At 41.1% G+C, this 144,179-nt stretch overlaps 1 protein-coding gene across 2 annotated transcripts; it reads left to right on the plus strand.

The window, feature by feature from the left end:
- The first annotated feature begins 42,821 nt into the window (after positions 1-42,821).
- IPO5 (importin 5) lies at positions 42,822-102,858 on the plus strand. Of its 2 annotated transcripts, XM_043581956.1 has the most exons (28): positions 42,822-42,901; positions 52,050-52,160; positions 57,908-58,001; positions 64,110-64,190; positions 67,076-67,268; positions 69,393-69,495; positions 70,606-70,702; positions 70,919-71,023; positions 73,231-73,353; positions 73,439-73,559; positions 75,355-75,442; positions 77,237-77,343; positions 82,632-82,756; positions 82,850-82,939; positions 83,032-83,205; positions 85,579-85,797; positions 87,297-87,380; positions 88,742-88,874; positions 88,962-89,083; positions 90,896-90,992; positions 92,879-93,051; positions 93,994-94,105; positions 94,193-94,248; positions 95,407-95,529; positions 96,399-96,618; positions 97,233-97,461; positions 99,607-99,748; positions 100,348-102,858. In XM_043581956.1, exons 3-28 carry the CDS (start codon positions 57,912-57,914, stop codon positions 100,432-100,434), a joined length of 3,294 nt encoding a protein of 1,097 aa, XP_043437891.1. In that variant the 5' UTR covers positions 42,822-42,901; positions 52,050-52,160; positions 57,908-57,911; the 3' UTR covers positions 100,435-102,858. The 2 variants fall into 2 exon arrangements, with proteins under 2 accessions (XP_043437891.1, XP_043437881.1); XM_043581946.1 differs by having other exon boundaries at positions 82,632-82,939.
- Positions 102,859-144,179: the final 41,321 nt, after the last annotated feature.

Below are 144,179 nucleotides of genomic sequence, written 5' to 3' on the forward strand. Positions count from 1 at the left end.
ACCCCATCTGCCTCACCCTTCAACACCAGGAGCACTTCCAGAGCTCTTAATGGCTGTGGCAGTGTATACTATAAATCCATGGTCATGTGGCTTCATTCCATCACGGCTGAAAAGATGTGCCCTCTTCATTACCGTTGCAAGAATACTTAAACTTTTTAATTTCACACAGCAATTTTTTTTCTCAGATTGCTAGCTTCAAGATCATCTTTAGGATGCTTAAGTGAAAATTATTGTTTCCCATGTGAAAATTCTCATTCTCTAAAAACACCCATTTGGCATCAAAATAATACCAAAAGAAAAGAGTCACAAGAATAAGTTGTGTATCTATTAACAAATACCTTTATTCTATTCATATGCACACAATAGTTGTTTCCTTATAACCTTTTTCTTAGTTCACTTCATAGAAAACAAAAAAGAAAGGCAAAGCTCTATTTTTGTAACGGATAAGTAATGTTTTCATAACTTATAATTCCAACGCCTTAAAGGCTGTAATGTTCTAAAAATTACACTGATGTTCTCCCAGTATCAGAAAATTTTGAAATACAAAGGTAAAAACATAGTCAGAGGATGGCATGCAGTCAACTCTGGTTTCTCTCAGTAGTTCCCCTTCGGGATACAAATGGAACTTTTCTTCTAGAATCTCTTCCATGTGTTTTGTGATGGCATCACATTCAAATCAAAGAATGAGCGTTGAGAAATGCCAGCAGCTGGCAAAGGCACCAAAAAGAAGTTACTCTCTTCTTGCATTTTACAATCACTCACGTTGGGAAATGGTTACCTGGAATCAGAGCAAGATAAACACAGGCACATGTATGTGTGTGTCCGCATACATATGTGTATGCACACACACACACACACACACACACACACACACACACTTGTTTAACAACATGTATACCGTACAGAAAATGTGATCTCTTGTCTTTTTACTGGATCTACTCACTGTATCAGTTCAGATGCTTCTGCATGGGATTTGAAGAAAACAGAATCCATATTGTCCTAACCAGAGAAATGAACTGACTCATGTAATTGTAAGTCTAGAGCCGTACTTCACACACTATGTATGGAGAAGGATAGTCATTGATTGTTTCAATTCAATGCAGATTGCCCCCATGGTTCTAGTGCATAAGACCTGTACACAATTGCACTACTTAACAACTCATGCCTTTGTTGAACAGCATTCAAACCGCCCTACAGCCTGTTCAACTACACAGGTCTACTGGTCACACACTTAGATGTCTTGGCCATGCCAATCACTATAAAAGCTTCTAAACACCGGTCTCAGTTTCTGTGCTTATATCATCACAAAAAGGTAACAACAGTTCACCCTTTGGCTTGAGTGGCACTGGTCTGGACATAGGTAGGCAGCAGTGATTCTCATTCCATCTTCCCGACACTCTCTAGGCTGCCCTCCTCTGTGCTCCAGCTGCCTTTGGGGGCTGGCATAGAGATGTATGCCGTGGTTCTAGTCTATGTATGACAATATACAGAAGGGAGACAGGGTCTCTTCCAAGGTATACACAAGAAATCAAAGAACTCTCCCAGGAGGCCCTGGCAAAATTTTCCACACATTTCGTTCTCCTTAGTGGACTCACGTTCCTGTTCCTGAATCTGTCACAGGCAAGTAAGAAGAGATTACTCTTGCAGGAATTCAGCCCACTCCTGGAGCTGGGGATGGGGTTCCATTCTTGGGGTACATGGGTTGCATAGGAGAAATAGTCTATGAGAAATAAAATTAGGTTTATGTGGTAAAAGTGATAAGGAGGAATGGATGTTTGATAGGCAATCAACAATGTTGGAAACATTTAAGCTAGGCTATTTGCATAAGTGATAGTCAAGTGAAGGATATTATTAAATAGTCATTAATTTAGTAGCTATGAATTGAGCTTGGGCAAGCAGAGAGATTGACTTACCCTAAAATTCCAATCACCTGGGGAAGGGACCCTGTTGACTCAACTTTCTCCAAACATCTCTGGCCAAAAGATAGGGTTTCATAGAAAAAAAAAATCTGACTGCTTAAGAGAGAAGGTGTTTGAAGGAATGGTGTGGGGGGAAAATGTTGCCTTTCAGGATTTGGGGGAGGGAATTTCCAAAGGAATGGGGAATCATGTGACCTGGGCAATGTCACAGAAAGTGTCTCCTGGGGTTCCTGGGTGGTAAAGCTTTGGTAAAGCGTCTGGCTCTTGATTTCGGCTCAGGTCATAATCTCACAGTTCATGAGTTCAAGCCAGCATCAGGTTCTGTGCTCATAGCACAGAGCCTGCTTGGGATTCTCACCCCCCCCCTCTCTCACTGCCCCTCCCCAACTCGCACTCTCTGTCTCAAAATAAATCAACTTAAAAAAAGTGTCTCCTGCAATAATTTATAACCTAACTCCGTAACTCCCCATTTCTTAACTTCCTTCCAAAAAGTACAATATGGAAAAGGAGGGGAAAAGAGAGTGACTTTAGAAAAGAAAAACCTAACAAACACTCCTCAGCCAGATGATCAAGGTCAACATCAACAGTCATAAATAATGTTAATTAGTGGGTAACCTTAATATGATGTGATGAAAATGGTGCTTTATGGTGGTGACCTCCTTCCCTAAATCTTCTCTAATCGTGAGAAAAAATGTTAGACAAATTCCAATAAAGGGGCATCCTACAAAATATCGGTACTCTTCAAAACTATCAAGGTCGTGAAAAATAAGTAAAGTATGGTCACAACCAAGAGGCCCCTAAGGAGATAAGACAAATAAATGTAATGTGGTATCCTGAATGTGATTCTGGAGCAGGGAAAAAAATCATCAGATAAAAACTGAGGAAATCTGAATAAAGTATGGACTTTAGTTAATAATTTATCAACATTGGTGCGTCAACTATAATAGAGGCACCATACAAATGTAAGGTGTTAATAATAGGGCAGGGGGAGATGGGAACTCTTATCTGTCCAAATTTTCTGTAAATCTAAAACCACTCTAAAAAGTAAAGTCTTTTAATTTTTTTTAAGTTCTTGCTACTCAATAAATGACTAAAAAAAAATAAATAACCTTAAAAGGCATATCGCAAAAGAGTGTATCTAAAGTAGCCATTGAAATATTAAAATGTGGGGTGCTTGGATGGCTCAGTTGGTTGAGTGTCTGACTCTTGATTTCAGCTCAGGTCATGATCTCAGCATCATGTGATCGAGGCCCATGTCAGCCTCTTACTGAGTAGGGAGCCTGCTTAGTATTCTCTCTCTCTCTCTCTCTCTCTCTCTCTCTCTCTCTCTCTCTCTCTCCCCATCCTTCTCTCCAACTTGTTTTGTCTCTCTCTCTCTCTCTCTCATATATACATATATATATATATATATGAAATATCAACAACCCAAATGTAGAAATTTAAGACTGTCAATTTCAAGTGTCAATGAAGATATAGAGAAATTAGAACTCTATACACCTCTGCCGATGAGACCATGAAGTGGTGCGACCACTTTGGAAAACTCTTTGTCGGTATTCATTAAGACTGAACCTACATATCCCCTAGGACCCTGAAATTCCACTCCTGTGTGTGTGCGCATGTCTTTGTATGTACGTATCCAGCAAAATACACGTGCGCACCAAAAGGTAGATACAAAGTGTCTGTAAACATATTCAACCTAAAAAAATAGAAATTACCCAAAAGTCCATCAATGGTAGAATAGATGAATAAAACTATTGTATGCAAATCACAGCATCAAGCAATGAAGCACGACGCAGCGATAAAAATAAACAAACTACTGCTACACATACAAGGTGGAAAAATCTCGTAAATGTCATGTTGAGTAACAGAAATCAGGCCCAAAAGAATAATTATATATTACTGGAAATATGTAATTCCAATCATTGAAAACAGGCAAAACTAATCCAAGGTGACAGAAGTCAGGGCCGTGGCTACATTTCAGTAGTGGCTGACTGAGAGGGGCTCAAAGGGGGCTTCTAGGCTGTGATGATGTTCTGTTTCTCAATCTGAGTAGCGATCGCACGCATTTGCTCACTTTATGAAAATGTACCAAATTGTATACTTTGGTGCACTTTTCTGTATGTGTGTTGTACCTCAGTAAGGAAGGTTGTTTTAAAAATAATCATAATAAAATGCCCGGCAGTGGATGGATGGATAAGCAAAACATGGTATATACATATAATGGGATATCGTTCAGCCTTAGAAAGGAAAGAAATTCTGACACATTATGAACCTTGAGGACATTATGCTCTGTGAAATAAAACAGACACAAAAGGACAGATATTGTATGATTCTGTTTACATGAGGTACCTAGAATAGTCAAATTCATAGAGACACAAAGTCAAATAGACAGTAGTAGAACAGTAGCCTGAGGGCTCAGCAGAAGAGTGGAAATGAGAAGCTAGTGTTTAATGGTACAGAGTTTCAGTCTGGGAGAATGAAAGGGTTCTGGAGACAGAGGGTAGTGATGGTTACACAACAATATAAATGTACTTAATGCCACAGACCTGCACTCTTAAGATGGTTAAAATGGTAAATTTTATGTATATTTGACCATCATAAAAGTAATCATAGTGAAGTATGGTATATGTTATAGTGATGACATTTCTCGGTAATGATAGGTCTTCTAAGTATCAGACGTGTTCTCTCTTCTCCAGAAACTCTAATATGTATTGGGCATTAATAACAATATAGTGTAACTCTAAGTAAAGGTTCAGGAAGTAGTCAAGACTAGCGAAACTTTCCAGAAGAAGTATAACTTGAAATCCTTCTAAAAGAAAAAGGAGAATCTGGCTGAGAGGAAGTGTGGGCGACGTTTGATCCAACACCATTCCAGGAGGAACTAGGTTTCTAACTGATTTTGGATTTGAATCTGCTGGTGTTGGATACTAGCGGAGAGCTGGTTCACTAACTCCGATGAACCTTGCAGTGGCCCACCACCCTGCCCACACCTTTGTAAGTAAACTTCCCTGAATTACCCACCTTTGAATGAGCCACCTGTGTCCTGTTGTGACCCTGACTGACACATGGAATCAAATGACAAGCCACCAGATTTGGAGTCAGCCTTGGGCAAAATTAAAAAGGCCATTACAGATCACATGATACTTGGTGGGCAGACCTGGAAAAAACAATATGTTGACATACAATTTGCAAGCTCCAAAAGGTGCTGGTTATTACCCTTCTTGGTAGGACTAGAAGACAGAGATAGTCAATATAGGTCAGCCATTCAGAGCGGAGAGCAGGACGGGAAAGGGAGGAAGTGGATCCAGAAGGGCGAAGGGAAGCTATCCGGTACATTCTACAAGAACAACACTACAGAAGACTGAGCTGTGTCACTTATGATACTCGTGGCTGTAAGAAAGAGTAGACCCCGTTAATAGACATTTAAAGAAGAGATTTATTATTTCACAGTAAGTCCAGAAGAAAGGCGGTTTCAAAGCCAGGTAAATCCATGACTCCCCCATGTCCCTAAAAGCACGGGGCTTTCCATCTCACTGGCATGAAAACAAAGTCTCCTTTCTGGACCACAAGATGGCTGCAGATATTCCGGGTGTGACACACCCACCCAACAACATGTAGTCAAGAATAAGAGCGGTTTGCTCCCAAGGTTTGCTTTGTTTTAGTGAAGACTAAACTCTCTAAAAAGAATACCCCTCAGATCTCATCAGCCTGAATTCAGGCCTAAACTCTTCCCTCGCAACATAAGTGAGACTGTCACTTCAGTTCATCATGATTGGCCTCTAGGATTAGGAAGGAGACATAAATTCAGGGCTCTGTCCGAAAAAAAGCAAAAACCAAAAAAAAAGGGTGAAAATTTCTGAGGGGTGATATCCAACATGCTCAAGAGAGGATAATATAACACTCTTTTCTCAAAAGATGGGCTTCCTGGGGCACCTGGGTGGCTCAGTCGGTTGAGCGACCGACTTCGGCTCAGGTCATGATCTCACAGTTTGTGAGTTTGAGCCCCGCATCGGGCTCTGTGCTGACAGCTCAGAGCCTGGAGCCTGCTTCGAATTCTGTGTCTCCCTTTCTCTCTGCTCCTTCCCTGCTTGTGCTCTGTCTCTCTCTGTCTCTCTCAAAAATAAATAAACATTAAAAAAAAAAATTTTTTTTTTAAAAAAAGATGGGCTTCCTCCTAGCTTCTCCCTTCTTGCCCCAAGATAGGTCCCCAAAGTCAAGGTAAAGCTTTTCAGTGACCATAAGATTAGAAATTTCTCTTCCTCTGTGCATCCCTACCTTTCATAAAGTGCCTTATGGGGCTTTTTACTTAATCTTCTCCTTCTTTCACTCACACATTCAACGAGCATTTGTTGGGAACTTGTGTTCAACTTCAGGAACATAACAGAAAGTGAGCCAAAGTCCCCGAATTCTAGGAGCTCACAAGCAATGTCAAGAGAGTGGCCCAAAGAAGTGTCAGCGTACAGAGGAGAGGCAGGTGTTTACAGTCAGACAATAAAGAAAGGTGGTCAGGAGCTACCTGCCACTCCGGAGAGCTGGGTGGGCATTGGCTGTCAGCAAAAGGAAGCCCCTAGGAGACAGTTGCTTAAGACTTATTTTAGACTCCAACATAAGAAGGGAGAAGCAAAGATCTCACGAGGGTGAGAAAGTGGCAAGGAAGCGGGATAAAGCTCCTTTAGACAAAGATTGTGTGGTGGACAGAAGCCATCCCTGAACTGTATCTCAGGAAGCTGAGTGGAGAAGTGTTGACTCATGCAGGACACCCCCTTCACCAAGGCAGGGAGGAGCATGGCAGGACATCCCGGCCAAGGGACACCACAGGAGCTAAGGCCCAGAAGGGGGAAACCCAAAGCTAAATGCATACACCTGTGAGATTAGCCTCCCTTGGCATAGAAGCCTGCGGTTACAGAATAGAGGAAAATGTGATCTAGAACGACCCTACATGCAATTCGTTCATAAATGAGCGATGCTAATAATGACTGTAAACATGACGATGATGATGGTGGTGGTGGTGGTGGTGGTGGTGACCCGGATAGTGACTCTGATGAGTGACTGGTCAGCTTTTAAGGCAGCAAGGTTAGCGTAGGAATTCCCTTGAGTACTCTGACAGTGCCACCTACAGGGAAACTTGAGAAAGACGTGACCCTTTTAATCCACCCATAAATCCTGAAGACCTGATTGATGCTTTCTGAACAGGATGTTGTTAAATACTAAGCTAAGGATTTGAAATTGGATTTTCACCCATACCAACATGAGCACTATATCCTGTTCGAAATGTTCCCACTTCAGAAAGTCGCACCACCCCACAAGTTAATGAGCTTTTCTATACATAGTTTCTTCCAGTGTATAATTACTGGCCTGGCTTTATATTATTTTAGGATAGTGTCAGCAGCTAATTGTGGTACAGTCTGAATGCTCTGAAATGAGCTTCGGCTGAGTATGAGAATAGCTCAGCAAATTTAGGGCTGTGTGTGCATCGTTTTTAAAGTCTATTGTTTAGTAGGACACTGAACATGGCAAACTAATGATGGAGTCCAATTCAAAGGGCAAGAGACTATAGAATATGACCTGCCTCACATTTCACTTTGGACTTGCTAAACCACTTGTTCCTCAGTACCTACTTAGCACACTCAAATACCATTGGACTCTAGGTTGGTCTGAGTGTGCAGGGAATCCTTGGGTCTTGGCATTGCTGAGTCCCTAGAACTACTGCAGGCTCCAGCCTAGAAGGGGACACGCATTCCCCACCTTTTCATTCTCCTGGAGGCAAACATATGGGAGGGATACCTCTGGCCTCTTTTGTCTTTCTTACATACTATTCCCTTATGTACTAGGTTATCGGAGTAGAGTATCTGATGGATGAGTTTAGGAGAAGGAATGAACATTACTGACTCAGCCACTTTTATTCACTCTTTCCGTATATTCCCTCCTCTTGTTATCCTTCTGTGGTAAGCAGCTTCCAAAATGGCCCCCTAGTTTCCCACCTCATGGTATCACTCCCTTGTACAACCCCCACTCCTTTACTATAACTAGTGAGTTGCTTCTAGGGAGGAGAATATGGCAAAAAGTGACAGGATATCAGTTCCCAGATGAGATTATAAAAACCTATGACCACCATCTTGCTTATATTCTTTCTTGCTTTCTTGGCTTGCTTGTCTCAATGAAGCAAGCTGCTGTGTCGGAGAGGCCCAAGTGGTAAGGAGCTGAGGTTAGCCTCTGGCCAACCGTTAGCATAAAACTGATGCTTCCTGCCAACAGTCCGCTAGGAACTGAGTCCTACCAACAACGACATGAGTCAGCTTGAAAGGGACTCTTTCTCTACTTGAGCCCTGAGATAAGAGATAACTGCAGCCCTGACCGATACTTTGCTTGCAGCCTGTAGAGATCCTGAAGCAGAGGAGCTGGCTAAGCCTTCCCAGCTTCCTGAGCCACAGAATTTGTGAGCTAATAAATGTGTGTCAAACAACTACATTGTGGAATAATTTGTTACACAGCAATTGTTAACTAATATATCTTCCTCGGCCATTCACCATTGGTCAAAGCCTTTTGTAGGTAATTTAAATAAAAACAGAGACCGGTCTGACTCATACAAATTAAGGATAGTTTATGGAAACATAGCATCTACCCCACCATGCTAGGCAGGCAATGTCCTGGTTTAAACCTAGCTCAAAAAAAAAAAAAAAAAAAAAAAAAAAAAGTTCATGCTGGTATCAGATTCCAATATTCCCATATCTTCTCTCTAGTCTTTTCTGAATATTGTCTTCACTGTCACACGCAAAACGTATTTCAATACAAGAGTGTGAGGCAAGAGGGAGAGCAAAAGCTGCTTAACGTCCCTCTACCTACCCACAAACCATCCCTCCATCCCTGACTTTCCAGAATTATGCTTATTCACTCAACCTTTAGTACGCATTTATTATTCTGGCATTATTCTGCTTATGGAGTTACAGCAGGAAACAAAAGAAACAAAGCCTCACAAAGGTCACATTTTACTGATAGGGCAATAAATAAAACGAAAATACATAATATAATGTCAGATAGTGAGAAGTACTAGAAATAAAAATAAAATGAAGTAAGAAGGTAGTGAACGGCAGAATGGCATTGGGAGGAGGGGTGGGTGGTCCAAGGCATCTTCACTAGTGGCATATTTTAGCAGAGGTCTGAGAGAAATCACAACGCCAACCCTGAGAAACTCTGACTGAAGACCGTTAGTCTGATGAAAAAGCAAGTGCAAAAACTCCGAGGCAGGAGCAAACTTAGAATGTCAAGAAATAGCAAGAAAACCAGTATGGCTAGAGCAGAATGAGCAGTTAGGCATGAGAGTGAGGTAGGAGATGGGGAAGGGTTGATCGTAGAGCTTGGTTGGCCATCGTTAAGGGTTTGGGCTTGGAGCATGATGAAAGGCTGTAGGGAGTTTGAGTTTAGATGATTCCAGATGACCTAACTTTTGTATACGGAGAGAAATGGCTTCCTAACAGTCTAAGATACCTCTGGTAGGAGGGCAAATCAATAGAAAGCCTTTGGTAGGCTCTTAAAAAGCTGAGGATGTGTGTATTGTACAAACTGGCAATTCTATTTCTGGTACAGAACAGGGAGAAGCCATCACACATTTGCACAAGGAAACACCTATAAGGACGTTCATTGCAATATTGCTTGTAATGGCAAGACAAAGTAATAGGGAAACTGACCAATAAAATAAGGCACATTCGCTCTTGAGTTATCAAAAAGAAGGAACTAGATCTATCTATAGGAACATGGATATGTTTGAGAAATAATGTGAACTGGAAAAATGAACATGTAGATCAATATGTATAATATCATTCACACAGGGGCGCCCGGGGGGCTCAGTCGGTTGAGCGTCTGCCTTCAGCTCAGGTCATGATCTCACGGTTCCTGAGTTTGAGCCCCACATCGGGCTCTGTGCTAACAGCTCAGAGCCTGGAGCCTGCTTCGGATTCTGGATCTCTGTCTCTCTCTGCCCCTCCCTTGCACGTGCTCCGTCTTTCTCTCTCTCTCAAAAATAAACATTAAAAAAAATCACTCATACAAACTGAAAGCAATAACCCCGTCCCAAACCAGTGTTCTATATTGGTTGTAGATACATAAATATGTGCAAAGAAAATGAAGACTTAATTGAATGGATACCTACAAACTCATGATAGTGGTGATGGGGACAACGTTGGGACATGAAGTCACATGTCACAGAAGGTTAATCTGTAATGTTTCATTTTGTTGCAAAAACAAAAAGACTGAACGTAACAAAAATGTTCTGTGTTAATTCCAGGTGGTAAGAAACGCGAGCTTTTTATACTATGTTTTCTACCTTCCTATCTATGTGAGAAAAAGCTCGGCCATTCCACAGCAAGTAGTTGGAACAAAAGGAAAAGTCATTTTGCACACTTATGGCCATATGAGATTATTTCACCTTGGGCACACAAAATCAGATGTCTTTTTTGGAGTCGAGAAGATAAAACGTTTTCCAGCCTTTGGGTGGGTAAAGCAGGCCTTTTATAACCCCTCAGGGACTTCGGGTCTTTGCAATGTCTTCCTGCTAAATGCTCTCCGGCAGCCTCAGAGCCCGGGTCAATGGTGCTTTCATCATTTTATGTGAAGAAGGCTGTTCACACAGTCCTTAAACCTACATCCAATCAATTAATTTAAAAGAAAAAAAAAAATCTCCTCCCTGTCCCTGGGGTGAGGTCCAAGGACTGAGATATCCTGTGGGCTAAGAGGCAGTTTAAACCAAAATAAAGATTTAAGCTTTTAATCCATCGATTTCATTCAGCGAGGGGGCCGGAGATCAAAACCGGTCTCACTGGTTGTGAAGACTAGAAATAAATAAACAAATGTAATTACGTTTTCACCACAAAGCAGTCATCAGGTGCATCCTCCGGGAGCAGAGGGCAGGGTGTGGGGAGGAGCGGGATCCATTTCTTCCTCCCAACAGGCATTTTTGCAGAGCTTCCTGAAGGCTGACACAAGCTCTCACCTCCTGCTGATGTTACAAATGGGCCCTCACGTCCAGTTAGCTTCCCTCAGACACACTTCTACCGGATCTGAAGGGTTTTTTTTATTTTTTGTGTGTGTTTAGTTATTGTTGACAGAGAGAGACAGTGCGAGCAGGGGAGAGGCAGAGAGAGGGAGACACAGAATCCAAAAGTAGGCCCCAGGCTCCCCGCTGTCAGCACAGAGCTGGGCGCGGGGCTCGAACCCACGAAGCGTGAGATCATGGCCTGAGCCGAAGGCGGACGCTTAACCGACTGAGCCCCCCAGGCGCCCCTGAAGTCTTTAGGCTAAGATTTCAACCTCTGAGCCTACATTTCCATCACCCCCACCCTTAAGCCCCATCTTTCAGTCTCAGGAAAAAAGAAAGGCTTTCCTCCTCTTCTGGATGGCAGATGAGACACTTACTCCTCAACCCTCAAATATGAGAAACTTGACATCTCTCTCTTCTCAGTCAGGTGGATCACTTTGAATCTCACCCAGTCTGCTCCCTAAATGAGTCTGGTGATCTCAGCCAGGAGAGGACCTCTCCCGCTTCTCACAGAATTATGTAAGAATCCTGTTGACAGAAAACCAGGTGAGGGGCTGGTCCACAGCTTTTGCTTCATTGTTGGGGACACTCTGGGCTTCTAGATGCCGGGGTCTCTCAGCATCCCACCCTGTGGAGTGCAGAATCCTCTCCTAAGCCCCTCGCTGCTGCTAGCCTTGGCCATCCACAGACTTCTGCAGCGATGACCATTTTTAAATGTGCCAACAGGTACATTCCTCCAGGAAAGGATCCTGAGATGTGTTTCTAAAGGCCCAGGCTGCCACCAGGATGCTTAACCGACTGAGCCACCCAGGCGCCCCCAATAAGTCTAATTTTTTACTAAGAGGGCATATATTTTGCAGATTTTAACATGTTCGTATCTATCCTTGCCTTCGTCCTTTTTATGACAACCCTCAACTGTGCCCATCATCCCACGTCTGTCTCCCCCAAGCAAATCGGAGTGCCAGAGTTATAAGGCCATTCTTATATAGTCTTCTTATATTCCGGGGTATGCTGGTTGTATTCATTATTTAAGGAATTCGTTATCAAATGTCAGTGCTTTATTACAAACATAAATAATTTGTGGCGAGTCTGATGGACACCACAGAGTACGCCATTCAACCTCATCTCTGCTGCAATGTTATTTCAACCTTTCCTCACCCTCGACACCCAGCCCTGAACCTATTTCTCCTCCCTCCACCTTCCCCACCACACCCACCTGCCTCCACTCTCTGCCGGGCTAGAGTCGCATCCTTTCTCTGGCTCTCTCTAAAATGCCAGTGTGACCGAGTCACTCTCTCGTGGCTGCCGACTGCCTTTCGAGTAAAGAACATGATGCAGCCCCATCCTGGGCACGTGGAACGGGGTCCACGCCACCGCACGCACCCCAAGCCCCAACAAGCACAGGTTCCCCTAAATGCCTTCTGCTGTCTAACAGCCTCCGTTTTCCCACGCTATTGATTCTGCCTGGAATACTGCTTCCTCTACCTTCTGTCTTCCTCCCTCTTCTCTCCCTGACAACCCCCTCTCTGCTGCTAATCCCATATAGTGTTGACGCTGGGGGGCTTCCATTTCAAACTGCCTGGGTTCAAGCCCGCCTACATCTCTGTCAGGCCTTGAGCAAGACACTTAATCTCTCTTTGTCTTAGTGTCCTTATCTGTAAAATTGAGATCATAGTATGCTAATAAAAGGTTAATTTCATTAACGATTAGTTGATTGTAAATTTTTTTTTAATGTTTACTTTTGAGAGACAGAGAGAGCACGAGCAGGGGAAGGACGGAGGGAGAGGGAGACACAGACTCCGAAGCAGGCTCCAGGCTCTGAGCTGTCAGCACAGAGCCCGACGCGGGGCTCGAACCCATGAACCGTGAGATCATGACCTGAGCCAAAGTCAGACGCTTAACCGACTGAACCACCCAGGCACCCCTTGATTGTAAATCGTAATAGCAGCACCTATTGATACGATAGTGGTAAGAATTAAATTTGCTAATAACAGTAAGTGCTTGGGCAATGGCGTTCTTTTCTGAGGCATCCCCCTCACCCCTCCAGACTGCCTCCAGCATGTCGCCTCACTGTCTTGTGATGGTCTGCTCAGCATCAGACAGTGGTTTCCCTCAGATCAGTGATTTCTTTGTCATGAGCCCTGTGCCCATAGCAGCTCATATTACAGCAAAAACACATTGGAGCTCAACCAAACCACGTTTTTCCAACACCCGCTGCGCATTAGAATCATCTGGGGAGCTTTTAATACGCTGCCTGGGCCCCAAGCCAGACCAGTGATACCAGGATCTCAGAGGATGGGCACAGACTTCGTATTTTTTAAAACCTTCCCTAGGTCATGAAGAACCACTGAGTTAAACCCAAGTTTTTTTTTTTCTTTTAATGTTTATTTTTGAGAGAGAGGGAGACAGGATCTGAAGCAGGTTCTGCACTGAGAGCAGAGAGCCCCATGCAGAGCTTGAACTCACAACCTTGACATCATGACCTGAGCCAAAGTCGGATGCTTAACCGACTAAGCCATCCAGGCGCCCCTAAACCCAGGTTTAAATCTCAACTCTTCCACTTCCTAGCTCTAGGAGCTTGGCTGAGTTACTAAAGCTCCCAGAGTCTATGACCTCGTCTGTAAGATGTGGATGAAAAATGTCTAACTGCAATAGCGACACTCAGAGTATGTCCCCACCACCCCCATCCCCTTCACAAATCAGAAGCTCCCACAAAGAGGTCAGGGTATTTATTTTCCTGCCGACTACCCTGGCAAGTTATCAGAAATGTCTTGGGTCCCTCCATCAAAGCCTGAAACTCTGAGTTGGGCACTCCTCAGAACCATTTTCTCCCTATTCTAGTAACCATGACCTTCCCTGGCCTCTTCTGGGGCAGGAGCCACGATGGCCTCCTATTCCTTCCACCCTCAGAGCCCTTTGGTATACTTTGTTCGTCCTCTTAGACTCTGCCCACACTTTTTAAAATAATTCCTTTACTATGGGGCACCTGGGTGGCTCAGTCAGTTAAGTGTACGACTTCAGCTCGGGTCATGATCTCGTGGTTCATGAGTTCGAGCCCCCACATCAGGCTCTGTGCTGACAGCTTGGAGCCTGGAGCCTGCTTTGGATTCTGTGTCTCCATCTTTCTGCCCCTCCTCTGTTCGTGGTCTCTCTCTCTCTCTCTCTCTCTCTTTCTCTCTCTCAAAAATAAATAAACATTAAAACATTTTTAAATAATCCCTCTATTAAAATTTCCCATAAACCCATTTGAGTGTGCCATCTTGTAATCCTACTGATTATAATAGGGAACAAATTGCACTAAAGAGGGAGAAAAAAAAAAACAGAAAAAGAAGTGGTATATATGGTTAAATTTTAGAAAAGTATAAACAAACAAAAACAAAACAAAACAAAACCCTCCTAAATCCTATCTTTCCTTGCCAAACTCCCTTAAGACAGCTAAAAAGCTTGAAAAGTACTCTGAGTATCTATAGTTTACTATATGATAAATTAAATAAATAAATAAACAGATTGTGTTCTAAGTTTCTCTGAGACTTTTCCTAGTTCATTATTCTCTTTCCTTTACAGACTTCTTTTCTTATTCTTTTCATTTTGGCCCAAATCATCTAACAAGATCACAGTCAAGATTTAAGGGAGGTACTCCAGAAAAATGTACTTTGGGGAAATAGTGCGTTGGAATGATCTCAGGCTCTGGTGCCAAAGTAGACTTAAATTTGAAACCCACTCCTCATTCTGTAACTAAGACAAGTTGCTTATTGTCTCTAAAAATGGGGTAAGGGGCGCTTGGGTGGCTCAGTTGTTTAAGCGTCTGACTTGATTTCGGTTCAGGTCGTGATCATACGGTCATGAGACTGAGCCCCTCATCAGTGTGGAGCCTACGCAAGATTCTCTCCCTCTCCCTCTGCCTCTCTCTCTCAAAAATAAAAACTAAATAAAAATAAAAATAAACATGGGGTATGAATTCTTATCTCATGGGTTTTTGCAAGATGCTATATCATGATAATTATAATAGTTAATATTTTAAGGGCACCGGGGTGGCTCAGTTGGCTGAGCACCCTACCCTTGATTTTGACTCGGGTCATAATCCCAGGGTTGTGGGATCAAACCCCAAGTCAGGCTCTGCCATGAGCATGGAGCCTGCTTGAGAGTCTCTCTCTCTCTCTCTCTCTCTCTCTCTCTCTCTCTCTCTGCCCCTCTCCCCCACTCATGCTTTCTGTCTCTCTCTCAAAAAATAAAAATAAATTTTAAATATATTTCACCTTTATAAGTCAGGCAATGTGATAAGCATTTTATATATCCCATTTAATTCTCACAAAAACCCTAGGAGGTAGGTGCTATTTTTAATCCCCAGGGAAGTTAAGCAATTTGTCTGAGGCCAAACACGAGCTAGCAAATAACAGCATTAGGCAATAATATATGATGTAAGTTGCCTAGAGATCATATTAGGCACATATTAATGATATCCTCTGCTATTTTGATAATGATTAATTTTCTTCTCCAAGTTCGGGGTGGGGGGGGCGGGGAGGGAATGAGTTCAGAATAAGCTAAGTAATTATACCACTTGCTTCTTACCCCCGTAGTCTGGAATTCAAGGTTTTTTCTATCTGGAACTTAAATGAGTACAATGCTTAGTGTCTCACTCCTACAAATTCCCCTCCCCCAAAAAATATATCCACAAAACGATGTATACAAGAATGCTCAGAGTAGCTTTATCCTTAATAACCTAAAACTAGAAACTTCCCAAATGCCCGTCAACACAAAAATGGGAAAATGAATGACAGCACATCCATGCAATGGAATACTACTGAACAATAAAAAGAAATGAAGTGCTGGGGCGCCTGGGGGCTTCAGTCGGTTAGGCATCTGACTTTAGCTCAGGTCATGATCTCACGGTTCGTGGGTTCGAGCCCCGTGTCGGGCTCTGTGCTAACAGTTCGGAGCCTGGAGCCCGCTTTGGGTTCTGGGTCTCCCTCTCTCCCTGCTCCTCCCTTGCTCATGCTCTGTCTCTCTCTGTCTCAAAAATAAATTTAAAAAATTTAAAAAATTTTTAAAAAAAAGAAATGAAGTGCTGACACACATAACAACATGGATGGATCTCAGAAATATTATACTTAGTGAAAAAAGACAGAAAGTGCACCTCATTGCTCCCATCCAACAGGAGAAAGGGAGGGGCTTGTTGATTGTTCTCTTAGGACCAGAGAACTTGCCCAGAAACACTCTCTGTATCTCTTTGGCCAGAGTTGGGTCGCTCACCCTTCATGAACCAGTTCACTGTTCTTGAGGATTCACTGTTCTTGAGGCAGTCAGGCGCCCCTCTGAACTAAGAATAATCTCCCCAAATGCACTGCTTCTAAAGGAGAAGAGCAGCTTTTGGAAAGGAAACTATAATATCCACTTAGGGTAACGGGAGGGGATAAGACTGGGGCAAAAAACCCAGATTGTGGAGAACCTTTAATAACAGACTGAGGAACTTGAGTCTAACATAATTAATAGGGAGCAAGAAAGTGACCTAGGGGAAATTGACGATCGTAGTATTGAAAAGGGGCATTGGATTTGAAGTTGTCGGGTCTAAGCCTGGTTCTGCGGCTTGTTAACTGCATAAGCTTTGACTCTTAGATCTCTTAGCACCTCAGGACCACCATACCTTAACAGTAACGTGAGAATGAGAATGAGCAATTTCAAAGCTATTGTTACGAGAATTGTAGTGAAAATATATTCTTTATCATTCGTTCGATCTGTATTTATCGAGAATTTGTTAAACACCTGCAATAAAATGTAATAAAAAATATAAGAATAAATGATGCTAAGAACATGAGCCCATTCAGTAAGCCCCTGCTCAGCTCCTTGCTTTTGACATTATTCTCTGCAAGTCATTTCTGGCTGTGCAACTCTACTTTTACTAAACTGAAAGCCAGCAATCTAACTTTTCTGCATCCTTGGGCAAGGGATGTGCTCATGCCTTTGTTCACTCGACAAATGCATTATAGAGAAGTACGAACAAATGGGCTGTTCTATCATTATTCAATCCTGCTTCTTGCTTTCACAGTGGCCCTGGATTTAGTTATCCAGACAACCTGACCCCCACGCTCATAACACAAACGGCGTGCAGAGCTGCGGACCAGCACCCTGCTCAGTCTCTCATCCTTTTCCTAGATTACTTAGAATGTCTCCATTAGGTCCATGGAAACGGAAAGGAATCACATCTGTTCTTGGCTATTTTCAGAATCTCTTTAGGAAAAAAAAAATTTGAATGGCAAGCTTCTGCAGTTTTCCTGAGGACACTATACTATACCCTTCCAAAGTTGAGATGATAATTAAATAGAACCTAGCTATTTATTTTTGATGCTTGCAAAGTTCATTGATATTCAGTACCTCGATACATTTCTTTACAAGATAACAGATGGAAAAAAATGAGCTGAAGAGAATGAATAGCTAATAAAGCAAGAGTTGCAAATGACCAATAAATGCACAAAAATTTCCAGGTCTCTCATGAGTGAGGAAATCCAAACTAAGACGATAATGAAGCATCTTTTTCCACCAAGTAAATTTACAAAGTTGAAAAAGAACGGTAATGCTGCATGAGGGAATTTTCAACGTTTTTTTTTTTTTTTGGGGGGGGGGACAGAGAGAGACAGAGCATGAACGGGGGAGGGGCAGAGAGAGAGGGAGACACAGAATCGGAAACAGGCTCCAGGCTCCGAGCCATCAGCCCAGAGCCTGACGCCGGGCTCGAACTCCCGGACTGTGAGATCGTGACCTGGCTGAAGTCGGACGCTTAACCGACTGCGCCACCCAGGCGCCCCGCATGAGGGAATTTTCAAATAGAGGAAGTAGGTCTTTGCATTTTTTCTACTTTCATAACTACAGCTTTTTTGCTAGAACTATAACATTGGGATGAACTTTTTGGAAGGGAATTTGGCAGTAAGTATCAAAATTTAAAATATATGATACCCTTTGTCCCAGCAATTCATACCTAGAACTATATAATAAGGAAATAACCAGAGATGTGAATATATTTACTTGTACAGAGTTATTCATTGTAATGTTATTTATAAGTGAAAAAAACACAATCTAAATATCCAACTATAAAGAATTTTAATAATATGTAACCATTAAAAATCATGTTGTGAAAGTATTTTATAATAACATTGGGAAATATAGACAATATAATAAGTTTTCTTTTTAAGCCACATAATTATGTATAGTATGATTCTTCTAAAAATCATGTATGTGTGTGTCAGGGGGTGAGAATAATGGTGGTAGGTATACAAAATAGCAGCCCTGTCTATCCTGCAGGATTAGAATTTTTTTTTTTAATTTGTTAGAATTTATTTATTTTACTTTTTAAAATTTAAATCCAAGTTAGTTAACATATGGTGTAATAATGATTTCAAGAATAGAACTTAGTGATTCATCACTTAAATATAACACCCACTGTTCATCTCAAAAAGTGTCCTCCTTAACGCCCCTTGCCCATTTAGCCCATCCCCCCACCCAACACCCGTCTAGCAACCGTCTCTGCATCTAAGAATCTCTTATGGTTTGTCACCCTCTCTGTTTTTATATTATTTTTTTGCTTCCCTTGTGTTCATCTGTTTTGTATCTTAAGTTCCACATATGAGTGAAGGCATATGATACTTGTCTTTCTCTGACTTATTTCACTTAGCATAATACCCTCTAGTTCCATCCACATTATTGCAAATGGCAAAATCTCATTCTTTTTGATCACCTAGTAATATTCCATTGTGTGTGCATATACCACGTCTTTTTTATCCATTCATCCCTTGAGGGACATTTGGGCTCTTTCCATACTTTGGCTGTTGTCGATAGCACTGCTATAAACACTGGAGTTCATGTGCCCCTTTGAAACAGCACACCTGTACCCTCTGGATAAATACCTAGTAGTGTAGTTGCTGGGTCATAGGGTAGTTCTATTCTTAACTTTTTGAGCAACCTCCATACTGTTTTCCAGAGTGGCTGCACCGGTTTGCATTCCCACCAGCAGTGCAAAAGAGTTCCCTTTGTCCGCATCCTCCACAACATCTGTTGTTGCCTGAGTTGTTAATATTAGCCATTCCTACAGTATCATAATCAAAGGAATTTTTCTTCCTTCACTTTTTTTTGCATGTTTTTCAGGTTTTGTGCTATGAACACTTATTTCCTAATAATGGAAATGCAGGGGAAAAAGGTTTTTAAAAGAATCTTGTGATTCTTAAGAACTTTGTCAAATTCCCCTTTGCCTTCATCCAAAAGTGCAAAATAAATAAAGTTTAAAGTAAGACAACACCATATTACTAAGTTACATCTTACAGTGTATTAGGGTAAGGTCCAATTCTTACTACTACCCCTGTCCTCTAGCTCAGTCCTTTCAAATTTAAGCTGGTCTAACCAGGCCTTCCTATTGAGAGCCTCAGCCATATCCTCAAATGCTACCCCCACTGCTACCAACATTATCTTCTTTTAAAAATAAGTTACTCATGGGCCTCCTGGGTGGCTCAGTCAGTTAAGGGTCCAGCTCTTGATTTTGGCTCAGGTCATAATCTCACAGTTCATGGGATCGAGCCCTACATCAGGCTCTGTACTGATGGCATAGAACCCGCTTGGGATTCTCTCTCTCCCTCTCCCTCTCTCTCTGCCCCTCCCCCTGCTTGCCCTCACACAGGCACACTCTTTCTCTCTCTCTCTCTGTCTCAAAATAAATAAATAAACTTTAAAAAATAAATAAATAGAATAAAATATTTGCCTGTTCTTTACAATGGGTAATATATGCACCTGGTACAAAAACCCAAAATGTAAAGGAAGTAGCTATGCATATAAAATAGACATGTATAGATCGTTTTCCTTGGGTACAAATAGTCGTGCATGCTTTTCATTACAAGGATGTAGTCTTTCGTTGACTGATAGGAGGTTGAGGCAATTGTCCTTCTTTATATTCCCAATTTTCTGCTTCACTTTGTTTTAGAGATGTTTTCTACAGACAGCAGGTAGTTGGGTTTTGCGTAGTAATTCAACAAGAGTGTTTTTACTATTGTCAGCAGGTGAGACTAACCCGCCTACATTTACGTATGTGAGTGGATTGTGTGGTCCTGGTTCTGCCAGCCCGTTTTATGTTATAGTACTCATGTCTCCGTTGCCTTTAAAAATGCTCTCATTTAGGGGCGCCTGGGTGGCTCAGGCGGTTAAGCGTCCGATTTCAGCTCGGTCACGAGTTCAGGCCCCACGTCGGGCTCTGTGCCGACAGCTCAGAGCCCGGAGCCTGCTTCCGATTCTGTGTCTCCCTCTCCCTCTGCCCCTGCTCCCATTCACACTCTCTCTCTCACTCACTCTCAAAAATAAATTAAAATGTAGAAAATTTTTTTAAATAAAAACACTCTCATTCTATGGGCTGCGATTTCTTTATGTAGTGTATGTGGGGTTTTTTTAATAGTTGCAAACTTGATGTTTTTGTTCGAATGGACACATTCATAACTATAATTTTGCTTTTTTCATTATTTTGTATTTTCTTATTCTTTTTTTCGCAGCTAGTACAAAATTCAAAAGATACAAGAGTACATGGTAAAAAATGTCTCCTTCTGCTATCTTCCCAGCACTCATTTCTTTTTTTTTTTTTTAATTTTTTTTTTCAACGTTTTTTATTTATTTTGGGACAGAGAGAGACAGAGCATAAACGGGGGAGGGGCAGAGAGAGAGGGAGACACAGAATCGGAAACAGGCTCCAGGCTCCGAGCCATCAGCCCAGAGCCCGACGCGGGGCTCGAACTCACGGACCGCGAGATCGTGACCTGGCTGAAGTCGGACGCTTAACCAACTGCGCCACCCAGGCGCCCCCGCCCCGTACCCATTTCTTAATCCTAGAGGCAATTATATAAAGAATCCTTTATAGCTATAATTCCATACAGTTCACTCAATCATTTGTTTTTAGACAGTGTCAGCTACTGCCATTATGAGCAATAGTAAAATTAATATACCTCTTTTTTCTTCCACATCCCCACCATTGCCTTATTTTTGTTAACTGAAAATTTCTTAGTGTTTCCCCTTGTTCCTTAAATATATTTTACACATGTTGACATGCCAGATTCCAATGATTTCTTGTATCTCTAACATCAAGCATTGAAAATACACTACTTAAGAGAGCCTGGGGGGCTCAGTCAGTTGAGCGTCGACTTGGGCTCAGTCAGTTGAGCGTCGACTTTGGCTCAGGTCATGATCTCGCGGTTCGTGAGTTCGAGCCCCACCTTGGGCTCTGTGCTGACAGCTCAGAGCCTGGAGCCTGCCTCGGATTCTGTGTCTCGCTCTCTCTCTCTGCCCCTCCCCTGCTCATGCTCTGTCTCTCTAGCTTTCTCAAAGATAAACATTAAAAACATTTTTTTAAATTTTTTAAAAAAAGAAAATACAGAACTTAGATCACCTCCTACCTTCTCACTACCTCACCCTCCCAAACTTTGATAGTTGACATCATTTCTACAGTGTCAGAGTTTATAGTTTATATTTTGTACCTCTCAATCATTAAATGAGATATGTTTCAGCCTTAATCCGATGAGTAGGATTCATGTTCCTACTGCTGCTTTTCCCCTGAGCTTCATTAGGGCTGAAATTTGGTCTGTAGTAGTTTCTTCAAGAAAAACTCATTGAAGTTAGAGTTCCTACATTCTTGATTATTAAACGGATTTGTATGTTGCCTTTATATTTAAAAGTTGTAGCTAGGTAGGGGCGTCTGGGTGGCTCAGTCGGATAAGCATCTGACTTTGGCTCAGGTCATGATCTCGCAGTTGGTGGGTTTGAGCCCTGCGTTGGGTTCTGTGCTGACAGCTCAGAGCCTGGAGCCTGCTTTGGTTTCTGTGTCTCCCTCTCTCTGTGTGCCCCTCCCCTGCTGGTGCTCTGTCTCTCTCTCTCCCTCTCAAAAATAAATAAACTTTTTTTTTTTTTAAGTTGTAGCTAAGTTAAAAAAAAAAAGTTTGAGTCACACTTTCTTTCTCTAGGGCTTTGTGAACAAAGGTCCATTGTCTTCAAACACTGAAAGTTCTGTAGAACATTCAGAGACCAGCCTGATCTTTTCTTTCTGACAGGTGGCTTACTCCTTCTCTCCCTCACCCCAAACATGCCAAAGATTCTTGTTTCATCTTTGGAGCCCAGTAACCTTACCAGGGTGTAGATGACTATTGATTCGTCCATGCCAAATTTTTCTTGGATAAATGGGTCCTTTCAAGTGCAGATTCAAGTCTTCTACTGCTAGTAAACAAATAAATGTCTGGAATGTTTTGTTTCTTTTCTGGGACAACTGAACAGTCAAATCTTAGTTCACTCCTGGAAATGTTCCTTAAATATATCTTTAAACATTTTTCCAGGGAGAGCCTGGGTGCCCCAGTCCATTGAGTGTCTAACTCTTGATCTCAGCTCAGGTCTTGATCTCAGGGTTATGAGTGCAAGCCCCGTGTCAGGCTCTGTGCTGGGAAGCCTACTGAAAAAAATAAATAAATAGGGGCGCCTGGGTGGCTCAGTCGGTTAGGCATCCTGCTTCGGCTCAGGTCATGATCTGGCAGTTCGTGGGTTTGAGTCCTGCGTCGGGCTCTGTGCTGACAGCTCGGAGCCTGGAGCCTGCTTCGGAGTCTGTGTCTCCCTCTCTCTCTGCCCCTCTCCCACTCACGCTCTGTCTCCCTCTGTCAAAAATAAATAAATATTGGGGCGCCTGGGTGGCGCAGTCGGTTAAGCGTCCGACTTCAGCCAGGTCACGATCTCACGGTCCGTGAGTTCGAGCCCCGCGTCGGGCTCTGGGCTGATGGCTCGGAGCCTGGAGCCTGTTTCCGATTCTGTGTCTCCCTCTCTCTCTGCCCCTCCCCTGTTCATGCTCTGTCTCTCTCTGTCCCAAAAATAAATAAACGTTGAAAAAAAATTAAAAAAAAAAAATAAATATTAAAAAAATTTTTTTTAATAAATAAGCAGGGGTGCCTGGATGGCTCAGTTAAGCATCTGACTCTTGATTTCCCTCGGGTCATGATCTGACGGTTCATGAATTCAAGCCCTGTGTCAGGCTCCACACTGACATCGTGGAGGCTGCTTGGGATTCTCTCTCTCTCTCTCTCTCTCTCTCTCTCTCTCTCTCTCAAAAATAAATAAATAAACTTTAAATAAATAAATCAACATTTTTCCAGTCCCCTGACCTCAATTCTCTTTCTCACATAACCACTATGCATTATGTTAGCTAACTTCTGCCTTCCGTTGCTCTCCATTTCTTTCTAAGCCTTCTTAAGCTGGCTCATTTCCATTACATTTTGTCTGCTTTTCTCAATGTTATCCACATGCTCCTTTGAGCTACTTTAATGAGGCTTTTCTCTCTCTAACAGTAAACATATATTTTCCTCGTCTCGTCTGAAGTCTGTCAGTTTACGTGCCATCTCCTTCTGTTGCCCTGTGATATTTTTCCTGAATGTTGTACATTTCTTCTCTGAGCTCTTGTTTCATAGATACCATCAGAAAGAGCATTAGTTCCTTGTGATGTTTCATTGCATAATGGCGCTCACGTTTGGCCACAAGTTTCAGTTGTCCTGAGGTAATACTTCTCTGGTGAGTCATTTTTGTCCGCCATCTGTTGTCGCCCTCTCCTCGCCCTTCTTCCAGGACCCCTGTGTAATTACAATTCTTATGTGCTGCGATTTGTCGTAGGTTGCAAATTACAAATCACTAATACCTCATATCGGTGATTGTTCAATAATCATTTCTGTTTACATCAATGGATAATAGAAGTTTCATAACAGAGAGATGAAATGCCCAGAGTATCTGGCTTACGCTTAGGTTCCTTCGACACAGGATTTTGTGAGTGAGGCATTTTGATCACCTTGATGTTTTTGTTGTTGTGCACTTTCTGTTTTGGCTTGGGGTGTTTTGATGTCTACTTTTCCGCAGGCCATCCGGACTGGTAACTTCTGTGCTACTCATAAGGAGTCTACTCCACTCCTCTTTATGGGTAAACTACTTCTGGCAGATGCGACAGGTCTGTGTTTTTCCCTTTGTTCCAGATTCGCCACGAAGCTCCTGGGAGCTTCGCCCCCAGTGCCCCACCTGTTGACATCTGAACCCGTGTTTCACCTTCCCCAAATGTGGCCACCCTACCTCTCACATCTTGTGTTTCAGCAGTACAGCTGTCTCCTAGTCTATTCAGATATGGAGTTTTCTTTCCTGTTTATTTTTATTTTCAGATATTTTTAGAGAGGAGACTGGAAGAAAACTCTCTTACTGTGCCATTTTAAACAGTTATCTCATTTTCTTTATAAAACACAGAATGATTGTTGATTTTTTTTATTATTGTATAAAAATAAAGTGCAAAACCTTGCATATCCTCAGTGTTTCATAATCAGGCCCCAGCCTGTTTCTAGACCTTATCTTCGCTCCTTCCTTGGGTACTTCTGTACTGGCCACAAGACAGTTTTAGACATCGTCCATGGAAACCATGTTTTCTTCTCCTGAAATCCATTATTTATTTATAAATAATATATGTTATATATATATATATATATATATATATATATATATGTATATATAAAATATCTCAGAGTAATCAGAGGCCAGCCTGATCCTCCCCCCTAACAGGTGGCCTAAGTCTTCCCCTTCTTCATCCAAAAAAAAAAAAAAAAATGCCAAAGATTCTTGCTTCATATTTGTAGACCAATAACTTCATGTGATGTGCATTGCTGTTGATTACTCGATGTCAAATTTTACATAAAAGATGTTAGTCATCTTGGTAAACATTATCAAGATAAAAACAGGATTTAGATATAAGAGAGAAAATATTTATTAAAGGGTAATCAGAACTGTCACAGAGAGAATATCTGACAAACCCAAGTTCTCCCCTGAAGACACTGGGACGTTTACATTGAGAGGACCTAGATTTAGGCATTAAAAAAACAAAACAAACCAATTTCTCCCTTTCTCCAATTCCTATGTCAATCTGAGAGCCTTTTTTCCCAGTTTTATTCAGATATACTTCCCATATAACACTGTATTCGTTTTAGACGTACAACATAATGATTTGATATTGTATATGTTGCAAAATTTCACCACAGTAAGTCTAGTTAACATTCATCACCTCACATTGTTACAACTTTTCCTTGCAACGAAAACTTTTTGTGTTTTTTTTTTTTGTTTTGAGACTGGGGGGGTATGGGAGGGAGCATGAGTGGGGAAGGGGCAGAGGGAAAGAGAGAGGGAGAGAATTTTAAGCAGGCTCCACATTCAGGACAGAGTACGGAGCACAGAGCCCGGAGCCTGACATGGGGATCAATCTCATGACCCTGGGATCACGACCTGAGTCAAAATCAAGAATCTGACACTCAAACACCACCCAGGCACCCTCTCTTGCAATGAGAACTTTTTTTTTCCATTTTCTAAATGTTTATTTATATTTGAGAGAGAGAGAGAGAGAGAGAGAGAGAGAGTGTGTGTGTGTGTGTGTGTGTGTGTGTGTGTGAGCAGGGGGAGGGGCAGAGAGAAGGAGACAGAATCTGAAGCAGGCTGTGCTAACAGCTCAGAGCCTGATGCGGGGCTCAAACTTATGAGCCGGAGATCATGCCCTGAGCTGACATAGGATGCTTAACCGACTGAGCCACTCAGGTGCACCACAGTGAGAACTTTTAAGATCTACTCTTTTAGTAACTTTCAAATATATGTTTTAGCCATTTTTAGGTGTTTAGTTCAGAGGCATTAGTTATATTAACAGCATGGTACAACCATCACCACTATTTCTAAAATTTTTCATCACCCCCAAATAGAAACCCTATACTCATTAAACAATAACTCTGTATTTCTCCTGGTAACATGTAATCTCCACTCCCTGTCTTTTAAATTTGCCTATTCTAGTTCATATAAATGGCATCATACAACAACTGTCCTTTTGTATTTGGCTCAATTCACTTAGCATAATGCTTTCAAGGTTTATCCACGTTGTAGCATGTGTCGGTACATCATTTCTTTTTATTTTTTAATTTTTATTTATTTTTAAGAGAGAGACACAGAGAGAGAGAGAGACAGAGTATGGGGGGGGGAGCAGAGAGAGGGAGACACAGAACCCCAAGCAGACTCCAAGCTCTGAGCTGTCAGCACAGAGCCCAACATGGGGCTCGGACCCACAAATTGTGAGAACCTGAGCCAAAGTTGGATACTTAACCGACTGCGCCACCAGATGCCCTGGCACATCATTTCTTTTTCAAGCTGAATAATACTCCATCGCATAGCTACACGTTTAACTCAGGTATTCATCTGCTGCTGGGCACTTGGGTTGTTTCCACTTTTCTGTTAGTGTGCATAATGTCGCAATGAACAGTCACATACAAGTGTCTGAGTCCCTGTTTTCAATTCTTTTAGGTAGAGATACCTAGGAGTAGAATTGTTGGGTAATTCTATGTTTACCTTCTTAAGGAACTGCCACTGTTTTCCACAGTGGCTGAGCCATTTTACATTCCACCAGTCGTGTGCAAGGGTTCTAAATTTTTCTTTTTAACGTTTATTTATTTTTGAGACAGACAGAGACAGAGCATGAATGGGGGAGAGTCAGAGAGAGGGAGACACAGAATCTGAAAAAGACTCCAGGCTCTGAGCTGTCAGCACAGAACCCGATGCGGGGCTCAAACTCACGGACCGCGAAATCATGACCCGAGCCAAAGTAGGAGGCTCAACCGACTGAGCCACCCAGGCACCCCGTAAGGGTTCTAATTTTTGCACATCTTTGCCATCACTTGTTATTTTCCACTTTTTTGATGATAGTCATGCCAGTAGGTATGAAGTGGTATTATACTGTGGTTTGGGTGTTGTTGTTGTTGTTGTTGTTGTTGTTGTTTTACGAATATTGACTATACATTGATTTGGTGATATGGCACGATGCAACAAATTTCAAAGGAGTAATGTCATAAAGACTACATTTATTAAACACAATCTAATTAAATTGGAAATAGAAAACAAAAAGATAATTTAATAAGACCCCACATATTTAAAAATTAATGGGGCGCCTGGGTGGCTCAGTCTGTTGGGCAACCAACTTTGGCTCAGATCATGATCATGCTCTCACATCTCACAAGTTCGAGCCCCACGTCAGGCTCTGTGCTGACAGCTCAGAGCCTGGAGCCTGCTTTGGATTCTACATCTCCCTCTCTCTGTCCCTCCCTTGCTCACTCTCTCTCTCTCTCTCTCTCTCTCTCAAAACTAAATAAACATTTAAAAAATTTTCAATGTCTCATTTAAAAATTAAAAGCATAATTCTGAAAAAATTCTTTTTTTTTGTTTTTTCCTTTATTTTTTTAATTAATTTTATTTTTTATTTTTATTTAAATCCAAGTTAGTTAATATATAGTGTAATAATGGTTTCAGGCATAGAATTTAGTGATTCAACACTTCCATATAATACCCAGTGCTCATCCCACCAAGTGCCCTGCTTAATACCCATCACCCACCTAGCCCATCCCCCCACCCAACTTCCCTCCAGCAACCCTCAGTTGATTCTTTGTATTTAAGAGTCACTTATGGGGGCGCCTGGGTGGCGCAGTCGGTTAAGCGTCCGACTTCAGCCAGGTCACGATCTCGCGGTCCGTGAGTTCGAGCCCCGCGTCAGGCTCTGGGCTGATGGCTCAGAGCCTGGAGCCTGTTTCCGATTCTGTGTCTCCCTCTCTCTCTGCCCCTCCCCCGTTCATGCTCTGTCTCTCTCTGTCCCAAAAATAAATTTTAAAAAAACGTTGAAAAAAAATTTAAAAAAAAAAAGAGTCACTTATGGTTTGTTCTTTGTATCTACAAGATCCTTTCTTTAAAAGAAGAAAATGCTTTTATTGAATTTTGTCATGCATACAGATAAGTGTATAAATGATAAGTTCACAGCTCAACTAGTTTTTGCAAAATGAACACACGTTGGTCATCCCCACCCATATCAAGAAACAGAACATGACTACTCCCCCCTACCCTCAAGAAGCCTTACATGGGCCACTTTCCAGCCTGTCCTATCTTCTTCACCACAGAGGTCTCCAATATCCTACACTGCTAATCAATGTGCTTTTGTTTGGGCTGGGCTTTTTTACTTAGAATAATGGTTCAGAATTATCCATGTAGTTGTGTAAAGAAATAGTTTTTTCATTTTCTTTTCTATAGCTTCTGTTGTATGAACATATCACAACTGATTTATCCATTCTACCACTGATGTAAACTTGGATGTTACCAGTTTGGGAGTAGTACAAAGAAGCTGCTGAAACACATTATTTTACAGGTCTTTTAGTGACTATGCATACACATTTCTGTTGTGTATACCTGGGGACAGAGCTGCCGAATAATGAACTCTCTGTGCCCAGCTTTTAGTAGACATGACTTCAGTTTGCCAAAATAGTTGTTCTTGGGGGGCTCTTCTGCAAGGACTTTATGCCTATGGTGAATTTGCATCAAGAGCTTATATATCAATTACTTCTGGGGCCATAACGAACCACACACCAAAACGCAATGACTTAAAACAACAATGTTGCTGTTATTCATGATTCTGTAGGCCAGTAATTTCAATGGCTAAACCAATCGGGTTTTCTGCTAGGGCCATTCATGTGGCTACAGTTATTCAACAGCTCTCCTTGGGTCAGATAGGATAAAATGTCCTCACTTAGGTCTCGGCTGAGCCTCAAATCTTCAGCAGCAAACTTGGGCTTTTCATATAGAGCAGCATTTCAAAAAGACAAGAGCTGAAGCTGTAATATCTCCCAGGTCCAAGGATAGGATGACGTACAACATCACTTCTGCTGCCTTCCACAAGTCAAAGCTAGTGAGAAGGCCAACCCACCTTTAAGAGCAGAACAATAAAGTCCACTTCTTGATGGAAAGGCCAGTAAAATATTATGCCCTTTTTTTTTCCAAGTTACTAACATCTTCTACCTGAATGCAATATTTATTTTCCTCTCCCATGCAAAATATACTCACCCCACCCCAGGATCCCCATGTGTCTCATCCAATTATGACATCATCCTCAAAGTATAGGATTGCATCATCAGCATCTGGTCCAGTGAGGCTCCCTGGGTATATCCTCAAGTGCAGTTTCTCTCAATCTGGGTGACTACATAAATAAAACTGCAAACTTTATGCCCCTCCCCCCAAATATACAGAAGGCACTCCTAATCAAGAGGGAAACTGGGAGAGGTGTAGAAGTCACTGTTCCATGGCAATTCTGAAGTACAGGCACCAGAAGTAGGGAATGTTTCTTGATTGGAGCCATTGCCGTTCTTTGGGTATAGAAGCATCCAGTCCATTTGTCTTGGAGACTCTTAGCTCTGTGCTCTGGGATAGTGGCTTCACCGTCTGACACAACTTCTCTTCTCCATCAGAAATGGCCCATTTTGCAGCTGAGTAGCTTTCTCAGTCTGCCTTCTACCTATAGAGAGTTGGGAGCCCATTTTGACAGCCTCTGTCCCTTTTAGTCTAAGCTAGCAATTCTTCTGCCAGTAACATTCCCTTTAAAATTGTGTGGATTTCCTATGACTCTGATACAGGCCTACTCAATGGGGCCAAAGTCACATTTCCGATTCTTTTTGAGACAAGTCTCTTTCTATTTTGGGTCATAAGGCAGGCAATAGTAGGACAATGCTCTTTTGTCTCCTGAGAGAGTCTAGCTGGCACTGCCTTCAATTTTTCAGTGATCTTGAGCATAATCTGGACCTTGGCCCCAGGCCTCATTTCATTTTGAGAATCTTTTATTGTCTGTGGACACTGGGGGAAATAAGCGATTTTATTTTCCAGCCCAGCAAATCTTGGACCCTTTATATTTTCTCTGAATTTTGCTTGCAAATTCAATAGTTGCATTTTGACCTCTTCTGTCTCTTCTTATACCTTATATGCATCCAGATCCAACAGACTGACACTTTCCACATTCTGCCTGGTGATTTCTTTAGCCAAATCCAAAAGCTTATTAGAAGCATTTCCCATCTTCCAAATTATTACAGACAACAGTTTTGCAAATTTTGGTACCACTACCTAATGCCCTTTGCCATTTACACAGATTCCCGGAGGAGTTTCCTCACGGCTTTTCCAGTCTCTGCTAACACTAGCTTTGCACACATCCAGTCTTTACCAGAAGTTTTCCCATCACTGTCTAATCTTTCTCTGGGGCAGGATTGTCTGTTTAGCTAGTAAACTTAAGAGATGTAAGATCTCCCTGAAGACAAGAAGCAGGCTTGGTTGCTGCTTGCTTGAAAAGAGGCAGGTTCTCCAAGCTCTGTGTTTCTCAGCTGCATCTGAAACCCACTGCATGGATCACATTCATCTGGGCCATACCACATTGACCCCAGGACTTACGGGCAAGGAGGACCAAGGCAAATGTGTGGATACTCATGCTGCTTGTTCTGTCAGGAATAATAAAGTGTTCTATCTCAGCCCCAGCAATCTGTCTCTATTGCCAGCCCTCCCAAAACAGCAACAGGCTCATCTCCTGTGGCCTGTAAGTAGGGAGCATCAAGTCGCAGACCTTACAGTCTCCATCGGCAGAAGGCATTCTCCATTTAGCTTTCAATAAATCTTGACTTGGGGTGTGTGGGTGGTTCAGTTGCTTAAGCATCTGACTCTTGATTTCAGTTCAGGTCGTGATCTCACGGTTCATGAGTTAGAGCCCCACGTTGGGCTCTGTGCCGCAGTGCAAAGCCTGCTTGGGATTCTCTCCCTCTTCTCTCTCTCTGCCCCTCCCCAGTTCTCTCTCTCTCTCTCTCTCTCTCTCTCTCTCTCTCTCTCAAAATAAAGAAATAAACTTAAAATAAGCAAGTAAATCAATCAATCAATCTTGACTTAACACTACCAAAATCTGGCTTTCCAAAGATAAGATTGGAGGCAGCAAATTTTTTAAAATTCAAGACTACATCAGAATTCAGAGATTGAAACAAATCATATTAACGACTCTGCACCCACGTTATTGCATGTCTCCAGAGCTGGCCTAGCCTCAGATCCAGAGAAATGTTGCAGTATTGTTGAAAATTGTGTATTCTCTTCAAGAAAATTTTATCTGTTGGGCCACTTATCAATCTAGCAACAGAAAAATGCCAACAACTGTCCAACGTCAATGGTCTAGGCAATTTCTAGATAAACATTGTAATTTTGTGTATGTTTATTTATTTTTGAGAGAGAGAGACCCAGAGTTAGAGCATGGGAGGGTCAGAGAGAGAGGGAGACACAGAATCTAAAGCAGGCTCCAAGCTCTGAGCCATCAGCACAGAGCCCAATGCAGGGCTTGAACCCATGAACTGTGAGATCATGACCTGAGCTGAAGTCGGACACTTAACCGACTAAGCCTCAGGTGCCCCACATTGTAATTTTTTTATATTCATTTATTTTTGCAATAGAGAGAGAGAGAGAGAGAGAGAGAGAGAGAGAGAGAGAGAGAACGACTGGGGGGAGGCAGAGAGAGAAGGAGAGAGAGGCTCTGAAGCAGGCTTTGTGCTGACAGCCCCAGTGCAGGGCTCAACTGACTAAGCCACCCGGGTGCCCCTACAAACACTGTAATTTTTAACTCTCTGATTCCCAAATGTGTCTGTCTCACAAACTAATAAGTCAAAGGGAGTACAGGGATATTAGAAGGTGGAGAAAGGATAAGTAACACTCATACAAGAAAGACAAATATTGTGTGATCTCACTTACATGTGGAATTTTTAAAGAGTTGAATTCACGGAAGCAGAAAGTACACTGGTGGGTGCCAGGGGCTGGGGGACAGAGGGAATGGGGAGATGTTGGTCAATGGGCATGAACTTCCAATTACAAGATGAATAAGTTCCAGGGATGTAATGTACAGCATGGTGACTGCGGTTAACAATACCATATTGTATACTTGAAGGTTGCCAAGAGCAGATCTTAAATGTCTTTACCACAAGAAATAAAATGTTAACTATGTGACCTGATGGATGTGTTAACTAACCTTACTGTGGTAATCACTTCACAATATATACGTATATGGAATCACCACACTTCACGCCTTCAACTTCTACCACGTTACATTCCAATTATATCTCGATAAAGCTGGAAAAACAATTCATGCCATATGCCAAGGAACTGCAGAAAGTACCTTGCTGACATTTAGATGAAACCTTCTTATAACTGTTGTCATATCAATTTCCCAAGAAATGCTACAGCTTAGGGCCTAGGAACGCAGGCTCTGCAAAGAGACAACCTTTGCAGGTAATGAGCTCTGAAACGAGGCCCTTTTTTGCAGGAATATTCTCTATGCCTTTGTTTCTTCATCTGCAAAATGGGAATATTGGCTCCTACTTCATTTGGGTTTTTGCTTTATTTGAGTTCAAAGGGTTAACAAGCACTGTAAAGTGCTTGTAACAGTGCTGTTTTGTTACAATAAATAGTATCTACGTCAAAGATAGTTGGTAGCTGAAGAGGATGAGGGGAAAATGTTATAATGCACGGGAGCAAGAATGACCATTTGCTGCACACTCTGCAAATTCCAAGAAACTGGGATGAAGAACTAAAGTCCCTGAATGCCTGAATTTCTTGATAACTAAGAAACCAACTCCAAAAACTTTTCTTTTGCTTCAACATCTTTCTAAAATAGAGGAATTTAATTCCTTGCTCTTGGATTTCTAGCCTCCAGAACTATGGGACAATACATGTGTGCTGTTTAAGCCACCCAGTCTGGTCCCGTCGTGATGGCAGCCACAGGAAACAAGTACAAGATACTATGTCGGAAGGTTTTTTTCTTTCCTAGCTTTTTCTTTTCTAATCAAAGTAAGACATAGTAGCAAAGTGCTTATAATGACAAGGAACACCTTCTTACCCCATCCCTCCTCTCTGTTGCATCCAGAAGAGGCTTTTTCTTTTAAGTTTACTTATTTATTTTGAGAGAGAGAGCATGCGTGCATGCTCAGGCAAACGGAGGAACAGAAGGAGAGAGAGAAGCCCAAGCAGGCTCTGCACTGATAGGGAGCCCGATCCGGGGCTTGATGTGGGGCTCGAACTCGTCAACCTTGAGATCATGACCTGAGCTGAAACCAAGAGTCGGACACTCAACCGACTGAGCCATGCAGATGTCCCCAGAAAGAGCCTTTTAAAAGATTCTTATATGGTCCCCTCTTCAAAGCCCTTCCCAGCTTCCTGGAAATGAGCTGTTGGGTTTCTCATTTTTACTCAAATTACTCTGATATGAACGCTTCCCTTTGCAGCACAGGAAACTCTTATGCCACATCTGTCATAATAGATGGGTTTTTTTTTTTTTCTGTGTTTGAACTACTCCAAGTCAGTCTCCTTTGGAAAGAGGTTTGTTGTTGTTTTTGTTTTTTGGAAGCTTGTAAACCTATTTCACCCAGAGGTGCCGCGGCCAAGTGCAAATAGCAGAGGCTTCATGCTCAGGCCACTTGACCCCCTACTCTATCTGCCACTTAGCCGGGCTATTTCAATGCCTTACTGATGGTTATTAATTTCACAATGGATGTAGGGGACTAATATCTCAAAACACTAAATTCAATGCTCTTCCTCTCTTCTTATCTTAATGATTGCATTATGAGATGCAAAGCAAGCACAGAGCTATGTGTCCAGGATACGTGTGATTCTAAAGTAACCATTACCCAAGTCAGAAGAACAAACATTGCCCTGCTCCAATGATATTCAACATCACCAACCACTAAGAGGATGCAGACTAGGACCGTGACGATCTATCACTGCACACTCTATCAAAACAGCTCAAATTTGAAAATAACAGCAAGGGCGCCTGGGTGGCTTAGTTGGTTAAGCAACTGACTCTTGATTTCGGCTCAGGTCGTGGTCTCGCCTTCGTGAGATTGAGCCCCACGTCGGGCTCCGTGCTGAGTGTGGAGCCTGCTTGGGATTCTCTCTCTCTTTGCTCCTCCCCCACCCCCACTTTCTCTCTCTCTCAAAATAAATTTAAAAAATAAACCTTAAAACGAATAAACAAGTAAGTAAATAAATACAAAAAAACAAAAATATTGGCAATACCAAATGCCAGCAAGAATGCAGAGACACTGGATTCCCACACATTGCTAATGGGAATTTTGGCTTTGTGTTATTATATATTCACCACCTCTACATGCTTCCCTAAAAACATAGTGTATTTTTTTTTTGCCTAATTTAAGCTTTACACAAATGGAAGCCATCACATGGAGTCTTCTCAATTTGGCTTTCTTTACCTAACATCATGTTTGTGGGTCTCATCCATAACATTGGTGGCCGTAAGCCCTGTATTCCATCAAACAGATAGGCCACAATCTATTTGTCCATTTTATTACAGTTGGCTTCTGGGGTTGTTTCTAGTTTGGGGCTCTTAGGAGCAATGCTGTCATAACATTCTTATACCCTGGTGCACATATGAATGCATTTTTCTTGAGAATATACCCAGAAAAGCAACGGCTGGGTCCTGGGGTATGCTTATTTTTGACTTGACGAGAGAACGGTAAACTATTTTCCAAAGAGTGGGTACCACTCTTCATTCCATCAGCCATGGGATGAGTTGTTATTGCTCTTTCTGAGTCCAAAAGACAGATTTTAGCCATTCTGGTGGGTGCATAACTGTGTCTCATTGCAGCTATAACTCGAATCTCCCTGACACTCTTCGGTTGGGCCTTATTTCATTTATTGGCTGCTGGGATTTTCTCTGTTGTGAAGTGTCTGCTCAAGTTTTTGCCTCTTTTCTACTGTGTATCTTTTCCTTACACATTGGTAGGCATGTTTACAAATTCTGAATACTAACATTTTGTCTGTGGCTTTTCTTTTCTCTTTTTCCTATTTTCCTTTCCCCGACTCAGCATGGATGACACCAACCTTTATCAGTCAAACGCATCCATTACCACAGGTAGAAAGATAATCAATAATAGAATTATTGAGAAAAATACAGCTTTTGGACTCTTAAATTGATTGTTGAATACATATTAGTTACACCTATGTTCATAGGGTTGTTCACAATAGCCCAAAGGTGGAAGCAACCCAAGTGTCCGCTGATGGATGAGTAGATAAATAAAACGTGACATATACACACCCTAGAATATAATTCAGCCATAAAAAAAGAAGGGCATTCTGACACGTGCTACCACATGGGTAAACCTTGAAGACGTTATGCTCAGTGAAATACACTAGTTACAAAAGGACAAGCACTATGGGGCACCTGGGTGGCTCAGCCAGTCAAGCGTCCGACTTATGCTCAGGTCATGATCTCGCGGTCTGTGAGTTCGAGCCCCCATCGGGCTCTGTGCTGACAGCTCGGACGGAGCCTGGAGCCTGCTTCGGTTTCTGTGTCTCCCCCTCTCTCTGCCCCTTCCCCACTTGCTCTTTGTCTCTTTCTCTCTCTCAAAAAGAAATAAACATTAAAAAAAAAAAGAACAAATACTCTATGATTCCGTTTAGATGAGGTATATAGAGACAAGAAATAGAGTGGTGGTTGCCAGGAGCTGGAGAGAGGGGCAAATGAGGAGTTACTGTTTCACGGGTACAGATTTTCAGTTGGGAAAGATGAAAATAGTTCTGGAGATGGACCGTGATGATGGTTACACAACAGTGGGAATGTGCTTGGTGCCACAGAACTAGATACTTAAAAATGATGAGAACTGTAAATTTTATGTGTATTTTATCACAATAAAAAAAATACCTATGGAATCATTTTTAAAATGATCTTTTATTCATATAGAAAGAATATGTGTGCATTGAAAAAAAATAGACATGTAAGAATAACTACAATTTTTACATTTCCAGCATCCAGAGCCCCTCAGAGTGGTCTTGCAGATCTGAAAATGGCCTTATACTGTACCCATGTTTTGTAATCTGTTTTAATATCTGTTTTAATGAGTACATGATCTCTACATTTCTACATTAAATTTTTTCCAGTTGACCTAAACGTGTAGCAATTGTTTTAAAATAATAGTTTAAAACAACTACAACCTATTTTTTCTTTTTATTTCTTCTTTTTCCTTCCCCCCCCCCTTTTTTTTTAAGTCAGAAGGCAAAGCTCTGAAGAGGCCATCCATGAAGTTTATCCTTAAACAAGAGCTCATATGAGATCACCTAGGTGGGCACGAGAAAACCAGCGAGGGTTCAGAAGGGGAGAGGGTGGGTCCCCAGCTCCTGGCACTATCCAGGTGAACACCTTTAGTCCCTGCACTGAAAGTGAGCTGGGACCTCAGCCAAAGCTAGCAACCACCACTGTCATTCGTGAGCGGTTCTTGTTGCTATGCTAAGAAGCTGCCGTGGTTTTGCTGTGTCCCCAAGAGGGCCTCCCAGCAACAGTGAACAATGTGCCAGGTGACCCCTAGCAGCAGGGACATCTGTCAGCAGCTTCAGAATTTGCACAGCCCATCTGGACTTGTCCAGGGCCCAGGACATGTGCGTATGTTCCTGACTGCACCCCAAATCTTAAGCAAAGTGCCACCCATCTCCAACGGTTCTTTTAAGGGTACAATGAAGGCATCTGGAACAATGTCAAGCTCAGCTCGATGGTTGTCCATCTTCCTTCCTCTTATAACTCCAGTTATTGGCAGAATGCCAACGTCACCTGTACAAAGCATCCCATTGGCCGATGACTCAGAAGTTTACAAGAAAGAAAAAGAACCACAATTAACCACATTGTGTGAGTGTAAGTGATGAGGTTGATTCTCCCAAACATGGCAATCTCACTGAACAAAATTCCTAACACGGAAATTTCCATACAGGTTTGAGCAACGGTACCACCGCTGGAAAAAGCATACAGTCTGCTTTGAAGCAGCTTTGAAGATCAGCCTTCATGTAGGTGTATAAACTCTCATGTCTGTTGTTCAGCTTTCTAAGTCTTGTCATTATGTACTTGGCCTTGTGACTATCCTACTTGTTGTTGCCTAAGATGCTTTTAATTAGCTTTCAAGGTCCTCAGAAATCATTAGGCCCACAAAAAAAATAATAATAATAATCTATCTGGACTAGAAAACTTTCATTTTTGTATTTATAGTTAGCAGTTTAACAGGCAGGCAACAAATAACATCAGTGCTTGCTGAGTAAATACCAGGTACCTGTATTGTTACAGGCACTGAGGTGTTACAAAGAAGAAATCAGACATGGTCCCTCGACTTCTGGTGTCTGCGATCTGACCAAAAAGATAAGACAGCTTAAAGATGAGATCTATAGAGATGTGGGGGAAGGGTCAACTAGAAATGTCCTTAACACTTTTTATAATTCACATAGGCTTTGACGAGGCCAAATTTGAAAGGAAAATATTTTGTTAATTTTTTATATTCTTAGCTTTATTCACATTTATCATGACTTCATTAAGCTTTCATTTTCATGTTTGCTTTAAATTTTACTATGCCATAGTCATTAAGTTTAAGAGGAGATGATAAGACCAAAGTGAAATGGGTCAAAAAAAATTAGATGACATAGTTTTTTTGAAGGAAAGAAATCTGTCAATGACAGCATTTTTGTTTTGAACAAAATATAAACCATCACTAAAATCTTTGCCTGACAATATCCACTCATGTAATCATTCAATGGAAACATTTCTTAGAGTGAGGTGTGCAGGTTTTATGATGCCCCCTCTATGTAAAAGAAAATGTAAGGGTGCCTGGGTGTCTCAGTCGACTTTGGCTCAGGTCATGATCTTGTGGTTCGTGGGTTCGAGCCCTGCGTCGGGCTCTGTGCTGACAGCTCAGAGCCTGGAGCCTGCTTTGGATTCTGTGTCTCCCTCTCTTTGCCCCTCTCCTGCTCATGTTCTGTCTGTCTCTCTCTCTCTCAAAAATAAATAAACATTAAAAGTTAAAAATTTTTTTGAAAGAAAATGCACATGAAAGGTCATGTGACTTCTCCAAACTCTCACCATGAGTCATAAAAGCAGAAATCAAGTGTCCTATGGGGCGCCTGGGTGGCTCAGTCAATTAAGTGTCCAACTTCGGCTCAGGTCGTGATCTCGCAGTTCGTGAATTTGAGCCCCGCATCGGCCTCTGTGCTGACAGCTCCCAGCCTGGAGCCTGCTTCGGATTCTGTGTCTCCGTCTCTCTCTCTGCCTCTCCCCCCCACCTCTTGAAAATAAATAAACATTTTTTTAAAACTTGTCTTGGGGTGCCTGGGTGGCTCAGTCGGTTAAGCGTCCAACTTTGGCTCAGGTCATGATCTCACGGTTCCTGAGTTAGAGCCCCGCGTCGGGCTCTGTGCTGACAGCTCAGAGCCTGGAGCCTGCTTCGGATTCTGTGTCTCCCTCTCTCTCTGCCCCTCCCCTGCTCACGCTCTGTCTCTCAATAATAAATAAACGTTAAAAAATTTTTTTAAAAAGAAATCAAGTGTCCTCTTAGTCTGTTGCTGTGTCCACCTCACACTAGGTTCACTTATTTCAAATCACAGCTACTTCAATGCATTTCCAGATTCTGTTCATAGCTTATTAATTATGCTTACAATGGCTCAGGAAAACATCTTTATCTTATATGTCCATGCTTTGTCAAAGGATATAGACATTCACACAACTTCAGAACTGTGAGGGACCTTTGAGATCTATTCCAACATTCTCGTTCTATAGATGAAGACACTGACGCCCAGAGGTGAAGCAGCAAGACCAACAAGATAAAAATGGATTCCACGAGAAAAGGTTAAAGACACTGAAGTCGTTTCCTCCAAACAGACAATAATGACCTTTGAGTATTAGAATTATGATTCGATATAAGGAAGTTGTTTTTTGACTTTTTTTTTTTTTTTACTTCTCTTTTTCATTACCAAAACCAAAACAAGAAGGAATCAGTTTTGATTACGGTGAGCAAAAACAATGAGGCTGAATGTAAAAAAGAATTTCTGGCAGTCAGGATAATCAAAAACTGACATAGGAAATCTAGACATATAATTTACATGATCTACAATTCACCCACCTAACGTGCACAATTTGTGGGGCACCTGAGTGGCTCAGTCAGTTAAGCGTCCAACTCTTGATTTCAGCTCAGATCATGATCTCAGAATCGTGGGATCAAGCCCTGCATGGAGCTCCATGCTGGGTGTGGATGGATTCTCTCTTTCCCTCTCTCTCTCTCTGCCCCTCCCCCACTTGTCTTCTCTTCTCTCTCTCTCAAAAAGAATTTTTTTTAAGAAATCATTTGTTTAAAAAAAATAAAGTGCGCATTTCAACGGTTTTAGCGTATTCATATACTAAATGAATATACAACCGTATGTGCAACCATAAACAGAACCCATTTTAGAACATTTAATCAATTCAAAAATCCCCATACACTTTAGCCATCATTCCCCGTACTCCCATCTCCCCCCAGCCTTAGGTAACCACTCATCTACTTTGTCTCTATGAATTGCCCTATTCTGAATATTACACGTAAATAGAATCATATAATATATGGTCTCCTCTGTCTTCTTTCCATAGTAAAACATTTTCAAAGTTCATTCTTATTGTGGCATGTGTCAGTACTTTATTTCTTTCTATTGCCAAATAATACTCCATTGTATGGGTATACCACATTCTGTTCATCCATTCACTGGTTGTTAGACGTTTGAGTTGTTTCCACCTTTTTGGGCTTTTATGAATAATGCTGCTATGAATATTCATGGGCAAGTTCTCATGGGGACATATGCTTTTATTTTCCTAGGGTATATACCTAGAAGTAGGTATTGCTATTGCTGGGTCAAATAGCAACTCTTTACTTAGCTTTTCGAGGAAAACAGACTGTTTTCCAAATCGGCTGCACCGTTTTGTATTCCTACCAGCAGTGAACGAGGGCTCCAATTTCTCCATATCCTTACCAACGTTGCTATTATGACTTTTTTTATGATAGCCATTTTAGTGAGCGAAGTGGTATCTCATTGTGGTTTTGCTTTGCATTTCTTTGATGACTAATGGCGACTAACATCCTTCCATGTGCTAATGGAATATTAGCTAATACTTATATATCTTCTTTAGAGAAATGTCTGTTCAGATCCTTTGCCCGTGAAAAATTTCTTTTTGAAAGTTTAGGTGTATATTCTTAATCTCTGGATTGCTTCAGACCTAAGCCTCCATTATATAAATTATATGAGTCCTAATCAAATGAATTTGATGTTTTCAATTTTTTTTTTTTAATTAGAGAGAGAGAGAGCACGAGCAGGGGAGAGGGGCGGAGAATCCCACGCAGGCTCCACGCTCAGCACAGAGCCCCATGTGGGGCTCAATCCCACAACCCTGAGATCGTGACCTGAGCTAAAATCAAGGGTCAAACGCTCAACCAATTCAGCCACCCTGGCACCTGCATCCAAATGAATTTGATTTATTCTAATTCTTTCTAGTTCTATGAATCTATGGTTTGAAAGAATTTTCATATCTTAAGGTGGATTTTTACAGAATGGAAGCTGAAGATAAAATGCTACAAAGGGTCCCCACTTCCTGCAGAGATGAAATCTGAGTGCAGCCTCATGGAGATGCATTTCAGGAGGGCCCTTGGAGTGACGAGTTCTGCAAAGCAGACTCTCTACATCGGTGCAAAAACTGACACAGAAACAGGCCAGTGGGCAAATGTGCTTCATTTTCTGTGACACTTTGAAATTATTGCCTGAAAAAACAAACCCAGTTTTTGTCTGAATTACATTATGAGATGATCCGTCTTCCACCCCAGCTGAGAATAGAGCTGAGCTGTTTCAGTAAAAAATGACGTTACATGAAACCGTGCATCCCAAGATAGGCAATTCAGCAGGGTCTCAGTGTGAACGTGTTCCTGAAGGGTACAGCCACGGATGGAAAAAGCCAGCACTTTACTTCCGGACCTTTCCCTTCATCTCTATAATAATTTATCATGTTGCTTCATTTAAATGTGAACATTTCAAAAATATTTTTAAGGTTTTTTTTTTTTAAGTCTGTGGGCTCAACAGTCCCCAAAATAAGTCTCACGATGGTAGGAAGGAAATAAGTATGTACCCACTTGTGAGTTGGGTTGACGTAAGATTTGAGAGTTAAGAGTAAAAAATTATGACCAGTTCTGGGGCAGCTGAAGGCACCACAGTTGATCACTTGAGCACAGTGTGAGTTCATTGAATATTTAAGAACTGAGGATGGGAGTTTCTCTTTTTTTAAGACACAAGGCCATTTCTATTATCGCTCACTAACATCATCCATCCCAAATAATGTTGTGAAGGCCACGTTCGGAGGATCAGAATTTGTTAACTGAACAAGGGCAACATATCTAAATGATCACTAGGAAGTTTACATTTTAAAAAGAAGAGGAAAAACAAGTCACCGAGCTTTCTGATTACCCAAGACTTTCACAGCTCATCTCTGGCTGGATCTTGAGTGGAATAAAAGGCGAACGGAGCCATAAGGCACAACATCCCCCACAGTCCTCTCCACACCTGACTCTCTAGCCTTCCTTTCTCCACCGTGATGCTTCCTACTCAACTTTCTTCCTCTTGTTGTGCCTGCTAATGAACAAACCAATAGATATTCCCCTGAATCCAGGCTTTGGTGTAGGTTCATAATGCCCAAAGGCCAGCCAGGGCAGGCTAGGCCAGCCAGCACCTTCCATAAAATGAACGGACCCTGGGACGATGACCTGAGCCAAAATCGAGAGTCGGAGGCTCAACCGACCGAGCCACCCAGGCGCCGCTGGAATTCATTCTTTTAACGTGTTCTTCATACACCTTATAATCACTTTATTATCATTCAATCACTGACTCTTAAGCTGCAAAGGTTCAGGTGTGGGACTCTTGGTAGGACCCTTGAATAAAAAGTCATGAAGATATCTCACTGCCATCACCCCTGCCCATGAGCCAAAATATCAGAACAAGCAACATGATTGGTGGAAATGAAAACAATGAAGCAAGGAGTGGAGCTGAGGAACGTTCAGGATTTACAGAGACCTTGAAAGTGCGTAGACCTCACATTTCACCAGTAAAACTATGACCCATCCTACAGGGTTTGAGCATGTATTATGAAACAATTTTAAAAATGAAAAAGTTTAGTTTTAATTAATTATCCATGGAAATTAATAATGGAATATTAGATGTAGCAAAACTAGGTCACGGAGAACCAGGACAATCTAGGCCAAACTTGGTAAGTTAATATATCACGTCAGAACTTAAAGTACAAACCAAGAATGCCAAAAAACATATTTAATAAGGGATTTCTTTTGTTTCCTAGAAATTTATCTTTGTCTATTGTAGAGATCAGTTTCTCTTTTCGGTATTAATTACTAGAATAGAAGCGAAATCCATAGGTAAGGAAACTAATCATACAGTTTCAAGGCTTAAGTTGATGACACATGTATACCCAATCTGAGTAGCCCTCAACAGCATGAGCTTTGAGTTCTCAAAGGTCTGAGCTCCCTTTTCTTCTATGGCTTTGGGAATAGACGAGTTAGCCTATAATATCTAAATGCCTACATGGCCTCTAAAGCTGGCATGGTGGGCAAATTGAAACAGGCCAGCTGCATGACACTGCTTACCTGCTGCGGGTCACAATTGCAGTCAGATGTCTCCATGGTGACCTCTCTGAGCCATGAGGCCGGAACTGTGGGATTAATATCCCACGACTGGAGCAACCACAGTGCTGAGGACAGCTTTGACTACTGTAAGTAATCCCTAAACCTCAAATTTAGATGAAAAACTTTAAGAACTTAATCCATACCGAGGGACCAATTTGGGTGATTCTAGAGGGAAAGTCTTTCTGTGTGAGATCCAGGAGGAGCTGTTAGCCCTCGTACCTTCTGGAGTCCCCACAGTAGTATCTATGGGGAAGGGAAAGGAGAGAGAACTTACTAGACAGAAACCAAGAATGAAAGAATGAGAATACCATGACGGGTCATTGTTCCTTGACACTGTGTCTTAAACTAGCTGGTGACTGCTTCCATGTACTTAAGAAAGCACCACTTGAGCAGAGGTGACCAAAAGAATGTAGACCATTGTCCTAACTATGTGTATAGCCATCCTGAAACAATAAAAAAAAAATGAGTTTTTATTTTATTTAGGTGGTTCCAGGGAGAAACTTTGCCAGGACCCACGTATGGGCACAGCTGTTTTCCCTGATCAGGATCTTTGCAGCACCCAAGTAAGACTATAATTATCAGATAGATCTTGTTCTGTCTCTGGCCACTGCTAATTGCATTATTTCCTTTATAGCTAAAAAGTCCCCCTTTTTCCTACAATTGCGATATCCATGATCATTTCGCCTTTTGTTCACCAACTAACCAAACTCCAATCCACCAGGATTTTCTATCCTACTTTCCTATAGAAGAAGTCTTAAAAGTCTGACTTTTAAGGGCTCTTTTTTTGTTTTTCTAATGTTTATTTATTTTTGAGACAGAGAAAGATGGAGCGTGAACGGGGGAGGGTCAGAGAGAGGGAGACACAGAATCCGAAGCAGGCTCCCGGCTCCGAGCTGTCAGCACACAGCCCGATGCGGGCTCGATCCCATGGACTGTGAGATCATGACCTGAGCCGAAGTCAGACGCCCAACCAACTGAGCCACCCAGGCGCTCCTAAGGGCTGACTCTTAATTTCTCAAGTGTCTCAAAATAAGTTCTGTTTAAAATCTTTCGAGGTCCCACCTTAAGCCCCTACATATTATGGTGGTGTCCTCTCAGGGGCTGATCACATTTTATCTTAATTTGCAGAGATCACTAGTCAAGTAAGTGAGGGAAAACATAATTTATTTTCATTGTGGGAAAACTAAATCAACCACTGTGTAGTAAAAAGACTACTAACCTAATGGATTACATTACTTAACTGTTTCTCCTAGAACTTAATGCCCTAAATGGGTATAAAAAAGCCAAAATGAACAGAGGAAATGATTAGATGCAGGGGACTTGTCACTGGCAATGCCCTTATTACATAAGGTTTAATTTAGACCTTTCTAACCAGTTTTGCTCTATTGTTCTGTCACTTGTTTATGTGTATATATGTTAGAACATCCATAACTCTAGTAGGGGGAGACAGCATTGTGTTAGCATCTGAGTAGAGCTAAACCATTGGAACAGAGTTATGAACCACCAAATTAAAAACACCTGGGCAGCCAAATAGTAATTGTCCTAAGGCTCATGCAGGGTACTCTACAGGAAATATGCTCTACTCTCTTCTCTGTGTCTATTTCATATCCTTTTTAATGCATGTGGTTATCTGATTTCCAAAGCACACAGCAAACCAGATGATAAGAGGAGCTGACCAGCAGAGACTGCCATCATTTTATGTTGGCAGGTACATTAAGTGGCAGATGCCTGAAAGGAAAAATGAAAAAAAAAAAAAAAAAAACTTTGAGAAAAGCAGGCAGTGACGTAAGACCTCAAATCTCAGAGACCCAGAGCAATTTCATTTCAGGAGGAGCAACCCTAAGTGGCTTCTGCAGTCATCACCCTATTTCAGCACCGTATGATAACTGACTTAATGACCCTCAAATGCTGGGGCTGAGAAGATACCCTAGGGATCAAGTCCAACACTCCCAATTTACAGATGAGGAAGTGGAGGCTAGAGAAGCCTTGAGGGCCCAGTTCAGGATCATAGCTGGCTAGTGGTGGAGCTCCCATTGGAACCAGGATCCCCTGATCCCAATGCATTTTTTCTTGAAAAAAAAAAAAAACAAACGGTTGAAGCCTCATTGCTTAAACCCAACGATTGAATGAGATAATGTACAGAAGGTTAGCACTCAGACACAGAGAGCCAAGTTTCGTCAATGATTGTGAATAAAAAATCTGATATAAAGAATGGTTGAGCATTTTTGTAACTTTTTTTAAATGTTTATTTATTTTTGAGAGAGACAGAGACAGAACGCAAGTGGGTTAGGGGCAGAGAGAGAGGGAGACACAGAATCCAAAGCAGGCTCCAGGCTCCAGGCTCCGAGCTGTCAGCACCAGAGCCCGACGCGGGGCTCGAACTCACGAGCTGTGAGATCATGACTTGAGCCGAAGTCGGACGCTCAACCGACTGAGCCACCCAGGTGCCCCGGTTGAGCATTTTTAACATGAATCTTTGAAATAACTTTGCTCTTTTGGAAAATTAATTTCCGTGAAGCAATCCAGTCTCAGATGTTACAGTATTACGTCTCCTGAAAGGTCTCCCCGGACTACCCTTTTGAAAATAGGACCACTTTCACTTTCTGTCTCTTTCCCTTGACTTCTACCAAGCAATATTCCAGTTTTAAGCTGTGCTCTATCAAGATTTTCTATATGAAGTTATGTTTTAAAATACATGACTTACAGGGGCGCCTGGGTGGCTCAGTAGGTTAAGTGGCCAACTTCGGCTCAGGTCATGATCTCGCGGTCAGTGAGTTCAAGCCCCGCGTCGGGCTCTGTGCTGACAGCTCAGAGCCTGGAGCCTGTCTCAGATTCTGTGTCTCCCTCTCTCTGACCCTCCCCTGTTCATGCTCTGTCTCTCTCTGTCTCAAAAATAAATAAACGTTAAAAAAAATTAAAAAAAAAAAATACATGACTTACAGCTGAATCCAGGCAAACAAGCCGTTTTAAAACACAGTTCCAATATCACTCTTATTTTACATGGCAGTGAGAACTTAAAACACATTCCTGCTTTTCTCCCATTCTCTTTCTACATTCTTTAAAAGGGCAGTAACTATTATCTCTCTGCATAAAGAAAGTTAACTAGATACGTGCGTCTATTGAGGTGGAAGACAGCATCTGACATCTGAGTATTAGTTTGAACTAATGTCTTTAAGTAATTATTTTCATTCCACATTAGTACAGCTAGTTTCTAAGTGAGAGGCAGAGAGGTAGATTAGGTTGTAAGAGAGCTGAGTAGTTGAAGCAAATTTAGAGAAAGTAGTATTTCCTTAGCACCAAATAAATACTACTACTCCTGAGTAGGAAAAAAAAATACAAATAAAAAGTAACCCTTTCAAATAAAATGTTATGGGATTGAGTTTTTCTTTAACATCTGTGCCCACTTTTTCTTCCAACTAGTTTTACATTCATGAGTGGATGCCTAGGTGTTAACCCCTTGCCCAGCGGAGATCAACAGGGAATTTGAACTTAAGGTGACTAATAATGCTCAGTGTAGGTAGTACCATCAGTTCCCTGTTAGGATTATCTTTATATTATGTATGAATTATAAACCTCCTCCGCCTGGCCCCCAAGTGCTGGGATGTCTCACGGCTGAGTCCTTGACCCTCTTCTCTCTTCTCCAGGCGACGTTATCCACTTCGGCAGTCTTGAATGCCATGAATGTGATGACTCAGTTGGTATTTCCAGCCCTGCTCTTTCTGAGCTCCAGGCTCCCCTGTCCGACTGCTCACTGGACATCACCACTTGGATGTCTACTAGGCATCTCAAACTGACTATGACTGAAATTCCCCTCTTGATTTCTTCTTGCCACACCTTCTCCCAAACCCATCCTCCTTTTAGTGGCATTACCATTGCTCAGACCCAAATCCTAAGCATTCTCGACGTCTCCAATTTACTCCAATTGACCAGAGGAGGATTCACCATGGAGCTCATGCAGCTTGAGCTTACAGCCCATTCACTCGCACAGAGCCCCTCCAGGAAACCTCACTTTATGTTCAATTTTTTAATTTATCTTACAGAGGGCCCTCAGATTGTGTCAAGTTTCAGTTGTTTTTAACTTGGATCTGCCTCTGCACCCTACGTCCTGCTCCATTTCCAAAAGAAAAACATCTAAACCAGACCACTTTGGACACCGTTGATCGCCATACTCCAGGCCACATTATTCTCCTGCCTGGAGTACTATCGTGACCTCCTCATGCTCCCCCAGCTTCCTCACTCCCTCCTACTATTTCCTATATTGCAGCCAAATGACCTTTTATAACTGTTTAAATGTTCAATGATCTGTGAAAAACGGTCATACCCTTTACTTAACCTGTTTTGCTTAGAATAAGTTATACTACTGAACGATCACAATGCCCCAGGTGATGTGCCCCCCCCCCAACTTGCTTCTCAGCCCTCCCTTCAAGGTTTACTCCTCTCTGGCTGTACCCTTCTTTCCTCACTGGAATACACCAGACCAGTTTCGCTTGGGGGCTTTTGCACTTGCTGTTTCCTCTGGTGGAAATAGGAATTTCTCCCATTTCTTTCTTCACCTTGGCTCAACTTTCAAGTCTCAGCTCAGATATCTCCCTCAAAAGACTGTTTCACCGAAGTAGCACCCAACTCCACACCTTCTTGATCCCATTATCTTCCTTTCACTGGTCACTATAGAATGTTCTAATCTACTCAGTTGATTTGTTGATTGTCTGACTTCTCCCAAAAGATAAGCTCCATGGAGGTGGGAACCCAGTCCTACTCACCACTGAATCTCACAATCAGTGCCCACTGCAGAGAAGGTGCCCAATAAATATTTGCCAAATAAGTGAATAAGTAAATGTTAAAAACAAATGCTAATAGAGTAAAGTGAGGCATAAAGTGATAAACACATAGCATGGGTGGAATTGAAGAGTATGAACTGTATTACGAGGTCCTTTTTGTTTCCACCTCATTAATTACAGCTAAAAATCTGTTGCAAGTAGTTGCAAATTTGAGCTGTACATTGATGTCACAATTGCTATTCCACTATGAGCGTCATCATAATGCATGAGGTAAAATTTGCGTGTCAAAGTATCCAAACTATGAGATAATTACTATAAATAGCAAATATATGGAGAGGAAAATATATAGATTGAATCATATCTGTATCTCCCCAGTCCTTTTCCTCCAAAATAATGGTTTAGGAATGCTCAGAAGGTTTCAAGGTTATGAATGCTATCATCTATGTACTCTGAATTGAGTTAAACATAGTGTGAAAATAGAAAAAAATAGTAATTGAGGTCCGGATCAACTTCCTTCAGATAGCTAAGGAAAAGCATTTTTTAAAATCACACCTTTATTGAGATATAATTCACATACCATAAAGCTCACACTTTTTAAATGTACAATTCTTTAGTATGTTCACAGAGTTAGTCATCCATCACTGCTATCACATTCTGGAACATCTCATCATGCCAAAAAGGAACTCCATACCCATTAGCTGTCATTCCACCTTCCTTCCCCTCCCCTCCAGGCCCCTGACAACTACGAATCTACTTTCTGTGTCTATGGATTTGCTGCTCCTGGACATTTCACATAAATGGAACCAAAAAATACGTGACTTTTTGTGTCTGGCTTCTCTCGCTTAGCATCATATTTTTAAGGTTCATCCATGTTGCAATATGTACCAGTCTTGTTTCTTTTTATTGCCAAGGTGATATACCACATTTTGCCTATCTATTCATCAGTTTATGGATATTTTGGATTGTTTCCACATTTTGGCTATTATGAATAATGCTGCTATGAACATTCATGTACAAGTTTTTGTGTAGACATATGTTTCCATTTCTCTTGAGCACAAATGCTGAGTCATATAGTAACTTTATGTGTTACTTCTGAAGAACTTCCAAACTGTCAAATTGACCTCACCATTTTAAATTTCCATCAGCAATGCAGGAGGGTTCCCATATGAGGGGACCCGTTTTTCCACACCCTCATCAACACTTGCTATTGTCTTTTTTATTGTAGCCATACTAGCAGTATACCCCCCCTTTTTTGTGGGGGGGTGGGGGTTTAATTTATATCTCCCTAATGACTAATGACATCGAACATCTTTCAATGTACTTATTAGTCATTTGCATTCATGTATCTTCTGTGGGGGAAGGTCTATTTGAATGTCTGTTTTGCCTATTTTTTAATTGGGTGGGTTTTTTTGTTGTTGTTATTGAGTGCAATGGTTCTTTATGTAATCTGGATACAAGTCCTTTATCAGATGTATGATCTGCAAATATTTTCTTCCATTCTATGGGGTGTCTTTTCACGTTCTTGATGGTTTCCTTTGAAGCACAAAAATTTTTAATTTTGATGAAGTCCAATTTAACTTTTCTAATTTTTGTCTTTTGTAATTCCAGTGCCATAACTAAGAAACCATTGTCTAATCAAAGGCCATGAGTCTTATCTTCCTTTTTCTTCTAAGAATTTTATAGTTTTGCTCCTACATTTAGGTCTACGCCCTATGTTGAGGTTTGCATATGGTATGAGGTAGCAGATCAGCTTCATTCTTTTGCATGTGGATATCCAGTTGTACCACAACATTTGTTGAAAAGATTATACTTTCACATGAATGGCCTTAGCACCTATATTTGTCAGGATTCTCCAAAGAAATAGAATCAATAGGATCCCCAAAAAGAGATCTATTTTAAGGAATTATCTCATGTGATTGTGGGGGCTGGCATGTCTGAAATCCTTAGGGCAGGGAAACAAGTGGAAATTTAGGCATGAGTTGATTTTGCAGTATGGAGTCTGAAATTTGCAGAGGAAGCCAATATGTGTTTCTGTGTTGCCATCTGTCTTAAGCCAGATCCGAATTGCTTCTTCCTCTGGAAACCTGTCTTTGCTATGAAGGCCTTCCATTGGTTAGATGAGACCTACCCACAGTATGGAGGGTAATCTACTTTACTTAAAGTCAACAGACTATACACGTTAATCACATCTACAAACGCCTTCACGGAAATGTCTAGACTAGTGTTTGACCAAACAACTGGGCACCATAGCCAAGTCACGTTGAATAATAAAATTAACCATCATAGCACCCTTGTCAAAAATCAACTGACCACAAATATAAGGTTTATTTCTGAATTCCCCATTCAATTTCACTGATCTTTATAACGGTCTATCCTTAGGCCAGCATCACAGTGTAGCTTTAAAGTAAGCTTTAAAATCAAGGTGTGAATCTTTCAATTTTTGCTGGGTTTGAAATTATTTTGGCTATTGGTAGTCTCTTGCAATTCATATCCATTTTAGGATCAGCTTTTTCTGAAGAAAAAAGTGGTTAAACTGTTAATAGGTATTGCTTAAATCTGTAGATCAATCTGGGGAGTATTGCCATCTTAATTTTAAGTCTTCCAATCCATGCACGTAAAATGTCTTTCCATTTATTTAGATCTTTCTAAATTTCTTTAGCCATGTTTTATCATTTTTGGTGTAGAAGTCTTATATGTTTGTTAAATTTGTTCTATTTTATATTTTTTGATGCCATCATAAATGAGATTTGCTTAATTTCATTTTTTGATTGTTCATGGCTAGCATATAAGTGCATGATTTTTGTATATTGGCCTTATATCCTGTAACCTTGCGGAATACATTTATTTTTCTAACAACATTTTTGTGGATTCATCAGGATTTTCTCTATACAAGTTCATGCCATCTGTAACTCTCCAGTACAATATTGAATAGAAATGGTGAGAATGGGCATTCTTGTCTTGTTCTTGATCTCAGGAAGAAGGCATTCAGTTTTCCCCCAGTAAGTATGATATTAGCTGTGGGTTTTCATAAGTGGCAATCAATTTGTTCAGTTTGTTGAGTGTTTTTATCATGAAAGGGTGTTGGATTTTGTCAAAGGCTTATTCTGCATCAATTGAGATAATTATGTGGTCTTTATACTTTATTCCATTAATATGGTGTATCACATTGATCAATTTTCTTATGTTATACCAACTTTGCATTCCTAGGAGAAGTCCCACCTAGTAGTGATATATAATCCTTTTTACATGTTGCTGAATTCAGTTTGCTAGGATTCTGTTGATAATTTTTGCATCCATATTTATATTGGTAAGCATTTTCCTTGTGATATCTTTGGTTTTGGTATCAAGTTAAAACTGGCCTCATAGAGTGAGTGTTCACTCTGCTTCTATTTTTTGGAAGAGCTTAGAAAGGACAGGTGTTAATTCTTCTTTAAATGTTTGGTAGAATTCACCAGTAAGGCCATATCTTTTCTTAGAATTTTGTGGGAAATGTTTTTATTACTAATTCAATCCCTTTAATTACTATATATAGGCCTATCCAGATTTTCTGTTTCTTTTTGGATTCAGTTCAGCAGTTGTGACTTTCTAGGATTTTCTGTTGAATCCAGGTTATCTAACTTGTCAGCATACAATTGTTCAGTTTTTCCTTTTAATTCTTTTTACTCCTGAAAGTTTGGTAGTGATGGTCTTTTATTTTTAATTTTAGTAATTTGAGTCTTCTTTTTTTCTGGGTCTAGCCAGAGATTTGTCAATTTTGTTGATCTTTTCAAAGAAACAACTTTTTCCCCCCTCTGTTTTTAATTCTCAATTTCACCTATTTCCTTTCTTGTTTTTATTGCCTCTTCTGCTTGCTTTGGGTTTAGTTTGCTCTTCCTCTAGTTTCTAAGAAACTAGGCGAGACTATTGATTTGAGCTCTCTTCTTTTTTACCAAAGATGTTTACAACTCTAAAGTTTCCCAAGAGCACTGCTTTCACTGCATCCCAAAAGTTTTGGTCTCTTGTGTTTCTGTTTTCATTCATCTCAGAGTGTTTCCTAATTTTTCTTGTGATTTCTTCTTCAACCCATTTGTTATTTAGAAGGATGCGGCTAATTCCCACTTATTTGTGAATTTCTCAAATTTCCTTTTGTTCTTGATTTCTAATTTCATTTTGCTCAGGACAGAGAAGATATTTTATATGATTTGAGTCTTTTTAAACCTATTGAGACTTGTTCTATGGCCCAACATGTGATCTCTTCTGGAGAATGTTCCCTGTGCGCTTGAGAAAAATGTGTATTCTGCTGTTGTTGGATGGAGTGTCCTATGGATGTCTGTTAGGCTTAGATGGTGTATAGTGTTCTCCACATCTTCTATTTGTTGTTTGTCTTCTGCCTAGTGGTTCTATTCATTATTAAGAGCGCAGATAGAAGTCTTCAACTATTTTGCTGAACTTTTCCCTTCAATTCTGTCAAGTTTTGCTTCATGTATTTTGGGGCTCTGTTGATGGATACATGCATTTATGATTTTTGTGTCTACCTGATTGATTGACCCTTTTATCCTAATAAAATATCCTTCTTCGTCTCTGATAATTTTATTTTAAAATCTATTTTGTCTGATAGCAGTATAGCCATTTTGGCTCTCTTTTGGATGGCATATCTTTTTCCATCCTTTCATTTTCAACCTATTTGTGTTCTAAGGAAAAAAATACACTTAACACTAAATTCTTCTGCTAAGTATATTTTTATTTCAGGTGTTAAAAGGCAGCAAATGATGGTTTTTAAAATCCATTCACATTTAAATGAAAATCATCAACGTTAAAAACATAAAAGATATTCTTCCTTCCTCCAGCTCTTCATCAGTTCTTGACTTAACTTATAAGGATTTATTCTAGGGGATCAAATCTTGAGTCTTCCTTACCTTCTAAAGGTTCACAAATGTGTTCAATGTCAAACCAGCAGGGAAAGGACATTCCTAAGCAAGAAACACTGCTCAGGAAGTACTGCACCATGTCTCCAGGTCCCTGAGAATCAAGTCAGAAAACTGGAAGCAACGGAAAGCACTATAAGGTAACTGATCCTCACTTTGTGACAAGTCATTTCCTAAATATAAATGAACAAACTACGTAGCACACTTGTGTGCAACTAGTTGGTTATTTTGCTCCCAAGCAAAGCAGTGTTCAATAGAAATATCATGTGAACCACAAATGCTAGTCATATTTGTAAATTTTTTAAATGTTTATTTGAGAGAGAGAGCACACATGCAAGTGGAGGAGGGGCAGAGAGAGGGAGAGACAAAATCCCAAACAGGCTCCATGCTGTCAGCACAGAGCCCGAGTAGGGCTCAAACTCATGAACCCTGAGATCGTGACCTGAGCCGAAATCAAGACTTAGACACATAACCGACTGAGCCAGTCAGATGCCCGCCCCCATATATGTAATTTTAAGGTTTCTAGCAACCATATTTTAAAAACTAAAAACAGGAAAATTAATATAATTAATAATTATCATTTATTAATAAGTGTAATTAACATATTTTATTTAACCCAATATGTTGTCATTTCTACATGTGACCAATATAAAATTGTTACTCTTCATTTTCTTCCAAGGCTCTGAAGTTTAGTTTGCACCTTACACTTAAAGCACAGCTAATTTCAAACTAGCCACATTTCAAGTGACTGATAGCCACAATGGCTAGTGGCTACCACTCGGACAGAGAACTGTAGCATTTAAAAGTGAAAATGAGGGGCGCCTGGTGGCGCAGTCGGTTAAGCATCTGACTTCAGCCAGGTCACGATCTCGCGGTCCGGGAGTTCGAGCCCCGCGTCAGGCTCTGGGCTGATGGCTCAGAGCCTGGAGCCTGTTTCCGTATCTGTGTCTCCCTCTCTCTCTGCCCCTCCCCCGTTCATGCTCTGTCTCTCTCTGTCCCAAAAATAAATAAATGTTGAAAAAAAAATTTATATAAAAAAAAAGTGAAAATGACCTTAAAATGCTCTATGATGATCATGACCTGAGCCAAAGTCAGATGCTTAACCGACTGAGCCACCTGAGTGCCCCGTAAATTTTTTTTCCTTAACATTATACATTGCTATAACATGACTGCTTATATAATAGGAGTATAAAAATGAATTAACCTAACAAGTAGGTGTGCAATCCAAACTAACAAATCTTGGAGGTTTTGATCTGCATCAATAAGTACAGCTAACTTTATTAAGCATTTACTCTGTGCCAGCACTATGCCAGGTATTTTGATGCATGGTGGAAGGTACTACTGTCATTTCCATTTCACAGAAGAGGAAACTGGGGCTGAGAAATGTTAAATAACTTGGGCGAGATCACAGCATGTAAGTTGTGAAGTCATAATTTGAAGTCTCATGCTGGCTGGCTCTTGGAACCTCTGCTCCTAAGCCTCCAAACTCTATACGTCCTTCAAATGTATCCAACCACCAGCTGACATTCAGTGAATTTCATATATAAAACTATGAGAGAGAGAGGGCAAAAGAAACTAACCGAATCCAAATTTCCCCTGCCTGTGTTCAATTCCACAGTTTGCTGACTAGTGTGTTTAGTGCCCTTTGGGAATACAAGGTTTCACTTGCCCCTGGCCTGCATGCTCTGACTGTAACAGACTGCTTCAGACAGGGGCTTAAAAATCTTGATAAAAGGCAGCTGGAGAAATGGAAACAGCTTAGCATTTTCTTTTCAGCAGACAACCTTCCTCAACAGGTCTCATCTTTTCTGCTGGCTCTTACCTAAGCAACAAAGAGCATCGATATTAGAAAGCATTAGAAATTTTATTTATCAGCCAAATGCTTGTTAACCATCCTTAATCCATCAACATACCATTTTACTCTGCATAATTGGGAGGGAGACTAATAGAAAATATACAAATACACTTTATTACACACACAAACGCGATGCATACATCTATATCACATGTAGCTTTAAGAGTAGTCACCTGTCTGAGGCCTATTTCTTATTTAACCCTAGAATCCATCTAACCAATAATAGCTGATAACTATTGAGTGCTACAGTGTCTGCAGACCCCATGCTATGTGCATTTACAAATATTATCCTACTTTCTACAACACCCCTATGAAGAAGTATTATTCCCCTTTTACAGATGAGGAAACAAAGACAACTTGTTATGTCATACCATGTTAACTATTAATACAAACACCTGTAAATAATACCATCTGCTTATATCTGTGTAGTTATAGATTATAATACTTTCACTTCTGTTATTTAAACTGCTCCTCAAAATAAGTTGTGCTATAGAGAGCACCTGTGCTTACCACTACCAGGACAGGTAGTGGAAGTTATGTTGGGAGTCCTGGGGCAACTTTTAAAAATTTACAGATTGTTCACTCGGGAGAATCTTATTTACATTCAGAACCCAATAAACCAGAAATGACAGACAAGACCAAATTCTACCCCAGCTGAAAGAAGCTTTCGCAGGGGTTTTATAAGCCTAACTTCTCCAGCCACTCCCATCAACACAAAACCTATAAAATCAAGAGCAGTACCCAAGGAAGATTCTGCTGCTCTCTTGTTAAGGAGTGTGGCCTCCTGTATTATTATAAAGAGGGCATGGGCAGGCTGTGCAGTACCTTCTGACAAACATCAAGAATCCTAAATTGCCTAGATTTCAAGTCTCAGTTGAGAGAAACTTCCAGCCTTCCATTTTCCCAACCTCACCCTTTTACGCAAGGGGTTATAAATGCTCTGAGCAAATATGCCTCCAGAACTTAATGGAGGTAGGGTCAGGTCTAATAAGCTGAAGTGAAAGGCATCAGGAGCTGGCTGTTCACAGTTGACTCGCCCAAAGCAATGGCGGCTAATTGGGAGTGAGCAAGACTTCGTTCTACCCCTCCATTTCATTTCCAATCATAATTTAATGTCAGAACTTTTCTGATTAATAATAGCATACTTTAACAGCCATTATTATTCCATTTTATAATGAGAGATTGAGGCTTAAAGACATTAAGTGCTCACTCAAGTTCACATTAGTAAGACACTAAAGACCCACATCCACTCAAGTTCAAGGTTCTTTACCTTCTACCATCTGATCTCCTTGGGAAATAAACCTATATTCTTATGGACTGCCATGATACAATATCTGAGCTATTTTCCCAGGGGGAGATTATGTTCATAAAACAAAGAGGACTCTCTCCATGGGAAATAGGTTTCTAAGTGCAATACATTCCCTGAAGGCTGAGCATTACAAACTCTCTAAACTGGCAGGCCTGCTGTTGAAAATGCAGTCCCCACTTAGGAGGTTTCCTGGACACAAGAACTGGTCTCCGTTGTCAGAATGGCTGATATCCACCCCAAGTTTACAGGAATTTCTCCCATTTGGGGATCTCTTTTTTCATTGCCCGTAAAAATCTCCTTCCTTCTTACTTAGAATATTAAAAGAAAGCTGGGCTGACATTTCATATTGTAGCAGTTGATGTCACGACTAACACTGACTTGTTTTATTTGTAGTCTGAATAAGTATGTGCTTTGCCTCACCAAAAAATCAAGCTCTCTCGGGCACCTGGGAAGCTCAGTTGGTTGAGCATCCAACTCTTGTTTTCCGCTCTGGTCATGATCTCACGGTTGGTGGGATAGAGCTCGGCTCTGCACTAACAGTGCGGAGCCTGCTTGGGATTCTCTCTCCCCCTGTCTCTTTGCCCCTTCTCGGCTCATACACACACACACACACACACACACACACACACACACACACACATTCTCTCTCTCTCTCTCTCTCTCTCCCCCTCTCCTCTGATAGCTCTCATACTTAATCTCTCTAAAAAAATAAATAATTTTAAAAATTAAAACAAGCTCCCTATCTTGACACATACGTTGTAATTTCTATTATTTAGTAATTATTAAACAAATGTATGTAATCTACAGAGTCATTGCCAATAAAACACATACCACAGCAAGTGTTATAAAGTAACTGGAGATCAGGACTTACCCTAAGCAAGCCTCCAGGCAATTCATCTTATTTCACTGGTAACATAGTCAGAAAATAGGCTGGATAAGTAATTCCCCAAATCTTAATAACCTTGGGTGAGGAAAAAGCCTCCCAGAATCCAGACATGACCACTGCTGACATACATACATACAAAACAAGCAAAAACAAAAACAAAAACCTGTCCCAAATTAATGTACGTGATGTTCTATCTTTAAAGAAATAATGTGTCATAAGAACAACAAATTGTCACATCTAAGGAGCATCAATTCTTCAAAGATAGGTCTGCAGACCTCTTGTAGAGAACTCTTATCACTATCACAGCTAAAACTTTCTAAGGGAGTTTTTTTCTCCACGAATCAGAATCCTTTAAAAGATCTTAGCTGGCAATCACAATTGCATAGCGATCCCGGGGCCTCAGCGCAGAGATTCTGGACGCAGTGGCTGGGATTCTAATATACAGCCAAGGTTTAAAATAATTCCCTTTAAAGCAAATGTTTTAAGTAGACTTCCAGAGAACACAACTTCCGAGTAGTCAACAGGAAATTAAATTCCCTTCGGGCTGCCAGAAGTGTGGTCCATCTCACCCAACGTGGAATCTCCTCCCTACCAGTGTCCTTTTGAAGCAAAGATGAAGAATTATTTTCTCCACTGTCACCCTTAGCCCAAACCATTGGACACAGTAGGGGCTCAACAGAAGTGCCCTTTGATTTGAACACTGCCCTCTCCCATTTGGCAGCTCCAGTAGCGAAGAGAGATTGGGTGTATTGTCTATGCAATTGAAATCAGGTCTCTGGGTCCCGCAGTACGGGCAGGAATCATTTAAGCATTTAGATGAGCCCTACAAACCAGGATTCCGTTAGGGAGGGGTGATCTGTCTTAGCTTCTCCCAATCATTGAAAGAACGGGACCCCAAAACAAGGAATTCAAGGGAAAAGTCTGGGATCCTGGGTGGGGAGGGGATGGAGGCCTGTGTGCTACGTGTACAACTCAGGACGACCCTGGGCTGGGGAGGGCAGAGGAGGGCAGGGGAGGGAGGCCTGGCGGGAGAGCCCAGGGCTGAGTAACACCTCTCCCGGACAAGCCGAAGGTGTGAGTCACTGGTGAGCGCGGCTGGAGCAAGGGGTGGCCTGAGTCACAGCCCTGGGGGAGTCGAGGGTCTGACAGAGAAGTCTGTAAACCCGGGGGTGGAATTGAGTGGGAAGTGGGTTTCAAAGGAGCTCCTCCCTGGGGGGTGGGGGTTTACGGTCCTAGAGACTGCGGGGGCTGGAGTTCGGGGAAGCTCCGCGGGCCTCAGGGAGAGCGCGGCGGGCGGCAGCCGAGGAAGCCGGCCAGCCCGCGGCGCCGAAATCTCCCGCGCTCTGGAGCTGGCCCCACCTCCCCAGCCGAACCTCACGCCCCTCCGCGCGGCGCGGCGCGGCCCGCCAGCCAGCCCCTCCCTCCCGCCACCCTCCCGACGTCACCCCAGGCCCCAGCTGGCCGGCAGAGTCCCCGCCCCACATCGCCCGCGACCAGCCGGGCAGCCCGCCGCGAGTCGCCAGTGACGGCACTGCAGGGTGCGTGGCCAATCGGCGCGGCCCCGGAGGAGGCGGCCTCCGCCCCGCCTCCCGCGCCCAGAGCCAATGAGACGCCGGAGCTGGGGGCCGCGACTGGGTGAGGGGTCACGAGTCCCCGCCCCATCCTCCCCTTTCCCCTTTGCCCCGCCCTTTCCCGCCCGCCACCCGCCCCCCCCACCAGCCCCGCGCCGCGGCTGGTGCAGGTCCCCGCGCTGGGCCCGCCCCCACCCCTCCCGCCGGCCCGCCAGCGCGCCTCACGGCTCCTGTCTCCCCTCCCTCCTTCTCTCTCACACGCCTAGCGCAATGGCGGCGGCCGCGGCGGAGCAGCAACAGTTCTACCTGCTCCTGGGAAACCTGCTCAGCCCCGACAATGTGGTCCGGAAACAGGCAGAGGTAACCGAGCTCGTCGCCCCTGACTCCGTGCCCCGGCCGGCGCGCCGGCCTGCCCCCGACGCCGCCCCTCCGGGCCTCGGTCGCTCAGCCGCGGCCGCGCAGGCCGGGGCCGGGCGGCGGCCGCGTAGCCCACGTGTGAGGCGGCCCGCGGCTCCCGGCCGTGCCCCCGGGCCCTTCCGGCCCTTGTCGCCGCGGCGCCCGGAGCCAGTTACCTCCCCGCCACCCCTCGCACACACGTGCGGCCACTCCTGACACGCTGCCCCCGCCCAGATGGGGAAGCCGGGCGGCGGGGAGGGATATGGGGTGTGGGGCGGGCCGCGGGGCTCCCCTCGCCCCTTTCCCGCTTTCTCCCCGTGGGAGCCTTCCCCGCCCGTCCAGCCCTGGTCTCCAGCCGGCCTCGCCCTCCTGGGTCCCCAAACCCTGCCCGCTACCTGACCCTTCACCCCGGCCTCTCTCCTGTCCCCTCTTTCTTCGCTACCGTCTTTCCCTCCCTCCCCCATCCCCTCCTTTCGAAATGTGTGTCTTGCTCTCTTGCCTTTCCACTCACTCCATTTAGTCCTCTTTCTCTTGTCTAGTTTCCTGACAATCCATCGGAAGCTGGATTTCCCTCCTCCCCCCCCCCCCCGCCCCCGGCCCTCGCCACAATTCTGTAAAGTTGCCTTTAGGGTTTCTTTCTAAGCCGCTTGCACCTTACTTTATTCTTCCTTTAGACAAATTTTCTTTGATCTATAGAGATTTGTGGTCTCATTACTGCGATGTCCTGGGACTTCCGTTGTTTAAGTGGGCCAGTGCCACCATATGTTTAAGTCTTTAATTTCATGAAATCCAACCTGAATCAATCAGTCAATCAATCTCTCTCTCTCTGTCTCTCTCTCTCTTTTTTTTTTTTTTTTTACCTCCTCTGACTGCTGGCCTCCAAAATGTGGAGCTGTGGATATTTTCAAGAGACAGTATTTCAGATGTATCTTCAAGTTCTTTTACCAAGTAGCAGTGAGAAACACTTGGTTTAGTAGAAGACTGATGTTAAGGCTGTCAGTGTTGAGACCACAGTACATACGTGAGACAGTGTAAGGGAAGGGCAGAAACTTTCCAGTTTCTTTTAAGTGCATTATAAGAACCTGTCTTCAAACTTGGTTATATGTGGAGTTCTCTGCCACCATGTGATCGAAGATTTTTAGAAGATTCAGCAAAAGATGTTCAACCAGATGTTTTTAGGGAGCAAAATTCATTTTACGTGTAGCTAACAAAATTGGGGACGAGTCCTCTTCTGTACTCCTGGGTTTTATAGATAAACTTTAGAATCACAATGTTGTTAGTACTTACCTTAAATAGATTAGGATATGCTGGTTATACTTAGTGGTTTTATAATATTTGAAGTAAATACACTGGAAGTTCAGTTCTGTATGAGAACGCGCTTTAAACAACTAATGATTTTTGCTTCATGTATTATACATGTGATATGTGTTCAGGGTAAAATTTTAAACAGTGCAAATAGTTTTTTATCCCTTTCCCCAAAGGTAACCACTTTTAAGTGTCTTGTGAGTTATCCCTGAAAATACCTTCACAAGTGTAAATGTATACATTCATTTTTACATGAATGGACCTTAATACACATACACATATAATTCATATGCTGTGAACCTGGATTTTTCACTCCATATATTTCACGTTGCCACATACAAGATTTTGTTAAAGCAGCTATGTAGTAGTCCATAATATGGATGTATTATTTAGTCAACCAACCCACCTATGAAAGGACATTAAGGTTTCTAGTGTCCTTTTAAAAATAAGAGTACATGCTAAAAATAAGAGTACATGCATACTTATCTTTTCAGACTTTGCCAGGTTTACTTGAAATACTTAAAAGTAGTATTTGTCCTTGGAAGTAAAGTGCATTTATTAGTTGCATCAATTTGCACTCCTGTATTAGTGGGATGTGATGATGCCTATGAAAACATTTTAATGCATTCTGCTAACTCTGGGGGTAATTTTTCACCAAAATAAGTTCCTAATCCCAAACCATAATAGAAATTGCCGTGTGTTACAAAGCAGAACAGCATTGTAATTAGTAAGCTAGTTTAATTCTCCCTCTTCCCTCCAGTTGCTTAAGTCTCTATTGTCAAGCCTAGTGGGGAATCTCTCTTCTATTGAACTAAATACCAGTGTCTGGTTCAGCTTGAATTCCGATTGGTGCCTGTTGTAAATCTTTTATCACTTGCATCACTTTGGGGATAATTAGCAGCATTCAGCACATTTTCTCATAAAGAACAATTGGAAAGTATAGTTGACCCTTGAACAACACAGAGGTTAGGGACACCAGCTCCCACCCCCCTAACACTCCCAAAATTTAACTACTGATAGCCTCCTGTTGACTGGAAGCCTTACCAATAACATAAAGAGCCAGTTTACACATATTTTGTATGTGTGTTATATACAGTGTTTTTACAACAAAGAAAGAGGAAAAAAACATTATTAAGGAAATCATAAGGTGAAAAGATACATTCCAGTACTGTACTGTATTTATCCCCCTCAGAAAGAAATCCACATATAAGTAGATCTGCACAGTTCAAACCCATGTTCAAGGTTCAGCTGTACTGTCAGTCTTTTTATTCCTAGTGAAAACATTCAGGTAGTACATTTTTACTTTCTTTGTATATCCCAGGAATATATTAATGTGTGAAGTAAGTCTTATAAAACAGAATATTCTTAATTTGACACCAAAAAAGGTAAATGTTAGAGGGGAAGTTTCCTGATGTCACATAACACAAAGTTTGACTGTAAATAGAGCTTAAGAAAGCAAAATATTAGTTGGAAAAGTAAATAGCTGTGCATAATGATACTTTAATGCCCCTTTTTTTGCCTTATGAAATGAGCTGTTTATAAGTAATGAAGCCAAATTAAATTGAGTATTACAGTCTGATATGGCAAATATAGAAATTTTTTTAACTAAAAATTGGCAAAAGCTCAGTAAGTATTTTTGTAATTTACTCAGTCAAAATAAAAATACTTAGTTGACACAAATACTGAACTGTTGACTAAGGTAACTTGCATTCAAACATGAAATGAAGTACAGTAAAGGACTCGTAATATATTGTTGAAATCATTGAAAGTCTTGAAAAGTTTTAAAAGTTTTTAAAATTTCCATTATATAAACTATCTGGTAGGCTTTATGTTATATTTCTGTTAAATCTTCAAGAATTTTTCTCTTTAACTTTACAAAAAATGTTTCTGATGCTTGAAGAAATGATTTAAATGCTTCTAAGTCTAAAAATACAATGATTAACATGAATAAGCAATTTGAATAAATAGTTGACAGGTAGTACAAAGTTGAATGTCCATGGCATTCATGACTGGACATTTTTATGTGACACAAGCTTAAGTATTTTATTAAACATATGCTTGGATTTTATATTCTTAGTTTTTCCATTGACTTTGTTCTTCATTGATTGTAGTATAGAACTACATCAATGAGATTTGAATTGGAGGAGGGTAATGTATTGAAAAATATACCTGATTTTTGAGGAACCAGGTTGTTTATTTACTAGGTAAAAATTGTACCAGGTAAAACTTGCCCCCTCTTTTCATATGCAAGGTTGGCTCACCATAAATATTTATGGAATGAGTAAGATGAGTATTTATTAGCGTTTCTCCTTTGTATGGACAGAAAAGGGGGAGGTGAAATACTTTGCATTGTGTGAATGTGCATGGTGAAATCAAATGGAGTTGAAATTCTGTTTGCCAGGAAACTGGCAACATTCATTGAACCTGCCTGGCCTAGGGCTAGGAATATTCTTCGAAAGATTGTTTATATATTCTTTATATAGATATTCTTTACATTTGCTGCACTCTGATGTGCTAAGTGCTGGAATACAAGGAGATACCAGCCCTGTCTTGGTGGCACTCTGTCTGTTCAGGGTTTTAAGGTTGTGCTCTTTTTGCCAAACTATTATCCTTGACCAATGTTATGGTGTAAATGTAATACTATATCTGGATTGCTACAGTGGAACATAACAAATGGGAGAACCCTCTCTCAGGAGTCAGATGTCACTCATACCAAACTCTCTCTCCATTGACTTCTAATTCTAATTCCTTATGGAATAGAGTTCAGTATTGGACTTAATATTTCTAAGTCTCTACTAGAATTAGCACAGTATAACTGTCACACTAATAGTCCCAGCTGGGCATTGTTTTCCGAGAGTGATATCCTAATAAAGAATTTTTTTCTGAAACTTGATTTAGACCACTGGAAATTTAACTGTTTAACATTTATGGCAGATACAGTGCATCAGGAGCTAGGCTAGATACAAAAATAAAAAGGCATTTTTATTATATACTGAGAGACTGTGTTTAAATGGAAAGGCTACACCGGTCGTTCAGTTGCATTCATAAAGATTAAGTGAGAAACCTCAAGGTACATTTCCATTTTTGCAATCATCTTATGAATATCTCTACATAAATTATCTCATTTCTGTATACATAAATTCAGACCATCTTCTCTCCTCAGCTGTGAATGCTTGTCACAGTTTTCGGCATTGTTGTATTCCTCTGTGCTTACGCGCTTGAGAGGAACTTGAGTTTATCAGAGGATTTTGAATTCTCCTCTTCCCCCCAGATGTGTTCTTTCATTGAGATATGTTTGAGAAGTTTGAAAACTGTGCAGCACTGCATAAACAGAACTGACTGGTTGGTGGAGTCAGGCCCCAGGAGCAAAACCCAGAAACAACATTCGGTGCAGGGGAGATTTTGAATACGGTTGGCCTCAGGAAACCAGAGTTCTCTCCAGCATTTATTGTATTTGACCTTGGGCAGGTCATTTAACTTCTGAGCCTTTATTTCAGTATCTGTCAATATCTCAGGGATGCCACAGAGCGCTTAATAGAAGTTATGAGGTAGATGTACATTTGGGGAGACCCTGTTTTCCCACCCTTTTCCTTGTCACTTCTGTCCAGAGGAACTAGGTAGGTTATAGGGGTAGTGGCTATTAGAGAGTAGACAAGTGAAGAGTTGTCTTTGGGAGAACAATTCTATATTTCAAATAATGATTTTTTTTCCACAGTAAAAGACTACTATTACAGAATTCTTTATTTTATTTTATTTTTTTAATGTTTGTTTTTGAGAGAGAGAGAGACAGAGCGTATTTTAATGTTTATTTTTGAGAGAGGGAGACACAGAATCCAAAGCAGGCTCCAGGCTCTGAGCTGTCAGCACACAGCCTGATGTGGGGCTCGAACTCATGGACCGCGAGATTATGACCTGAGCCAAAGTCGGACGCTTAACCGACAGAGCCACCCAGATGCCCCTGTTATAGAATTCTTAGAATACATGCACATGAATCTATACTTCTCTTTAGCTTTTGTAGACAATATATACTTAGATCTTATATTTTGATCTACTCTGACAATCTTTTAATTGGTGTCAACTTTTTATTGTTAACCAATTTGCTCATTTTACATTATTCATGGAGAAGGGAAGCAGTGCCCCGAGTCAGAAAACTAGATTTCTAGAATATTAAAACAGTATTAAAGAAATTATGTTAAAATCTCCTGGCCAAATTTCTCCTGGCCATATTCATTTATTTGTGTATATAATATGGTTTTAGTATAATCCCTCTCTCAAAAGAAGAATTTGAATGCTTTCTTCCCTTTCTTGGATTTACTTCATCTAAGGTATGTTTCTGGTAGTTTGTAAGTAGTGGTAACATAAACCAATTCTACGTCATCTGATCTAGAAAATGTTGACAAGATAAGTAGTTTTCCATGATGTAAAGGGATACTGGGTAAGCACTTGCTTTACAGCATGGTGGCTCAGGTCACATTTAAGAATTTTTTGGCCCTCATAGGCCTTGAGTTTTGTTATTCACAGAAGCAAAAGTTAGGAAAATATGCACTTACATTAGAAAAATCTAAGAGCTAAATGTAGAAAGGAGCTTGAAAGTCACTCCCTGGACATCCTCTCTTTCCTTACCAGGAGAAAATTTTAACACCAGACCTAGATTACATGACTTCGTATGCACAGACCTTTCCCAGTCTTATTTCATTTTTTTTCACTGGTGTGCTCGTGAAGTTTTTGAACATCTTCTAACCTTTAATGTTTTTCTTTTCCCTGAAGGAAACCTACGAGAATATCCCAGGCCAGTCAAAGATCACATTCCTCTTACAAGCCATCAGAAATACAACAGCTGCTGAGGAGGTACTATTTTAATATTTGAGGATATGACATTCTTACAAAACAAAATACAAAGTTGGGTATTAGATGGTGGTCCATGTGGGTAATGAGAACTGGTGATTACTGCATAGATGGTACCAGAACTTTGAACTTATATTTGCGAAAAGCTACTTTGCAGTTACATTTTTTTTTTAAGTATTCTATTAAATAATTTCTCTTTTCCATGTCAGATGATGTGTTCAGGATATTTGAGTTAATACTTTTTATTTTACATAAAAATTTATTAAATTTAAGTGATTTCTGTGGTTATAAAAAATATTTCTTCCTTGAAACCATCCTAAAGGAGGAAATTTAATTCATTCGTTGTTTTAATATGTTGCCAGATGTTTCTGAAAAAATATGTTTTCTCTGTCTTTAAAATTCTTATGCTTATTATAATCATCCCTAGGTGGTGAATAAGATGTGTTAAAGATGTTTAGGAACAAAGAGACACTTTGTTGAATCCTTTATAAACTGGTTTTTAGCAAATGACCTGATGACTGTACCAAATTCAAATGTGTTTTTCTTACTGGTTTTATATGCATAAGCAGCTGATTTTTTTTTCTTGCCCAAAGTAATATCCTTACATATATTGAACGTTAAGTGAATATTTTATTTATTTCAGAGAAGGTGTCAAAATATCCAAGTCTAGAAAACTAATCCCACCTATGAAACATGGAATTTAGAATGTGTAAAGTGAGGGGTGTTCTAGCTGGCTTGTTGATAGAGCATGCGACTCCTGATCTCAGGATCATGAGTTCGAACCCCACATTGGGAATAGAGGTTACTTTCAAAAAATAAAAAAGTGACAGAATTTGTAAAGTGAGACTTTTGCTAATATTAAAACATGATGGAAACAAAGCCACACTAAATTTCTACATACTGTTACACGTGACTTCTTGTAGTCAGTCGGTTTAAATTGGCAATTTAATGTTCTGTGGTATTACTTAAAAACAGTATGAAAGTACCCCAGTTTGTTTTTTTTAATTTTTCTTTTCAATGTTTATTTATTTTTGAAGGAAAGAGACAGAGTGTGAGTGGGGGAGGGGCAGAGAGAGGGAGACACAGAATCTGAAACGGGCTCCAGGCTCTGAACTGTCAGCACAGAGCCTGACATGGGGCTCGAACTCACAAACTGTGAGATTGTGACCTGAGCTGAAGTCGGTCGCTTAATCAACTGAGCCACCTGGGTGCCCTGAAAGTGCCCCAGTTTTTAAAAATAGATGACTGGGGTGCCTGGGTGGCTCAGTCGGTTGAGCGTCCAACTTGGGTTCGGGTCATGATCTCATGGTTCGTGAGTTTGAGCCCTGCGTCAGGCTCTGTGCTGACAGCTCAGAGCCTGGAGCCTGTTTAGGATTCTGTGTCTCCCTCTGTCTCTCTGACCCTCCCCCGTTCATGCTCTGTCTCTCTCTGTCTCAAAAGTAAATATACGTTAAAATAATTAATTAATTAATTAATTAATTAAAATAGATGACAAAAGGTGCTTCTTCACCTTTGTAATATATCCTTTAATTCCAAATGAATGTTAAAATATGAAGAATAAACATAAAGTAACAAATCTCTAGAAACAATTGGCTATTTTAATTCTTAAAAATTGAATCAAGTTAATTATGAAACACATTTTAAAGCCAAGAGTAAATAATACTAAAACTGTCGAATTTTACTTTTAAAAACCTACATTGAACCTGTTTTAAATCTTGAATTAGATGATGATTATGAACTAGCCTCAGTGTCTTCATTATGGCTTCATTGTTTTCAGTGTGTGAGAACTGCACAAATTTTAGGCACTTCTACAGGGATTTTAACCATTTTGAACCCTTTCTAGAGCATTGAAATTTCTTTAAAAGTTTGCTGTTTGCCAAAATTGAAATAAGATACAGGGCCACCTGGGTGGCTCAGTCCTTTAAGCATCCAACTTGGGCTCAGGTCATAATCTCACAGTTTGTGGGTTCAAGAGCCTGCTTCAGATTCTGTGTCTCCCTCTCTGTCTCTGCCCCTCCCTTGCTCACTCTCTGTCTCTGTCTCTCTCTCTCAAAAATAAACAAACATTAAAAAAATTTTTTTTAAGTAAAAAAAAGATTCAGTGAAAAATAACTTCAGGAAAAAATTGGCACATTTTATTTGTATAGCTTAACTTTTTTTTGTTGGTCATAGTCCCAAAGTAATTATAGTGATAATGAGTAGCCCATGAAAAATTGGGTTTAATAGTTTTAATGGGTTATTTATTTAGTATGATAAAATTTTAGAATGATTTTTTTCTTGACTCATTATAATCTAAAGGAATATCATACAAAAAACGCCAAACTTAAATATAGTCTACAGATTTTTAATTGGGATAAGAATGTACACATTGATATTGATTAGCACTTGTAGGCATTAGGAACTTGTAATGTTTGCTTGAATGAAGCATAAAGATAAATGGATTTGATAGCATGTTATCAAAGGTTAATGAAAGGGCTGTGATACAGTGAGATAAGGCCAGGCTAGATTAGGTATACTGGAATGAGAAGTAGGACAAGAGCATTCTAGAGTTTGCAGTTTATGTTAATACTTATTTTTCTTCAAAAAATCTATTAAAAATAGCAATTAAAGATAAGTTTACCATTGCTAAGGTATATTTTTTATTTGTGATCTGATGTGTTCAGGGCTTTTCCTTACTTATTAACAAAAAGAGCTTTTGGGTAGCATGTCAGTACAGTAGACTAATGTGATTAGAGAGAGTTTTATGTATTTTATCTTTTTTAAAAAGAATCTCGCAAAGTGCTTTAGAAATGAATTGTAAAATACACCCATGGTGGAGTGAATGTAGTTTGTTAAAAATTGTTTCTCTTAAAAGATACCAAGTTCTTAACCATGCTCTCCATTTATAGGCTAGACAAATGGCTGCCGTTCTCCTAAGACGTCTTTTGTCCTCTGCATTTGATGAAGTCTATCCAACTCTTCCTTCTGATGTTCAGACTGCCATCAAGAGTGAGCTACTGATGATTATTCAAATGGAAACCCAGTCTAGCATGAGGAAAAAAATCTGTGATATTGCTGCAGAACTGGCCAGGAATTTAATAGGTGTGTATGCAAATACATTCATTATTACGTTTTGGAAGAAAATGAGTATATTCTTCCCTTTTTTTTTTTTTTCTAAAGTGGAGTCTTTTTAAAATTTTTTTAAAAATGTTTATGTATTTATTTTTGAGAGAGTTGGGGAGGAGCAGAGAGAGAAGGAGACAGAATCCCAAGCAGGTTCCACTCTGCCAGCGTAGGGCCTGAACCCACAAACTGTGAGATTATGACCTAAGCTGAAATCAAGAATCAGACACTTAACTGACTGAGCCACCTAGGCGCCCCTGGTGGAGTCTTTTTAAAGGAAGATTTATAAGTACCTGAGTACCATTTATTCTGTTCAAAATGAGAGTGATTATGGATTCTGCATTTAGAGCCAAACAATCCGACGTTTTGAAGTGCAGTCATAATACTTACCTGTTGGTTTTCAGAGCATCTGTGTGGAGAAATAATTTTCTAGTTTGCCTGAAAATTAATCAGTTTTAGGGGCGCCTGGGTGGCGCAGTCGGTTAAGCGTCCGACTTCAGCCAGGTCACGATCTCGCGATCCGTGAGTTCAAGCCCCACGTCAGGCTCTGGGCTGATGGCTCAGAGCCTGGAGCCTGTTTCCGATTCTGTGTCTCCCTCTCTCTCTGCCCCTCCCCCGTTGATGCTCTGTCTCTCTCTGTCCCAAAAATAAATAAACGTTGAAAAAAAAAAAATAATCAGTTTTATTCCCCCCTAATCTGTTAATTTTTGAAAGCACAGTCTAATTTATAACCCGTTTTGTAGATTAAACTTGCCAACAGAAGTAAAAATCAGTGGACTCCAGGAGATTGGGTGTTACATCTGTATGATAATAAATTTTGCAATAGGCTATTATACCACTATACTGTATACCTTCTAAAATACCCGAAAGTATTTTTAAATGATGAAATAAAAAGAAAATCTCTAAAAATGCACTTTGCCAACAGTCAAACCTTTTTTGGTCACACTAAAAACATTAATAATGTAATTGAATATGCTTTGTTTTTTTTTGGGAGGTTCATAGATGTGATTGTAAACTTCATTTAGGCAGCATTTTTAAAGGTTGAAAAGGATACCTCACTAAGATAAGATTTTTTAATCTCCACTACCAGGAATGTAGAAATTCATGTTCAAGTCAGCTTACAGATATCAACTGATTCCTTAAAACAGGAAATGTGTTGGGGTGCCTGGGCAGCTCAGTCGGTTAAGCGTCTGACTTCAGTTCAGGTCATAATCTCACAGTTCATGAGTTCAAGCCCTGCATCAGGCTGTCTGCTGTCAATACAGAGCCTGATTTGGATCCTCTATCTCCCTCTCTCTGTCCCTCCCCTGCTTGCTCTCCCTCTCTCTCTGTCAAAAAAAATATTTTTAAAAAGTAGGAAATGTGCTAAATTTTTTATTTTAAATAAGTTCAAACCCCACTGAAACTCTTAATTTTGAATTTTTAAAAAATATTTATTTATTTTGAGAGAGAAAGAACGTGACCTGGGGAGAGGCAGAGAGAGAGAGAAAGAAGGAGGGAGAAAATCCCAAGCAGGCTCCACATTGTCAGGCAGAGCCCAACATTGGGCTTGATCTCACCAACTGTGAGATCATGACCTGAGCTGAAATCAAGAGTTGGGACACTTAACCCACTGAGCCACCAGGTGCCCCTTAATTTTGAAAAAAAGAAAGAAAAGGCTGGTGAACCCCCATTGTTTTCTGGGTCTTCTGTGACCAAACTTTATAAATTGACATCATTTCTAATTCAAAGTCACTTAATAATGGAAATGTTTCAAAGTGCTGTCCACAATGATTTTTTTTAAACCATGATTTCATTCCCTTCCACCCATAAGCATGATCTTTATGTTAAAAGGACTGACTTAAGGGTGTTTCTTTTAATGCCAGCTCTTTAGAAAATAAGCACTGCCAGTATCTGTGCTTATGCAACCCAGATGCACAGTTGCTGTTTACAAGATTAGAATGCCATGTTTATGGTTAAAGGACCTAATTTTATTAGGACGTTTTAAAAATGTGACATTTTCTACTACTAACATACTTTGAGGCTTGTGAAATGAAAGGATTCACCCTTCATTCTTTGAAGTTTTGACTTACATACTTTATGCCTGGATTTCTTTACTTTTAGATGAGGACGGCAACAACCAGTGGCCCGAAGGTTTGAAGTTCCTTTTTGATTCAGTCAGCTCTCAAAACATGGGACTGCGGGAAGCTGCCCTTCACATTTTCTGGTACATACATTGATCTTATTTTCCTGAAAAACTTAAGTGTCATGAATGTACAAAGCACATTTTAACGGATGTTTTAGTCTGGCTTTTGAGACTTAAATAATGCCTTTAGATGAGCTATTTGTGATGGAAATAAATTGAAAAAACACAAAGCTTTTAATTTCATATTATATTCCTTTTTGTGCACAGCGGTTGTCTGCAATTTATTTTCTATTCTTTGGCTTTTATGATTCCAAACAAGATGGTTTCTTTTCCCTTTTTTGGAGATCGACACAGTATTAAATATATCTTTTAGAAAGCTACTTTAATGATGAAATCTTGAAGAAGAAAGAAAAGGCTGGTGAACCCCCATTGTTTTCTGGGTCTTCTATGACCAAACTTCATAAAAATACATTATTTTAATAAAATCCTATATATTTACAAGCAAATGGTCTCAGTTTAGAATTAAATTGCACTAAGAAAACTTTGTCTGGTGTTATCATACAGTTCTACATTAAAAATATAGTTGGATTTATAACGTATCAAGATTGTATACTTGTTAAGAAATGAGATACACCTTGAATATCAGAAGCGGATAAGGGTAGACATTATACCGTCTTCTACTTAATTTGTCAAATGGATCTCATTTGTGTCGGTAACCCGGGGTAGAGAATTAATTGCAAGTATTGAATATACTTGTTAGCTACATTTAAAGTAGAGCAGAATCGGGACTCCCTGGGTCACTGACTGAGCCCAGGCACAGATTGTCAGGTAGCTCTGTGACTGCAGCTACCGTCTGCAGCCTTGTGTTTGCTTTTGTCCTGCACTCCAGGTCAGCTTTCTACAGGGACAAGAGTGATAAGGATCAAGTACAGGGCTGGATGGGCTGCTGAGTAGTGTGTGCACACCTGGGTCACCTCTGCATCCAGCATAATCCTCTCTGCTAATGTTTGTTGCCATTCGCCCAACCCCCAAAGAGGATTACTTGGAAGATGGATGGATGGTGTTCAGCCATCAGGGTTAATGCACACTTAAGTCAGGCTGATGTTTAAGGTTAGATTAGAACATGAGATGTTCTAGCTCACACCTTACTGAAATATGTCATTTTGAAAGAGTACTTTGGATCTTTTTTAGGAACTTTCCTGGAATTTTTGGGAACCAACAGCAGCACTATTTAGACGTTATCAAACGGATGTTAGTTCAGTGTATGCAAGATCAGGAACATCCATCGGTAAATAATTTCAATTCCACTAGTATTAACACCTAATTTAATATAACATTTAACTTGTGAACGGGATTTATGTATTTGGAGATTATCTTTAGTTTTAATACTGCAAAATAGAAGTACTGGTTTTACTGATGAAAAATTTCATCTTGAGTAAGAAATCTTGACCTTGCATCCATCAGTAATTTCTCATGCTTGACGTTTTTTCTGTTTTCGTATTAGATCAGGACATTATCTGCTAGAGCTACAGCTGCATTTATACTTGCAAATGAGCATAATGTTGCTCTATTCAAACATTTTGCAGACTTGTTACCCGGATTCTTACAGGTAAGAAAACGGTATGAAATAAGTGAAAATTATATCCTTTTTTGGTTTTCTGTGGTTTCAAATTCTTACCAGAATTCTCGAATGCTTTCATTTATTCAATCAAGTCATTGGCTACTGTGTGCTAGCACTAGGCACTAGAGGGGATCTCTGTCCCCATTGAACTAGATCTCTTGTCTTTCGTAGACTCTTAATCTCTTAAAATACCTAGGTTAGGGTTTCTAAAGTTTTCTATGATGCATGATACAAGTAATTTGTTAAGTAATTACATAGGTTATTGCCACTGAATCAACCAAAAAAAACCTATGAAATTTAATGCCCATTTTACATAAGGAGAAACTAAAGAGGGGAGGATAAGAAACTTGCCCAAGGTCACAGTGTCAGTAAGTGATGGAACCGTGATTTAAACCCAAATCAGACCGAAGTCCTTACTCTTAACCCCAGGGCTTATGATAGTTTGTACTATAAATAGTTTATGGTTAATTGTCACTATTGGATCCTAAGGGTGTTATTATTTTAGGGATACCATCTGCCTCAATCAGAGCATAAAATATGATTGGGTAAGTTAGAACAATTATTGTCAACCTTGTTAGACCCAGATTTTCTAACTTTGCATATTCCATTTTGAAATATTGAAATGCACAGGTAATGTACATATATATATGCACAAAGTTTAAAAATAAAATTATATTGCCCTAAGTTAAAATACAAAGAAGAAATAAGAAGAAAGTAATATGCAATAAAATGGGATGCTTTTCGATATATAAATGGTAGGGCATGACTACAATGAAAGACATAGTAAACTAGGTGTTTTTTATTTTATTTATTTTTTTAGAGTATGTGCGGTTGGGGAAGAGGGGCAGCAGGGGAGCAGGGTGAGAATCTCAAGCAGGTTCCACACTCAGCATAGAACCCAGTGCAGGGCTTGATCCCACCACCCTGGGATAATGACCTGAGCCTAAATCAAGAGTTAGATGCTCAACCGACTGAGTCTCCCAGGCATCCCCAGACTAGGTGATTTTTAAGTGATCTATACAAACTCAGTAGCTAAACATGTGGACTGATAGATATCATTGGCAAGGCCAACACCACAAATGCTGTTATTATTGATGATTTGATTTCCAGAAATGGTAAAGTTCTGGACAAAACTATGTATTTATTCTAGATTTATACAATGTTTACTTTTGGGGGTGGGGGGAATCATGGTACATTAAAACCAGACAAAATCTAATTGTGACTTAGGTTTTAGGTTCAGATCATTATAAATGAGTTTTTCATTTTTAGAAGTATCTGACATTATCATGTGAGATGCATGGTAAGAACGTCCTGTGAGTTCCTCGTAAGTATTTGTGTCACAGATGCAGACGTCTAGCAACCTGGTTTTGGCCCTTCCTGAGTCATTGTGACAACCAAGAAAACTCCTGGGAGAAATAGTGTCCTGTTGAAAACCACCAGGTTAGAGAGGATTCAGAAGAGCTAAAATTGAAAAATCCTGTGTGAATTGTACATGATTCAGAGTAATTTTGTAGGATTTAGTAGAAACTTTTCTCTCAGTGCTATCAAATTGAAAAGATAGTTTAGGTCAATGACAAAAAATATTAACTTTTCCATTCTATCGTTTCAGTCGTTTATTACCTAAAAATTTTGAGTTACTCACTGTTGAAGTCTAATCTCAGATTTTTCTTCCCTTGAATTTAGAGTAAGTTAAAATGTTAGCCAAAACTTCTAGGAGTTGTCACTCTTAAATAGTCAGTGGTTGATACAGAATGTATATTTAAATACCACAGTGAGCTAACTCAATGTCATAGAGAAATAAGTTGAGTAATATTGGACACTTGAAATGTATCCTAGGGCCTAGTATTTATTGTATGTCTGAAAAAGACTAGGATGTGGATGTTGGAGGGCAGAGGAAAGGGATTCCTTCTAGTTATGAAAAGAATTCTTTGACAGCCTCAAGTTTGTTGTGCTGCATGCTATAATTCTGAACTAGATTTAAATCTTTGTATGTTTCTAGTTGACAGTCAAAAGGAAGGTGTACATGTGACTGTAGGTAAAATTTCATCATACAGATTGCTAAGTTATTATTTAGTGAAAAATACTCTTTGATAATGCCACTTTGTTGTCTGCTTTTTACTGTTTTGGCAGTGAGGCATCTATAAAGTGACTCTTGAACCCAGACCTTTTTTCCTTGTCTATTTTATTTTTTCCAGGCTGTGAATGACTCATGCTACCAGAATGACGATTCTGTCTTAAAGTCCCTTGTTGAGATTGCAGATACCGTTCCAAAGTATTTGCGTCCTCATTTAGAAGCTACTTTACAGCTAAGTCTAAAGGTAAATTAAATACTTCAGTAAATGTTCTGTTTATTATTTTCAATGAATAAACTACGAAATGTGTACAAATACATCTTCTTTGTAGTTGTGTGGAGACACCAGCCTCAATAATATGCAACGCCAGCTCGCCCTTGAAGTAATCGTGACCCTCTCTGAGACTGCAGCTGCTATGTTAAGAAAACATACCAATATTGTTGCACAGACTAGTAAGTCAAAGATCTTTAAATAATTTGTGTTCATGTGGAAAAACTCTTCAGTGAATTTGCTGAGAATTGTGTAAGCTCATAGATTTGTTGAGAATATGATGTCCTTTCAAAACAGATGAATCTGGAGACATACATCCCTATACATATTTATGGGCATGGTGGCTATGCTGCACACATCTTGAAATCCCATAATAGGCAAGACATGTGATACCTGGAAACAAATCCAAAGACACAGAAGACCTTTATGGGGAAATTAGATAACATGTTGAAAGACTAGACTAATAGAGGAGCTAAATACCAGTTCTTCTGAAATTAATCTATAAATTAATACAATTTCAGTCAGAATCCCAATGGAGTTGGACATGATAAGATTGATCCTAAAATTCATGTAGAATAACACAGGTCCTGAAGTAGCCAAGACCATTTTGATGAGCATAGTGGAGATCTTGCCCTCTCAACTATGAAGATTTAGAATTTGTTCGTGGCACAGGTGTAGACAAGTGAATCATCTGAAACAAAAAGACCTATAAGCAGATCCACTCACATGGAAACAAAGCTGACTTGAAAAGATAGATAATTGGGGGGAAAAAAAAAAAGATAATTGATCAAAGGTCATTTCTGTGGCAAAAATATATCGCAACCTCAGATATCCTATCAACACTAATTTGGGGTGGATTAAACACCTAAATAATAGTTCATTTTTACAAGTAAATCTTGATGATTGAAAAAGATTTTTTTAAGACTGAATCACAAACCACAGATGCAAATATTGCTAAATTTGCAAATACTAAAATAATTTTTTGACCAAATACTCCGTAAGTGAAATTAAAAGATAAGCTGCAGGCTGAGGAAGAGTAGCTGCAGTGGACAGAGTCAACAAAGATTAAGTACCTAGAAAATAGATGAAGGCTAGGGAACTGGAAATTCACAGAGGAGGAATCTGAACTAGCTAATGAGTGCTGGTCAGTCTCAAATGCCAGAGTAGTTGTGGAGTCCCAAGTTGTCAGAAAGTTTGACAATACTGAGTGTTGATGAAAGGTGTTGAGCAGGCAGGACTCATACAGCTTCAGGGCACTTCACACGTTGTTGTGAAATAAGACAGTTATCCTTTTAAACTTCCTCTAGGAATGCAAATTTATGCAACCACTATGCAGAGCAGTTAGTCTTTCTTATAATATTGAAGATAACCTGTAACAGTTTCATGCCCTGAACTCACACATTTCAAAGATATGTGTATAGAAAACTCATCAAAAGAAATTTTTTAATAGGAAGAAAATTGGAAACAACCAGAATGTCCATAGATGGAATAGTGTGTTCACGTAGTGGAATACTGTGAAGTAATTAAAATAAAATCCATATGTGTTGAAAAGAAAGCAAATTGCCAAAGGTTACATGTAGTATGGTACCATTTATTGTGTAAAAACTAAAATCTTGAAATGGTGCTGTTTTTTGTATATAGGGAAATCTGTAGTTCAAGTGTAAAAACAGTTTGGGAATGAGAAGCGTCGGTTTTATTCATTGCTCACCTCTGGTGAGTAAAAGAGAGTGTGATAGGATCTAGGAAGTTTGACTTTTGTCCTTAGTGGCACTTCTTAAAAAGAACAAGGTCTAAAGCAAATGCGGCAAAAAGGTTAAAATATAGCAAATTTTGGGGGGCACAGGCAAATAATTGTTCTGTCTCTTAGAGGCAAAGTAAATCCTTCATTTTTTACTTCTTAAAATTCTTGTTCATAAATGGTGATACTGATAAAATAAAAAAGCTAGTCTTCAGGTGTGAAGTGATGATTTACTTTAGTTCCTCAGATGTTAGCAATGATGGTTGATCTTGAAGAGGACGAGGACTGGGCGAATGCAGATGAGCTAGAAGATGATGACTTTGACAGGTAATCGCATGCGCCAGAGACTGTGTGGAGGCTCCTCGACAGAACAGAGAGAGCTCCGGTAGTGACAAGAGTTTAGGGTTCCAGGGTCCATGTCTTCCCACTGTATTCTGTAATCTAAAGTTAAACTTGTCAGTTTGGAACATGGGACACTGAGGCTTTCTGTGTCAAATTTTATAAATTATATTTTATTTACTTTTAATTAAGTAGCCATCTTTCCTCCCCATTTTACTCTGAATTTTCTTCAAGATTTTTTTTTAGTGTAAGAGTATCTTAAAGTCTGTATAAAGAAGCTTTATTGTGAAAAATGCCTTTATATGCATAGACCTCACTTAGAATAGTTGTTTCCACACTGTTCCCTGCAAAATGACGTTTTCCCAATTTCATTCAATTTAACCATAGGCTAGAGACGAGATAGTGGCAAGATTTTGCACACTAGATTACTGTGACACTGGAGCTACTGTTTTACTTGTTTAGACTTCAAAGATTCCTCTGGAATTCCTGGAAAAGTCCACCAGAATCTATTTATTCACTGTCCAGTGGTGATGATGGCCTCTTCTTACACGCATGTGAGAAGTAGCACTTTAGAACTCTGTTATTTTAACTGATTCTTTCAGTGTTCCTACAGATACATTCTCAGGTAGAGTCAGAAATGGAGAGGGCATTTGAGTGATTTGTCCAGGGTTTGTATAGCCTGTCTGTAGACGAAGGTTTAATGCCAGTGTGTCATATTCTCTTTCTCAAAGAGCTGAAAGTATTGCCCTGAAAGACTGGTAGTTGGTATAAGCTACTATAACAGGAATTAGGTAAAATGAAAGACATTTGACTTACAGAATGTACAGTGCATCTCGCGGCTCAGTCCCATTATTAAAAATGACTGCTCTGGCTTAAATGCCGTTTTGAAGTATGTGAAAATAATCCTTCACTGGAAATTACCTCATAGGACTAAAGAGAAGACCAGGCTCAGATTGGGTTTCCTTTCCCTAGTTCAGTTACTGTAATGTGCTGCTGCTCCCTGGCCTTTAGTTTGCCCTGTAAAAGGCACTTACAATTATATGGCTTATGAAGCTACTTTTTCTGGGCTAGATGAGTAAGATTTTCTTATCTGTGGGTAAATAGGCCAGGAATATATTCAAGGTGAGTTTAGATATATTCTAAAAATCATTTATAGTTTCATCTTTATAGTCTCCTCTTCACTGGACAGTTGGAGATGATCCCATGACAAACTCACTACCAATCTTAGAGTTCAAAGCCAGTGCAAAAGGCTCTTATACCCAAGTTTCTTCCATTTTCAGTGAAAACACTGGAATTGAGTCTCACCGGTGCATAAATGTTAGCTATGCAGCTAGTACTCCTTTAAAAGTAGGTAAGTTCACTGCAGAGAAGGCATCCCTGAGTCTGAGCACCGCTTTCAGTGTTCTGTGTTCTGTTGATGGAGTTTGAAGGATGTATGTCTGGGAAATGAGGTAACAGGCTCTCTTGAACATGCTGCTCATACCTTTGAGTCTTGAAAGCACCAAAGCTGAGTGTTAGCCAGTGAGGGGTGTGTGCAGAAAGAGCAAAGTCTTGAAAGTTAAGATTGAGACAGGACTTTTTACATCATGACGAATGAATCATGAAAATGTTATGTGTTCTCCTTTTCTTGAGGATTTTGAACCCACAACTTCATGCATTTGAAAGACTGCTTAAATTGGTCTTTCTCAGCCTTAGTTTCATAGCATATTTAGAAATACATGTGCACAGTGCACTGTTCTTCTGTGTGTTGAACATGTTGGATAAGTTCTGGTTTGTGTGCAGCAATGCGGTTGCTGGTGAGAGTGCTCTGGACCGAATGGCCTGTGGACTTGGTGGGAAGCTGGTGCTGCCGATGATCAAGGAACACATTATGCAGATGCTCCAAAATCGTAAGCTGTGTCTCCCTCGGATGCTAGCATAGTGCATGTGGCTTTCTAAGTCTCAAACTGACAAATGCTTAGACTTCATCTTTCTTTGCCTTTTTATATCCAATGTTTAGCCTAATTTTTGTGTTATACTGATAAAATTCTATTTAGTCCTCTTTGGAACCATCCAATCTTATGCTAAAGAATGTTTTTTCCCGCGACTGCAGATACTCCATTTCCTCTGTAGAACTGGCTTCAATGCATGGGAAATAATTACAATACCAAGGAAAAACTATAGATTTTCTCCCTAGCCAGAAGTATCTAGGTTTTAATTTTTTTTTTTTTTTTTAATTTTTTTTTCAACGTTTTTTATTTATTTTTGGGACAGAGAGAGACAGAGCATGAACGGGGGAGGGTCAGAGAGAGAGGGAGACACAGAATCGGAAACAGGCTCCAGGCTCCGAGCCATCAGCCCAGAGCCTGACGCGGGGCTCGAACTCACGGACCACGAGATAGTGACCTGGCTGAAGTTGGACGCTTAACCGACTGCGCCACCCAGGCGCCCCCTAGGTTTTAATTTAAATAAGACATCGTCATTTGATGTTTAAAATATTAGCACATTTGATTCATATGATCTTCCTTAGCCACTGTCTTTTATTTTTAAAAATATATAATCAGAGGGGCGCCTGGGTGGCGCAGTCAGTTAAGCGTCCGACTTCAGCCAGGTCACGATCTCGGCGGTCCGTGAGTTCGAGCCCCGCGTCGGGCTCTGGGCTGATGGCTCGGAGCCTGGAGCCTGTTTCCTATTCTGTGTCTCCCTCTCTCTCTGCCCCTCCCCCGTTCATACTCTGTCTCTCTCTGTCCCAAAAATAAATAAAAAACGTTGAAAAAAAAAATTAAAAAAAATATATATATATATATAATCAGGGGGCGCGTAGGTGGCCCAGTTGGTTAAGTGTCCCAACTTTGGCTCAGGTTATTATCTCACGGTCTGTGAGTTCAAGCCCCACATTCGCCTCTGTGCTGACAGCTCAGAGCCTGGAGCCTGCTTCCGATTCTCTCTCTCCCTCTCTCTCTGCCCCTCCCCTGCTTGCACTCTGTCTCTCTTTGTCTCAAAAAATAAAGAAACATTAAAAAATACATGTATAATATATATATAATCAGAAGAGAAGCCACTTCTGGGGCCCCTGGGTGGCTCAATTGGTTGGGCATCCAACTCCGTTTTGGCTCCATGATCTCATGGTTTCATGGGTTCAAGCCCTGCATCAGGCTCTGTGCTGGTGGTGTGGAGCCTACTTGGGATTCTCTCTTTCCCCCTCTCTCTGCTCCTCCCCCACTCATGCTACCTCTGTCTCTCTCAAAAATAAATAAACTTTGAATAAAAAAAGAGAAGCCACTTGTATTTCTTTTATTGTTTTCATAACAAATATCTGGCCATTTGTCAGTCAGCCTCTGTACCTGTAATTTATATCTATATCAAAAATTGTTGTATACATGTTATATTTTTATGTTTTTTTAAGATTTTATTTTTAAGTAATCTCTATACCCAGTATGGGGCTTAAACTCAACAACCCTGAGATCAAAAGTTGCACATTCCACCAACTGAGCGAGCCAGGCACCCTATGCTTGACTTTTTTTAAAAATTCAAAAACAGAGATATATAGACTAAAAGTCTCTTAACTTATTAGATTTTGAGGTGGCCACTGTTAATTGTTTTCTGAGACTTTTCTTTGGCCTCCATCATGCATATATGCAGTTTTTAAAACAATGTGAACATACCATATAGATACACCATACTTAAGCTTTTACCCCAGGGTATATCATATCACCACAGAATAGCCCCCTCATAGCATTCTGTAATACCCCATTAAATGTTAATAGTTTTTCTTGATACAAATAATGCTAATGCGTATACTCTTCCACAGATATCCTGACTTACTTGTATGGATAGTCCTATCTGTAGGATACATGGCAAGAGACACACTTGAGGGTCAGACAGTTGATTCAAGGTCTTAAAGTAGTAAAGCAGGGTAATAACATAATACCAGCTTCAAATGAAAGGAACTGTTGAGAACTGTAGCCCTTTATACAATTTACTTAATTCTTATCCTATAAAATTCTTCTGAAAAGGCATGGCCCAAAACAATTAACTCTTTTTGATGATGTGATTGTATACATGGGTCTTGAATAGTTGTTTCCCCCCTCTTTTTTAACTGTTTATTTTGAGAGAACATGAGCAGGGGAGGGGCGGAGAGGGGGAGAGAGAATCCCAAGTAGGCTCTGCTCTGACAGTACGCAGCCCATTGGGGGACTTGATCCCACAAACGATGAGATCATGGACCTGAGCCAAAGTCCAGAGTCAGATGCTTAACCGAGTCAGCCACCCAGGCAGGCGCCCCAGTTTTCCTTTTTTTTAGCTCCTCAATTTTTTGAGGGTTTTTTTTTTCCCCAAAGGAATAGAGACAGCTTCACAGATTGCTTAAGAGAAAGAATCTAGCTTTTCCATTTTTAAGATGAAGAAGATAGCCTACAGACATAAAAGATTGTAGTCACTGTTTCACTATTGGTTGATGGTGATCTTCAGATAGATCAGTTGTGGATGTGGTTGTGATTTGTAATTAAAGAATTTGGCTTTTCAGTTTTTCTTGCTACACCTACCAGCTGGATGCAAGAGGCTTTATTATATATGGCAATGAACTCTTAGTAAAGATCTGTTATTGTTAATTGTATGGCTTTGAGCAAATTTTCTGCACCTTAATCTCCTTGTTTGTAAAAGAGGCAAAAATGATGTTTGCTTTATGCCCAGGCTTGAGATTAGATCCAAAGATGTATCTAATGTGTGTGAAAAGTGCTTTAAACAGTGGCCAACGATATGTATCTCCTAGTAACTTAACACTTTATTTTTAAAGATAGTTTTACTGGTTTTGCTTTAAATAATAAACAGCAAAATTTAAAGGAGAAAAACCACTTCTAAATCCCCATAGCATACCATCACATTCTGCCGAACATACTTTCAGGAACTGCCTATTAGAGATATACAGACATATCTTTTTATTTTTATTTCTCTGATCCAAATAAGGACACCTTTCTGTATCAGTAAGTATTTATTGCATCTCTTCTTTAAATTAGTAAATCCAGGGCGCCTGGGTGGCTCAGTTGGTTAAGCGTCCGACTTTAGCTCAGGTCACAGTCTCGTGGTTCGTGGGTTCGAGCCCCACGACAGGCTCTATTCTGACAGCTCAGAGCCTGGAACCCATTTCAGATTTAGTGTCTCCCTTCCTCTCTCCCTCTCCCTCTCCCTCTCCCTCTCCCTCTCCCTCTCCCTCTCCCTCTCCCTCTCTCTCTCTCTCTCTCTCTCTCTCTCTCTCTCTCTCTGTCTCTCTCTCTCTCTCTCGTGTGTGCGTGTGTCTCTCTCTCTCTCCCCCCAAAATAAACATTAAAAAAAAAAAACTTAGTAAATCCAATATGCAAAGGTTAGCATCTGATTTACTGATTTCCTAGGATGATTATTCCTTACTTGAAAAATGTTGGCTTATTGGTATATTAAGTAATTGAAATGCATTAAAAATATTTAATAATGTTAATAATGAAGTTTTAATACTTAACAGCAGAATTAGGAAGCTTTCAGAAATTCTTTATGTTAGAGGGGTGCCTGGGTGGGTCAGTCTGGTAAGCATCAACTCTTGGTTTCAGCTCAGGTCATGATCTCAAGGTTGTGGTCATTAGATTGAGCCCCATGTTGGGCTTTGCACTGAGCATGCAGCCTGTTTAAGATTCTCTCTCCCTCTCTCTCTACCTGTCTCCTGCTCATGCAGGGTGTGCCAGGAGTGCAGGTGCCCTCTCAAAAAAATTCTTTATAATAGTATATTACAACGGAGTTCATCTTGGGCTCCCCAAAGTGAAAAATTATTAATTCTGATATAATTTTATGCTTCTCTACAACTTTTGTTAACTCTTACACCAGTGGTTCACAAACTTTGTTTTTAAGATCCCTTTACACTCTTAAAAAATTAAAAAAAAAAAAATTTTTTTTTTTTAATGTTAGAGAGAGACAGAGAGCCAGCATGAGAGGGGCAGAGAGAGAGAGGAAGACATAGAATCTGAAGCTGGCTCCAGGCTCTGAGCTGTCAGCACAGAGCCTGACACAGGGCTCGAACTCATGGACTGTGAGATCATGACCCCAGCCGAAGTCGGATGCTTATCCGACTGAGCCACCCAGGCGCCCCTACACTCTTAAAAATCAACTGAAGATCCTAGAATGCTTTTGTTTATATGGGTTATATCAGTGTTTGTATTATTAAAGATGAAAAACATTTAAAATGTTCACTTAAAGATAGCAATAATAAACCCATTACACATGAACAGAAATAACATTTTTCGTGAAGAATGACTTCAAAACAAAAATATGTTAGTGAGAAGAATGTCGTCTTATGCAGTTTTGTAAATATCTTTAAGTGTCTTAGCTGAGTTCTTGTTTCTGCTTCTTCATTCAGTGTCAGTGGATCATAATGTGTTGTAATCCTTGGAATACTCCACTGGACCCTCAGAGTGAGAGTGAAAGAGTATTATCAGGACAGTAATCCCAGGGTTCTTGAGAGCCCTTGAGAGCCACTGCTTTACACAGATATTAACTTTCTGTATTTATGTATGTCTTGCTTTGTTCCACAAGTTGTGTGAAACCGCTTAAAGGGAACGATAATGTAATGAGCGTACACATTTCGAAATGAGAGTCAGGGAAATTATATATTAGAATATGATATGAAGATCAGTATAATAAATACTGCTTAGCTAATATTCTAGTCTAAAACCAAGTAGCCATTAGTAATATTAGAATATATGTAATGTTTATCTATATTCGTTTACCATGTTGTTACATAAAAATTCTTTAAAAGCAGTATCTTCTCCGTGGCTTTTGTTCTTTTTAAAGAAATATAAATTTCCATGGTTGGACAATAGTGAATCTCTGTGTTAAATAAATAGCAGTGTGTGGCACAAAACCCAGGTATTTGTTGCTAATGGTAAATCTTAGGGGGAAAAGGCTTATTTTCAGTAGTTGTTATAAATACTAACAAACTCTTTTCTTTCATATTGCCTTTGCACTACTTTTGGAATAGAATTGCTCGTCTGACATAACCATTACCATAGTGAAATAGTCCAGTCGGGCACTTTTTTCTGTCCATTTTTCTAATTAATGTATAAAAATATTTTGGTGGTCTTTTCTAAATAAAGAGAGCTTTTTTTATGCTTCTGACTACCAGAATGACATGTTTGTACTGGCTAACTGTTCTTTCACCTGTAATTCTTTTTTGTAGCTGACTGGAAATACCGGCATGCAGGATTAATGGCCTTATCTGCCATTGGTGAAGGATGCCACCAGCAAATGGAAGGAATTTTAAATGAGATAGTAAATTTTGTTTTGCTTTTTCTTCAGGATCCTGTAAGTACCAGTAAATACCTGATTCATACTTATTACCATAGTTCCCATGTGGGGAACCCCTTACCTTTACTTACACAAAGTCCCCTATTGCAGCATCCAAGAGTAAGGTACGCAGCCTGTAATGCCGTGGGACAGATGGCTACAGATTTTGCACCTGGCTTCCAAAAGAAATTTCATGAGAAGGTAAGTAACAATGCCTCAAACACTCAAACAGAGGAGGTGTGCTTGGAAATGTGGTGTTTCAAAATGTGTGTTTACCTGATTCCGTTTTCCAGGTGATCGCGGCCCTGCTGCAGACCATGGAGGACCAGGGCAATCAGCGAGTGCAGGCCCATGCTGCTGCCGCTCTGATCAACTTCACTGAGGACTGTCCCAAGTCACTGCTTATTCCATATTTAGACAATTTGGTGAAACATCTACATTCCATCATGGTACTTAAACTTCAAGAGGTAGGTTTTCAAGGTCTTTAAGCTCCTATTTAGAGATTAATGTAGGTTATTTTAGTGGGTAAGACCTGGAGAAAGACCAGGTTCAGCCTGGCCATAAAGAATAGAAAGTCAGGTTAGGCTGTTTGAAGTAGAATAATTCAGTCTTGACCAGAGAATAGGCCAACATTGGAATTGGGAAAGAAGTTATAGCCTAAATGTTAGGTAAAATCAGTATGTGAATTGCCTTGAAAACAAGGCAGTTATTTTGAATTCTGATTTGTGTAAATTTGGAAGAACCATTTTGTTCTTAACTGCTGCAGGAAATCCTGATAATGTGATTGTAAGAAATTAGCTGTGTAGCATTGTGAGGCGTAAACAAAACGGGAGAAAATTTAAGACTGTCAAGATTATTGTTCACAGAGCTTGGGTGGTAATAGTGGAAATTAGGGGAAAGATGATTCTAAAAGTCATTTTTCAGGAAGCAGTAACAGTTTCTACCAGTTTGAATTTTAAAAGATGATAGAGAGGGGGTGCCTGGGTGGCTCAGTCGGTTAAGTGTCTGATTCTTCGTTTTGGCTCAGGTCATGATCTCATGGTTTGTGGGTTTGAGTCCCACTTTGGGCTCTGTGCTGACAGTGCTGAGCCTGCTTGGGATTCTCGATCTCCTTCTGCCCCTCCCCTGCTTGTTCTCTCCCCTCCCCAACCACCCCCCCACCCACCCCCTCCCACCCCCCGTCAAAAATAAATAAACTTAAAAAAAAAAAGACGAAAGATAAGTAAAAAAAGTTGACCGTTGTTCTCACCTGGATGACAGAAGTAGACAGATGAGAAAGAATATCATTTTTACGTTAAATAAGTTGAATTTTAAAATCAGGCCTGGCTGTCCAAATAGAAGAAGGTTTGCAGTGATAGCTTAAATAAGAAGTAGAACCTAAGAGACTCAGTGGTGTTAATACAGCAGTGTGTGAGGAGAGGATGCAAGTGAGAAAGGCAAAGATTCAGGCTCAGTTTGTCGTGAAATGAATAAAAAGGACAAATAAAAGCCTCTTAAGAAAACTCCTGTGTTTACCAGACACAAAGTTACTGTCAAATTGCTATAAAAGTAAAGTTTCTAACGTTACTAACTCAATTCTCACATATCAATTCGTTATGAACCAGGAAGAATTAGTAAACCACACTTTACAAAGTCATTTTCTAAAGGAGAACGGGGTGGAGACGAGATACAGTGTCTCCGAAGGCGAAGAAAGGGGCTTTTGAAATATGACAGGTGTTCAGTGTCCGGTGACGGCAGACCAGGAAGGAACAGGAGTCAATCTGAAGACGGGTAGACCCCAGTTGAAGGCAGATGAGTTTGTTGATTAAATCAGGAACGGAAGGATCAAACGTGACTTTACAAGTGTGTTTGGGTAGAGGGCTGAAGTGTAAATAGAGTTTCAATTGCATCCCCTTACTCCAAAGAGGCAACAGGTCAGATTTTTTAAAGACTAAAAGAAGGAATTGTTAAGACGGCCTGGGGAAGAAGTTAAAGTATGTGAGCAAAAGTTGTGCAAAGAGAAGGTAGCTGATGAGGAACAATGTTCCTCGGAGATCAGAAGCAGTCAAGACCTGAAATGTGGAGCGGATGCAGAAGAAGGGAGTAAGTTACCCTCTTACGGGGCAGTGGAAGTGGTCGTGCAGGGGGAAGAACTCTGCTCAGAGTGGCTGGAGTTGATTGGGGGGAAATGAAACAAATCTGGAATAGTCCCTGGGTCAGGTACTCCTATGAATCCTCAAGGGTTAGAAAATGTTACCAGGTGACAGCATGAGCCAGGTACAAGCTGGACAGCTGCAAGTACCCAGTGTTTGTTACTAGCCAGGTCAGAGAACCTGTAGGTCTTGAATGCAGGAGAAAGGGGAGCTCATGTGTTTCACCAAGACAGTGAAATAGTTGGCTAAAAAGCTCTGGCTCTGATGGGGTCATTAGTGCTACCTTCTGGGGAGAGTCACATGAGAAGATAAAGGAATGGACCATGAAGGGGATTCTCTCATGCATGTAGGACGGCGCAGAGTGTACGGTAAGTAGTGGGAGTCAGTGAGGTAAAAGGACCGAGAAATACGGGTGTCAAGCTGGGATACAAAAATTGGAAAAGGAATCAGATTTGTGCTTGAGAATTGGTTGCTTGGAGTTAAGGCAGACCTGAGTAAGGAGCATTCCATTAACAGAAGAGAGAGGAGATCCCACATCAGTAGTTCCGCAGGGATTCTTTAATTTGCTCCGGAACCTACGGTCTCCACTCGGGCTGCTGGAGGGTGGTCTCCGCTGGCTGTCTCAGAGAAGCCTGTGAGAACTCGGAGCAGGTATTTCTTCCAGTTTCTCGTTTGCATGATTTATTTTGTGTGTCTTCCTTCTCCTAGTTGATTCAGAAAGGCACCAAGTTAGTTCTGGAACAAGTTGTGACATCTATCGCATCAGTTGCAGATACCGCAGAGGAAAAATTTGTCCCCTACTATGACTTATTTATGCCATCACTAAAGCACATCGTCGAGAACGCAGTTCAGAAGGAACTCCGACTTCTCAGAGGAAAAACTATTGAGTGCATCAGCCTCATTGGTCTAGCCGTTGGGAAGGAAAAAGTAAGTGATTTGTAGAAGGCTGAATTTACTGTCTGTAGTTTGGCTGTGGAGGCATTGAGGGAGGTACTTAGAGGCCTTTTCCTTCTGCTAAATGGTTTTCCAGATGCTTGTTTTTTTTCCATTATCTTACTCTCCTGTAATTCTAGCTTTATATAGAAATTCATTTTTTCAGCATTAATATTAAGGTTTTTTTCTTAATTCATTTATGCTCTTGAAATCTCCTCCTCTTCCTACCACACGTACAGTCTACTGGGAGGCGTGTGGAGTTCAAGATCCATATGTTTAGCTTCACTCATTTAAACACGTACTTGGTAACATTCCGTTTGCCTTCTTGTTAATCCAAAAACCATCAGGTATCCTAAGAGAAATCTCTATACATATAGCTCTGCAGAAAATAATTAGCAAGGACCATTGGCAGATGTATTTGTCTTCCAGCCAGCATATCAGAGTGTCAAAGCTGATCCAAATGAAGTCCCCCCTGTCATTGACCTCTCGCACTCTAATTCTCAGAACTATCAACAGTAGAACCTCTCCAGTTGGTCTCCTCCAAAACCAGCACCAGTGTTAACTTTACCTTAGAAATTATTTTCTGTGAGATACTGAGAACCTAATCAATACAACATTTTCATGTTCCTACTCTGTCTGATTTTCAGACTGTCTCTGAAACACTGCCTGTTTATACAGTGGGGATTGACAGAACTACACAGAGTTACCTGAAAATCCTATACTTCTAGGGAGCAATCCAAAGTTTTCTTTCTGGATTTGGATTATCTTTTTACTGCTGGAAATACATAAACTATAGACCAAAACTTGATATCATTAGAAATTCCTTAAATTGTGGTTTATATACACAATGGAGTACTACATGGCAATGAGAAAGAACGAAATATGGCCCTTTGTAGCAACGTGGATGGAACTGGAGAGTGTGATGCTAAGTGAAATAAGCCATACAGAGAAAGACAGATACCATATGTTTTCACTCTTATGTGGATCCTGAGAAACTTAACAGAAACCCATGGAGGAGGGGAAGGGAAAAAAAAAAAAAAGAGGTTAGAGTGGGAGAGAGCCAAAGCATAAGAGACTTAAAAACTGAGAACAAACTGAGGGTTGATGGGGGGTGGGAGGGAGGGGAGGGTGGGTGATGGGTATTGAGGAGGGCACCTTTTGGGATGAGCACTGGGTGTTGTATGGAAACCAATTTGACAATAAATTTCATATATTGGAAAAAAAAAAAATTCCTTTATACCGCAGTTCACTCTGACCTTCACTGGAGAATCTATTTTTCTAGAAAGAGCACTAGGTGTGCGCAACATAGATGAAAATTTTTCAGTGTGATACTTTTGTCTAAGGGGTTATGACCCATGTGGGAAATGTAATGGATTTTCTTTTGGAAAGTTGTGTTATTATACAAGAACCAAAATTGGGTAGCAGTGAGCACCTCTCTGTTCTGATAGCCACGAGAAACACCGGTGTTGATTCTCCCAAATATTTTCTTCCAGTTCATGCAAGATGCATCAGATGTGATGCAGCTCTTGTTGAAGACCCAGACGGACTTTAGCGATATGGAAGATGATGATCCCCAGGTAAAGCAGCTTTCACATGTTCGCCTAGATGTACATCTAGTATAAAGTTAAATGTACTCAAAAAAAGAAATTGAGTGATAGTTTTCTTGAGATAATCCCTGGTTGCAGAGATGTTCTTCACTGGCTTTCCTTCTACTTCTCATGCCATCTTTTTCTCCGTCTGCTCTGGCTGCCCTCTCCCCTGACTCTGGCTTTTGGCTTTTGGGTTTTTGGGTATTTTTATGCTCTTAGGGTTCTGTCTTAGGCCCTCCTCCCTCCTGAGCAGTGTCATCCGCACCATGGCTTCAGTTTTCCTCCATGTGCTGTAACTGCCAGATCTTTCTCTCAATTCAGGGTTCACTGATCCCCCCGCTTACTAGACATCTCCATTTGGACGTCTCTCGGCCCTGTCATTGCCACGTGACTTCCCACAAACCTGCTCTGCTTTTTTCTTTCTGCCCATGAGCACACATTCATGTCACCCCTGCCCCATGCAGCCTGACTAATCCCAGCTCATATTTCAAGGCCAGTATAAGTCTTGATAGTGGATCCTTACGACACAGTGTTGTAAATTGTAAGTGTGTGTCATGGTCCTAATAGTATTCACAATGCCTAATGAATAACAGCAACTCCATAAATAATTGCTGGGTTACATTTGGACTTTACACGGCCATGCTATCATTATTTCCTATGAACTTAGATTGTTTTTTCTTTTGTGTGTGTGTGTGGTTTTTTTGTTTGTTTTAGAGTAGGTGTGGAGAATATGTGTGTATATGCACGTGAGATATATTAGTAAAAATCAACTCACTTTCTGGGTTACAGGGATGATGAATTAGAACTAGATCCTCTGTTGGTGGTTTGCAGGTGATTCAGACTATGTAAACACAGTAGTAGAAGAGGTGTCTTAAAAACACCCAGCCACTTACACAGAAAATTGAAATAGCTAGGAGAAAGGGATGTTTTCTCGGGTGTTAATACATGTTTAATGAATGGAATGCTAGGCAGTAAAGATACAGTCAGATAAAATATGTTCTTGTCTTCAAAAAATGTAGGGCCTAGGAGTTAAAATGGTTAAGTAGATTTTATATATGTGACTCAGATGCTATTAGAGAAAATTATATATTGCTTCTTGAAAGTAAGAAAAAAATAAGACACAGTCCTGGTCTTCCTCTTTTCCCTCACCTGCTCTCTCTATCCCAGGGTAAAGGTTCACAGTGATTTTATTTCTGGATGTTTTAAGTATATGACCCTAGGAAATGTACTTTCTGCTTGAAGGGCTATGAATGTGAAATAAAACATTGTTTGTATGAAATAGGGAAATGGCTTCTTTGTGATTGTCTATTTACCATTGTTTTGAAATCAATTTTAATTTTTTTCCCCAGATCTCTTACATGATCTCAGCATGGGCCAGAATGTGCAAAATTCTTGGAAAAGAATTTCAGCAGTACCTTCCAGTGGTTATGGGGCCTTTAATGAAGACCGCTTCAATTAAGCCTGAAGTAGCCCTTTTAGATAGTAGGTGTCTTCATGAAGACATAACAGTTGTAAAATTCCTTCCTGTGATTATTTTTAACGTGAATTTGTTTTCTTCCTTGTTAATAGCCCAAGACATGGAAAACATGAGTGATGATGACGGTTGGGAGTTTGTGAACCTTGGAGATCAGCAAAGTTTTGGTATTAAAACTGCAGGACTGGAAGAAAAGTCCACTGCTTGTCAGATGCTGGTGAGTGCGTATAGTGTTTATCAGACTTCAGTTGATGAGTTCTTAGAACACATTCACACACACATTTCAGAGGAGTGCCTCCCATAGATGTTAAAGAAATTATTTGAAGAGCAGGAATATATTCTTTAAAAAATAAAATGTAGAGACATTTTGACCCAACATTTCCACTTCTGGATAAAGAAATCACGTAGGTAAACTTCATGATCACTGCTGTTTCTAATAACAACAACAAAAATGAAAAGCCTGAATGCCTGTTATCAGGAAGATAATAATTATTGTACCCAGCTGATACAAAGCTATGTTGGGGCAAGGATTTTTGTCTATTCTGTGCTTAGTGTATAGTAGATAAGATGACCAAGGAATATTTTTTTTTTCAACGTTTATTTATTTTTGGGACAGAGAGAGACAGAGCATGAACGGGGGAGGGGCAGAGAGAGAGGGAGACACAGAATCGGAAACAGGCTCCAGGCTCTGAGCCATCAGCCCAGAGCCTGACGTGGGGCTTGAACTCATGGACCGCGAGATCGTGACCTGGCTGAAGTCGGACGCTTAACCGACTGCGCCACCCAGGCGCCCCCAAGGAATATTTTTTGAATGAATGAATGAATGAACAGAAATGTGCTCATGCTACTGAAAATATAACTGGTATGATGTCAGTCATATAAAAAATATAAACATGGTAGGGACATCAAAATGTTGACAGTAATTACCTCTTGCAGTGTTATGAGGTCTTGTGTGCAAGTTCTCTTTGAGGTTGTTTTTTTGTTTGGTTTTTTCCCTCCCCTTCCCCTTTATGAGCATGTGTTACAGACAGGGACAATAATCTGTTTTTCTTAAAGGTAGAATTAAGAAATTATGGTATATTACAAACTTAGCAGATGAGTAAGCCCAAATAAAAGTTAATAACTTAAATTTTATCTTCCATTAATAAAGCATTGTTGTATTTACCAGTTCATTTAAACTTATATTTCTTGAACTTATTTTTAACATCAGTACTTACTATATATTGTAAACATTTATGCCTATAATATAATTCATAGACACTTTGGATTTTTGTGGTATCTTTCAACTAGAGAGTAAATGTAAATGTAACGTCTCTAAACAAAATTATCAAATCTTTTAATGTGGAAGAAAGTAAAGAAACTTTTTTTTTTTTTTAAGTTTGTTTAGTTTGAGAGAGAGCACGCGAGCAGGGGAAGAACAGAGAGAGAGAATCCCAAGCAGGCTCCATGCTGACAGCATGACACAGGGCTCACTCAGTCCCATGAACCATGAGATGGTGACCTGAGCCAAAACCAAGAGTCAGCTACTTAACTGACTGAGCCACTCAAGCACCCCGAGAAACAATTATTTTTAAAGCAGCATTATTTTTCTGTTTCACTGATGAAATGATTTTTTTATTACAAAATAACATAAGCCTATTTGCGGATTTACAGAGTGATACGCTGCAATTAAGTGTTCGGGTTTTTATATCTTTTTAAAGTATTTTTCTTCAATGATATATTTTGTTTGAAGTACCTCAGAGTGCTGAAACTTTTGCACCATTCTCCCACACACAGCACTAAAAACGTGGGGTGTTCCGGTCTTTGAATGACAGCATATACTGCAGTCACGCCAAGGCCCTTTCCCTTTGTACAGCTTTTTCTACATTTATATTCGTATTTCCCAGATACTTTTCACAGTCCTGCATGCAGCTCTAAGTGTACTTCCAGTCAGGGTACAGCATTCTGTGGTCCTTACGATTCTGCTATTTAATAAATGTTAGTACCTAAAAACTAACATGGATCTTGATTTCTGATACTTTGGTTTCAGGTTTGCTATGCTAAAGAGTTAAAGGAAGGCTTTGTGGAATACACTGAACAAGTTGTCAAACTGATGGTCCCTCTACTGAAATTTTATTTCCATGATGATATCCTATAATTTTTGAATGCAAAACATTTCTAGAATTAGTTAAATTGTAGGTTGAGTGTTTGACTTTGTGTTAACTGATGTGTGCTTCACTATGATTGTTTGCACTAACTGTAATTGAAGATTGTAAACTACATTTTTTGCAGGTGCTTTAGTGTCATGGTTTTTGTTTGTGCCAAAAACAAGAAGAAAATGTTACCTATTTTCTAGTTGACAGCTTTTTCTGTGAACCACTGGAAAGATTTTAAGGATTGATATTTTTAGCAAATGTTTGTAGTTGTATATAAGAACTTTTCTCAAATATCTGTTGGTGGTGTTAAGCTAAGACTTTTTTATAATTTTTTTTTCAATGTTCCTTTTTTGAGAGACAGAGCACAAGAGGGGGAGGGGCAGAGAGAGAGGGAAGCACAGAATCTGAAGCAGGCTCTAGGCTCTGAGCTGTCAGCACAGGCCCAACACAGGGCTCGAACTCACGAACGGTGAGATCATGACCTGAGCCAAAGTCGGACACTTAACCGACTGAGCAACCCGGGTGCCCCGAAACTAAGAGTTTTCTTAATAGGTTAAGAGACCCGCTGATAACTTTCTGTGGCCTAGTCCTACATTTCAAATGTGGGTATCACCTTGGAGAAACCTTTCTTGATAAATCTGCATGTTAAATGTTTTCCTTCCTAACATGATTGTCGTAATTAATACATGGAAACATTTTTAGGCCTTAACACACACACACAATTTCGTAGATGGGTTTAAAAAAAAGGGACAGCCCAACAGAGTGGTTGAGGCCAGACCCAAACTCAGATCTTCCTGACTCCAGAGCCCCTTTGTTTTAGTTCCTCATGCAGTATCCTGTAGTGGTATCCTTTACAGAAGATGGCTTTTGCCCAAGAGAAACTTACCATGATGAGAGAGGACAAAGGGAAGTCTCACGACCTGTTGTCACAACTGATGCTAGATAGGGAGGGGCAGCTTGGTCTTCATTGAAACTGAAAAGGCTCTGACAGGAGTACTTAATTGGTGTTCCCAGGAGAAATATAGCTTTGGTTGCATTTATTAGTAACATTTTTTTTAATTTTCTTTTTTATTTAAAAAAAATTTTTTTTTTCAACATTTATTTATTTTTGGGACAGAGAGAGACTGAGCATGAACGGGGGAGGGGCAGAGAGAGAGGGAGACACAGAATCCGAAACAGGCTCCAGGCTCTGAGCCATCAGCCCAGAGCCTGACGCGGGGCTCGAACTCACGGACCGCGAGATCGTGACCTGGCTGAAGTCGGACGCTTAACCGACTGCGCCACCCAGGCGCCCCTAATTTTCTTTTTTAAAGTTTGTTTATTTTGAGAGAATGAGCGGTGGGGGCAGAGGGGGGGGCGGGTATAGGAAGAGGGAGAGAGAAAATGCCAAGCAGGCTCCACGCTGTCAGTGTGGAGCCTGACATGGGGCTCACACTCAAAACTGTGAGATCATGACCTGAGCCAAAACCAAGAGTCAGACACTTACCAACTGAGTGCCACCCTCCCACCAGGCTTCCCATTAGAAATATATATTGCATAAGTTTGGGGATGAGAACATACTAAGATATGCTCTAAGGGTCCCAGAACCTTTTACAATCATTTCTGTGTTTGCAGGTCACATTTGAAACTCACTGCTGTATTGTAGGTGACAGAAAAGACAGGGATAAGTCATATGGCCAGGGAGATATCTGTTTTTATACACACGATATATTTAACACAAGCTCCTGGATAGCAGTCTCAGATAATCTGGCCATATGACTGGCACTCGGTGAACACTTGAACATTTACGTAAGCAGAATGAGAGAACAATCTTTCAAGGGGAGGAATTACACTAAGTGTGTCTGAAAGTATTGATTACGTTTCCTTAACAATAAAACGTGTTCGAGTGGCGGCAGCAGAATCCATGCCTCTTCTCCTGGAATGTGCGAGAGTTCGTGGTCCTGAGTATCTCACACAGATGTGGCATTTTATGTGTGATGCTCTAATCAAGGCCATTGGCACAGAACCAGACTCAGATGTCCTCTCAGAAATAATGCATTCTTTTGCAAAGGTAAATATTCTTTTAAAAGTATGTATAAGGTTGTATGTTCATATATTAGTCTTGCTAAAAATAAATAAAATTCGATCTTATAACAAGTGATTTTTTTTTATTTACTGAAAATGTTTCTTTCTTATTTTAACGTTTTAGTCCAGTCTTGATAAGTTGCCACCGTCATTTACCTAATAATCCAACTGCAGAATCTTGGCTCATCTCCAGCTCACTCCTACTTTCTGTCCTATTCTCTCCTAGATGCCTCTGCTCTTCATTTTCCCTTATGTCTTCTCTGTGCTGAGATCGCCTCCTTTGGTCTGCTCCCGATGTCTCTCTCCTTTCTTTCCCTCCCAGTTCATTCTCCTTTTCTCAGGCATGAACTTGCTCAATACTTGCACTCCTCTTCCCAATATTCCTGGTCACCCCCATTGTTCACGGCTCCATGGTCTGCTCCACAGTTTGGTTTAAAAGTTCTTCATTACCTTTCATTTGTCCCCATTTACACTCTTACAGTTCACATTTCTTCTATTTTAACAAAGGAGGCCCCCCTGGGCCTTTGTGCATGTGATTTCCTCGGCCTGTAGTGCCCTCCCAGCACCCCCTTGTCCTTTCTCCCCACTGTGTTTGTGTAGACCGTGTGTGTGGTAATTGAGCTCCTCAGAAGCTGGATAGTCTGCTCCATCTTTGAGATGTCAGCTCCTAGCAGTAATGCCTGGCATTTAAGATCTGCTCAGGACATGTTCAAAATAAAAATATTTTTTAAATTATTTTCCTTGAAGTACTGTCATACGAACATACACCAAGCAAGTGTAATCTACTCATTTAATCGTTAGTCTTCGACCGTACTGAGTTATGTTAATTTTTCTCATGTTTCCGTGTTATTCTTAACAGAACTTAACTTTTGACTCTTAAAACACTTAAATCTCATGGGTTGCTTTCTTTCCTCAATTTCATCATTAGTGCATTGAAGTAATGGGAGATGGATGCCTTAATAATGAACATTTTGAAGAATTGGGAGGCATATTGAAAGCTAAACTCGAAGAACATTTTAAAAATCAAGAATTGCGGCAAGGTAAGTTCTCCACACTTTTATTTCTGAATGTAATCCTTGACCGTTTTGGCGACCGTTTAAAAAGACATTTATTTGGGTGTGTTTTAGTTAAAAGACAAGATGAAGACTATGATGAACAGGTGGAAGAGTCACTACAAGATGAGGTAAATTATTCCCTTCAGAACTTAATTTATATGATCATTTGCATCTGGAACATTTTTAAATGCTTAAGTTTCTAATTCATTTCTGACTTGTCATTCTGATGTAATTATCGGTAATTTTTAGCAGAAGAATCTGACATGTATTTCATTTACTAATCTAGAGAATAAGTAATTGCAGTTAGCTGATTTGTGTTTTGGATGCTGTGTGAGTGTTTTTGCTGCAATACCTCTCACATGACAGCACTTCTGAGTTCACCTAGTGTTTCTTTTATATATGCCTCTCAGCAAATTTTTATTGGCTGGCGTATTCATTGTTTTAAAGATTAGTGGACTCAAAGTCAGGTGTTAAATGACTGTCTAAAGCCACACACTGCCGCGAGTCTAGGGCTTAAGGCTAGATCTTTTTGTAACAACAGCTGTCTTTCTACCAGATCACAGGATAGTGAGAATTTCCTTATAAATAATACACATGCAGTGGTTGAAATAAGTCTTCTATGTTGCTTTGTTCAGTTCTCTCCTCATCAAACCATTTGATGCCATCAGATGTATTTCAGCTGCATATTTAGGTTCCAGGATGTGGCACGTAGCCATCCTGGTGGACCAGTGCTCCCGTGCTTGGGTCATCCCCTTTCTGTGCGGGTGCTCCTGTGCGCAGCTCATCCCCTTTCTGTGCGGGGTGCTCCCACGCGTGGCTCGTCCCTTTTCTGTGTGGGGTGCTCCCGCACACGGCTCATCCCCTTTCTGTGTGGGATGGTTCATCCCTTTCTGTGCAGGGTGCTCCCATGCTGACACACACAAATTGCTCCCAGGGATGAGGTGTTGTCAGTTAACTGACCCCACATCTCTCCACCCATCTGCTCCAAAATTAGAAACATTCTTGCAGAAAGCAAAAAATACTACTGAAGTAAAAACACTTCTGTTTCAGAATTTGAAATGTAAGTATGTTCCAAGGAAAGTCTTTGGAGGAAGTGCAGTACTGGCCGCACTTCTCTTTCTGTCGGCAGGTGGGAGGCGTGACACCCAGCCGTAGAGGTGCCCTTACAGTGATGAGTAGTTTAATTTCTGCATTTCCTAGATTTTTGTAAATGAATGTTACTGTTAGCAGTAGTAGTGGAGATGCCTTTTGATACGTATGGGTGTTGTGTGTGTTTTTGTTTTTAGGATGATAACGATGTTTATATTCTGACCAAAGTGTCAGACATTTTACACTCAATATTCAGTAGCTACAAGGAAAAGGTGTTACCATGGTTTGAACAGCTGCTCCCGTTAATTGTCAACCTAATTGTAAGTGTTACCTCTCTTTGACCGTTATTTTAGATAGTTGACCTGGGATTGTTTCAGTGCAGCACTTGAAAACACACTTCTAGGTTAAAATGGACCTTAGAAATCCTAAAGAGTTTCCATGATTTTATCAGGTTTATTGCATTGCCCTTGATATTTTCTCATTTGATACATGCTAAAAGTTTGCTAATTAGGTTTTCCATAGTTCAGTTAAATCAGAATGCATTCCAAAGACATACAAATGACTTTTCATTATTTCAGGTTATCCGTGCCCTGCTCAGTTATCAACATAATTAGTTTTTTTCAGTGGACCCTAGAGGACTCCCTTAAAATCCTTGTTTCATACAGCCAGCAATCACAGATTCTGGATGATGGCCTTATGTATTCAGTCTTTAAAATACACATGAAAAGCAATCAATAGAAATTTGTCTCACTTTGGCTTTTAATCTTGTATTTAGTAGTGCAGCACGTTTTTTTAAAAACTTAGGCACATAGGACTTAGCCTGTTGAGTGGATATATAAAGTTAACATCGTCATAACTTTTGTTGTTCTTTAAATACAGCATTATCATTGTCTTTTTTGTGAATTAAATGTACCTACGTTGTTGCTGCTGTTGGTTCTTCCGGTATATGCTGATATCAAATTGTGGGATTTTATAAAAAAAATCATACAAAGTCTTTTAAACCTGTACTTCCTTAAGTCTGTGTTGTAATTTGAGGATTCACAAGAAGTGATTATTACTGTGTTTTTCGTTGCCTGTATCTGGAATATCCATGTAAGCTTATCACTTACATGATAGCCTATAGTGAATTTTTTTTAACGTTCTTCGTGTACTCCAGTATTCAGAGCTTAAAAGATTATCTCTTTTATAGTGTCCACATAGACCATGGCCAGACAGACAATGGGGATTGTGCATCTTTGATGATGTCATAGAACACTGTAGTCCAGCCTCTTTTAAATACGCAGAATATTTTTTAAGGCCGATGCTCCAATATGTGTGCGACAGCAGCCCCGAAGTGAGGCAAGCAGCTGCGTATGGCCTGGGTGTCATGGCACAGTACGGTGGAGAGAACTACCGGCCTTTCTGTACAGGTACTTTCTTCTGCTCGGTCCCAGGCATCCCTTTTATCGCTCTCTCGTTCTCTTTTCCACATCCCCAAACATTATATAGCTATTTCTGCTGTGTTCTTCTTCCCTTTTTCAAACGTCTCACCTATAACATATACAAATTGACCGTCTTTATTCTCAGAGATATGGAAATGAAATCTGAGTGGAATCAGAGCCTCCCCACCCCCATCCTCCAGAGTAGAGTTCATTTTGGGCTTGGGAGGTACACCCCAGCTGCGGCATAGGACTTTTAAAACATACGGTGGTCCCTGTAAAGCCAGCGCAGGAATACAGCTGGAGGCTTTTAAAAACTTGAAGTACCCGGAGATGATCGGGAATTGAATGTTGAGTCTGCTGACCTCTTGGGCTCCCAGTTAGTGGAGCACTGATGCTCCGGCCCATGCCGGGGCAATCCTCCTTTCCTTCTTAGGTCTGGCTCTGCAGCCAAGAAAACAAAACGGGCTGGACACTTCAATAATTCTTCACTACAATCGATAACTGGACCGAAGATAAAAAGAAATATTTATATAAAAAATACTGGCTTTGCATGAAAATGTGAGGTTTTAAAAAACTGACCTTTTTGCAATTGCTTATTTTAGAAGCACTTCCACTGCTGGTAAGAGTTATTCAGTCTGCTGATTCTAAGACCAAAGAAAACGTCAATGCCACAGAGAACTGCATCTCAGCAGTGGGGAAGATTATGAAGTTCAAGCCTGACTGTGTGAACGTGGAAGAAGTCCTGCCTCACTGGTTGTCTTGGCTTCCACTACATGAGGATAAAGAAGAAGCTGTTCAGACTTTCAATTATCTGTGTGACTTGATCGAAAGGTAAGAAAAAGGACAAATAGACCTCACTTTCTTCCTCTCTAAACAGTATTTCCTGTGCACAGCCCCTCAGATGTATAGGTTTCTAATAATGTTGTCTTTAAAACCATATCACAGTTAACGCTGCCTTACAGTTAGATCTAGTTTGACTTGTTCTTTATGGAATTCAACAGATGAGGCATTATAGAACATAATGTTTTAAGAAGATTCTCTTTCAAGGGTGTCTGCGTGGCTCGGGTTAAACATCTCTTTTTTTTTTTTAACCGTTCATAGCGGTGCCTGGATGGCTCAGTTGATTAAGTGTTCAACTTCCACTTAGGTCATGATCTCAAAGTTCGGGAGCTCGAGCCCCGTGTCAGTTCTGTGCTGACAGCTCAGAGCCTGGAGCCTGCTTTGGATGCTGTGTCTCCTTCTGTCTTCCCTCCCCCATTCACGCTCTGTCATTCTTTCTCAAAATTTTAATGTTTGTTTGTTTGTTTGTTTGTTTGTTTGTGAGAGAGAGTGCGTGCACATGCAAGCAGGGGAGGGGCAAAGAGAATACAAAGCAGGCTCCGTGCTGTCAGCACAAAGCCCGATATGGAGCTCGAATTCACGAACCATGAGGTTATGACCCGAGCCAAAGTCAGATGCTCAACTGACTGAGCTGGCCAGGTGCCCCAGGCATCTGACTCTTGCTCTCAGCTTGGGTCCCTTCTCAGGGTCATGAGTTTGAGCTACACTGGGCTGCACACTTGGCATTGGAGTCTACTTAAAAAAAAAAGTTTCCCTTTTAATGTTGTTGCCCGTTTATGTCACCAAAATGTCACCCCATTTATCTATTGTTTATTTATTTGGCTTTAGATTCTTTTTTTAATCTCCGCTTTACAGAAGTAGAATTAACATGTATCATGTGTTAGTATAATGAGATCAAAGTATGTCATTAGCACCATGGTTTTTGGATTCAAGAATCAGTGGTATAAGGAAAGTATTCCAGTTGGGTAATCAAGATCTGGCCCTGGGCTCTGGCATTATTAATGCTCTTTTGTGTCCATGAGTATATCTAAGAATTGCAACAACCTGGAGGCTACAGAAGCTATCAAATCAAAGGCATGTTCTGTGGTGTGTTTTTCTAAGTCCAAGTTCTCCTAAATGTTAATCAGATCGAGGCTCTGTCACTACTAATTACTGCTTTTATTCATGAATAACTCCAAGGGCTACAACCACTCATCTGGAATTCGTAGAAATAGGCCAGTGAGCATATTCCTTCATATCTGTTTAAGTTCAGGTTCACACAAGTGTATTTGTGTGTTCCCACTGAGAACTGTCATTAAGGGATGTGCTAACCCTGGTGGAGACTGCACACTCCTTATCTACTACTGCCTTTGAAGTGACCACTTCTCCATCATGCTGTTTGATCATCTCCCTTGGAAAGGACTGTTGTGAAATTCTCTTAATGACAAAGACTGGAATCCCAGTTAAATACACTGTTATGTTTCTTTCCATTAAACTTGCCTGACGTTTACTTCCTGACTTACTCTTTTTTGTTGTTGTTGTTTTGTTTTCTTTTTTTATTAGAGAGGGAGAGAGAATGAGTCGGGGAGGGGCAGAGAGAGAGGGAGACACAGAATCGGAAGCAGGCTCCAGGCTCCCAGCTGTCAGCACAGAGCCCAATATGGGGCTCGAACTCACAAACCACGAGATCATGACCTGAGCCAAAGTCGGACACTCAACCGACTGAGCCACCCAGACGCCCCCTGGCTTACTCTTAAAATGCCCATAAATCCTTTTGAATTTCACATTTATTTGGAAATCATTTTGCCATATAAGAAACTGCTATTCTTAGTAATAGCTCTGTTGTTTTGTTTTTTTTTTTAATAAGTCACAAGTTATTTATAAGGCACTTAGAACGTCCTAGTTATTGTTTGGCCCTTGAAACTAACCTGAGATGAGCCAAGTATTTTTCTTAATTTACATGGGAAAACACTGAAGAGCTAATAAATAAAATTAGCTGGTTTTCCTGCCACTGAATTTGATTTTAATGAATGCATAATCATTTTATAAAGATCCTATAGCAGAATTCCATATTGGGGGAAGGATATAGGAAAATATGAGTGCTTGCATAATTTTTCCTTAATTTTCATTTATAATGGCTTTCTTCTCTTTGGTCAGTAATCACCCAATCGTTCTTGGCCCCAACAATACCAATCTGCCCAAAATATTCAGTATAATTGCAGAAGGAGAAATGCATGAGGCAATTAAACATGAAGATCCTTGTGCCAAACGTCTGGCTAATGTAGTCCGCCAAGTACAGGTAAGCTGTTTTGCGGAAATAAAACAGTTTCTTGGGGAGGTGTTTTGTTTTGTTTTCTGTTCTACAAGGAAAAAAATAGGTACCCAATGAGCAAAGGAAGTTTCATTTTTATATTCTCTTGTCTCCAACCTTCAGATTACTTAATGTATACTGTGTCTATATGTTCTCATCTTTTATCAGTACTAAAATGTTTGTCTTAAACTTGAGATACTTCGAACCTTCCACTTGGTGCTTAGCGCATATTCCTGTAGAAGGTTTTTTTTACATTGTGAAGAAAAAAAGATGAGATTTTAATAGTAAATGAGCTGTCAGCTACCAAAGTTTTTTAAGTGATTTATGCTCCTTATTCCTTTGTGTTGTTTACTTGACTGTGTCCTCTACCTAATATAGCTTTTTCAGGTTAGATTGGATGAAGAAAACAGTGTGAGTGAAATGAACTTTAAAGAAATGCATAGATTTCTTGCTTTTATGATGGCACTCCTCAAACTACATCGACAGAAAGTATTTGGCATTATTATAGTCTACCTAATGATGATTAGTAAAATACTTCTAAATGACCATTTCACTGAATCTAAATGTATGAAATTGTTTTTTCCTAGACTTCTGGAGGATTGTGGACTGAGTGCATAGCACAGCTCAGTCCCGAGCAGCAGGCAGCCATACAGGAGCTCCTGAACTCTGCTTGAAGGGCCTTAATATCACCACCAGAAAACTAACTCCAAATAAACGTTTACCCTTTTGTTTAGGTTTCTTTGTTTTGTTTTTGAGCAAAAGAGAACGGTAGAGTTGTGTTGTGTAGGCCATTCTTCTGCAAAGCCACAACAGCAGGAAGAGAAGCACTGGGTTTCAGAGTGGGGTTTGAAAGGATTTCTATGGTACCACTGAAGAGGTTCCCTGTAAGCCCTACAGCAGCACTGAAGAGTATTTTTCTATTGGTATAAGCCACCCACGTGAAGGTGAAAGGGAAGGAAAATTAATTTTTCTCATTAGACTTAAGGAAATTTAAGACAAAACAGCTTTAAGATCAGTTATTCAGTGTAGATGTGTACTAAAACAATTTGCTATACACCTAGTGTTCTATTAATTGGATGTGAGTCTTTTTGTAGGGTAGAAAGAAGCCTTCTACCCAACAAACCAGTAGATCTAAAAATTGGAAGAAAAAAAAAAAGCTGAAGACAAAAAACAAGCATGAAAATGTCATATTTGATGTCACTTTCAGTTTTTTCCCAAAAGGCTTATGCAGTGACTCAATCTGGAAAGCTCTCCAGCTTCCAGCCCTTGAATGTGAAGTGTCGTTGGCATGTCTGGCAGTAGTGTCTCATTCACTCAATAAACAACATTGAAGTACAAAGAGATCTGTGTAGAAATTCAGTACTGTCTGGCTTTGATTCATTTAATGTTTTTAATATAAGAATAAGCTAATATTTTTTTAGAGTAGCAACTATGTCTTCGAAGGTTTTCTTTTTCCCCTAATATTTTCCTTGTGCATTTAGTTTTTACCACCTTCCACTTTAATTTAAGCTAAGTTATATACCTATTCCTTCACAACTGGTATCCCTTTAAAGTTTGCAAATTTCAACCAATAGTTTTTTTAAACTAGTGTTGTTCTGGTAGATAAAAAAGATCTGGCTTAGTATTTTCACTGCAAATTGTAATTGATAGGGAGCCACGTACAACTTTCAGACTTTTAATTTTATGATAAGTATTATGCCGAAAATTATTTGCTGATAAATTCAGTAAAATGTATGAAATTTTTTTTCCTTGTGTGTTAACCTCATAGCAGTGAATGACTTGCTGTTGTTTCTTTACATAATTTTTCTAAGGGATCTTAATAGATTTCTGTTGAAACTTCAGTGTTAACACTTTTATAGTTTGTACTAAATTTAACCGTGATACAAAAATGAATTTTATGCATAGATCAGAATTTAAAATTAAAGATTTTTTCTTTTAAGTGATTTGCATTACTTTATTAAAATTAAATCTGAAATGGAATAGAAAGAATGAGTTAAAATTAAGATGGTTCACTTGGTAGCAAATATCCTTCAAATATATTTTCAGTTTTCAGCACATTGTTAGCCCAGAAGCTTCAGTATCCTGCAGAACAGCATTGAATGACTTCACCAGCACAATCATTTCTTTCAGTGGGCACCTACTTGACTGTTTTGTAACGTGTGTGGGTAACACTTGGAACTACTTTATACCCTGTATTCCTGTTGGAGTAAAATGTGTCAAGACAACTCCTTTGTGCTTTCTTATGTAGAATAGAGTTTGGAAGGCCGAATCGTGTACTGATTGCAATAGCAGTCTCGCTGTTGTTTTTAATTTAAATTATTACAACACTTAAAACATGTTAAAAATGTGGCGCGCCTGCCTAAGTTGAAATGGAAGTGTGATCAGAAGATGGCTGCATGTTTTTGGAGAATCTAGTGTCTGCAAAGCTCTGTACTAAGTACTTACGGGTAAGATTCGTAGCTTCTGGTTTAAACACTAATGGGAAAGTCAGAAGATGGACCAGTGAAGAGTCAGTAAGATCCCTGAAAGAAGTAAATGGGTGCAGATCCATCCTCGGGCTAGAAATAGAGAAACAACTGAAACTGAATCGCATTCATCAGGGAAAGGTTGGTATTAAAGGCTGTTACTGTGCCATGATCCGGAAATCCAGGGCTTGTAACTAATTGTAATATGTTCATGAACTAACGGTTCTTTGGAATTATCTGGGGACACATTTTTAATACCTCATTTTATCTACACAAGATGAAAATTCATGTGTTTTCCTTTTGTACCAAATTTAGTTGCCTGGTGGCCTTGCGTGTCAGCCAACAATGGTATATTTATGAATCCAAGCTATTTCTGGAGGAAAATCGTGTGTGGCTCTTAGTTTTCTGGGTATTTTGTAACAAAGGATTAAGTTACCTGCACAAGTATTAGAAATTTGTAGCAAAACTTATTTGGAGTATTTTTTTAATGCTGTAAATTTAAAGAAAAGTAAAATTGTCTTAAAGCTAATTTGACACTTCTGTAATGGGAGGCAACTTTATCATAACTCTGGAGTTGTAGTTTGACTAACCGAACCATCACTAAATAATACGCAAATAAACATTCTTGATGCACCTGGTCTCATAGTAAATAAGGGGGGTGCATATTAATAGTGGTGTGAGCATTATATTTTTATTAAGGCATTTTAAGCAATTTGGAAGCCCCTCACAGCAAGGTAATGTTTTACTTAGTATGGCTTCATTCTGCCTACAGGTATTGGATAAAACAGTTTTTTGGCTTTCATCTTGTTGCATAGAAATCACTGCTCCTATTCCTCTTTGCCTCAAGGAGTGATGGCCAGAAGCTGCCGTCTTTGATTTCCTTAGCTCCAAACGTGGGAGTACCACTGTTTCAGAAGAGTGAACCAACTGCAACGAGGAGGCTGGGATTTTCATTTCCAACACTTGAACTTCTGAAGCAGAGGGGCAGGGCTAACAAACCATTCTGGACTAGACTTGCTTACCCCCCTCCTTACCCCCTCCCTTTTTTTTTTACACAGACCTTTAGTCCAGACAGTCATTGCCTAGACTATACAGATTATATTGTTTACATGAATGGATAAATACTAACACTTAGAAGATAAAATTATAGCTCAGTTGTTACTTTCTAAAAACTGAATCCAGAAGCGGTGTGGTATGTATGGATTTTATACAAAACATCTCCCAAATGCTTTAATTCTAGTTAAGGCAGAAGAGTGATTCTGAAATGTTTCTTGGTGATTCTGATCTTTCATTGTTTCCTCAATCTTAAGTCTCTGTCCTCCTTGACTGTCCTTCAGATTGTGATGGAAATCAAGACTTGCGCCGTTTGCTGTGGATAAGGAATTAGTTCCCCTTTGTCTCTGGACACTTTGTGACAGATGGGTAGAAAATGTCCAAGTTTTCCATTGCAGCCTGACCACACCCTGTGTTTTCAGGCACACCTTGAAAGAAAGATCATGGTGTTGAGTGATGAAAACCAGGGGTCAGCAAACTTTCTAAGGGACAAAAAATATTTTAGGCTTTGCAGGCTCAAAGGTCTCTCTTAAAACTACTTAGCTGCCATTCTAGCGCCAGACCGTCCACAGGCGATACCAAACGAGAGGGTGTGGCTGTGTCTCCTTAATCTACAAAAACAGGCTGGCTGTGGTTTGCTGACATCTGATGAGAACCATTGCTTGGGTTCAAAAGTCTCACTGTACATGTATTGACACCTTGGACAAATTAACCTATGTCTTAGTCGCCTTCTCAAAAGTGGGAGCAATAGCACACACGCATTTTGGCTGCAACTACTTACTAGTCTAGGCCCTCCTAGAGCCCCCATATTTCTCTGCCTCAGTATTCGTTTGTAAAACAGTCTGTCGACGGATCTACCACACGGGATGGTTGTGAGGCCTGAGGTAGTACAACACCAGAAGCACCTGAGACTGCCTAGCGGTGCAGGTTTGCTGTTTGAGTACACGTTTGAAGAGGTAGAATTAAATCTGGACAGTATCTGCTTTTACAACTAGTTACGTCATAGTTACTCCATGGAACGTGGAGTAGTACTTCCCAGCGAGAATGCGATCACTTTTATTCAGCTGTGTAACAAACACTGACCGGCTTCAGTGCAAGTGCTGAGCAAAACGTCTGCCTTTAGGTAGGGGACACCCAATTACATAACAAGGAAAAGTAGAAGGTAGAATAGGAAGAAAGAGAACTAACATATCAAGTACTGCAAATAGGGGATGTACACAGTGGCCTTAAACTGCCCACTCCTGGTCCCTGAAGAAACCCCTGAGCTGAAGCTTTCTGCCTTGCCTTGCTGGCACCGTGGAGCTGGTGCTAGGGTTGTGTCACAGATGGCCCAGAGTACCAGACCAGCACGTGCTGTCTCAGAGGGTGAAGGAGCCGGGCACAGAAAGCCTGTCGGGTGCCCAAACTCTCTCCCCGCAACTGAGCACAACTCCTACCTAGGGGAAGTATTGCCAGTAAATCACAATCTGGTTGACCGTGAAAAATGCCAAAGTATTTGTTGCCCATTTAGAAACCTGGTCCCAATCCCCAACTGCAGCTAACTCTTGTTTCACAATATGTAGAAACCTAGTGGGTCAGGTGAGCTTTTTGTGTCTGTTTATTTTTGGGGCAGAGAGAGACAGCATGAACGGGGGAGGGGCAGAGAGAGAGGGAGACACAGAATCGGAAACAGGCTCCAGGCTCTGAGCCATCAGCCCAGAGCCCGACGCGGGGCTCGAACTCCCAGACCGCGAGATCGTGACCTGGCTGAAGTCGGACGCCTAACCGACTGCGCCACCCAGGCGCCCCTATAACAAAGACCCTTTGCAAGTAGTGGGAAAATACAGGGTTGTGGCCATATTGCACTTTGTGCTTTAAAAATATTTAAGGTTTATGGGGCATCTAGGTGGCTTAGTTGGTTGCGTCCAATCTCGCAGTTCATGAAGTTGAGCCCCATGTTGGGCTCTGTGCTGCCAGCTCAGAGCCTTGAGCCTGCTTTGGAATCTGTCTCCCCCTCTCCCTGCCCCTCCCCCGCTCACATTGTCTCAAAAAATATTTTTGAAAATTTTTAATAATATTTAAAGTTTATTAAAGGGGCACCTGAGTGGCTCAGTCAGTTGAGCTTCCTTCCAACTCTTGGTTTCAGCTCAGGTCATGATTTCATGGTTCGTGAGTCTGAACCCTGCATGGGTCAGTGCAGAGCCTGCTTGGGATTCTCCACCCCCCACCCCGCTCGCACTCTATTTTGAGAGAAAAACACAACCTGTCAATTTTTAGTGTTCTTGAATTGTCTCGAGAGAAAAGGTTACCACTACTATATAAAAGATCAGTAAGTCGTAAGACCAAGAACTCACATTGTAGATGGTGTTTAAAGAGACTAAAAATACAAAATAGCCAACACTAGTATGGAGACCTAAAAATGGATTGCAATTATAATTGTCTCTAGAGAGGGATAGCTTTTCTGGATAGCAGTTGGAAAGGACTCCGAGGCACAATGAACTTTGCCTTTGAAGATACTGAGGGGCCTTTTCTAAAAAAGTTTACTCTGAGAGAAAGCAAGCAGAGGAAGGACACACAGAGAGAGAGGGAGAGTATCCCAAGCAGGCTCCAAGCTGTCAGCCCCAGAGCCTGACGTGGGGCTCTATCTCATGGCTGTGTCGTCATGACCTGAGCGGAAATCAAGAGTTGGACCCTTAACCAGCAGCCACCCAGTACCCCTGTGAAGATACTAAGGGGGTACTTTCTGATTCACAATGGAGATCGCCCCTTCCCTCCCGAGATGGAAGCTTCCAGATCTCTGCCACCAAAGACAGTGAGTGGGAGGCCCTGCAAAAGCCTTCAGGGATCCCACTCACTCCAAAGCTACTTGCTTCCCTAGATGGCCTGTGCGATCCCAGTGCAAAGGCCAGCTCAGACAAGTCATTCCCAGAGGTGTGCAAGGCTGGGGGCCAGGCAGCAGGGCCTGCTTCCGGCTCTGATCCACGGTCCCCCACAGCCCTGCCTCCCCAAGTACCCAGCAGCCCTAACCCCATTCCCTCCTGGGAAGGGAGCCCTGGACCCACGGACTTCTGCTGTTTTGAAAACTGCTTAGACCTGCAGGTAAGGTGCTGTCTCCCTCATCCCCCGCTCTACTTTGTTGTACTAGACCATTTGCTTCTTGCCTGGGCCTGTTTTCATTGCAAACATCTCAACCTGGCCTTTATCTGATCTAACTAGAATAGATGACATGGTTTCGGAATTGTTGCTCTTGGATGCTCCAAAGGCTTCTCTAATTTTGTGCGGTGGAGAGTGCTGGTGACAGTTCAATGGAATGATGTAACCCAAGTGCTTACGTGGTTCAGGGTAGTGGCTTTACTATGACACCTACACCCAGGTCCCGGAGACCAGCCGCCAATTAAATACTCCAAAACCAACCAAGATTGGAAAACCTGATAATCTGAGCTTTCTGCTTCTGAACTCAGGTGAACATTTTGCTGGAAATATTTTAATTATTTATGAAAAGGTTCTTGACATTTTCTGAAGCAGATGGCAGTGGATAAGTAAGGAATGGGTAGATAATCACTGCTTATTTAAAAAAAATAAAGGTCTCTTCCTTAGTTGGCATATGGGTATTTCGAGAAGAGGCTCAAATTCTGCGGAGTCTTAACATTTTTTTTAAATTATTTAACTTATTTTTACACGAAGGGCCACCTGTACCTGGTTCAAACTTCAAGATTTATTTTAAAAATGATTCAGGGAAAAGTCTCTTTTCACTCTTGTGCCTCAGCTGGCCCCATTGAGCTTTCCTTGTGAAAGAAAAATTCATAGACTTGGTCCCAACAGGACTTTTTTGCCCCGTATTTGATAACCTCCCTCTGGAAGGAAATCAGCATTCCAGATGAAAAGCCTATGCTTTCTGATGGATATGAGTCAGGTTAACAGTTCTGAGAAGGGCACCTGGCTGACTCAGGAAGTAGTACACAACTCTCCATCTGGGGGTTGTGAGTTCAAATTACACTTGGGTGCAGAGATTACTAAAAAAAAAAAAAAAAGAAAAAGATTTTTTTTAATATAGTTCAAAAAAACAAAAACAAAAAAAACCAAAACTATTCTGAAAAACTACCCACCTACCTAGTTAACCCAGCCTGAACTCTAATCAGACATTTGGTTTATTTATTTTGTTTTATTTTTTGCTAAGCCAACAGTGATTATCTAACCTAATTTTCTCGTGCCTCTAAATGCCTCTGCTATGAAAGAAATCTTTGAAATTGGCCTGCTCAAGATCTATGTTCCTGCAGTAAATTTATACTAAAGTTCCAACATACTACATTGTCTGAAAAGGATTTTTTAAGCCATCTTCCGTCGTATGTATCCTTCCAAGGTGATGAATATTCAAATGGATCTTTGGAATGAAAGTACATCATTTTCACTAGGAATTATCAATAACCAGCTCTATTAAAGGTGGAGGTTAAAGATCTTTTGCCCTCTAAATTGAAACGCTCAGTACTGGTTATCATCAAATTGGTAAAATGAGGTCATCACATTGATTTAGAACCTCATTTCGTTTTAAACGAAGTGGCATTGGGCCAAAAATCCTTTTATTGCTAAATCAGCATAAAGTCTCGCTCTCATTAGGGAGAATATTTTCAAGTATGCATTTTCATAAAATAATTATCTTTACCAGCATTCCATTTTATTTTTAAAAATTTAATAACATAGTTCTGTTCTTAATGTGTTTAGTTTTGTGGTTACCTGCTATTTGTAGCAAACGATACCAGTTTTTTATTTGGGGTAATGACTTAAAATTTTCTCTTAAAGCACTTTTTAAAAAGCGAGTTGATTTTTTAAATTATAATGCAAATACAGACACCATTGCCGTGAGGGTGCAGCAAAAATCATGCAGATGGTACTCATGATTAAAGTCTTTGAGATACTTCTTGACCAAGGTTTGCAATGAAATCCTGCAGGATCGACAAGTTTTGTCCTTTGTTATGAGAAATGCAATGCCATGGTTGTTCTGTCAGGTTAGACAAAATTCAGCAATAGGCTCAGCCAACAGGACACTTGGAGGCATGGACCAAAAACTAAAGAACTGTACAGGTTTGGGGATTTTTTTTTAATTGTGTTGTTTTAAAACAACTTCAAATTCATAGGTAAGTGTACAAAATAGCACACAGAACTCCCATATCTCCCTTCTCCAGATTCACCACCTTGAATGTTTACCTCCCAAATCCCTTGAGGGTGATGGAAACTGCCTCCTTGACCAAGCTCTGAGCAGGTTCTTCTGAGCACTTCTTCACACAGACCTTGACTTTCAGACTTCCTCTCTGCCTTGTCCAATCTAGCCAGAATCGTGCTATCAGTGGGGCCGCTGGACATCCAATATCCGGTCAGGTTCAGGGTCCTGCAGGTCGGTTCAGCCAGAACCCCACGTACCCCTCTTCACGGTTTTCCATCCACCGAGCCCCACCTTGCCCCTTGCCTGGAAATCCCCACTTGTCCTCGTTGGAGTCAGAGCTGAGCCCGGTCTCTGCCACAGCATGGACCCACTGTCCTGGACACTACACCTGTCACAACGGCCTCCCTGAATAAAGTCCACCTTGCCTTCTTAGCCAGTGTCATGAAAAATCTTTTCTTTTTAAATTTTTTTTTCCAACGTTTATTTATTTTGGGGACAGAGACAGAGCATGAACGGGGGGAGGGGCAGAGAGAGAGGGAGACACAGAATCGGAAACAGGCTCCAGGCTCTGAGCCATCAGCCCAGAGCCTGACGCGGGGCTTGAACTCGCAGACCGCGAGATCGTGACCTGGCTGAAGTGGGACGCTTAACCGACTGCGCCACCCAGGCGCCCCGAAAAATCTTTTCTTTAGCAAAAGTTACAGAATCCTAACCCGCTGTTCCTTCACAGTTCAGCACACATCTCCTAAGAATAAGGACATTTCCGTAAACACCACAGTATCATCACCATCAGAAAACTTAACGTCACCACAATAGTGTCCAATGTCACATCCATGTTGAAAATTCACCAGTTGTGCTGGTCATTCATTCACTCATTCACTCCAAGCTTCCCTTGCTCTCTGACACTGGGGTTGAGACTTTGCCAAGTGCATTTGCAGGGCTCCCTTGCCAGCTAGCTCCTGTGGGGACCCTACCGACAGGAGGCCCCGCTGGGAGACACGGCAGGGAGAGGAGAAGGAAGGAGTAGGAGGAAGCTAGCACGTCAAACTCCAGCTTCCCGAGGGCTTCCCAGCGTCAGGCACACCACCCGCCTCCCACCCCAGCTTTGGGAGTGGGGCACCAGCCCCCTAAGCTCTGGTTCCAGCCAGCCCAGCCCTTCTTTGCTCCCCTAGCCCTTGGTTAGTAGCTGCTCCCCAGAGTAGGAGAATCTCGCTTACCTCGGCCCCAGGCATCACAACTGCTTTGTGAATTTACCAATGTTTAAGTATCCTGTGTCTTACTCTTTCAGCCTTCCAATGTCTCTATGTGACCGATATTTTATTCGCTCTGTCTCATTTTTGTAATTGCATTTTTTCAACTGTGGTAAATACACAAAACGTCGAGATTACCATCTTAGCCACTTTTAAGGGAGCAGTTGAGGATTGTGGGGTACGCTTTCATTGCCGGGCAGCATCGGAGTCTGGGGGTCCGTGCATTATATCTGCCTTCTAACCTGGAAGGATTTAAACTCTTATCTTCAGGGCCCACAGAGAACAGGTGCACAACGAACGGCTTGGACAAGAGCATGAATGGAAAGCAGAAGCCTAAGGAAAGAATGAGCAAGTGCATGTTTTCTCCTGAGACTAGCGCTGGGTGGGGAAAAGCATGGACTCTGAAGGCATTTGAATTGTCCATGTGCTTTATTAAGTGCGTGGGTTTGGAAAATGTACTTGGCATTGACAAGCTTCCTACCTCGGTTTGCTCATTGGGAAATGGGGAAATAAATGCCTATTCCACAGAGTTGCAGTGAGGGCTGAGGTCAAGGGCGCAAAGGCCAGGGAATTCCTAGGTGCACAGCAAGGTGGACCTGCCCTCCCACAGGCCCTTCCTGCCCAGCACAATGCTGGCAAATCCTTATATCTCAGAACAAAAATGTAGTTGATAGGTTGACGGTAGACACAGTGAAACAATAACCAAGACAGAATCTGTGACTCATTTATTACACGGTGGGTGTCCTAAAAGCCCAAGAATATTAGATATCAAAAAAAGGCTTTGCTCTTTTACCTTAAAATGTATGCAAAACATATTTTTTAATGACTAGATCTTAAATATCCATCATCCCGAATGATGCTAATAGCAAGTAAATAACCCCCTGACGAAATCAGTGTGCGGAAGATAATATTACTGTTCCTTAATCACTGGGACTATCAGTGGTTTGCATTATGAGCAGCTTATGTGAGATTTTTATACTCTGTTTTGGGTGGCATCTTGGGTTACTTAAAAATGTGTCTTCCTGGAGAAAACTCTGAGAACCTTGAGGGGGCAGCAAAGGAGCATCACAACTTGAAAAGTTGAAGAACAATAAGGATTTCGTCATTTGGGGGAAGAGATACACTAACCTATCCTGAAGCAGTTTCTAAAGAATGTACCAGTTCTATTAGAAATACCTCAACGTATTCTGTTGCTGCCCAGGATTCTACTTTCGCCCCTTCCGTGGTCAACGTTCAGAGCATAAACAGGCAAGAAACACAGGTTACTATGAGTAATCAGAGCTGTTGGGGACTGGTCCTCTCCTGGGTTATCAGTGTATTTGCACTGTATTATCTTTTCTGACCCTCCGCCATTGTTGGGACAAATAATCTGATTAACAACACAAACTTGGTAAAGCATGAGGCCTGAGCTGCTATTTATGTAAAATTATTTTGAAATTTTTCCACATTGGAGGAATTTTTAAAAACTCTTTCTGGGGCGCCTGGGTGGCTCATTCATTTAAGTGTCCAACTTCGACTCAGGTCATGATCTCACGGTTTGTGAGCTCGAGCCCCACATCAGGCTCTGCACTAACACAGATCCTGCTTGGGATTCTCTCTCTCTGTCCCTCCCCCACTCATGTGCTCTTTCTCTGTCTCTCAAAATAAGTAAATAAACATTAAAAAAAAACCCAAAAACTTTCTATATAGTCAGTGCCTGATAAATGCCAACTAATTATTTGACCTTCGATACATATATGGCAGATAATTAACTGCTACATAGCATTAGTCTTTAAAACAATGTTTACATCCCAGGTTCTACACATTCCTATCTGAATGATGGCCTGGTACAATATGGTGAAACAAACAAGGAAAAAGAAATTGGAGAAACCATGAGAGTTTTACGATCAAAATAATAGCATGGTAGGATTAAGGGGGATCATTGAGGATAAATATTAGAAAATATGAAAATTAACATCTGCTACCCTAAGATACAGATTAAGCTGGCTCTATGTACTTAACACATTTTTGAAAAGGAACACATGTACCATACAGTAATACTTTTCACACTGTTATAAATTTGGCATATGCCTCTGGAGAAAACAGTAGCTTTTCTGTGTGATAAACACACACACTTTTGACATAACACTGGATTTGTTCAATTATATCCTTTATCATGGATGGCCAATATGAGCACATTTAATTCTCCCACACTAAGAAGTCAACATGGACACTCAATCTCTTGATTTCTGTGCATGATCCAAGCTTGTGTGTACTAAAATATAACGTGGCTACTGATGTTGAACAACTTGTCATGTGCTTGTTCGCCTATTTTATAATTGGATTGTTAGTTTCCTTTACTGTCAAGTTTTGAGAGCTCCTTATATTAAATATTACAAATGTAAGATCTTTGTGGGACATGTGATCTGCAAATACTTTTTCCTGGTCAAGAGCTTATCTCTCACCCTCTGGACAGGGTCTTTTGCAGCACAAAACAGGATAGAATCTGTATGCTGACAAATCACAACATATTGATGAAATAAATAAAAGAAAATCTAAATAAATGGAGAGGTGTCAGGCACTAATGAGTTGGAAAGCTCACTATACTAAAGATACCAATTTCCCCCAAATTGATCTGTAGATTCAACATAGTTCCTATAAAAATCGCCACAAGATTGTTTTTTGCAGATATAAACAATCCAATTCTAAAATACATATGGAATGGTGAAGGAACTTGAATAGTCAATACAACTTTGAAAAAGAAGAATTAAGTGGGAGGAAATACTCTACCTGTTTTTAAGACTTAGTATATAGTGTTAGTAACCAAGACAGCACAGTACTGGAACAGGAATAGACACATAGATCAATGGAAGAGAAAAGAGAACCCAAAACTAGATCAATGTAATATGTCCAATTAATGTTTAGGAAAGGCACAATTCCACGGAGGAAGGACAGTGTTTTCAACAAATGATGCTGGAAAATTAGACATCCAGAGACAAACAAGGAAGTTCAACCTAAACTTTGCACTGAATGAAAAAACTAATTCAACAATGGATCATTAATTAATTTATTTTTTCATTCTATTTTTTTAATTTATAATAGGCTTCAGGCCCAATGTGGAGCTTGAACTCACAACAGTCACATGCTCTACCGACTGAGCCAGCCCAGCACCCCGGATCATGGATTTAAATGCACAATGTAAAGTTCTAACACTTATAGAAGAACACTGAGGAAAAAGTCGTTGGACCCTAGGGCTAGGAAAAGTGTTCTTAGACATGACACCAAAAGCATAAGCCATTAAAAATTTTTTTAATTAAATTAGATGTCATTAAAATGTTTGTGTCCGTCTCCTTTTGAGGAGCCATTCTTTCTCCCTCCCTCCGTAGAGACGGGAGCTTCCATTATCTTCAATGATCCCAATCCTGTGGCTACAAGGGATGGCACAGCTGGCCCAAGCTGGGCCAGTTGAAATACATAGTCTCCTGGTCATGGGAATTGGTGGAAAACTTGAACACATGATGGAAACCAGGCTTATCAGACCATCCCTGGGGTTTTCCACCTGTGGCCCAGGGGGGTGGGGGGGGGGAAGCCTTCTTTCTTCTCCAACCATGTGATGAGGATAGAAACCCATAAGGGGCAGTGATCACATGAGACAGCAGGTGTGCAATGAGAAAGCTTGCCAAGGGAAGCAGAGAGACCGGTTCTGCATGTTCTTATGTCAAGACGCCAGCCCTGGTGGACCCCACGGCCTCACCAGGGCTGAGGGGAGGAGGACCACCACCCACCTATAGCCTATGCACAAGACACTGTTTGGGAAGCTCTGCCAGAGCCAGCAAGTCAGTCTCCTTTCTTCGAAGGGCTGTTTGAGTTGGGTTCTTGCCACTTGCAATGGAAGGAATTCTGACTACTTCAAAGCAAAGCTAGTTTGAAGACCCAGGACAGTCTGGTTGCAAAGGCTGTGCTTTTTATCACCGTGTAACCTACTGCCCCCACCATGAGTGCCCTCTTCTGGTTGAAATTCTACTTCCTAGAGACACGTTTTCTATGGAAACTCTCACCTTTTGGGAAATTGTCATGTGTGTATCTATCATGGCTTCCAGCAACTTTTCAACTACATTGAAGGTATCTGTTAGTGAAGAACGTTGAGATTCAGCTAACTATTGTCCACACTGTGCCAGTGAGTATGCTTTTTCATGTTTTTTCATTTAATACTCAAGTATTTGGTGATGTCATGGTTTTGGTATTTCACCAATGAGGAAAGTGAAGCTCCATGAAAGTAAGGAATTGGCCCAAGGCCAAAGGTAATTTTCAACCCACTGATATTGCTGTTCTCCCTATGATCACTCCCCTTAATGGGCTCTAAGAATTTATGGCCTCTGCTTTGGATTCTGTGACTCCTTCTCTCTCTGTCCCTCCCCTGCTAGCACTCGGTCTTGCTCTGTCTTTTCTATCTCTCAAAAATAAATAAATGTTAAAAAAATTTTAAACAAAAAAGGATTTATGGCCTCTCTAGTGCCTTTCCTTATTTAATTAAAACATTCCACTTAACCCTCCTATATTGCTGGTGGGAATGCAAATTGGTTCAACTACTGTGGAAAACAGTTTGATAGTTCCTTAAAAATTAAACACAGAATTACCATTTGATCCAGCAATTCCACTCCTAGGTATGTACCCAAAAGAATTGAAAGCAGGTGCTCAAATACATGATCAAAGTAGCACTAATCACAGCCAAAAGGCGGAGACATCCCAAATGTCCATCAGTGAACGAATGGACTAATTGTGGTATAGTCATACAATGGAATATTATTTAGCCATGAAAAGGAACAAAGCATTGATATATGCAACATGGATGAATCTCAAAAACATGCTAACTGAAGAAGCCAGACACAAAAGTCCACATACTATATGATTCCATTTATATGAAATGTTTAGAATAGGTAAATCCATAGAGACAAAGTGTAGATTGGTAGTTGTCCAACTGGTGGATGTCTTCTTCAGAGTAGCTAATGTTAACACAGTGTTTCTCTACAAATTATAAGGAATTTTAGGGTGCCCGGCTGGCTCAGTCGGAGCATGAGACTCTTGATCTCAAAGTTGTGAGTTCGAGCCCCACGTTGGGTGTAAAGATTACTTAAAAATAAAATCTTTAAAAACAAACAAAGAAATGAAAAGGCATTTATGCATTTATACATAGCTATAGCCAAGGGTTTTTAGTTATCTTATAAAACAAGATCACACCATATGTTCCTTCTACATCTTGCTTTGTCGTCACCAGAAATTCCTACCGCAATAGATCCAAGTACTGATATAACTCTGACTTTTTATTTTTAATGGATATATATATTGCTTTTCTTTTTTTCTTTTCTTTTAAAAAAAATTTTTTTAACGTTTGTTTTACTTTTGAGACAGAGACAGAGCATGAACGGGGGAGGGTCAGAGAGAGGGAGACACAGAATTGGAAGCAGGCTCCAGGCTCTGAGCCATCAGCCCAGAGCCCGATGCGGGGCTCGAACTCACGGACCGTGAGATCGCGACCTGGGGTGAAATCGGACGCTTAACCGACTGAGCCACCCAGGCGCCCCATATATATCGCTTTTCTAGCAAAAGTGGAAGAAGACCTACATTCAACCCACAATACAGTAAAACCTTGGATTGCAAGTAACTTGTTCTGCAAGTGTTCTGCAAGACGAGCAAACATTTTTAATAAATTTTAACTTGATAAACGAGTGCTATCTTGCAATACGACTGGTATGTGATGCTGAGTTGTCACATGATCACAACTGAGTCAATGGTTTTCTCTCTCTCTCTCTCTCTCTCTCTCTCCGGGATTGTCGGTGATTGTCTCCCATGGTCAAACGCTCAGTCTCAGGCCACGGTGCTTGTCACAAAGCAGTGAATTTTCAGAACGTTGGGAAGTGCCCACAACTGGCACTAGGGTATTTTTTGTCCCTTCAAAGCACCAATGGACAGTCCTTTGCTTTTCCATGCAAGAGTAAGCTTAGGAATGCTTTGCTTCATTCTAGGTCATTGGATAGGTTCTTTGTTAAAGTCGCATGAAAAGAAATGTGACAATAGCACTGATTCTGTTAATGATAGTGAAAGTCACTCTATGCAATAACCCTCCTCCCTTGTCCCCTCACACCAGCCATGAAGGTTTTCAAAGGTAAGTGCAGGTTAATTTGTTTATTTTTCTATTTTGTATTATCTTTATTATGTTGTATTACATTACAGTATTGTTATCATTTTTATGTGAATATTTTTGGGTTGTGAAACATATCATCCAAGTTTCCATTATTTCTTATGGGGAAATTCGCTTTGATATACAAGTGCTTTGGATTACAATCATGTTTCCGGAACGAATTATGCTTGCAAACCAAGGTTTTACTATCTGTTCTTACGTTATTCTCCCATCTGTTCCATAAAAGACCTCTAAGTCTGTTCCTCATCTACAAGAAAGCACTGCAACCCCAAGATCAATGAGTCACGTACTTTGGGCGCCTGAGTGGCTCAGTGGATTAAGTGGCCAACTTCAGCTCGGGTCATGATCTCACAGTTCACAAGTTCTAGCCCTATATTGGGCTCTCTGCTGTCAGCACAGAGACTGCTTTGGATCCTCTCTCTTCCTCTCTCTCTGCCCCTCCCTCACTCACACACATGCACATGCTCCCTCTTTCTCTAAAATAAATAAACATTTTTAAAAAATGAATCATGTACTTGTACAGTGTTCGTCCAATTGTGTGAGGAGCATACCCATACCGTCTCGCTCAGGCCCTCTTGGATAAGTGATGCGCATTTTTAAGAGCACCGAAGTCCAGATGCATTTTGTAATCATGTTAGGAGCAAAGTCAGCTTGTCCACAAGGGGTCCGAACCCAAGACCTAGGCCTCATTACTGCCAGTACTGAGCCATGGAGGCAGCCTGTGGCTGAAGATAATTAGCTGTGCAGACAGACTCTCTCCTCTCATGGGTCCTTAGTGACCAAAACAATCTTTTGAAGCCAACAAAACAGGCTCAGATTGTGTTTCTGCACTGAAATGCAATCATTTTCCTCAGCGTCCTCAAAATAAGATTTCATAATAAGAGCTGTTGGTGTCAGAGATCAGTCACACAGGTGGTAAAAAGGCAGAAATAATCCCTTACTTTGTTTATTCAACTTGCTGACAGCTGAGGCTGTTTTCCGTTGTGGTGTAGGGAAGGGAGAAGGCAGGGACCACTTTCTTCTTAAATTTAGGAAGCACACGGCTTAGCAGGCTGCCGAGGCACTGTTCTTCGACTCAGGAAGGCGCCAGCCATTTTGATCGTTCTGAAGAATGAAGGAGCGGGCTTCACTAACAAAGATGGAGCCATGTAATCCTCGAGGGAAAGGTAACATGACATTTGTCGCTGGAGCTGAGACTTGCCAACTCGTAGTGGTCTCAGTCGCTTCCACAGGGCTTTCCTAGTAGATGGAAAACATGGTTTCGCTGTTCATCAAGGGAAGGAAAGTAACTACAATTGTTTAGCAGGAGACGTTCCAGATTTTGTGGCACTTGAAAAAAAATACAAAAATAGATCACTTTTGCAAATTTCACAAAAATCGATGACCGAAGGAAAAACTGCCAGGGGCCGTGGAAGGAGCTCATGTCACTGTGGAAACCTGAAGCTTAAGCTCCATTGGTTTTACTATAACTACACCCCTGCTTTTGAGGACCTACTGTGTGCTAGATATTTTCACATGCATTCTCTCATTTAACCCTCCCAACAATCTTGTGAGGTGGTTGCTCTTACCTCCAGTTTTCCAGGATGCTAAGAAAAGCAACCACTTTTCCCCCCCCTCTTTATATTTTTTGTATTATTTGAATTTTCTGTATAATATGCATTTTTTTTGTTATCAAAAACAACAGTGATGCCATTTTCATTTTGGAAAACTGCAAGAAGGAAAGAAACATGCCCATAACTTTTGTGCATAGGGTTTAATGCTATTTTGCCAGCATGTGGCTGAAAGCCTGGCACTCAGTAGGTCCTCAGTAATGTTGTCATCTATTCACGTAGCTGCACCTTGCTTGAAAGGCTGCATTTTCCACATATCCAAGCTGTCTCTAAAGGGCTTGATGCCAGGCCAGGGGAACAAGAAGACTACCTCATAGATAATGGGCCTATATCCAAGGCACCATGATCCCAGAAAAATTAGGAAGACTCTTTGCACCCAAATTCTCAATCTCCTCTCCTTCCCCATCATGATCCCTACAAAAACAAGCCATACTCTTATGTCTGTTGAGGCTGGATACTTCTTTCATAAGAGGCAACATTATTTTGTCTCATAATTGAAATTAAGGCTTCATGTTTCCTCTGGGATTTTGACATGAATCCCCCCCCTCCCCACCACCACCCACCCACACCCCTTACTGATTCTTAAAAGCAGTTTGGGGAAAAGGCAGCGTTCTGAGAAGAGTTCTGGGGAAAGGGGAATACCATCTCCACCAGCATCATAAAATTTGGTTGCACCATGCAGAGGAAAGATGTGGTAAGTTCAAGATCTTGGGAGGGGATCCCCGTTGTCTCCAACAGGGACTGGGCCAGTTCTGCCTGGTTCCCAATGGCAGCTCTAGAGAAGTGGCTGAGAGCTATGAGTCTGGGTGGTGTCTAGAGAAGGAATAAGTTACCAGGAAGGAGAACAGATCCAAGACTTATGAGTTTTTCATCACTGTTAATGTCCAACCTAAAGCTGACGAAGTGATATTATGGAAAGAATTTCTCAGTCGTTAAGGGGATAGAATTAGGCCACTCACATCTTAAGGCTTTTAGTTCTTAAGAGTACCCTTCTACTGAGCTAAGAATTTTGGGCGGGAGGTTGGGGGGGGGGGGGCGGCTAGAGAATATTCCACATACTACGTTCTTCATCTGCAAAATATTTGCTTAACCTGTCATAATCCATATGTTTTGACGAACCCAAGGGTTGTCATTTTTGTCTTAGAAAACTTTACATCAGTAATGGAAAAGGGTTCCATTTAGTGTAGCCTAATAATAATAGAAAATAATAGACTTTTAAAAAAAATTGTGAATATAGCGGTGGGGAAAAATTGAGAGAAACCTGCTTGAGCGCATTAGGTTCATATAGTCTTACTCCTACACAGAATAGTTTGGCAGAAAATCAAAGATAAATTGAAAATTCAGGCAAGAAGTCTGTTGATCCAAGTTTTGGTTTTTTTTTTTAAGTTTATTTATTTATTTATTTTTAGTAATCTCTACACCCAACGTGGAGCTCCAACTCGCAATCCTGAGACCAGGAGTCACTTCCTCTTCTAACTGAGCCAGCCAGGCACCTCAATCCAGGTATTTTTAAAATAATCTTCCATGTGGTTATAACACTTGGAGCTTCTGTAAAGATGGCAGGCAATTTTTTTGATTTTATTATTTAATTGCACTTCAATGTTTTCGTATAGAAAAATTTATTTTTTAATATTTATTTATTTTTGAAAGAGAGAGAGAGAGAGACTGACAGTGTGAGCGGGGGAGCACAGAGAGAGAGAGAGAGACACAGAATCCGAAGCAGGCTCCAGGCCCCGAGGAGCCCTACTCGGGGCTTGAACTCGTGAACCGTGAGATCGTGACCTGAGCTAAAGTCAGATGTTTAACCGACTGAGCCACCCAGGTGCCCTTCTTATAGAAAATTTTGAAGATTCCCCCAAATAAAGAAAAGATCCTAATGAACCTCCATGTAACTACCACCAGATTCAATAATTAACAGTATTCTGCCATCTTGTTTTACTTCCTCCCAACTTTTTATTCCTTGAGTAATCAAAATCAATCCCCACCCCCCTGCTCCTTTCGATTTATCTGTTGTGTCTTCTACCATACCTTTCAATTCCAACTTTGCTCTGTACTATAGGTTTATAAAACAGGAGTGTATGGGGTTAAGGCCAGGAGTATAAGTACCTGCCTTGGACACTATTCCTTATACAACAAAAATATTAAATATATTTTTTCCTCCTCAAAGATAAAAATTGGAAAAAAAAATCAAATCCCAGACATCAAACATTTTACTTGCAACACTTCAATACATCGCAACATTAAAGAATGGTTCTTGAGGGGTTTGTTTTTTTGTTGAAGATAAAATTTACCAATAAATGGCAACAAGTTGATTACCAGAAAGAAAAAAAAATGTAAATTGAAGTCTTGCCATACACATGGATCAAATCTACATCAGACTATAACTCTGCTGGCAGAGCATTTATTTATTTAATGAGCAAATACTTTTTTCAATGACTACTATTTGCCAGGCATTGTGCCAGGTCTGGAAGATAGAAAGAAGACAGACAAGTGTTCGCCTTTGTAGAGCCAACACTGTCGAGGGTTGAGTAGATATGGATAGCTGGAGACTTGAGCAGGTCCAGTATGGCAAATAAAGATACGCACAATGAACAGGAAAACACTGTAAGGTCACGCAGCTAGCAGTAGACCAGGGGGCAAAGCTGTGAAACACTAAGACCCCACAAGACTGTGCCTCACAATCCGAGACCATGTGGCACTTTGAAGGCAAAGGAAATGTCAGCTGTGTGTGATCCAGAATGATGTAATCCAAGAGTGGACCCAAAATCTGAAGGGGAGCTATCACAATGATGAGGCTTGGGAAGATTGCTAATGTTAATTTTTTTTTTTATAATACTCAAGTTTATTTTATTTAATTTTATTTTTTTTAACGTTTATTTATTTTTGAGACAGAGAGAGACAGAGCATGAACGGGGGAGGGTCAGAGAGAGGGAGACACAGAATCCTAAACAGGCTCCAGGCTCTGAGCTGTCAGCACAGAGCCCCACGCGGGGCTCGAACTCACAGACTGTGAGATCATGACCTGAGCCGAAGTCGGCCGCCTAACCGACTGAGCCACCCAGGCGCCCCTATAATACTCAAGTTTAAATCACACTATCCACAGGCAAAAATTGCAAAAATACACTGCAACGTCCACTACATAAAATCATTGGTAATATGATGCATTTGAATGGATAATCATACTGAACTTGTATTATTTACTTATATTCACATATAGAAATGGCTTTCTTTTGTGCTGTAACCAATTCTCTCCCACGTTGCATCCTGCCTCCCCCCGCCCGCCCCGATTAAGAGATGTGTCCTTTGAATGTGGGCTGTCCTTAGCAGCTTGTGTAACATTTAAGCCTGTGATCCATTCTGAGTTATGTTTTACATAAGGCGTGAGGTTTATGTTGAGGTTTGTCTTCCACCATTGTCTTTAATAGCAAACTATTGGAAACCCAAATGTCTAGAGGAGATTGAGGAAAATCTTTGTGTTCTGCTCTGGGAAACTATCCCAGATAGATTATTAAGCAAAACTTAAAATCTTTTTAAAAGACAGTGCAAAACCACTGGCTCTATGCTAGAAAATATATACACAGATACTTAGCACAAAATAACTGGAAAGAAACAAAAGAAACTGATTATATTGTTTGCCTCTGGAAAACAGAACAAGGAAACAATGGTGCAAGGGATTGATTGATTCATTGATTTACGTAATTTCTACACCCAACATGGGGCTCCAACTCACAATCAAGGGTCACACGTTCTTCTGATTGAGCCAGCCAGGTGCTCCTTTCCCTTTCAACTCTTTTTTTAAAAGTTTTTTTGTTTGTTTGTTTATGAGAGATATAGAGAGTGAGCAGGGGAGGGGCACAGAGAGAGGGAGAGAGAGAATCCCAAGCAGGCTCTGCCCCATCTTGCAGAGCCCAATATGGGGCTTGAACTGACAAACTATGAGATCATGACCTGAGCGGAAACCAAGAGCCGGACGCTTGATCAACTGAGCCACCCCACTGCCCCTTTCTTTCAACTTTTAAAGTTGAAGTCACTGCTCACAGAACAATGGGCAGAACATACATGGATAACGCTCCATATGTGCTCCCCAGTGAACACCCATGAAACCACCCTCCCACTCAATGAAGAATCCTTGCCAACACCTGAGAAAGCCCCTCATGGAGCGCCACTGCCCGTTCCCCCTTCTCAAAGGTTATGTCTGTGAACTCCATCCATGCTGTGCTTGCATAGTAATTCATTCTTTCTTGTCACGGAGTGTTGCGTTGAAGAAATGTGCCACGATTCCTCTCTTCAACTATTGAAGAATGGCGTGGCTCTTTCTAGGAGGCAATTAAGCACAACACGGTGTTATTCCCAACAGCCAAAGGGTGGAAACAACCAAAGTGTCTACTGATGGACAAACGGATAAACAAAATGTGGGATATACAGACAATGGAATCTTATTCCGCCGTGCACAGGAGGAATATTCCGACAGGTGCTACAACGCACGTGAACTGTGAAGACTCTGTTCAGCGAAATAAGCCAGTCGCAAAAGGACAAATACCATATGATTCTGCTTATATGAGGTACCATATAAGATACTCATAGAGGTAAAAAGTAGAGTGGCGGTTGCCAGCAGGGGAGAGAGGAATAGGGAATTGTTGTTTGATGGGGACAGAGTTTCAGTTTGGGAAGAAAGAAACAGCTCTGGAGACAGATAATGGTGACGGTTGCACAGCCATGTGAATGTACTACATGCCACTCACCTGTGCACTTCAAGATGGTCAACATGGCAGATTGTATGTTTTGTGTACCTTGCTACAAATTTTAAAAGGGGGAGGAAAGGGGCACCTGGGTAGCTCAGTTGGTTGGGCATCCACCTTCGGCTCAGGTCACGATCTCGCGGTTCGTGAGTTCGAGCCCCACGTCGGGCTCGCTGCCGACGGCATGGAGCCTGCTTTGGATCCTCTGTCCCCCCTCTCTCTCTGCCCCTCCCCCACGGGCTCTATCTCAAAAATAAATCAACATTTAAAAATACAAGGGAGAAAAAGGAATGCTGCTCATTCTTCTTTTAGCTTTCTTTTTCTCTCTCGGTTTTATTGACATATCGCTGACACACAATGTGGTGCGAGTTTAACATGCACAACGTGCCGGTCTGATAGACGGATCTATTGCAGATTGATTGCCACAGTAAGTTTAGTTAACGGTTCCACATCCATCACCTCGTGTCGTTACAATTTTTGTGTATGTGTGGTGAGAACATTTAAGATTTACTCTCTTGGCAACTTTCAAGTACACGAGAGAGTATTGTTAACTGCAGTCACCATGCAGTGCAGGAGATCCCTGGAACTTAATCGTCTTGTCACTGGAAGTTTGTACTCTTTGACCAACATCTCTCCAGTTCCCCACCCACCAGGCCCTGGACACCGCCATTCTCCTCTCGGTTTCTAGGAGTCAGGAGTTTTTTAGATTCCACATATAAGGAAGATCATACAGCACATGGCCCTCAAGAGCCGTTCATCCGTGTTGCCACAAATAGCAAAGTTTCCTTCTTTTTTATGGCCAAGTGATGGCCCATCGTGTGTATCTGTGAATACCACATTCGCTTCAGCCATTTATCTACAGACGGCCGGGTCAGGTTGTTTCTGGGTCTTGACGATCGTGAATAAGGCCTCAATGAACATGCGGGGGGAGGGGCAGGGTGCAGCTCTCTCTTCAAGATGGGCATTTCATTTCCTTCAGCCGTGTACCCAGAAATGGCCTTGCTGGCCCACGGGCTAGCTCTATTTCTCATTTTTTGAGGCACCTCCATGCCGTTTTACACAGCGGCTGCACCAATTTCCAGTCCCCCCAACAGTGCACGAGGCTCCCTTTCCTCCCGCCCCAACACTGTTGTCTCTCGGATACTAGCCGTTCTGACAGGTGTGATGCATTGCCTACCCTTACGTGGCTTCTAGAGGCCTTACTCATTTGTCCCCGAATTGCTGAGTCATAAGGTAGGGCGAGTTTAATGTTAGTGGCCACTTGGGCCTGGTTTTAAGTTTTGAAGGGCCAGTCACATCCCTGTGGGGTGGTCGTCTTCGTCTCTGCTGCCGTGTAAAAGATGAGCACAAACTCAGAGGCTGAAAACAGGACCCATCTGTTATCTCTTAGCTTCTTGGAGTCAGGAGTCGGGCACAGCATTGGTAGGTCCTCCGCTCAGGGTCTCCTGAGGCCGCAGTCATGGGGTCTCATGGAATCGCAGAGTCCTCTTTGGAGCTCACGTGGTTGGTGGCAGAAAGCCATTCCTTGCCGTGTGGGTCATTCCTGCCTCCCACGGTGACTCTGCAAACTGAGTTTTCTATCTCCTTCCAGGGACACCTGGGGAGCTGGCATCACAGCCCTCAACACCTCTCATGTTTTCTGACGTGTCTTGGGATTCTTTCTCCCTCTCTCTCTGCCCCTCCCCATCATGCATGCTTACTCTCTCTCTCTCAAAATAAATACACATTTTTTAAAAGGTCTTAGCTCCTTAATATGGAATAGACTCAGATTTTCCCCCTTAGTAATCAAAGACCTGATAAAGACAAAACATAGAATCTTCTTCTAGGTAGATTATGTGAAAGATAAAGAAAAACACGTGTTTACAATTCCTTGCAAATAGCGGACCAATACTCTAAGAAACCATTTTCTTTTGGGTAGGGGGAGGCAGGAGGGGCAGAGGGAGAGAGAGAATCTTAAGCAGGCTCCACACCCAATGCTTAACCCACTGAGCCACTCAGACGCCCCAGAAAACGTTTTTTTTTTAACAGAGAGAAAACCAAATCCTAATTTTGCATCAGTTTACTTCTGATATTAAAACTCATTAAATAGGGGCACCTGGGTGACTCAGTCAGTTAAGCATCTGACTTCGGTTCAGGTCATGATCTCCCAGTTTCAGAGTTCTAGCCCCACATCGGGCTCTGTGCTGACAGCTCAGAGCCTGGAGCCTGCTTCAGATTCTGTGTCTCCCTCTGTCTCTGCCCCTCCCCTGCTCACACTCTGTTTCTCTCTGTCTCTCAAAAAATGAATAAATGTTTAAAAAATTAAAAAAAACTCATTAAATATATTTATTTTAATCTAAACCAGCTTGACTGCACATTTTAAGACGGTTTTTCCACAAATCTTTTTAACCTTTTCCCCCAGATTTTGTCCTAAGTTTTTCCTCTTTAAATAACCAGCCTCAATTTAAGACAAAATTACTTTTTTATCCTCAGTGAAAAAGTGCATTTTCATTCCTCATTTTACCCAAAAGAACACACCCTACTTTTCTCTTTTCCCTCCCAAGTTTTTATTAAATTCCAGCTGGTTAACATACCGTGCAATATTAGTTTCACGTGTAGAATTTAAAGACTCATCACTTATACACAACGCTTGGTGTTCATCACAAGTGCCCTCCTTAGTACCCATCACCTGTTTAGCTCTTCCCTCCTGAACTATTTAGACTTCTAGGAAAGTTGGAAAAATAGTGTACTGTTCCTGTAAACCTCTCACCCAATTTTCCCCACCAGAAACCCCATGTAATCCTTACAGAGCCATAGTGCAACGATCAAAAGCAGACAATTTACGTTGGAATAATTAGTACCTGGACTGTGGACCTCATTCAAACGTTACCAGTTTTTCCACGAGCATTCTTTTTCTGTGCCAGCATCCTATGCAGGATTCCACATGGCATTTAGGGGTTGTCTCCTCTTAGTCCCCTTTGGGCCGTAAGAGTTTTTCAGTTTGCTCCTGCCGTGACCTTGACACGTTTGAAGAGTTCTGGCCAATTATTCTATAGAATAACTCCTAATTTGGGCACGTCTAATGTTTTCTCATGACTACAACGATGTTACGGGCTTTTAGCAAGAAACCCACAGAAACGCGCTGTGTCCCCAGCACGGCAGACACAAAGATACGTGATGTCAAAATGCCTTCTTATTGGTGATGTTAACCTTTGATCATTTGGTTCCGGTGGTGTCCACCAGCTTTCTCTACTGTAAAGTTACTACCTTTTTCCCAGGGAGATTCTTTCAGACTATACCAATATCCTGTTTCCCCTCAAACTTTCACCCACCAATTTTAGCGTTCATTTGTTCAATGGCTCTTGTCTGTAACGACTATGTGTTAGCCAAGTGGCGATTTTCTATTTCCCTCTGTCTTCTACAGTTGGAATTCTTCTGTAAGGAAGAGCAGTCCCTTCTCTCCATGTGTTTGATTTCTATCAATATGGAAGAATGGATATTATTTTATTCTATGAGCTAAAATCCAACTTCCTTTTTTCCTTCTGTCCTTCCTTCCATCCTTCCTTGGTTTCTTTCTTTCTTTCTTTCTTTCTACCTCTTTCCCTCCCTTCCTCTGTTAAATTGTTGCAGCTTTGACTACCAGGATCCCCTTTGGATTGAGTCCTATGATCTTTCCTCAAGGCCCCATTCTTTTGTGAGCGCTTCCTTATTTCAGGCACTATAAGATGTTCCAACATCATCTTGTGTTTTCCCTGCTCAGTCCTGGAACTAACCACTTCTCCAAGGATCCCTGGTTCCTTTTATTGGAGAATGGCATTTAGAAACCAAGATTGGGGTGCTAGATGTTCTCATTGTCACAGAAGTGTCATTGCTTTTCAGCCCTCTGAATAGTCAGAGCCAGGAAGTGTAAGTATGTACATTTGTGTGTATACAGCTTCCTCACTGTCAGCGCAGAGCCCAGTGTGGGACTCCATCCCACAAACTGCGAGATCATGACCTGAGCTGAAATCAAGAGCCAGAGGCTTAGCCGACTGAGCCACCTAGGTGCCCTGACATGTGTATTTCTATATCTATCTTTCTGTGTATATATTTAAAACTATGAATTTATACTGATATCTCTGATTCAAATCCACTGCTATGGGGTACATTCTAGCCTTTATTTGGAACTTGTTTTTCCTATGGTGAGAAACCTGGCTTTCTTTCTTTTTTATTTTTTTAATTTTTTTTAATGTTTTATTTATTTTTGAGAGAGAGACACACAGTGAGAGTTGGGGAGGGGAAGAGAGAGGGAGACACAGAATCCCAAGCAGGCTCCAGGCTCCGAGCTGTCAGCACAGAGCCCCACGCAGGGCTCAAACTCATGAACCACGAGATCGTGACCCGAGCAGAAGTCGGATGCTTAACTGGGTGCCACCAGTTAGTCGGAGCCACCCAGGTGCCCCAAAACCTGGCTTTCATTATCTATAGTGCCCTTACTTATTTCTTCCATTCTTATACACCCATAGTGATTTCAGAATTGTTACCTCATACACCTGTGAGTAACACATTTACTAACAATAACATTTATGTACCGTTCTGTTGGTATCCAGTAAGGATATGGGTTACCAAAACTACCCAGGTTAGGCGTTTTCTTGCCTATCCCCCTTTGTGCTGTTAATGATTCATTTGTGACACAGTTAAGGTTGATTCGTTGGTGTTTGTGTTTCATTTTAGTTATTTGAAGGGTGTATAAAACACTGCTGTCGTTCTAAGGGTCACAGCCATACAAAAGGTATACTCAGAGAAATGTCACTCCCTCCTTATCCCTGAGACTCCGATTTCACACCCCTTTTTCTCACTTCTCCCCCCCCTCCCCCATAGGTGATTGGTGTCTTTAGTTCCTGATTTACCCCTCCTCTATTTTTTTTGGACAAATGAGCAGATACATGTGTATTTTTTAATAATCCCTTCTTCCTTACATGAAATTTAGCATACTGCAGGTAACTTTTACTCTCTGCAGGAAGGGTACTCTTTTCCTGGGAGTCCCTGCCTATCATGTCACAGAGATCTTCCTCATTCTTTCTTGTGTCTGTAGAGCACTCCATTATGTGGACGTAGCATGGTTTATTCAGTCAATCTCCTGCATAAAGGCACTTAAGTTGTGTCTGGTGGTTCACAGTTAGGAACAATGCTGCAATGAATAATATTGCGCATGTGTATTTTCATGTTGTTGGAGGCATATCCGTAGCATAGAGTCCTAGAAGTCGAATTGCTGAATTGCCAGCTCCAGAAGTAGAAGTGATGTATAATACTGTTAGACACTGCCCAGTTTTCCTCCTGAAGGGTTATGCCAGGGTGCATGCCTACCACCAGCGTCTGAGAGTTTCTGTGTCCCCACAACCTCGACAACAGAATATGTTGTCACGTGTAAAAATTTGTGCCATCAGGGGCGCCTGGGTGGCTCAGTTGGCTAAGCGTCCAACTTCGGCTCCGGTCATGATCTCACCATCCATGAGTTCGAGCCACACGTCGGGCCCTAGGCTGACAGCCCGGAGCCTGGAGCCTGCTTCCCATTCTACGTCTCCCTCTCTCTCTGCCCCTCGTCTGCTTGTACTCTCTCTGTCTCCTTCAAAAATGGATGGTATTGGTTTTTATTTTTACTTCCAGAGTCCTGATGCATTTGGGATTTGCTTTGTGTGTGGAGTGGAATATAAATCTAATTTTATCTTTTCCCAGATGGCTGTGCCACGCTCCCAACACCATTTATTAAAGTTCGTTTTGACCCAATGATCTGAAATGCCACATTTGTCATATATTAAATTTCCCTGTATATTTGAGTCTAATCTGGACTTCCCATTCTATTTCCATTGTCCATTTTTCCATTCACATGCCGGCACCACACTGCTAATCATAAAGGCTTTATCCTACATTTTAATGTCTGCCAGGGCTAATTTGCCCTCACAGTTTTTATCTTTCACTGTTTTCCTGGCTTATTCTTGCATGTTTTGTTTTTTTCCCATACTAACTCTAGAGTCACGTATCTAACTCTATAAAATAGCTTGTTGGTATTCTTACTGGGTCAGGTTGCATTGAATTCATAAGTTAACTTAGGAGAACAGACAGCTTTGAAACGTTGAGTCATCTTGTCCAAGAATAGGGGACATTTTCCTTTTTGCTGAAGCCTATTTTTGTGTCTTTCAGAAGCATTCTAAAACTTTTCTCATGCAATCTTTGCACGTGCCTGCTCTGATCACATCCTATTCACCCCACTGGTGAAGGAAGGATTCTGCGCCCTAGTGTATGATCACCGCTCACGCAACACCAGCACCTGACAGATAAGACGGACAGTGGTTTGTTAGTCACCTGCATTCCTAGTCCTGGGAGGAGGACATCCAGGCCATGCAGGGCCACACAGGGGCCACACTTGGGAGCAGAGTGACCCAGTCCGTGTGGTGGGAGGCAGGCTCTGTGGTGACAGGAGGTGATGATGGTTCCCACAAGAGGATATGACTGGCTTGTCTGAACAAACACCCCACTGGGTGGGGCGGGGGGTGGGGTGGGGAGGGGGTAGGGTGTATCCGGCAAGAGCCGAACTTACCACTAAGGCTCCGGGGCTCCATGAGGCTCAAAAACATCAAGGCAGCACATAGAATTTCAGGCTTTACGATGCAATATCTTGTTAAATTTATTCCTGACTGGTTTCTCTTATTTGTTGCTATTGTAAATGGGGTCTTCTCTACCGTTACATTCTATAACGAAACAATATTTTTTAAAAACTGCCGCAAGCAGCAGAGTAAGGCAGCTGCTGTTCAGAGATATGCGGACAGGAAAAGCCTCAATTTTACAAGTGAAAAATCAGGGAAGACATTTACGGAGCAATTTCGGACAAAGCATTATAATCCCAGGTCGGTTACCTCGTCCATTTGTTCTGCTTTGACAGTAGAAGAGCAACATTTGTAAATCCTCAGGAACGGAAAGGGCTACAGTTAAAAATCATTCATTTCGAGGATCATTAAAAATGGACAATTTAATTTGCATTTCAAAGGTAGACTCAGAGAAAAGATTAATTTGTCTGTATGACTAATGGGGAACGTTTGATGGTGTAAATTATTATCTTTTGTCTTAAGGGAAATACAGTATATAATAACAAGGTATTTAAAAAGGAACTAAAAAGGGGGCGCCTGGGTGGCTCAGTGGGTTTAGTGTCTCTTTTTTTTTTTAATTTTATTTTTTATTTTTTAAAATTTACATCCAAGTTAGCATATAGCACAATAATGATTTCAGGAGTAGATTCCTTAATGCCCCTTACCCATTTAGCCCTTACCCCCTCCCTCACTCCCTCCAGCAATCCTCTGTTCTCTACATTTAAGAGTCTCTTCTGTTTTGTCCCCCCCCCCTTTTTATATTATTTTTGTTTCCTTTCTCTTATGTTCATCTGTTTTGTCTCTTAAAGTCCTCATATGAGTGAAGTCATATGATTTTTGTCTTTCTCTGACTAATTTCACTTAGCATAATACCCTCCAGTTCCATCCATGTAGTTGCAAATGGCAAGATTTCATTCTTTTTTATTCCCGAGTAATATTCCATTGTATAGATATACCACATCTTCTTTCTCTATTCGATGGACATTTGGGCTCTTTCCATACTTTGGCTATTGTAGATAGTGCTGCTATAAACATGGGGGTGCATGTGTGCCTTTGAAACAGCACACCTGTATCCCGTGGGTAAATGCCTAGTAGTGCAATCGCTGGGTTGTAGGGTAGTTCTATTTTTAGTTTTTTTTTTTCTTTTTTTTTCCAACGTTTATTTATTTTTTGGGGACAGAGAGAGACAGAGCATGAACGGGGAGGGGCAGAGAGAGAGGGAGACACAGAATCGGAAACAGGCTCCAGGCTCTGAGCCATCAGCCCAGAGCCCGACGCGGGGCTCGAACCCACGGACCGCGAGATCGTGACCTGGCTGAAGTCGGACGCTTAACCGACTGCGCCACCCAGGCGCCCCTATTTTTAGTTTTTTGAGGAGGCTCCAGACTGTTTTCCAGAATGGCTGCACCAACTTGCATTCCCAGTGTCCAACTCTTGATCTTGGCTCAGGTCATGATCTCACGGTTTGTGAGTTCAAGCCCCACATCGGGCTCCAAGCTGATGGTGCAGGGGCTGCTTGAGATTCTCTTTTTCCTTTTCTCTGCCCCTCCCCTGCTTGTGCAGGTGCGTGCTCTCTCTCTCTCTCTCCCCCAAAAGAAACAAACCTCTCAAAAAAAAATAAGGAGGAACTAAAAAGATTTCAAAGCAACAATATTAATGATTTGACATTATTTTATTGTTTTATTTTATTTTATTTTATTTTATTTTATTTTATTTTATTTTAATCTCTATGCTCAACCTGGGGTTCGAATTCATGACCCTGAGATCAAGAGTCACATCCTCTACTGACTGAGCCAGCCAGGAGCCCCCAAACCATTTTAAAATCCATAAATAGCAAGATTAATATCTCATTCATTTATTTATTCAACAACCATTTATTGAGTGCCTACTATGGGCCAGGATCCATTGGCATTCAGAGGTCAAGTTTACCATCCTGGCCCTCAGGTTGCTCATAGGATTACAGGGAAGATGGACAAACAAGGTTGTATCACATGTCATGAGGCTCTAGTCAAGCAATGTAGGGAGGCAAGGAAGGAGCATCTACTCAGGATTAAGAACGACAAGGCTGAGGTGCCTGGACAGCTCTGTCAGTGGAGCGTCCAACTTGGGTTCAGGTCATGACCTCACGGTTCATTTCGTGAGTTCGAGCCCTGCATGCACCGGGCTGGCTGCTATCAGCACAGAGCCCATGCTTCAGAGCCTCTGTGCCCCTCTCCCCCACCTCTCTCTCTGCCAACTTCCCTCACACTTTCTCTCTCAAAAATAAATACACATTAAAAAAAGAAAGAAAGAAACCAACCCAAGGATTTGATGGATTTTGGATTATGTCCAAAGATGCATTTAAAGGAAAGAGAAAAGGCAAAACTAAAAATAATGCCTGTGCAAATGTAAGAGAGGCAGGAGTTTCAATCGTGATCTCTGACAAAACAGACTTTAAACAAAAGCCCCGAGGAAACATCCACGCTGGCACATTAGAATGATAAAGGGCACAGTGAGTAATGAAAACACAGCAATATTCATTAGGTGCTACACATTTCGTAACAACAAAATATATAAATGAAAAGGTGACAGTTATCCAAGAAGAAATACATAAAACTTCCTCAGTTTTATTCCTCAGTTTTATTCCTCAGTACCCTGTGTTCAGAATATGGCAGATCAAATAAACAAAAAGACAATTAAAAAAAAATCACAGAGCTGAACATCACCACCAGTAAGGTAGAATTAACAAAAAGTTTCAGAAAACAAGATGCGAAATTAGAGAATCTACCTTTTAAAAATGTATATGAATCTGTCTCACACTCCAAATAATTGTATGTTGGGTTAAGAAGTTTGGAGTCCATGGGGTGCCTGAGTGGCTGTCAGTTGAGTGTCCGACTTGGGTTCAGGTCATGATCTCACAGTTCATGGGTTCAAGCCCCGCGTCAGGCTCTGGGCTGACGGCTCAGAGCCCCGAGCCTGCTTCGGATTCTGTGTTTCCCTCTCTCTCTGCCCCTCCCCTGCTCGCACTCTGTCTCTCTCTCTCAAAAATAAATAAAACATTAAAACAAATTTTTTTAATTAAAAAAAAAGAAGTTTGGGATCCATAGAATCGACAGGCCCTATGTTGACCAAATTAGAAATATAATAGCAAGCACGGAAACAGTGTTGGTTCTGTGACAGGCTCTGTTCTGTGTGTTTACAAACGCTAATTCATTTCATTTGCACCATAAACTCTCTGAAGCAGGTAGTATTAGGATCCCCAATCTACAGATGAGAAAACTAAAGCAGAGAGAAGTTATGGGCCAAATTCCTCCCTCGGAAGTGACTGGACAGTACACGGTCCACTGTGTACTGGGAGGGGTAGCTGCTCAGGTCATGGTTCTCCATTCTGGGAGCCTGAGGGACCCTCAGATGGTGAGTCCTCAGCGGTGGTGTCTGTGTTGTATCTTCCCCCTGGACCCAGAACTGGACGCCTGGCCCAAGCCAGATCAATAGATTTTCTCTCCCAGGAACTGAAACCTGATGCAGAGAGATCTGGGGGCTTGACGTGATTTCCTAGCTGGGTCCCAGTGGGGCAAGGGAGCCCTGGAGGATACAGCCTGGGCTGGGCTTCCGGCACCTGTATCCCAGGGCCGGCTCTTCTCGTCCTTTGCTGCTAGAGCTGCCCAGGCTCCTTCCAATATTTCACACGTTTGCCTAAATTACTCAGTACCCGGAGGAGCCTTAACTGATATCCCCACAGAATTTAATTTTTTTTAATGTTTATTTATTTTTGAGGGGGGGGAGGGGCAGAGAGAGGGGGAGACACACAATCCAAAGCAGGCTCCAGGCTCTGAGCTGTCAGCACAGAGCCCAAGGCGGGGCTCGAACCCATAAACTGCCAGATCATGACCTGAGCTGAAGTTGGGTGCTTAACCACTTATCCAGCTGAGCCACCCAGGCGCCCCTCCCCACAGAATTTAAAACACTCCCCATGATAGCAATAGAGTTACAGAGAGAGTCCACAAAAATTGCTAACATCCTATTTTATTTTTTAATTTTTTTTCAACGTTTTTATTTTATTTTGGGGACAGAGAGAGCATGAACGGGGGAGGGGCAGAGAGAGTGTCTCCCTCTCTCTCTGACCCTCCCCCGTTCATGCTCTGTCTCTCTCTGTCTCAAAAATAAATAAACATTAAAAAAAATAAAAACAAACTCTACCCACCAAAATTCATCAGTGCAAAGTGTTATTTAGAAGAAAATATATTTCTCTAAATAAATATGTTAAGAAGAAGGCAAAAGGAAGTTATACAAAATATAAAGGATTTAGAAAAGGAACAAAACAATTAAGCATTGTTCAATGGAACAACATTTAACAAACCAGACACTTAAACAAGTAGAAAACTTAGGGGGTGTCTGGGTGGCTCAATTAGTTAAGCGTCCGACTCTTGATTTAAGCTCAGGTCATGATCTCCTGGTTTGTTAATTCCAGCCCTCATGGGCTTCTGTGCTGACAGCTCAGAGCCTGCTTGGGATTATGTCTCTCTTCTTTCTCTCTCTGCCCCTCCCTTGCTTGCTCACACTCTCACTCTCCAGCTCACTTCTCTCTCTCGCTCTCTCTCAAAATAAATAAATAAATTTAAAAGAAGAAGAAATAAGAAAGTGAGAAAGCTATTAATTCCACAAGCGGAGGGAATTAGCAGTAAAAATAGGACCACACCTGTGTAACATAAATTCATGGATTAGTTGTGCTTATAGGCTTAAATTATACATTTATTAAATCTGTGTATGGTTAAGCCACACTGTATCTTCGCCTCTCACCAGCTAATTCCTCCGCTTTTTTTTTTTTTTTTTAAGCGCTTGTTAAAGAAACCTGCCAGGAGTTACAAATCAGAATACTCAAATCTCAGGATGGAAACCGCTCCACAACGGGTCAGATTGGGGTGCCAGAGAATCTGCAGGGTCCTCTGAGGTGAGCCAGCACTTACTTAGTGGCCCCCACGCTGAACCCAGGGCCCCTCACTCCTGCTCCTGGGCGGGGTGGGTTCTGCGCCCATTCTCCATATTCGCACTCCACCTCCACTCGCCCACGCCCACCCCTTGGTGCTGGTGCTACTGGGGTGTCTGCCGAATGCAGAAATCCCCAAACCACCACCCTGGTCAGTTTCAGGAGAAGCTCGAAGCACCCCTCTCTCCTCTCTGGTTCCCCCAAGCCTTTCTCAGTCCAGCACACCACCTCTTAGAGCCTGGGGTGCTCACAACCAACTATGGGGCAGGGACTCTCCCCAGACGCCTGGCATTTCTGCCTTGGACTCAGCATCCCCCAAACCAGTAATGAACCCCTGGAGCAGTGAAAGGCAGACTCTCACCTCCTCGGAACAGAGAGGAGAGAAAGTATTCACAGCAGCACAAGACAGACCCAAATGACGCTCTGTCCTGACATGGTCCCCTGTGGGTTTCAAGGGTTCCTCTTGAGTGAGTGAGAGCCGCCCGTGGCTTGGGTGTTGTAAGTCCTGCCGCTTTGGGTCCCCACCAAGAAGGGGTGTGTAGAAAGGAGGGGGAACAGCAGAGCGCAGAAAGAGGTGTTGGAGCCTTCAACACCTTGTAAGTAGGACATTGCAAATTTTTAAAATATTATTTTTTAAAATTTATTTTTAATGTTTATTTTGAGAGAGAGAGAGAGAGAAGAACCGTGAGCAGGGCTCGAACTCACTGACCCGGAAGTCATGACCTGAACAGACACTTAACCCACCGAGCCACCCAGGCGCTCCTGCCCAATATTTTAGATATTTGTTATCAAACAACCATGACTGTGATTCGTCAGATTGATAATGTAAGACAAATTTCATGTCTTTTCAAACTGGGAAATATAGGATCTAAACCCAAAAATATATCCCAGGGGTGCCTGGGTGGCTCAGTCGGTTTAGCATTCAGTTCTTGATTTCGGCTCAGGTCATGAGCCCCAGGGTTGTGGGATCTGGCCCTGTGTGGGGCTCTGAGCTGACAGCGTGAGTCCTGCTTGGGATTCTCACGCTCCCTCTCTCTCTGCCCCGCCTCCGATCTCACTCTTTCTCTTTCTCAAAATAAATAAAGAAACATTTAAAAAATATATCCCAAAATGTGTCATCACAAAACACCATGAGAATCGTGATACTTTAGTTAGATTCAAAAATTATCTGAAAGGAATAACATTCCACATTGCTAATGCATTAATATTTAGCTATTTATAATAATTATTATAATAATACAATTAGGATAGTAACAGTTAATTATTCTCTAATAGCCAGTAAACTAAGTGCTAACTTGTGGCCTGTCCTTTTCTAAGCACTGTGTGGGTTTTAACAAATTTAACCTTCATGAAAAGGCAGTTCCTTTGGGGGAGCCTGACTGGCTCAGTCAGTAGAGCGTGTGACTCTTGATCTTGGGGTTGTAAGTCCAAGTCCCATGTTGGGTGTAGAGATTACTTAAAAAATCTAGGGGTGCCTGGGTGGCTCAGTCAAGCGTCCGACTTTGGCTCAGGTCCTGATCTCCTGATTTGTGAGTTTGAGCTCCGTGTCAGGCTCTGTGCTGACAGCTCGGAGCCTGGGGCCTGCTTCAGATTCTGTGTCTCCCTCTCTCTCTGCCCCTCCCTCGCTCAGGCTCTGTCTCTCTAAAACAAATAGGCGTTTAAAAAATTTTTTAAATGAAACAAAATAAAACTTAAAAAAAAAAAAGAATCATAAACAAACATCCAGAAAGTTAGTTGTTGGCAACAAAAATTGATTGGTGGAATTTTGTAGGAATAAAATCTGATTTCTTACAATAGGTTTTACCTCACTGAATTTTCATAGAGGCACAGTGGGTCCTCCAAAATTGTTTTTTCTTCTGGAGTTCAAGGATTACAACTGGCATTGTTATTATAATTGTGTAAAAATACATCTATATGAGTTTCATTATATCACGTGGAATTACCATTAGTGAAACTGTGCAATCCCGACCTAACTAAGGGTTAGGTACACATGCAAGAGTTTCCCACAAAGGATGATCATGGCGTTTTTTTCCCCCTTCGTATCATTCCTCTTCGCCATTGATAGACCACGTTCGAGGAAGGTGTTCCTGGTTTGCTGTGGTTGTAGGACACCCAATGTCATTCCCCTGAGGGTGCATGGCCAGTGTTTTCCATAATGCAACATCTCCCCAGGGGCAGTTTTCCCTGGCACCCTGATGGGCATATTTTCATTAAATTCCACCAGTGTGGAACCTTAGTAAACTTCACCACACCCAGCGGCATGGCCACGGCCATACCATCTTCCACACGGTCCGTATCTCAGCCCTTGCTGGGGAGGGTGGGGGTAGGGTGGGGGGGGGCGGCTGTCAGGTTTCTTCTTTTCTTAGATGCCCCAACTCCCCCCTGGAGGTAGTGGCTGTTCCCTACACCTTCTTTTCCTGTATTCTTTGGAGTTCTCTCTACCCTTTAGTAGGTAATCCCCCATTACGTTAATAATTCTTTATATTAAACTCGCCCTGTTCAGTGTGGTTTCTTTCTTCTGAACGGACACTGACTGACACAGTGAGCTATTCCCCTAATAACTGGTGATAAAGTCTACCATTTGTTGAGTGTCTCTGATGTGGGAGACGCTGTGCTAAGCATGTTGGAAACATGACCTGTGTGAATCCTACCAATCATGCCACGATGTCGGGATCATTTTCTCCACTTCCAGATGGGGAAATTAACGTTCAGTATTGCTTAGGTAAGAAATGACAAGCCTGGTCTAGTGGACCCCAAGCCTCTGCTATGAGGAATCAAGAAAACAACACAATCTGATGTAAGTAAGGCATAGATGCCTTCCACATTCAGCCACAGCTGAAATCACAAGGTTTCTTGGAAAACCCATAAATAACTAAAATTGTCTTCCCTCATAAGTATGTCCGTGTGCTCCAGGGCAAACCGCCTTCTTTGATCGTTTTCAGCTAATCAGCGCCTCCAAAGACAACGAAATAAGGGCAAACTCTGGTCCACAGATGGCCTGCAGTTTTTACTTTCATAAACCTTGCCGTGACTTTTCCCAGTGACATTCGACTTACAGATAATTGATCCCCCTCGTACACAAGTTAGGTTTCAGCTAGGCTTTTAACTACACTCATTTTTCTGAATTATTGTCGACAGTACTTTCTGGAGATCCCACTGAGATCTGCTCATCGAAATGTACCCACAGGAGCCCGCAGCTGGCGTGAACCTCTCATACGGACCCCTGGAGTCCTGACTTGCCTTCTCGCTGTCCCCCTGGTGAGTGTCAGTGTGTGCCAATCAAGTTCTTTGGCTCGCGAGTGTTGGTTATACTTCTGCTGTGCCTGTGGCTATTGTGGGGGGCAGCGGGTGGGGGGGGTGGCTGCGGACAGAGGAACTGCCAGGCAGATCACACAGTGACAGTTCTCTGGGCACGTGGCGTTTGGGGGAGCTCCAGGGTCATTCTTCTCCCTCAAGTGGCTGACAGGCTGCTATTCCCACACTGACTGATTCCAAGACTGTTGGGTTCCCAGGCTACCACGGGGTTACAGAAAGGGGATGTGCAATCGGGCAAATTAAAATGCCATTGTTCCTACCAAGATGCAGTCCGTTTTCTTGAATAAATAGGCCATAGATTGTGGCAAGACTTTGGTTAATTTCCAGACTGCTGCGAAAGTTGAGTTTGACTATTTTTGCTAGTGTTTTGGTGGCTTTAATGGAAGACTGGATTTTCAGAGGTTCCTACTCGATCGTTCTAGAAGTGATTAGATAACAAGGTTTAAATAGATCATAAATGTGAGCCCTTTATGTGACTGACATTCTTTCTGAGCAAGTACAACAGGGAAGAGTACAAAACAAACTAGCAGGAATCAGCTACAGATGCTTCCAGAGTCACCTTATCTTGCCTGAAAAGATTGTTCCATCGTGTGAATGTGGAGAGATTTCCTCTTCTTTTTTTTTTAATGTTTATTTTTGAGAGAGACCGACAGACAGAGTGTGAGCAGGGGAGGGGCAGAGAGAGACACACAAAATTCAAAGCAGGCTCCAGGCTGTCAGCACAGAGCCTGACATGGGGCTCGAACCCACAAACTGAGATCATGACCCAAGCCAAAGTCAGACAGGTAACCGACTGAGCCACCCAGGTGCCCCACTGAGGAGAGATTTCTAAACAGACTTTTATATCTGGCTACTTTTGGAGGAAGTTAATAAATTGGACTATAAAATCTCTTCCATTAAAAGATGGCCTATTCTGATTGATTTGTAGAGCTGGATAAACACTTGTAATACAAAAAGTTTTCTGAGTTACAATTCATCAAGTGTTCAAGCTTTTTCAGAGGACCAGCTTTCTTAAAGCATGTGGAGTTAAAATTTGTTTATTCCCTGAGTATTCTCAAATTATGAGATCTTGATTTATACAAGCATTTATTAATCTCCATAAATTAAATTATTGGCCTTGGTTCTTAAATTATAAGAGAAAAAGCAAGAAACATTTAAGTTGTTACCAGGCAGAAAAAGAGAGAAAATACTATGAGTATGTCAGAGATATTCAACAAAATGTAAAGGTTTTTAGAATTTAGGTACATAAATACAGAAAAATTATATAAGGGCAAGTACCTGGAATATTACTAAACATGATTAATCCTTGGGCAAATTACACTGCTTTGATACGTCTCATTTTAAAAGAACTGTGTCTTCGCCCTGATTTTGTAACAGTATATTAAAAAGTTCACCTAGTATTCTAGCTGATGTAAGACCTGTTTATTTTCACACAGAAAGCTTAATTAATCTGAACTTCTTATATTCCCTATTCTGTTTTTAATGGTCAATAATCCTTTCACTAAGTGTTTAACACACAACATCAGAGATGTCTTCCAAACTAATTTACTCTTAAAAATTTCACATAATGCTACAAATTATCACAAATTTTATTTTTCCATTTGTACTGTGTATACAAAATTTCAGATGCCATGTTTCTCTTCTGTACTTTTTCTTTAAAAAAAAATGTATTCTCATTGTCTGTACCATACTCCACCACATGGTTTTATCATACTTAGCCATTACTCAATAAATGGATATCACTGGTCCCATTTTTCCTATTTTCCTATTAAGGAATGCTAAAAACACCCTTAGGCATCTATCTTTGACTACATCTCTGACTACTTACTACAGGTGGGATTTTAAAATGTTTATTTATTTTTGAGAGAGAGAGAGAGATACCATGAGTGGGGGAGAGACAGAGAAGAGGGAGAGAGAGAATCCCAAGCAGGCTCCACACTGTCAGTGCAGAGCCTGACATGGGGCTCGTACTCACGAACTGCAAGATCATGACCTGAGCCAAAATCAAGAGTCGGAGGTTTAACCGACTGAGGCATCCGGGAACCCCAACTTGGCACATTATTTTTAAGGTTCCTCCATGTTATAGCTTGTGTCCATACTCTCCTTTCCTCTTTATGGATGAACAATGTTCCATTCTATGGTCAGACCACATTTTCATTCCTTGCTTCATCATCAGGTTGATATTTTCAATTGATTTTTATATAATTTTGAAAGTCCATTTCACCAAGGAATAACTTGCATGTAGTAAATTCACTCTGTTTCATTCCACGAGTTTTGACAAATATGTATAGTTCTGGAACTACCAATCATCCACATAAATTCCCCAGTGTTCCTCTATAGTCAATATCCTCCCCATCCCTAGTTTCTAAAAAACTACCGATCTGTTCTCTGTTCCTATAGTTTACTTTTTCTAGAAGGTCACGTTAATGAATTCACACAGTATGTATCCTCTTGAGACGGGCTGTTTTCACTTAGCTTAACGCATTTGAAAAACTTGATCAGCTCTTCTCAAGTATACATATCTTCTGACCCCCCATTAGTGATGTTCTACCAACCCTGATTCCCACCTCCTGTTCCCCCGCTTGACAGTCCCTGGCGGGATATCTTCCAATGTTAGCATGTTCTCCCTTATGACATCATGACTCACAAAGCCCACTGTGGTTTGCACATCGACGGCTGTGCAAATACCAACATGAGAAGTGTTTATAAGCTGAGGTCCAAGCAGCTTGTGGGAAATAAAACCTCAAGTGTGAGAGTGGTATGTCCATTTTGCTGATCTTTCTATTTGTGAGCCCCTCAATTTTCTTCTGTTTTTAATAGTTTTACTTGTACTTACTTTTCATTTTAACTAAAGAGATGCATAAACAGAATTTTCACCATTGAATAGTGTATAAAGCTTGTGATGAAAAACAGTAGCTCCCCAACTGCCCCACCCCCGCTAACTTCTCGTTCTCCAGGAACGACTACTTTTATTTCTTTTAACTGATTTTTTTTCTCCATCTCTTTACATAGCACATTTATATTTGATATTTCTTGATTTTTCCATACCTCTTGACTTCCTCCTATGGAATATGATGATTGAACTCTTTCTTACACCCCTTTGCCCCAACCTGCCTCATAGGGCAATATTATAATTTTGGTTAAAACAGTATTTAGTGTTCCGTTCCTGGGGCCACGCAAATGCCACTGACAGGTGAGCTATGCAGTGTGCTTTGCTTTTTTTTTTGTTTTCCTATACAACTTCTTGTTTTCTTTGAGGATGATAATGGTTGTTTTTCAATAATCTAGGTTTTCTATAGTTTCACCACCGATTTATCCCCAAACCTACCCCAGTTTGTGTAAATCACCTCTCAAATTTTTCTTTTTTTTAATGATTTTTCATTTTTTTAAGTTTATTTATTTATTTTGAGAGGTGGGGAAAGGGGTAGAGAGAGGGAGGGAGAGAGAATCCCAAGCAGGCTCTGCACAGAGCCCGATGTGGGACTTGAAGTCACAAACTGTGACATCATGACCTGAGCTAAAATCAAGACTTGGACGCTCAACCAACTGAGCCACCCAAGCACCCCATTTTTTTAATTTTTATTAAAATTTATTTTATTTATTTATTTAAGTCAGCTTCATGCCCAGCATGGAACCCAATGTAGGGCTTGAACTCAGGACCTTGAGATCAAGACCTGAGCCAAGGTCAAGAATTGGACACTTAATAGACTGAGCCACCCAGGCACCCCATCTCTCAGCATTTGCATACATATTAGGTTTCTTCTTTCCTTATTAAAAAATATCTCCCCATTGACCTATGTGTCTGTTTTTGCCCCAGTACCATACTTTCTTGATGATTACAGCTTTGTGATATATCTTGAAATCTGGACTTGTGATGCCTCCAATTTTGGTTTTCTTTTTAACATTACTTTGGCTATTTGGAGTCTTTTCTCTTTACATAAAAATTTTAGAATTGTTTGTTCTAGCTCTGTGAAGAATGCTGGTATTATTTTAATAGGATTGCATTGAATATGTAGATTGCCTTGGGTAGTATCAACATATGAACAATAGTTGTTCTTCCAGTAAGTGAACATGGAATGTTTTTCCATTTCTTTGTGTCTTCTTCAATTTCTTTCATAAGCTTTCTATAGTTTTCAGCATATAGATTTTTTACCTCTTAGGTTAAGTTTACTCCTAGGCATTTTATGGTTTTCAGTAACCCAGAAATGGACCAACAAATGTATGCCCAACTAATCTTTGACAAAGCAAAAAAGAATATCCAGTGGAAAAAAGATGGTCTCTTCAGCAAATGGTATTGGGAAAACTGGACGGCGACATGCAGAAGAATGAACCTGGACCACTTTCTTACACCAGACACAAAAAATAAATTCAAAATGGATGAAAGACCTAAATGTAAGACAGGAAGCCATCAAAATCCTAGAGGAGAAAGCAGGCAACAATGTCTTTGACCTTGGCTGTAGCAACTTCTTACTTGACATGTCTCCAGAGGCAAGGGAAACAAAAGCAAAAATGAACTATTGGGACCTTATCAAGATAAAAAGCTTATGCACAGCGAAGGAAACAATCAGCAAAACTAAAAGGCAACTGACGGAATGAGAGAAGATATTTGCAAATGACATATTGGATAAAGGATCAGTATCCAAAATCTACAAAGAACTTACAAACTCGACACCCAAAAAACAATCCAGTGAAGAAATGGGCAGAAGACATGAACAGACACTTTTCCAAAGAAGACATCCAGATGGCCAACTGACACATGAAAAAATGTTCAACAAACTCATTAGCAGGGAGATACAAATCAAATCCACAATGAGATACACCTCACACCTGTCAGAATGGCTAAAATTAACAACTCAGGAAATGACAGATGTTGGTGAGGATGCAGAGATAGGGGAACCCTTTTGCACTGTTGGTGGGAATGCAAACTTGTGCAGCCACTCTGGAAAACAGTATGGAGGTTCCTCAAAAAATTAAAAATAGAACTACCCTACGACCCAGCAATTGCACTACTAGGCATTTATCCAAAGTATATAAAAATGCTGATTCAAAGGGGTACATGCACCCCAATGTTTACAGATAAGCATCTGACTCTTAATTTCAGCTCAGGTCATGATCTCATGGTTCGTGGGATCAAGCCCCGTGTTGGGCTCTGTGCTGACAGCGTGGAGCCTACGTAGGATTCTCTCTCTCTTCTCGTCTCTGCTCCTCCCCTGCTTGTATGCTTTCTCTCTCTTTCTCTCTCTCAAAATAAATGAATAAACTTAAAAAAAAACGTGGGCTTGGAAATGTGTTGTGAAAGCCCCACCTAATACAGATGAATCAAAAATGACCGGTGACTAAGTGAAATGATGACCGGTACATAAGTTTATTTGCTCAAGCAAATTTTCTCTACGTAGTTGTAAATTTTCTTATAGTCAAATAAAATTTATAGTAAAATTTTATTATTTTATAATAAAAATTTTATAGTAAAAATTCTTTTAATTTAATTTATTTATTTTTTAAATGTTGGTTTACTTTTGAGAGAGAGAGAGAGAGAGAGACAGAGCATGAGTGGGGGAGGGGCAGAAAGAGAGGGAGACACAATCTGAAGCAGGCTCCAGGCTCTCAGCTGTCAGCCCAGAGCCTGACGCAGGGCTTGAACCCACGAACTGGGAGATCATGACCTGAGCCGAAGTCAGACACTTTACTGACTGAGCCACCCAGGTGCCCCTAAACATGTTTTAAAGGAAGGGAATAAGAGAGACTCATCCTACCATCCTGCCTGTCAGCTGTGTGGAATTATTGATATTCACTCCTCATATCTGGACAAAATCTCCTCATACTGGACAAAATATTAATTGAGTCTAAGGGAAGTTTTCTGTGTGGCAAGACTTCCTTCCTCGCCACTTCATACTTGTGCGTGTGTGCGCACATGAACACACGCACACACATACACACCTCTCCAGTCGCAATACTCTACTCAGGGGTGTCCTTTTAGGCACAGTGGGGCCACTGTGGGATGGCAGGAAGATGATTAGAATGGCAGTTAGAAAGTATGGGTTCCAAGACTTTGGCAAATCACATACTCCCTGGGCCTCAGGTTCTGCACTTGCAATTTCCATGATGACTAAGGTCTCTCTCCAGAGCAACCACCCATAACCCTATCTATGGCCCAGTGGCCTGCAGGTGATGTGACCCTGGTCTTATCAGCATCATGTTTTCCACAACTGGCCCACATTGTTCCACATCAGCCCCATCGTGTGGATGAGAAAATGTGCCAGGTGCACTGATTGGGGGCCGAGAGGCCCTTACCAAGCGATGCTTCCCCTGGTGAGTTTGTGGCTTCCTGTGGTGGCAATGCTGGTATTCTTAAATTGCCACCACCAGGAATCTAGAAAGTTCCTGAAGTATCTGAAGTCCCCCCTTCCGCCACAGATCTACTTGTCCTGTCTGCATGCCGTCTTTTCACTGATTTCATTTTCATAGGAAGAAGGTTCTGATCACAAATCTTGCAGCCATTTTCCTCCAGTCCAGAGAGCGGCTTGTAAAGCATATTTTGTACTCACTTATGGCCTCATGTGCAGTTTGATGTTGATTTGACCAGTGGGTGCTATATACCCGGAAATTCTTCCTTGAGAATTTACCCCCTAAACTGGCGTATGTCCTGAAGGACCCACATGCGGAAAGGTGGGTGCAACATGGCTTGTAAAAGCGGAATCTCACTCATGGAAGAAATGTCTGTCATAGGGGGATGGGGGATGTCATGGGTCCCGTCCACATCATGGGCCACCGTGCCACTGTGACAAAATGAGGTCAGTCTGTTCGTGGTGACAGATCAAGTGGGGTAAGTTGAGATGTGCTCCCATTGCTGTAAGCACAAGGACTCAGCATATCTAGTGCTTACAAGTGTTTGTCCTATGCCAGACTAAGATCCAAGCACTTCGTATGCTTTAGCTCATTTAATCCCCCAACGATCCTGTGGGTAGATTCCATTATTATTCACTTTTTTATAACTCAGAAAACTGAACTCAGTCAGTGATGCACAGTTGGTGGCTGAGCTAGGATTCAAACCCAGGCATCTTTTTTTTTTTTTAATTTTTTTTTTCAACGTTTTTTATTTATTTT

This window comes from Prionailurus bengalensis, chromosome A1 (assembly GCF_016509475.1).
Source record: "Prionailurus bengalensis isolate Pbe53 chromosome A1, Fcat_Pben_1.1_paternal_pri, whole genome shotgun sequence".
In the NCBI taxonomy this organism is placed as follows: Eukaryota; Metazoa; Chordata; class Mammalia; order Carnivora; family Felidae; genus Prionailurus; species Prionailurus bengalensis.

What these genes read in the sequence shown, in the direction of transcription:
- IPO5 (XM_043581946.1), top strand. Translation starts at nt 57,912, where the DNA reads ATGGCGGCGGCCGCGGCGGAGCAGCAACAGTTCTACCTGCTCCTGGGA. An exon ending in AAAAGAAATTTCATGAGAAG is followed by an intron (nt 82,940 to 83,031) that starts GTAAGTAACAAT and finishes TCCGTTTTCCAG; the next exon opens with GTGATCGCGGCCCTGCTGCA. An exon ending in ATGTAGTCCGCCAAGTACAG is followed by an intron (nt 99,749 to 100,347) that starts GTAAGCTGTTTT and finishes GTTTTTTCCTAG; the next exon opens with ACTTCTGGAGGATTGTGGAC.